Source organism: Phyllostomus hastatus, unplaced genomic scaffold (assembly GCF_019186645.2).
Source record: "Phyllostomus hastatus isolate PE091 unplaced genomic scaffold, TTU_PhHast_1.1 phas_contig_80, whole genome shotgun sequence".
Lineage (NCBI taxonomy): Eukaryota > Metazoa > Chordata > Mammalia > Chiroptera > Phyllostomidae > Phyllostomus > Phyllostomus hastatus.
This window is the reverse complement of record NW_025333960.1, coordinates 40,617,363-40,740,628: the sequence shown is the minus strand read 5'-3', so window position 1 is coordinate 40,740,628 and position 123,266 is coordinate 40,617,363. Positions and strand designations below refer to the sequence as shown.

Here is a 123,266-nt window from a genome sequence, read left to right as displayed (position 1 = left end):
ACACTCTTGTAAACACTTCATATGCTCTTAAACACTTTCTACACTCTTAGACCTATGTAATTTTAACAACATACAAAATTCTACGTGGGTACTCACCAGTGAAGTATACAGTCGTCCTTTGCTATATCGCGGTTCACTTAAAAAAAAAACAAAAACCCTGATACAGTGAAGCCGTAATAAGTGAACCGTGATATAGCGAGGCACGGCTGTAGTTACAGACCAGCTTTATGAGGGATGGAAGGCAACCCACTCGGGCTGGACTGAAGGTTGGCTTCTAGGGATTGTGTGGCAATCAGCAGTAAGAGGAGAAGTCTGCCACAAAACCAGAGGAGCAGGCCTTTGTGCTTTTAAGGGAGTAAGTGGGAACTATCATGACCTGAGCTTTTCTGTCTCGTTTTTCTGTATGTTGCCTCTAGTAGAACATTTGTATAAGCCATATAAAAGAGTATTAATCATTCCTTATGTACTTTCAGCAATCATATACAGTTGGACTCTATAGAAATCCCAAAGAACAAGTATAACCGTTATTATGACTAATATCATTAACAGAGAAGTAAAGATTCTCCGTCACCAAAGAATATGGCACCGAGTCCAGAGAGAGATTCCCAGACACTGTAGCAACCGCAGCGGCTTCCCCAAGCACAGGCCCTTCTCCGGGGCCCCTCTCTCAGGGGCACCCACTCCAGAGCACACTGCCTTCCTCCGTGGAGCTCCCACAGGCTTCTCTGGGGTCCACTGCTTTGCCACCCTGGGTGCCTTGTGGCTCCTCTCTCTGCCACTCTGGATTCGGGGATCTGAAACCACCGTCACCACACTGGCTATTTTGGAGCTAAAGAGAGTTCAGTCTCTTGGGAGCTTGCTGTAAAACGAAGCAGATGCCAAGGTGGCATCGCTCATTTAACCAGCAAAGGTTTTGTTCAGACTCTCAGTCGGTGTGACCTAATTAAAAAGCTGAAATTAAAAGCAACCACTCATTTTTTTTTCTCCTTTTCCTGAGTTATCTCAACCCTTACCCATTCTTCGAGGATTTTCTGAGAATGACAGCTCAGATGAAGTCAGGATCCACTACCTAAAGCAAGGGGGCTCAGAATTTCAAGTGAAAACCCACCAGATTTACCCAATGAAAAAGTGGGGAGTCGGTGGGACTCAGTGAGCCTTTTGCTTGTACCCGGCACCAGGCCCAGGGCCACAGGGCGGTCCTGGGTGGGCTGCTTCAGAACCCTGCTGACTACACCAAGTAAACGTCAGCATAAGAAACATCCAAACCTGTAGAGAACTTTTATGAGTTTATTTGTCCCAGACTGATGACAATTGCCAGGAAGCAAGATCTCAAATGTTTTGGTGAATGACAATTTTGAAGTTTCTTTTATGCATTTGAAACTAAGAAAGCAATGTAAGATTACATGAAGGTGGGAGAGAGCAAGGCAAGGGCTGAATTACGGAATATTTAACAAGACTGTGTGCCCTCGTGAGAGTGGTTAAGCTTATTTCAGAGGTGTATTAACACAGATGCACAATAGCAATGGACAGGGTTTGCTGAAGGTCAAGGTCAATGTTTCTTTCATACATCGGTGTTTCCCTCTCTTCCTTTCTAAAAAAATAAATAAAATCTTAAAAAATAAAATAAAATAAATAAAAGCAAATCAAACCCAAAACAGAAGGAAGTCATAATGAAGATTAAAGTGGGAATTAATGAAATAAAGATGAAAAAACAATGAAAGAATGCATTCTTTGAAAAGATTTAAAAATCTTTTTTAAAAATTTCTTTTTGAAGATCTAATTTGTTTTTAGAGAGAGGAGACAGTGGGAGAGAGGGAGAGGATAGCAATGTGAGAGAGAAATACTGATCGGTCACCTCTCGTGGGCCTGGACTGGGGACCTGCCAGGAAACCCAGGCATGTGCCCGGACCAGGAATGGAACCAGCAAACTTTTGTTTTGCAGGCCGACGCTCAATCCACTGAGCCACACCAGCCAGGACTAAAGACCCCCCCCCTTTTTTTTTTAAGAGGAGGAAGTCAAAGAACCTATGTCCTAACCCTGTGTCTCAGTGTCTGTGACAGTGTGAAGGGGACCATGAGAAAAAAATGTTTAGAAAAGGTGGGGCAGCAGAATCCTCAGCGCTAAATAAGTTGCTACTATGACCAGAGCCAGGAAGTACAGAAAGACTGTCAGTCAAGGGTGAAAAATCCCATTTCCCCCAGACCCACTTTCTCAACCCAAAATAAAGTCCTGCCTCTGAGTGTGGACATTCACTACAGCCACCACTCCCACAGCTACTTATTTTGGGGGCTTGGGGGGGTTGAGAGTGAGAATGAGGAGTGGGATAACAAGCCTTGCTTATGAAATAACTCTGACATGTTGTATCTCATTTAACCTCCATGGTCGCCCAGGTTAGATAGAGCATTACCCTGCGGGGCCATGGAACCCTGACTTGTACAGATTTTCTTTACTGTACATAATTTAAATTAAAAATAATAATATATTAACTTTTATATCGGAGAAATTGTTGGATATGTATGAAATGAGAACCGAAGTGGACATCACCAGGAACCAAGCAAATCTAAATTCTGGCGGCGGCGGCGGCCGCGGTGGTGATGCCTCTGCCGCCAGGGGAGGACTTGGTGAAGCTGGCTGTCAAAGCAGATTTCAAATCCACTTTGGTCCAGCCACTCCTCACCAGCAATGATCAGGCCACCATTGTTTATGGCCTCCCATGGTTGCTCTGGACTAATTCTCCGCGATGAGAGTGCTCTTGAAAAGGCCGAGGCTGAACCGTGCCAGGCCTGGCTGAGGAACTGCAAGGAATGAGAACGGGAAAGAGGGGCGGGAGGTGATGTCGGAGACACAATAGTGCGGCTCGTTTGCCTCACAGCGCAAGACTTTCTGCCAGAACACTATTAATAAGTGCGAAAGGGAAAAGTGATTAGAAAAATGAGTGCGACTAGATCTTGGTAGTGTTTCAGAAGCGGCCGCTATCCCTATGAACTCTGCAGCACAAGCTACTGGCGTCTGGAATCGACTCCCAACATAGCGTCGCCCTCGTGGAAGCCGCAAACTGGACGCTGCCAAGTGCTGCCTGTGAACACAGGAACTCGGCCATCTTACGGAATCAGATTCCAATATGATGGCGTCTGTATCGAAGTCCTGCTGTGGGTGCCGCCATATTGCCTTTAACTTCGAGTCCGTACAAGCGGCCACCCTACGGACTCAACCGATAAGGTGGCGGCTCCCTCAGAAAAGCAGCTATAAGGCGCGGCCATGTTTCCTGCGAACGTACGGAGGCCGGCGCCGTACGGCCCCGGTAGCCAAGATGGCGGCGCCTGAGAGACTGTCGGGGCTTTATCGGGGCGACCACTTGGTCGTCGCGGAGTTGACGCACTGAACCTGCGTAATAGGGGTACGGTGCCCGGGAGGCGCGACGAGAAGCGGAAGTAGTAGTGGGCACTTTTGCAACCGCCGCGGACGCTGTGGAGTGATCAGTGCAGGTTCACAGGTCGCTGGCGGGGGTCGCGAAGGGGTACGGCTGAAGTTGAGAGATGGTGAGTACCGCGTCCAAGGACAGCGTCGGCGGTAGAGGTTAGGGCAGTCGGTTATGGTAGGGTTCATCTGTAGACGCGTGGGGGTCTGTGTTAAACCCTAACGGGAGTCTGTGAGCAAAACTGTGAGGTCCTGTGGGGAGCCTTAATTGGACTCTGTGGACAGAATAATGCGGGTCTGGTGGTCCGGTTTTTTCCTGATGTGTGAACCACCTGGGAGGTCTGTGATGAGCCATTGTGGGAGTCCGTAATAGAAGTTTAGTGGGATCACTGATGGTAGTTCCTTGGGCGTCCGGATGAGGGATTCACTTGGTAGAGAGAGAGAAGGGGTGTGCGATGAGCCGTGCTGGGTAGCCTGTAGGGTGCCGTGGCGACTTGGAATCAAGGGATCCGTGGGGGAAGCCACGAGGGCGGCGGGGGGTGTGGGGTTAATGCCGGAGGAGCTGTTGGGAACTGGGATAGGAAGTCTGCGGATGAATTAGGTCGTGTTTGTGAGAACCTGTGACGGGGGTCTGTGAGGAGCCACGATACGGGCAGTGCGGGGTGAGTGGTAGGTGTTTGTAGTGAGCCTTCATGAGTGTGTAGGTAGAGTGATGGGGTGTCCGTGGGCTGAGTATGGGAGGTCTCGGGCAGAGCGATGGGGGGTTATAAGCAGAGTAATGGGGTGTCAGGGACGAGCGATGAGGCGGCATCTGTGGGGAGCATAGTGGGGAGATTTGTGAGGAGCGGGGATAGGAAGTTTTCTGGCAGGGTGTTGGGGTCTGCGTTGAGGCATGACGGGGGTTCCCTAAGGAGCCATAATGTGGGGTGCCCCACAGGAGGGGGACGGTTCGGACCCAGAGCCTCCAGATGCTGGGGAGGACAGCAAGTCGGAGAACGGGGAGAACGCGCCCATCTACTGCATCTGCCGCAAACCAGACATCAACTGCTTCATGATGTGAGCCGGGGAAAGGTGGGCGGGGCTGACGTCTGTCAAGGTTGGGAGAGGCCGGTGGGTCCGGCCCCTCACATCTCCGCCACTCGCCCCATCCTCTGCAGCGGGTGTGACAACTGCAATGAGTGGTTCCATGGGGACTGCATCCGGATCACTGAGAAGATGGCCAAGGCCATCCGGGAGTGGTACTGTCGGGAGTGCCGAGGTGAGGGGTGGAATGGACAGGGCAGGCAGGTGGGGCTTAGAGGGAGGAGGAGGAGCCATAATGGGAGGCCGGGTCGTGGGGAGCAGCGATAATATTCCGTTGGCCAAAAAGTTTGTTTGCTTTGGGGGGGGGGGGTGGTAAGAGCGCTCTAGTAGCGCTTAATTATCTTTAACTTCATTTGAAACAATTTTGTTAGATTGTGACAGCAATCAAGTCAGCATGCATTAAAAAAAAAAAAAAAAAACTGGCTGGTGTGGCTCAGTGGATTGAGCACCAGCCTGCAAACCAAAAGGGTCTCCGGTTTGATGCCCAGTCAGGGCGCATGCCTGGGTTGCGGCCAGGTGCCCAGTAGGGGGCGCCTGAGAGGCAGCCACACACTGATGTTTCCCTCCTTTCTCCCTTCACCTCTCTAAAAAATTCGTAAAACATCAAAATTGGTAAGTTTTGTGTAGCCATTTTAATATTAAAGATGGAAGAAAATATGCAACATTTTCAGCATATTATGCTTTATTCTTTTTCTTTTTAGATTTTATTTATTTTCAGAGAGAGGGGAAAAGAGGAAGAGAGAGGGAGAGAAACATTGATCAGTTGCGTCTCACACGCCCCCAACTGGGGACCTGGCCTGCAACCCAGGCATGTGCCCTGACTGGGAATCGAACCAGTGACCTTTTGATTCACAGGATAACACTCAATCCCCTGAGCCATACCAGCCAGAGCGCTTTATTATTTCAAGAAAGGTAAAAACGCAACTGAAACACACAAAAAAAGATTTGTGCTGCATATGGAAAGGTGCTGTGACTGATCAAATATGTCAAAGATGGTTTGTGAAGTTTCATGCGAGAGGTTTCTCTATGGATGATGCTCTGTAGTCAGGTAGACCAGTTGAAGTTGACAGTCATCATATCGAGACATTAATTGAGGACAATGAACGTTATACCATGTGGGAGATAGATGACATAATCAAAATATCCTAATCAATGAAGTTATTGGTGAAAATGAAAAATGTGTCTTTTATTTTACATAAAGACCTCAACGGACTTTTTGGCCAACCCAATATGTCTGTGGGCAGATTCTGTGGTGAGCCATAATAGAGGGTCCCATTGGAGGGGGCAGGCTCTGCCCTCGAGTAGGGGGGACTACAGCAATTGGGTGGGACAGAAAAAGAGAGAAGAGGAAGAAAGAGTTCTGGGACCATCCAAGTCCCCCAGTGCCAACCTCCTGTGGCCCACCCTGTACCCCACAGAGAAAGACCCCAAGCTGGAGATCCGCTATCGGCACAAGAAATCACGGGAACGGGACAGCAATGAGCGAGACGGCAGTGAGCCCCGGGATGAGGGTGGAGGGCGCAAGAGGCCTACCCCGGATCCAGACCTGCAGCGCCGGGCGGGGTCAGGGACAGGGGTTGGGGCCATGCTTGCTCGGGGCTCTGCTTCGCCCCACAAATCCTCTCCACAGCCCTTGGTGGCCACACCCAGCCAGGTGAGTGGCTGTGGTGGCTGGGATATGTAAGGTGGTCCCGTCTTAGGCCCTGCTTGGCTTTTTGATTTGTGTTCCGGGAACCTTCCCTCAGCATCACCAGCAGCAGCAGCAGATCAAACGGTCAGCCCGCATGTGCGGTGAGTGTGAGGCCTGCCGGCGCACTGAGGACTGTGGCCATTGCGACTTTTGCCGGGACATGAAGAAGTTTGGGGGCCCCAACAAGATCCGCCAGAAGTGCCGGCTGCGTCAGTGCCAGCTACGGGCCCGGGTGAGCATGGGCAGAGCAGGGCAGGGTCAAATTAGGGGGCCATTGTGTTCCAAGAAGACCTGACTGAGGCTAGGATTGGTGAGCCAGGTAGGGTGGTGCCTAATTACATATAGGTAGGTGGAAAGGAGCCTGGTCTGTCCAGATGAATGGGGCGTGACCAGGAGTGCTGGGCTGGCAGGGGTGCTGAGCCCCCCCAACCTCAGGTTGACAGGGTACGGCTAGTCAGGCATGTCAGGCAGGTAGGGCATGGCCAAGCATGTCTGGCTTTCAGGGTTGGTGCATGCAGATGTGCCTGGGGAGGCAAGGTAAGGTAAATTGGTGGGGCTGGGCACCCTCCATCTACCTGGGGCTGACCTGGGCCTTCCTCCTGCTGGCACAGGAATCGTACAAGTACTTCCCGTCCTCGGTGAGTCCAGCCTTCCAGGTGGGGCAGGGCATGCGGGCAGGTTGTTCAGGGCCAGTCCTGAGATTCTGCCCTGCAGCTCTCGCCAGTGACGCCTTCAGAGTCCCTGCCAAGGCCTCGCCGACCACTGCCCACCCAACAGCAGCCGCAGCCATCACAGAAGCTGGGACGCATGCGTGAGGATGAGGGAACAGTGGCATCATCAATAGTCAAGGATCCACCTGAGGCTACGGCCACACCTGAGCCACTCTCAGATGAGGATCTACCGCTGGACCCTGACCTGTATCAGGACTTCTGTACAGCGGCCTTTGATGACCACGGCCTGGTGAGCAGGCAGAGCATCCCATGGTGGAAGGGTGGAGGTTACAGAAGCAGAGTATCCATAATGAAAAGAGAGGAGGCAGAGGGTATGGAAGGCTAATTTGGGAACTGAGTAGGCGGTGGGGTAGTCATGAGTGGGGCAAGTGCATCAGTGTATGTCTCACTTGCAGCCCTGGATGAGCGACCCGGAGGAGTCCCCATTCCTGGACCCTGCGCTGCGAAAGAGGGCAGTGAAAGTGAAGCACGTGAAGCGTCGGGAAAAGAAGTCTGAGAAGAAGGTGCTGGAGAGGGTGAAATGGGTGTGGGAAGGCAGGGGCTGAGTGGGGCAAGAGCCAGAAAGGCGTGAGATGCAGGGGGAGACAGGGGTCTGGGGCTGACTTCAACTCTGCCCTGTCCTGACCTGCCACGTCCCATAGAAGGAGGAGAGATACAAACGGCATCGACAGAAGCAGAAGCACAAGGACAAATGGAAACACCCGGAGCGAGCTGACGTCAAGGATCCTGCATCCCTACCACAGTGCCTGGGACCTGGCTGTGTGCGCCCAGCACAGCCTGGCTCCAAGTATTGCTCAGATGACTGTGGCATGAAGCTGGCAGCCAAGTGAGTCATTCTTCGAGGGTTCAAGGGAGTCAGCGAGTACAGGATAGGGCTTGACAAGATCCCTCTGTACGTCTGTCAGTTACCTGTCCACCATTCAGTTAAACAAGGGCCCACCTATCTGTCCACCTGTCCGTCCACCACTCAGTTACTCATCCACCAACCCATTTCCATTCAGTCACCTATTTTCTTACCTTTTACCATTTAGTCATCCGTTCCATTCTGCCATTGTTGGCTTACCCCCCTTAATCATCTTGTTGCCTGCCACCTTTCTACCTGCACTCAAACGACTGCTTCCTGTAGCCGCATCTACGAGATCCTCCCCCAGCGCATCCAGCAGTGGCAGCAGAGCCCCTGCATTGCTGAGGAGCACGGCAAGAAGCTCCTTGAACGCATTCGCCGTGAGCAGCAAGGTGCCCGCACCCGCCTTCAGGAAATGGAGCGCAGATTCCATGAACTTGAGGCCATCATTGCACGCGCCAAGCAGCAGGCTGTGCGAGAGGATGAGGAGGTGAGCAAGCGTGGGCATGGCAGCGCGGGACCTGGAATCTGGTTTTGCCTGGCCTCATTCTTCCCATCCCATGCAGAGCAACGAGGGTGACAGTGATGACACGGACCTGCAAATCTTCTGCGTCTCCTGTGGGCACCCCATCAACCCACGTGTTGCCTTGCGCCACATGGAGCGCTGCTATGCCAAGGTCAGGGTGTCAGCCTGAGAGGGCAGATGGTGTGGGAACATCATTGGGTCCTTGGGGAACAGATGTGCTGTCTGGGTGCTGTCTCGGGAGGGCATGCAGCACACATCCACAGTTCCCTCCATTTGTGCTCATCCTTCCAGTATGAGAGCCAGACGTCCTTTGGGTCCATGTACCCCACACGCATTGAAGGGTGAGTGTGGGTAATGCGGAGCTGGAACAGGGAGGTTAAGGCTAGGGTCCGAAGTAGAATGTTGGGGCGGGATATTGTGATGGGCAAGGATAGGTGGGCCCCCTTCCATTTCTCCCTTCACTACCCTCTTTTTACTTCAAACCCCCAGGGCCACACGACTCTTCTGTGATGTCTACAATCCTCAGAGCAAGACATACTGTAAGCGGCTCCAGGTGTTGTGTCCGGAGCACTCACGGGACCCCAAAGTAAGGTTTCCCCTCAATTCCCCACATTCTGTCACTCCTCCCTTCCTCATGGCCCCACATTTATCTCTTCCTTTCCCCCTCCCCTCCTTCCTTCCCTTTCCCTGCCTGACCACTTTCATAACTCCTACGTTCCCTGCCTCATCACCCTTTGTTCATCTCATTTTTCCTGTCTTATCACCTCCTATTCCTCCTTTCCCTGCCTCTTTAGCCTCTACTCCTCCCCTTTTCCATTCCTCTCCACTGTCCCCTGAACTCTCCATTCCTTCCCTCCTCCCTCCCTTCCTAATTCCTCATTCTTTTTCTTTTTTTCTTGGAGAGTGGGAGGGAAGGGGGAAGAGAGGAAGAGGAACACTGATGTGAAAGGGAAACATCTATCAGTTGACTCTTGTGCCCATCCATGCTAACTGGGGACCAAACTCGCAACCTAGGCTTGTCCCCTGACCAAGAGTCCAACCCACAACCCTTTGGTTTACTGGACGATGCTCCAACCAACTGATCCACTCCAGCCAGGGCCCTGTCCCCATTCTTACCCTCCTTCCTTACCACACCCCATTAATGTCCATGTCCTCAATCCCTGCAGGTGCCAGCTGATGAGGTATGCGGGTGCCCCCTCGTGCGTGATGTTTTTGAGCTCACAGGTGAATTCTGCCGCCTGCCCAAGCGCCAGTGCAACCGCCATTACTGCTGGGAGAAGTTGCGGCGAGCGGAAGTGGACTTGGAGCGTGTGCGCGTGGTAGGTTTTGATGCTGGTAGAGGCCAGGGTGAGGCGGGTCGTCCAGAGCTCCATGTCATGGCTCCTTCTGCTCCCCTGGCAGTGGTACAAGCTGGATGAGCTGTTTGAGCAGGAACGCAATGTACGCACAGCCATGACAAACCGGGCAGGATTACTGGCCCTGATGCTGCACCAAACCATCCAGCATGACCCACTCACTACCGACCTGCGCTCCAGTGCTGACCGTTGAGCCTCATTGGCTCAGACATCCTCACACCCTGCATTCCTCCATTTGTCTTTCTCCGATGGTCCCTCAGTTTCTCATTGTGCCCATCCACCATTTGACGGCCCATCTGCCTTTACCAGATGGTCTCAAAATTTCCTCCTGTCTTTGTCTAGCCTTCTGTTTCTCCACCTCCATCCTCTGTGCCCGGGTGGAATGGTGCAGTCTGCCCACCCTTGCTTCATTTTCCCCTGGTTTTGTTAATAAAATTTTGAAGAACCAAACTTTGGTCTCCAAACTTTACTTAGTTGCATCTGAATTCTCAAACCCCTGGGGGTAGAAGGGCCAGTGTATGTGTAGGCTGTGAGTACACACAGCTGGCACCTGCTAGGTGCCGGTTCCTCCCGTGGGCTGTGGGGATATGACCTGCTGCGGGAGAGCCCAGTGGTCTACATTCACCGCCTCATTTTGAGACAGTGGGTATACAGTCAGCGTTCATGCAGTGTGGCTGACTTTCCACCCCTCGTGTGAACGTTGATGTTCTCCAGACCAGAAGTGTATTCAACGATAGGCACAAGGCCCCCTCTCTTCTCACAACCCCCTCTCTTGGGGCATATATGCAGCAGGAGTCCACTGACTTTGTCCTGGGACCTCCACCCGGCCGGCCGTGGTTGTCCCGGTCCTTGGACTGGCTCGCCCACAGCGGTTGGTTGCCGCGACCTGGCCTGTTTACTTCCAGCGCGGCACCGCCCCCTTCCCCAGTTCCCGCGGAAGGAGCGGGGGGCCAGCGCGCGCCGCCAATTGTCTCCGCGCGCTCCAGCAACTGTGCGGCGGGGTGGAGAGAGCGGGACACAATAGTCCTGGGGAAGAGTTTCCGCAGGGACTGGAGAGCACTGGCGCGCCCTAGGCGAGAGGTGGGAGAGGAGGGCTCCGGCACAGCCCCAATCTTCCTCGCTCCTACACCGCGTTACTCCTTCTGGAGACCGTCTAGGCAACCGTGAACGCAGGGCCATCCCCAACCGTCCACGCCCACTTCGGTTGAGGTCGGAGAGCGCAGGCGCAAACGAGGTGGGCGGAGTGGCGAGAACTAACTGGGTGGCGAAGCGAGAAGCGCTGGGGCTGCGGGTCTCCTATAGGGACGCGAAGGTAGTTGGGCTTCAGCACGCAAGCGCGGCAGGAACCAGCGAGGGGCGCGCGCCGCTGCGGAACGCAGCACGCAGGCGCGGGATCCTCCCTATTAAGGGCAAGCGCGAACCCGGCTTTAGCGCGCAGGCGTCTCTTTAGGAGCGGAACCCTGGGGGCGGGCCCCGGATTTCCGGTTACGGGTGCAACGAACGGCCGCGGCGGCGACAGCTACCGCTTGAGCGGCTGCAGAGGAGGAAGAAGAGCAGGGCAAGGCGGGAGTCGCAGGCGGGACCCTCGTCATGGGTCCACGAACCTAGAGCTACGAAAGCTACCGGCCCGGTGCCGAGCTGGTGAGACAGTCGTGGGGGTGGAAGTGGAGAGCGCTTAGGCGGAGGATAGTGGAGAAGTGAGGCTCAGAACGCTGACGGAGAGGGCCCTCAGGCCGACGAGTGGGAGGAATGGCGGCGTCGGAATATTGAACGGGAGGAATGGGGAGAGTTAGGCGGAGGACGGAGGGGACTGGGGCTCAGAATGCTGACAGGGGAAGTGTCGGGATCCTGGGCGAGAACTTAGAGGAATGAGGGAGGATCCGAATGCTGAGGGGAGACATCGGGACCTCTCAGGTTAAGGAGAGACAAATGGGTGTTCAGAACCTGGTGGGGATAAATGAGGACCTCTCAGGCAGATGACGGAAAGAAGTGGGGGCGTTGGGATGCTGAAAGGGAGGGACGGGGCCTCTTAGAGAGAACGAGGGAAAATAGGGTGTCAAAACACTGACAGGGATGCCATGGTCCTGGGACAAGAACAGAGGAGTGGGGGGGGGGGGGTTTAGAATGCCGAGGGGAGAAATCAGGGCCTTCGGACTGACGAGACGAATGGAGGATGAGGATGTTGAGAGGAAGGAGTTAAAAGAACTTTTCAGCTGCAGAGGAGAGGAATAGGAAGGTTCCAGCCCTGAGGTTGGGGAGGAATTATGGCTCAGAACACTAACGGAGAAAATAAGGCGGGAGGACTTCAGGCTGAGGAACAGAAGGGATGAAGGGCTGTTCAGGTCGGGGGTGTCCCGGAGGGGTGGACTCTGATAGAGAACACAGAGGAAATCGAGGCAACACTGTGGTAGCCGGATAAGAGGGCATCATACAGGGAAGGAATGGGAGGGTTAAAAGTCTGAAAGAAACTGGGGACTCCTGGGTTAAGAAAGGGAGCAAAAGGGCACCAGAACACTGACGCACAGTGCTGGGACCTCAGTCTGAGGACGAGAGGAATGGGGGCCTCCTGAGCTGAGGGTGGGGAGTTTGGAGGTCTCAGGATGACAAAGGAGAGGAGTAGGGGACCGGTAAATCAAAGGCAGAGGGTATCTTCTGGGCCAAGGACAGGGAGAAATGAGGAGGAAGAATGAAAGGTTCCTAGGTTGGCAGTAGGGAGAGATGATGGGCTTTCAGGCTGAGGATGGGGAGGAATAGGGGATCTGAACACTCGGAGTGAGGAAGGAGGACCCTTGGGTTGAGGATGGGGCTACCAGGTCAAGACCATTGGGAAGTTCAAGCTCCTGGGCCCAGGTCAGGGAAGAGCTGAGGAGAGTGGGGGTTTTCTCTTCCTTATATTGGCCAGTCGCATATAGCAGGCCTCGGGTCTTGGACAAGTATTAATAGATATCAGTGGTTTTTGTGGCCTGGGGCACAACATGTTACCTCCTACAGCCTCAGTTTCTCTCATTTTCCCCTCTGTGTTGCAGGCTGCTGCTCCTTCCTTTGTCCCCCATGGCTGAGGAGTGGCTGGATTGCCCAGCCCTGGGTCCGGGCTGGAAGCGCCGTGAGGTTTTTCGCAAGTCAGGTGCCACCTGTGGACGCTCAGACACCTATTACCAGAGGTACTGGTTGGGTTGTGGACAGAGTCAGCTTGGGCTGAGCCTGGTTAGGCAGAGTGAAATCGAGGTGTGTGTTTAGACTCACGGGTGCAGCCAAACTAAAATTAGGCGTATACATTTGATCCTCATTATTTGCAGAGTCCATTTTTGCAAATTCACCTACTCACTAAAATGTGTTTGTACCCCTAAAGTCATTACTCAGCTGTGCTTTCATGATCATTCGTGGACATGCACAGAGCAGCAAAAAAATTTAAGTCGCCTGATGCACACGTTCCCAGGTATAGAACAAGGCCTTCGTATTTCAGCACTTGTACTGTAAACAAGTCCTTTTCTGGTCTACTTGGTGTCATGTTTTTTGAATTCTTATGCTGTTTGCAGTGGCCCCCAAGCGTTGTGATGAAGTGCTATCTAGTGTTGTAAGTGCAAGAAGTCTCTGATGTGCTGTAGGAGAAAATACATGTTAAATAAGATTCGTTCAGGTGTGAGTTGCAGTGCTGTTGGCTGTGTCTTCAATATCGATGAATCGAAAATGTGGTACATCTAGAAAAAGAAGAGGAAATTTGCCAATATGCACATGAGGTTGCTTTAGAAAATGCTAAAGTAGCTTGCGATGAAGCTAAAGAAAAGGTGGAAAACTGGCTAAATTTGTGGATCAATGAGATGTTGACCAATAAAAGTGTAGTGTACAGCATTATGAGGCTGAAAGCTAAGGACATGGACACTCATGTTACCCAGGTTTAGGAAAATGGCAAACCTGTCTTGTGCTTTTTGAAAGGCGATACATTGTGAAAAATGTTAAATTTGCATGCAAGGCAGGTTCTGCAGATTAGGAGTCTGTGGAAGATTTTTAAAAATACCTGCTAAGTGTTATATGGGAAAACAGGTATGTAGAGGAGTAGATTTTCAACGCTGATGAAAATGGCTTGTTTTACAGTGACATCAGCAAAGAAACCTACCGTATTTTTCAGACTTTAAGACACACACCCCCAAATTTGGGAGGAAAGGGGGTGCGTCTTATAGTGCGAATGTAGCTTGCTTGGCTCACTGTGGGGGGGGCATGGAGCGGGGTCACAGGTTATTAAATATTTTACCACATTTTTTGCTTCAAAATTTGTTTTCCTATTTTCTCCTAAAACTTAGGTGCATCTTATGGTCCAGTGTGTCTTATAGTCCTAAAATATGGTATATAAGCAGACAGGCTCCAAAGCTTCTGGCTTTACATCATTCAAAGACCAAGCAGTTAATTATTTGTGAGAAGAATATATTAAGTGGGGTCTCTTTAAAGAGAAACACACATAAAACAAGGTCACCTAGGGTCAGTTTTCAAAAATGTTGTGATCCGAGGCCCATAGGAACCCAACCTGTCGCTCCACTAGGAGCACTGGTTCTGTATTCTCTAATCCAGTGTTGAAGGTGAATTTAAAACTACCCTGAATAATGGAACTTTGACTGTAACACATAAGCATACGTCTTTATAAACAATTTACACTTAAGGATTTAAGATATTTGAAGATATATTACCGATGTACTTGTTATTAAACTTTTTATACTCTTCCTGAACTTTGTCTAACTTGTTATTTTCCTGGATGAATATAATAAAATTACAAATATAATTATATTATTCATATCTAGTTGTACATTTATTCATATTTAGTTGTACATTTATTCACATATTTGTAATGTATAAAACTGGCCAGTGTTGCTCAGTTGGTTGGAGTGTCTTCCTGTAAACTGAAAGGCTATGGATTCAGTCCCAGGTCGGGGCACATACCTGGATTGCAAGTTCAATCCCTGGTCTGGTTGGGATGCATACAGGAGGCAGCCAATTGATGTTTCTCACATTAATGTTTCTTTCTCCCTCTCCCCCTTTCCTTTCCTGTCTGTCTAAAAGTAATGGGGGAAAAACGTCCTCAGATGAGAAAATAAAAACTTTCAACATTTACAAACTTAAGTGCAATTATCAAGAACTGTAAAAGATTAAGAGATTTTACCACAGCAGTATCCAGAATGATGTCATTTTTGTGCTCGTTCCCTGAGTATCAGTTCCCACATAGTGACATGAAGAGGACTACCTAGCACCTGTATATGTACTGGGTTATGTTGTAGGAAAGGAACCTTGAGGGCCCCCCTCTTTTATATTAAATTTACTAGGATGACATTGGTTCATTTGGCCATATAGGTTTCAAGTGTACATTTCCATGACACATGATCCACATATTGCATTGTGTGCCTACCACCCAAAGTCAAATCGTCTTCCGTCACTGTATATTTGGAATCCAGTCTTTTACAGTGTTGAGCACCGTAAGGGCGTCTTCCCTTTGCTCTAAAAGAAGACCCTTTGTCTTATCTTCCAAGGTTTTTTGCTGTACAAACATCCTTGAAGAGATAGTTAATTGCAAAGGACAGTTCATGCCTTTTAGGACTTGGAGAAGTACAAGAGACCTGTTGAGTATTGTGTCCTAACATCAGTTGCTTAACACTTATTTTTTATGTAGTATTTATTTGTTTACACATCTATTTGTGTATTTATATGTACATTTTTATATGTATCTTTTTAAACATGTTTTTACCTAAGTTTTCTTATTTGTGTATTTAGTATGTAATGCCAATATATTTATGTGTTGTTTAATGTGTTTCTGTTCCTATTTGTGTTTATTTCACTTATATAGAATACCACTAGTAGTATATGTTATAAATATACACACTCATTTGCATTTATATTACTTATTAATGTTTGTATACCTGTTGGTATTTATACACCCTTAATATTTTTTTTATTCGGGGTTAGTTGGGGTAGGGCCTGGTCAGGCAGGTCCCAGGCTACCTTTTATATTCCACCAGCCCTGCAGGCCTGTTCACCTCCTGGTGGGAAGGTTGTCTGGGAGGAGCAGTAGCGGCTCCACCTGCCTACCAACTCTTCCTGGCCCACTCCCAGCCCCACAGGAGACAGGATCCGAAGCAAGGTTGAGCTGACCCGATACCTGGGCCCTGCATGTGACCTCACCCTCTTCGACTTCAAGCAAGGCATCCTGTGCTATCCATCCCCCAAGGTACTACACGGTGTGGTGTACCCAGATGCAGGGGTGGCTAATACCCACAGGATATGTACTTACTGACCTGTAGTCTTCCTCCCCTTGCTCTCATCTCCAGGCCCCTCCTGAGACTGTCCCTAGCAGGAAGCGGAAGAAGCCTTCGAAGCCAGTTAAAGCTGGGAAATGTCAGGTTGGACCCCAGAGAGTTGAGGTCAGGAAGGAGGCCCCAAGGGATGAGACCAAGGCTGATGCTAACACAGCCCCAGCTTCGCTCCCTGCACCTGGGTGAGTTTTGGCCTAAAGTGAACCAAGTGGGAGATGGTTGTGGTTGGCAGTGCACTCAGGGCCCCACACTCATGTCTCCTATCCCAGGTGTTGTGAGAACTGTGGAATCAGCTTCTCAGGGGATGGTACTCGAAGGCAGCGGCTCAAGACATTGTGCAAGGACTGCCGAGGTGAGTGGCCCCGAGGATGCTGGGAAATAGGAGCTGGAACAGGTCCAGTGTTGGGCTGGAGGTTGAATGGTGGATGTCGGATGTTGGGGCAGAGGCATTGGATAAGGTCAGATATCTGATGCTCCCTTTCCACTTCTCTTCTCACGTCTCCTTCCCCTCAGCTCAAAGAATTGCTTTCAACCGGGAGCAGAGGATGTTTAAGGTAAGCACACTCTGCCTCCTTCTCACAAGTGTATGGTGGGAGCAAGATATGATGGGAGCTGTCGGAGTGTCTGAAGGAATGGTGATGGATCCCGAGGGTGTTAAGAGGCATTCTGTAGGGAACTAGCTACAGTCAGCAGGCTGTAATGGGAGGTAAGGAGGATTTAGTAGACACAGTGATGAGGTTAACAGGAACAGTAGACATTGTGGTATCCTCAGTGATGGTGGCTAATCAGTAATTATCAGATATAGTGATGAGGCAAATGGGGGACCAGCAGACTTGGTGATGGGAACTAATTAGGGTCAGCAGACACTTGAGGGGCAGTGCTCCTGGAGTCACTCTGCTCGGGCATGTGACCTTGCCCCACCCATTCCTGGCAGCGTGTGGGCTGTGGAGAGTGTTCAGCCTGCCGGGTAACTGAGGACTGCGGGGCCTGCTCCACCTGCCTTCTGCAGCTGCCCCATGATGTGGCCTCGGGGCTGTTTTGCAAGTGTGAGCGGAGACGGTGCCTGCGGATTGTGGAAAAGGTGAGTGGGGCATATGGGGTGGGCCCAAGGCTAACCCTACCCCCTGGCCCTCATAGCCCTGGCCCTGTGCATCATGCCTCTGGCCCCCCCACAGAGCCGAGGGTGTGGAGTATGCCGGGGCTGTCAAACCCGAGAGGACTGTGGCCATTGCCGAGTCTGCCTTCGCCCTCCCCGCCCTGGTCTCAGGCGCCAGTGGAGGTGCGTCCAGCGGCGCTGCCTACGAGTGAGTCAGGCTGGAGGGGCCGGTGCTGGTGGGGCCAGGGCTGGGGCAGAGCTCGTTCTTCTATTAAACTTGCTGCTGCTGCTTTTCAACTGGCCTTGCCCACCTCATGTCTTCTTTTCTCCTTCACCCCACTCTCACCTCCCTGGCCCCACCTACCTGCTCCTGTCTGCCAGCATCTTGCCCACCGCCTGCGTCGCCACCATCAGCGATGTCAACGACGCCCTCCCCTAGCTGTGGCTCCCCCTGCTGTGAGTGCCCCATCCCACACTCTGCCTGTCTGTCCCATGCATGCTTTCTGCATTCCTGGGTGGGGAGGGCCCTGTACCTGCCTGGTGCCACCAAGCTTAAACTAAACTACCTTTTGGGCTTTCTCTTAGGGTAAGAAACGTAGCCGCCGCAGGGGAGGCTGCGACTCCAAGAAGACCTCCCGGCGGCGCCCCCGAACCCAGCCACTGCCTCCGCTTCCCCCACCGCAGCCTCCCGAGTCCCCAGAGCTGGTGAGGCCCTGGAGGGCAGGGGGAAGGCACAACCCTAATCTTACCCAGTACCTACCCTGACCCCACCCCATTTGCCTCTGCAGCGCCCCAGAGCCCTGGGCCCCTCGCCACCTGCCGAGTTCATCTATTACTGTGTAGACGAGGACGAGCTAGTGAGTGGCCCCGTCATATCTGGACAAGCCTAGACTCTCCCAGGGCCCTTGGTTAAGCCCAAAAAAGCACATGCTGCACTGGGCCTAATAGGGGAATAGCAAGGCACAGTAGTGGGCGCTAGTAGGGGATGAGCAGACAGTTGGGGAGGGACTAATATGGGACCAACAGGTGCACTGATAGTACTTAATGTCAGATGAAGCGACATTCTGATCAGGCTACAAGAGGAAAAGCTGACACAGTGACCAGAGTTCACATAGGACGAGTAGATGTAGCAGGTACGGTGATAGGAGCTAATAGAGAGTCAGCACAATCCTTCTGGAGGTGGGAAGGTCAAAGATACTGCTTTGGTAGCTAGTGGGGGCTAGCAAATAGAGTGATAGGTACTGTGTTGGAGCAGTGACAATGCTAATGGTACGAGAGCTACCTGGTACAAGGTAGTGCCTGATGTAGGGCTAACGACACTGAAGTGTGACTAACGGGAGTCAGGCTAAGACTGCAACCAGTTCCTTCCCACGGGGCTAGTGGAGAAGCAACCAGAATAGTACTGTAATTGTCCTAGTGACAGCACCCGTGTACTCCCTTCCCTGTCCCCCAGCAGCCTTACACAAACCGCCGGCAGAACCGAAAGTGTGGGGCCTGTGCAGCCTGCCTGCGGCGGATGGACTGTGGCCACTGTGACTTCTGCTGTGACAAGCCCAAGTTTGGTGGCAGCAACCAGAAACGCCAGAAGTGTCGTTGGCGCCAGTGCCTGCAGTTTGCCATGGTAGGTGGGGCAGGAAGGGTCAGATAGGCAAAATAGGTTGGGCCAGGTCCCCCAGTGCCTGAGAGTGATGGACAGACCTAGTATGTAAGTGAGTGAGGCCAGAGGGGTCCTGCAGCTTCAGAGGAGTGCATGGGGCAATGGGTTTGGTCAGGGATTAGCAGATTTTGTGCCAAAGTAAATGAAAAATCTGGGTGGCATTGGCATTGGTAACAGGAGACTAGGAGGCTCATATGAGGGGTTCATATTTGAGCAGATTTTGTGCCACTACTAATGGGGGGATCATCAGGTATGTTGGTCAGGTCAGGATGGTATGGTCCGGTCATTGCATCAGGTGGCCATCACACCCCACCTTTCCTCACAGAAGCGCCTGCTGCCAAGTGTCTGGGCAGGGTCCGAGGATGGGGCAGGGTCGCCCCCACCTTACCCTCGTCGAAAGAGGCCTGGATCTACTCGACGGCCCCATCTGGGCCATACCCTGAAGCACCCCTTGGGCACTCCCACAGCCCGACGAGAACATGCCCAGACTCCAATGAAGCAGGAGGCAGGCAGTGGCTTTGTGTTGCCCCCACCTGGCACTGACCTTGTGTTCTTACGGGAGGGTGCCAGCAGTCCTGTACAGGTGCCTGGCCCTACCCCAGCTTCCACACAACCCCGCTTGCAGGTGAGGGCTCCACCTTATCCTGCCCGACCCAACCCTATCCAGCCTTGTTCCAGGAAGCTGGGACCAAGTCTGCTGCCATCCTCCTTCATACAGGGGGCCCAGAGCCCTGGCCTGAGTTGGGTTGTGGCCTTACCCCAGGTGAAGCAAGAGAAGGCGGATGCCCACGAAGACTGGACACCGGGCACAGCCATCCTGACTCCTGTATTGCTGCCTGGCTGCCCCAGCAAGGTGGGGGTCAGTGATGATGGGTGATCTGTGAGCAGAGTGATGGTGAGCCGTGATGATGGTTCTTTGTGCAGAGCAATAGGTGTGCTGATTGCAGCTTCTTTGCAAAATTACCCTGCCTTCCCCAGGCAACTAGCTTTGCCTGCTTTGCTGCCCAGCTAACCGAAAAATGGAAATCTATGAGGAATGGGATGGTTTTTCTGTGCTGAAGTGTGATAAAAGTGGGATTTATCAGCACAGTGACAGGTTGGCCTGTAGAGACTCTTTCCTCAGGCCAACCTGCCTTTCTGACTGTTGCTCATTTCCCACCTCTCCCAGGCAGTAGACCAAGGCCTACCACGTGTGAAGCAAGAGCCACCTGACCCTGAGGAGGACAAGGAGAAGAGCAAGGATGACTCAGCCTCTGATTCAGCCCCAGAGGAGGCAGGAGGGGCTGGCACGCCAGTGGTCAGTGCTGGGGGACACTGTACCCTGCCCTGACCCAGCTTAACCTCACCAGCCATGTTGACCCATGATGTTAATTCTTCCCCAGATCACGGAGATTTTCAGCCTGGGTGGAACCCGCCTCCGGGATACAGCAGTCTGGTTGCCAAGGTGTGCCCCGCATAGTGAGGGGTGGGGATGGGGTGGGTGCCGGTCAGATGTGGGCCTTCAGTTTTGAAAGTACAGCCAATATTTTGCCACGTGCAGTGGGAGGTAAAGGGCCCACACCACTGCACAGAGCATGATCAGTGAGGAGGTATCTAGGAGCAAACCTAGACCCCTAGAGATTTCCTGAGGTCCAGGTCAGGGCTTGCCTGGGGGCAGGGAGTGGGGTGTCAGCCAGGAGAACTTGGTGCCCTGTGATGAGATTAGAAAGTAAAAAAGGCAGGAAAGCCTGGTTCTTAAGAAAAACTAGCAGGCGTCAGACTTTAAATTTTTTCTCATAGAATCATCATTTGGGGTCTTCAATGCCTTCAGCATCTCCTAGAGATGACCAGGTGGGCTGGGCAGTGGCAAGTGGGCAGGAGATCTGGCTCCACATGCTATTGTGTGATCTTGAACTAGTTCTGCACCTCCTGGAGCATCCTCTGTGGTGGGGGTTAGGCTGTTTTTCTTGAGTCTTTCCTGGGCCTGTTGAGGTTATTAACAGTTTCAGCTGCTATGCAGAAATGTCCCTGCAGGCCTGGCAAGAGGACAAATGATAGGCGCCTTTAAAGACTGGGGTAGTGGGTGAGGACAGGGGAATGCTGCTTCCTGCAGAATGTTAACAGGCTCTGCACAGAGCCCTAGACACAGGCAACATAAACAATTGGCCTCAGCACCTGGATTCCTTTGTTCTACAAACTAGTTTCTATAGGCTAGAAACCCCTCTGTCTGCACTTGGGCAATTACAGAGCTACTGATTTAGTCCCTGCTGCATACACTGCAGTGTGGGAGATACAGCAGTGAATACAGTGATTGTGGGAGGCTTATCCTTCAGGATTCCTGCCCTCAGGAAGCTTAAAATCTAACTGGGGAAACAGTTTCCCTGTGCATTACATGTAACAGAGAAGGTAATGATGTTCTAAGTTAGTAATGGAAGATTTTAGAGAGGAGAGAAGGAATAATTAAGGGGAAGTGGATGGCCAACACAGACAGTAGAAAAAGGTTTTGTGATGCTCCATTTTGTACCTAGCAAACCTCATTCAACATACAGACCTGCTCCCTCTTCTCTAGGTCCAAGGGCCTTAAAAAACCTGGAACTAGAAAGCAGTAGACTGGAGGCTTCCGCAGACTGTAGGATTCAAGGTGACATTTACAGACCGGCTTTATGAGAGACAACACTGATCCATCTACTCAGAGGCTGGACCATAGAGCGATTGCCAGGGCTTGTGTAGAAGTCAGTAGGAACTGGAAAAACCCACCACCAAACCAGAGGAGCAGGCCCGTTCAGTCCTTTGAGCTTATAGAGGAAGCAAGAAAGGAGGAGAGAGTAGAAAGTTGGTGCATCTGCTCCAACTGGTGCAAATCCCAGAAGCCTGAGAGTGATAAGTTTGGATATTAGGGGTGGAGGAGCTGGGGTTGGGGATGGGGGATAGAATTAGAGCCACCGTAAAACAACCTGAACAAGCCATCTTCATAAATAATACTAAGTGGCTTCTGGGTGAGACCTGGCAGTGTCTCTAAACATTTCCTCAGGGAAACAGCGATTGAAAATGTAATGTGAATAAATAAGGAAAGGAACTGCAATTTGGTGAGTTCTTCCTTATGGACCCAGTTTATTTCTCAGAACGGTCTTTTTAGGAAGACATTGTTTTTGCCCATTTTTGCAGATGGAAAAACAGACTCAGAAATTAAATAACTTGTCCGATGTCAAACAGTTAGTATTGATAGAGCCTAGCATCAAACCAGGTTGTAAAATCCTTGTTCTTTAAGCCACTAACCTGTAAACTGTAATCCCGAGTTCAATGATGTAATAATATAGTAACAAGTTTCCAGCGACTCCGAAAACAAGGATTAATTTGAGCATTATAACAAATCCCTTACACTGCTGTCTGGCGTGGTTTAGGGAGTGCGGAGGCTGTGTGGATGTGGTCACCTTGTCAGGGCACCTGTGCACACGGGACTGCGTTTCCAGGCCTCTGGTGTTGGGTAGGGTTCCTCAAACCCCAAAGGGCACCCTTCCCCACTGGTTGCTGTCCATTTGGTTTGCTTCCTTTACTCCTGCTCCTCAGCCAAAGTAGTCTTTTGAAGTAAAACTCAAGCCTGGCTCATCTTTCTAGACAACTTGCATCCCCTGCCCCTTGACATTTGTGCTTGGTTTCTGTTCTCAGCCTCTGTCTTCCAGGAGCCTGAGTCCCCTGTCAAAGGCCAGTGTTGGCTTAGCCCTGCCTCACTTTCCAATACTTTGCATAATGCTAAACGTTATTAGACATGTGGTTTATTACCTACCAGCTTTATAGGGCTGGGACTGAGTGTGTGCCCCCTTAACTTTTGTATCTTATGTCCCTCCCTCGCCTTATTCTAGTCCCAGCCCTGCAGCTTTAGATAATTCACATGTAGATTAACCATTCCCCTACCTTAACTCTTGAGTCCTCTGCCCTTTCCTTTCCCTGTACCTACCTACTTCAGCCAGAGCCCACTGGATAATTTTCTGCTATTTTGTTCTTCCCAGTATCCAACCACCCAACCCTAGTATTCTGGTAATTTTGGCAATGATGTCCTAAGTGAAATTATTTGATTGGTATTCTGACTGATGAGATAAAGAGTCTGGTTACCATGTGTATCAGGGTACAATTAGAAAAGCAGCACCACTAATATAAAGATTTTATATATATGTATGTATGTATATTTATATATATGTATATATGTATATTGTTCTACGGGATTTATTATAGGGATTTCACTATATGCAATTGTGGGAGCTGGTTAAACAGTCTCTGTAAGGCTGTCATTTTCTCATCTAATGTTGGAGCTTGAAGTCTGTAGGGCAGGCAGTTGGGAAGGGAACATGGATATAAAGTGTGGGAGACTGAGGACACATTGGCACCCACAAGCAGAAGCTGGACCCCCCCTCAGATGGCCTGGAGCCCATGTCACTTGTCTCACCACCTCCAACTTCGATGATGTGGGTGTCCTGCAGAAGAAGCTGGTGCCTTTCACCAGAGTTAAATATGCATCTGGCCTAAGAATTTGAGAAGCTGAAGGAAGATCCTGGGGAAGGTGGGGCAACTGCAGACCGGGCTGCTGACCCACACCTAGAAGGTGAGCCAGCAGATAAATGACAACGTGTGAACTGCAGCAGTGCCTGGTGTCCCTACTCCACACTTCAAAGTGTAAAACCAACATTCTACTGCTTCACTTCTGCCCTCCAGTTAGAACGTAAAATGTTTCTTGTGGCTCATCCTAACTGGAAGCATACAGGGAAGGGAGTTCTGGGAAACATAGGACTAGTCAAGGTGACACATCACAAAGCCACCCTGCATGAATCAGCTCCCAAAGGGTCTCACTACTCACCTGAGGATAATTTGCTAAAGCTACAATTGAAAGTGGAAGACCATGGATTTCATGGTGACCCCAGCAAGTACAGTGGAGCCCACCCAGTAAAAATGCAGGTCTCAGCTCTCTGTCATGCAAGTATTGAAAACTGGCCTGTCGTAGGCTCTAAACTTAATACTGGGGTTCAGGAATGAGAACGATACAGTCCATGCAATTTTATTGAATACATCAATATGTATTAGAAATGGTGAATGGATTTCCAACTTTAATGGAATTTAATGGTGAAAATATAGAATTCAGGAAACAATCAGGAGGACAGCCCTTGTGTGGACCTTGTTGGGGCATAATAGGAATTGGAAATAATATAGTTTCTGTCTCTAAGCTGTTTAATTTTAAAATTATTTTTAAATGATTTTTATTGTCCCATTTACTGATTCATACATTCAGTGTTTACTTTGGGAATGTCTTGATGACGTTAACAGTGTTGACTGCCTCTGAGAAAGTGGAGTAGTGGGAGGGAAGATAAAGGTCAGGTTTTGTCCAAGGACTTTGGGCAAATCATTTTTTTAGGCCTCCATGGGGTTTTGGTTGAAGGCCAAGGCTTACCTTACCAAGTGACAAGCCTGGCTCCTCCACCCTCTGAAGAAGCCCGCCAGGGGCATGGGAACCATGGTTGTCTCACCTGGGCTCAGGAAACACTGCCCTCCATCCCTGGCCTGGGTGGTCCAGGGCCGTGGCTTCAGCCGAGCCTAAAGGAAATGGACTCCCTTGCGTTACATAGTAGTGAAACCAGGCAACACTGAACCAGAGCTAAATTGCGGGGCTTGCCCAGGTTGAGGGTGCAGCACGACAAAGCTCTGGACCAACACTGGGGACATTCAAGGGCAGCCAGGTGCCTTCCAGGGGCAGCTTCCACTGTTGCCGAAACCCATTTTGACGGGACCCTCTGGGTTGCACAACTTCAGGGGTGCCCTATGGGTGTCCCTGAATCTCAGTGGCTTTTCCCAAACACCAGGGCCTTGCTGAGGGCATTTTCATTACCTCCCTTCCCTGAGTGTGGTGTCTGGGGTGTTCCACCCAGACCAGCTGGTGGGCCAGGTGACTGTCGGACTTCAAGATCAAGGAACTGGCTGGCCCTCAGGACTCCGTCCAGGAAACCAAGACGACCATCTAATTTCTTTGCTTCAGGCTACATAAACTCTTAGCAGTAAATGAAAGTGAGCATTTTACTGAACTGCAATGGAAAGAAGCATTATATGAGAAAAAAAGACAATTATTTAAAAGATTATTAAGAGAGAAGAAACTATTTTGTGGCTGAAAAGCTAAACCAACATTTCAGGAAATCTAAATCTAGAAACGTACCATATACAAAATCTGAAGTGGGCGGATTACAAATGATTAAGGAACACTAATATACGTGAATTGTGACCTTATGATGGTATGCACAGCAGTTGTACTTCAGTTATTGTTACACGACAGTGACTGACTAGGTAGTGGTGTTTTCTGTGCTCTATACTTACAACCGCTTAAGAGAGGGGCAAAGTGTGATTCTTTATTGGCCTCAAGGTATTAACTGCCGCTTTGCTGTTGGCTGGAATTACAGCAGTGGTCTCCATCTGTGCTGAGGGACCCTCTAAGGTTCCATATCTGGGATCCGGATTCTCAGATATCCGGAGCCTATCTGCACTCCTGACCCACGTGTCCCGTCCTAGGTCCACCGTGGTCCTTGACTCAAACTGCTGGTTTCTGTTGTGCCCGACCATCGGTATCCCTGTACAGCCATCCTGTCTGTCTGCCCTCCCTACCCTGGAGTGTCCCGAGTCTGAGCCCTGGTTTCTGCCCAGTGCAGTACGATTTTATTAGTAAGATTCATCGTTACTGGTGGGAGAGGCTGACAAGGCAGTTAGGCTCTCTCTCAGCTTTGTCTTAGCTGTAAAATGAGGATAATACCTGCTGTTCCATTAACTTATAAGGTATTTGTGAGGCTCAAACATTTTGTGTGAAAGTACCTTGCAGATTACTGTAAAGAACCAAAACACGTAGGGTGGTTTTGTGATCGTTTACATTACCAAGGTTAACCTAGACATGGTCACAAAATTTAATAACCTTCCCACAAAATGCTTTTTAGACTGATTTCAGGATCTAAAAAGCAAAGTAAAATGGAGTGTTATTAGATCTTAAACTTCACTTCAGGTAAAGGAGGCATTTTTCTGCTATTCTGATGAACCCTAGAGGAAGAGGGCGAGGTCGGCAGGAGGCCTGAGCCTGAGCTGAGAGAAAAGCGGCGGCCTCCCTGAGTCCCAGAGGAAGTCGCAACTGCCGCATTCGTGGTCACCATGGTGACGGGACCAACTTCCGCCCCGCCCGCTCCTTCCCCGCGAGGCGCACTATGACAACCAGACTCCTGCGTTGCGGAAGCTAGTACCTAAGTTACTACGGTTAGGGAATCGCGGCGGCGGGTACCACCGCTGCTCCGAGGGGGCTCGAAAATGTACAGCCAGCGGTTTGGTATCCTACAGCGGGAGATTAAGGGCCCCACTCCCAAAGCAGTGATTGTGGTAAGCACGGGATGTGGTGGGAGGGTGGAGGACCTGTGCAAGACCGTGCCACTTTCTGCATCTTCCCGCACTCCGGGCCCAGTCGAGCGAACCAGACTTCCAGCTGGGGCTCTCTCAAGGGGAGTATGTGCCTGATGCATTGGAGATTAATTATGAAAGGAAGGATAAGGTCCCTTCCGTACTCCATCTTCCCCCATCCCCTCACAGCCTCCCTCTCCCCAGCCCCCGTGTCAGTTATAATACTTAAGTTCTGTGTTTGGAGAATAACTACTTGGGATCTTGAGGGTTTTCAGTCTCCAAGACACCCTAAGGAGGTTGTCCCTTGCGATGTGGTGTGTATGTCACCAAAAGGGGCACTGGGCCAGGCGGCAGGAAATCAGATCTGGGCTGGTGGTGATTCAGCTGTATGATCTTGGGTTGATCTTGCAGCCCTAGGAAAATTGTCTGTGGGAGGGGTGTTGGCCTGTGAGGGATTGTGAGTGGTTATGGAGCCCTTTCTGTGTGAACTCAACAGTAACAGAAGTGTCCCTGCAGGCCTGAATGGCAAAAGGACTGTTTGTTGTCTGGAAGGCTGGGATGGTCACAGGCGGCTGGGGGAATGCTGCCTGCTGCAGAATTTGATGGATCCTGCACAGAACCCCAGGCACAGGGCCATGCACCTGTATTTCAACAGGCTAGAAAACTTCTGTGTGTAATTAGGCAACTGTAAGGGTATTATTGCCTATATCTGCTGTGTGCAGCACCAGTGGGAGATACAGGTGTGAATACAGGTGTGAATACAGTGACTCTGGGACATTTACCCTTCAATAGAAGTCTGTTCTCTGCATTTTAGTTGCTTGTTATCTAATTGCAGAAACAACTTGCTCATGAATAAAAATCACTAAAGGTTAACAGTAGGTAATGACTAACATGCTATAGTCTGTGATGGCCCTTTATGGAAGAAAGATCAGGGATAATGAAGGATACAGTTTTATGTTCCATGGTGCACATAGCAACTCTCAGTCAATTTATTTAATTTTAAAAAAGATTTTACTTTATTTTTAGAGAGAGAAGAAGGAGGGAAACATCAATCAGTTGCCTCTCGTATGCCCCCTGCTAGGGACTGAACCCACAACCCAGGCATGTGCTCTGACAGGGAATCCAACTAGTAACCTTCACTTTGTAGAATGACACCCAGCCAACTGAGCCACACTGGTCAGGGCAATTCTCAGTCAATTTACAGACCTGCTCCCTCTCTTCTAGGTCCAAGAACTGTAGGATTAGGTCTGGAAATCAGTAAACTGGAGTTTTCTACAGACTGTAGGATTCAAGGTAATGATTACAGACAGATTTCATGAGGGACAGAAACTTACCTATTTTGGGTTCAGTATGCGAACACAGAGCTCAGGGCTGGTGCCATTCATTACTTGTGTTGGAAACCAGTAAGGATTTCTATTCCACCAAATTATGACCAAACCAGAGAAGCAGGCCTATTCAGTGCTTTAAGCTTAGAGAAACATAAAAAGGAGAAGGGCAGAGTCAGAGCATCTCAGGTGTCAGAGTGTGGTAAGTGTAGATGTTAGAGGTTGAGGAGTTGTGGTGGGAGAAGAATAAAAGCCACCAGAGCTGAGACTTGGATGCTAGACAACTCCTCCAGGAAAAAGCAATAAAAGATGTAATGTCTGAAGTAATAGAGAAGTGACATGAGCCACAGTGTTTGACGAGTGCCTCCTAGGTACCCAGTTTCTCACTTCTCAGAATAGTTTTTTTAGGAGGACGTTTATTTTGATCATGGGCAGAGAGGTAGAGCCCAAAATCAAACCTAGGATATAAAACATTGTTCTTTGAGACATTAAATTGTAAATTGTAATACTAGGAACTATAATGTGAGCTGTTACAGTAATAAAAGCCTTCAGTGACCTTGCAAATACAAGGTAGTTACAGAATTCTTTACTCTCTTGCCTTTAGCACAGTTTAGAGTCCAATGTCCACACATGGCTTTTGAGCACTTAAAATATGCCTAGAGTCACATGTTGAGATGATCGTATTTTGGATATACTGGTTAAATAAAATACATTATTAAAATTAATTTCCCCTGTTTCTTTTCACTTTTAATTTTATTATTTAATTATTGTTTATATTTAATATTGTTTTATATTAGTTTCAGGTGTCTTTTTACTTTTTAAAATGCATCTACTAGAAAATGTGAAGTTACAGATGTTTTACATTATATTTCCATTAAACAGTGCTGGTTTTGACTTAAGACAAGACTGTGCATGGATTGGCATCTTCTTGTTAGAGAACTCCAGATCATACCTCATTCATCCAGAGACTGCGTCCTTCCTGACCACAGACGCCTGCATGCCCCAAGCTTAAAGGGTTTCCTGATCCCCGGCTACTGCTCAGGCTGTTTGTCACCACCACCCTCTTACCCCATCCCCTCTTGGTCAAAATGTACCTCAGAGCCTGTTTTTTTGTGGGTTTTTTTTTTAATATTTTATGTATTCACTCCTAGAGAGAGGGGAAGGGAGGGGTAAAGAGAGGGAGAGAAACATCAGTGTGTGAGAGAAACATTGAACAGTTGCCTCTTGCACACCCCCAACTGGGGACCTGGCCTGCAACCTGATTGGGAATCCAACTGGCAACATTTCAGTTCACAGGCCAGCACTCAGCCCACTGAGCCACACCAGCCAGGGCAGAGTCTGGTTCTTGACCTGATGACTCAAAACCATTGATTTCTAATGACATTAGTGCTTGGTTCCTGTTCTTAGTCTGTTAGTCTACTGGGAGCCTCAGTTCCTATGTGTATCCCACCCAAGGTGCAGTCTCGACCCTGCTCTGATTTGGTATTACTGAATCTGCATTTGTAAAACATTGTACGGCCCTGCGTGGTGTGGCTCAGTGGTTGGGCATCATTCCACAAACCAAAAGGTTGCTGGTTTGATTCCTGGTCAGGGCACATGCCTGGGTTGCAGGTTCAGTCCCTGGTTGGGGTGTGTATGAGAGGCAGCTGAATGATTCTCTCAGGTCAAAATTTCTCACCCTCTCTCCCTCCCTTCCCCTCTCTGAAAATAAATAAAATCTTTTAAAAATGTTATACATTGTTACATAACAGTAATTTTTTAACTGGCTCCAGACTCTAAATAACCCTGATATGGATTAGCTCCTTCCCATGACATAACCCCAAATATCATCTTCTGTCTTCAACATACCTCTCCCTTGCTTTATCTTTTCAGCTAAATCTAGGTATCTGCATGTGTACTCTGCCCCTGAATCTGTTCATCAGGCTGTCTCCAGATGCTGATTTTCTTTCCCCAGGAGACTCCTTTACCAAGACCCAACCCCATATTTTGATAATTCTGATAGTGATGTTCTTCTAAGTGTGAGTGATCAGATTGACTCTCTGCCCTGAGTGGAGAGTTCTGTGAGTGTCAATCAGCCCCTCAGAGCCTCACCGCTCACATGAGGTTGACTTGATAAAACTGGCTGGAGAGACAAAGCTCAAGACCATGGATTTAATGGTGGCTCTAGGGGAAGCAGAGATTGCATCGAGCCCACCCAGACACATTGTCTTTCCTTTCATTCAGACTGAGAACCTGATAGCGGTAGGTATTATGTTCAATGCTAGGAATACAGAAATGAAAAAGATAGAGTCCATGTGATTTTATTAAATGTATCACTATATATTCAAAATGGTGTATGCATTTCCAACTTTTGAGTGGATATTTGTAAAAAATGAACATATTTATAGAAATTCAACTTCTCCAAAATGCCAGGGGCACAGCCCTTGCATTAAACTTCTGGCACCATAGAAATAGCAATGAAGTTCTACCACTAGTTTTACTTTCCTTTTTTACTTTTCCTTCTTCCATCCCTCCCTTTTCTTCCTCCTCACAACTCATTTAATATATATAGTTGACCCTTGAACAACACAGGTTTGAATTGCACAGGTCCTCTCATACATAGATTTTTTTCAGCAAATACCTGCATTATTTTTTATTCAGTTGGGAGTCAGAGGATGTAGAGAGCCAATGGTATGCATTAATCTACATTATCTTAAATAGGGGACTAGCATTCAAAGATTTGGGTATTGGGAGGGTGGGCCCTGGAACCAATTCCTTGTGGATACTGAAAAACTTAAATTTGGGGCAGTCAAGCTATATGTGGATTTTTGACCATGTAGGGGCATGTGCCCCTAATCCCTAATTGTTCAAGGGCCAACTGTACTTAGATAGTAGCCTCTTTTAATTGAAAGTGTTTTGATGGTGGTAGCTATGTTGTCTGCCCCTGAAAATCAGTGGGATACTGAATGGCAAGATCAAGGTGAGGAATTGGAAAACCTCTAATTCTTGTTCTATTCAGGTCTGTTCCAGTTATTTGAAGCGCCTTGGGCAAATCATTTAATGTCTGCGGTTTGACCAAATAATCTCTAGACTTGCATTCAAATATTTTACTTTATAATCCCATGACCTTTTACTCAGACAGAACATGAGAAAGATTTCAGACTGATTTCACAAACTTTTAGATACAGACTCAAAGAATCAAGCAAGTTACACCTTAGCCACTTAAACTTTGCAGTTGTAACAGGGTGTATTCGTTTTATTATTTTTTCTTTTTTTATCGTATTTTTTTCCACTGGCATTTAGCCCCTTTATAACCCTGTCCCTTGTATTAGTTTTATATACCAAATTTTATTTAGTATGAATATTAATGGAGGTCATAATTAATTGAAAAGATGCCATTGGCCTTGCCTGGTGTGGCTCAGTGGATTGAGTGACAACCTGCGAACCAAAAAATTGCCGGTTTGATTCCCAGTCAGGGCACATGCCTGGGTTGCAGGCCAGGTCCCCAGTTGGGGGCATGCGAGAGGCAACCAGTTGATGTCTCTCACTCACTAATGCTTCTTTCCCTTTCTCCTTCTCTTCCCCTCTCTAAAAGTTAATAAATAAAATCTTAAAAACATATGTGATTGATTTTGGATCTATCAAAAGTGATGGTTGTTATTTGTTTTCAGAGAGCCAAGCCTCCCAAAGGCCATAGAGTTGAGCAGCATCTTGAAAGAATCCGACGCAACTATCAGAAACATCAGGCTGTTTTGGATTCCATTAAGTCAATAGAGCGGGATCGCTCGAAAGTTGACTGGTACCAGCAGAATGACCGCAAATTTGTGAAGAGTCTTGTGAAAGCAAGAGTCAAGGATGCCATGCAAGGGTTTATCATCAACACTGAAGAAAGACGAAATAAGTAAGGCTTACAAACCCGATGGCCAAGACTCACGCAATAGCCCTAAAACCACAACCTGAGATCAACCAATCAAAAAAAATCAAGTGAATTCTATAGTGAGAATCATGGCCAAGATATTCATATTCCTGCCAAGTCAATAATTATTGCTTATATTTTCACTTGTAATAGCCTACGTTATCATGATAGCAAAAGAATAACTGCTTTATATTTTGTTACTTTAATTCACATCTTTTGTTGAAGGTGCACATTGCAGATCTCATCCGTGTGGGATCAGATAGAACACGGCCCAGATCAGTGTCTTCATCGCTTGAAATGGCAGCCAGTTTTCTTTTATGGAAGACCGCATTGGTCTTTTTCTTCTTCCAAAACTTATAGACATGAACTTCTGAAATCAAATTTAATATAATAAAAATCAGTAAAACGGTACATGTGGCATCACAGTTTTTTCTTTGTTTATCATTTTGTTTCAGGCTCCGTGAGCTTTTAGCATCAGAAGAAAATAAGTATTTCACTGAAATGCAATTGAAAGAAGAAACAATTGAGGAGAGAAAAGATAAAATGAAAGAGAAAATAAAATTATTAAAGGAGAAGAAAGAAAAAGAGAGACAGGATTTTGTGGCTGAAAAGCTAGACCAGCAATTCAGGTATTGATGTCGGAAAAACACACACACAGAATCTGGGCATTGAAAAGGATGTGGGAGCCCTGGCTGGTATGGCTCTGTGGATTGAGCACTGGCCAGCAAACCAAAAGGTCACAAGTTCGATTCCCAGTCAGGGCACATGCCTGGGTTGTGGGCCAAGTCCCCAGTAGGGGGAGGTGTGTGGGAGGCAGCCACACATTGATCTTTCTCTTCCTCTTCTTCCTTTCCCCTCTGTCTAAAAATAAAATAAGTAAAATCTTAAAAAAAAGAGAAAAGGATTTGGCCAGGGTTGGTTGGAACATCATCCCATAGACCAAAATGTTGCATGTTTGATCCCCAGTCAGGGCACATACCCAGGCTGCAGATTCGATCCCTGGTTGGGACACATACGAGAGGGCAACCAATCAATGTTTCTGTATCTTATCGATGTCTCTGTTTGTCTCTCTCCTGTCCTCTGTCTCTGAAGCAATGAAAAAATATCTTCAGGTGAAGATAAAAATAAATAAATAAATAATAAAAATAAAAAAGATTTAGGAGTGTTAATTTTCAGTAAAGTATAGCCTTAACAGAGTATAGCCAGTAGTTGCATTTCTAAATCTTGGTGATTATATACACATCATTGTATAATGCAGCACTGAGGATTTTTGTCTTATTTTGTGTTAAGAACACTTAAGATCTACTCTCAACAAATTTCAAGTATACAATACAGTATTATTGCTTATAGTCTCCACTCAGCTCAGTAGATTCCCCAGAACTTACCCATTTTCTAACTCAAAGTTGGTGCTCTGTGACCAACTTCTCCCCTTTCCCCTCCACCTGTCCCCTGGGCACGCACATGCTCCTCTCTGTTTCTACGTGTTCAGCTCTGTGTTTTGTGCTTTCAGACTCCACATGGAAGTGAGACCATAGGCTCTTTGTCTTTCCCTGTCTGGTTTATTTCATTGAGTATAACGTCCTCCACACTCATTCGTGCAGGTGCTATGGTGGAAAAAGTGGGAAGAGTGGGCACCCTTGTTTTCTTCCTGATTTTTGAGGAAAAGCCTTTACCTTTCCATGGTTGAATGTGATGGTCACTAAGGACCTGTCATATATGGCCTTATTGTGTTGAGCTACTTTCTGTCTCTACCTAATATGTTGAAAAAAATTTTTTTATCATGGATTTGTCAAATGCTTTTTCTACATCTACTGAGATTATCATATAATTTTTATCCTTCCTTCTGTTAAGATGTTTGTCACATGCATTGGTTTGCATATGTTGAATCATCCTTGCATCCCAGGGATAAATCACTCTTGATCATGGTATATGATCCTTTTAATGTGCTCTTCAATTCGACTTGCTAGTATTTTATTGCATCTGTGTTCATCAGGAATATTGGGCTGTAATTTTCTTTTCTTGTAGTGTCCGTATCTCCAGCTTTGGTGCCAAGGTAGTGCTGGCTTTGTAAATGAGTTTGGAAGTGTTCTCTCTTATTCTGTTTTTTGGAAGTGTTTGAGAAGGGTTGCTATTATTACTGAGTGGCTTAACAAAAAAAGAATGTCACGCCCTGGCTGGCGTAGCTCAGTGGATTGAGCGCAGGCTGGGAACCAAAGTGTCCCAGGTTCGATTCCCAGCCAGGGTACATTCCTGGGTTGCAGGCCATAACCCCCAGCAACCGCACATTGATGTTTCTCTCTCTCTCTCTCTCTCCCCCCCCTTCCCTCCCTAAAAATAAATAAATTAAAAAAAAATCTTAAAAAAAAAAAAAAAGAATGTCACTTAGGCTGTCAGGTCACCGAGTATGAATGCAGCAGGTGTATACGGTGTTACTCTAGATCAGGAGCAGAGTGGTCCAAGATAAAGTAAAATGTAAACTCTGAGTTTATAGTAGAAAACAGAAGGAAAATAAGAATTCATCCTTTAAAATATGTTATTTATTTACTTTTAGACAGAGGGAAAGAGAGGGAGAGAAATATCAATGTGTGGTTGCCTCTTGCATGCCTCCACCTAGGGACCTGGCCCGCAACCCAGGAATGTGCCCTGACTAGGAATCAAACTGGTGACCCTTTGGTTCATAGGCTGGTGCTCAATCCACTGAGCCATACCAGCCAGGGCTATGAGAGTTCATTTTTCACAGCACGTGAAATTTGAATAGGTGAGAAATCCAAAGGTCAACAGATGTGAGAAAGAAACAAAACCAAGCATGTGGAGGGGTCAAGACACATGGTTCAGAGATAAAGCTTTTCCCATCTCCTCTCTCTCTCTGCCATGAAGTTGTTCTTAATTACATAGGCTGCCCTAAGTCCTCCTAGTAGAGACCCAAGAGGGGATATTGCAGTGAGTAGTGCGTGCAAATTGCAGGTTCAGCAGCTAACAAGGTAAGTTAGACTGCTAAAACTAGAGGGAATGGGAAGTTTCAGGGCTTGGGGAGCTGCTATGCCGGCCGGGGAAGAAAAGGGGAGCAGAAATGCTTACGACCAGAATGAGCTTGCTGCTCCGCATCTGGCAGATGGGTAATTTGAGTTCCACAGGTACGAATTTTACTAGGTTTCCAATCTTGTAGTAACAAAAACTGGGTTAGACTTGGACGTTCTGCCCTTTCTGAAGTTTAGCCTCGCCTCCTGTCCTCAGTAGGGCTCAGATACTCCCTACGGGCTGCTGGAGGAGAAGACGCTGTGAGGGACAAAGGGGACACTAGCAAATGAATGTCAATGGGCCATTCTGTATTTCCCTAGTGGCTGGTGGTGCTGAGCAACTGTTCGTGTGCTTATTTGCCATCTGTATATCATCCTCTTCGGTGAAGTGTCTCTTTATGTCTTTTGCCCATTGTCTGATTGGATTAGCTCATTAAGTTTTGAGAGTTCTTTATGTATTCTGGATATGAGTCCTTGGTGTGGATACATGATTTGGAAATATTTTTTCCTAATCTGTAGCTTGCTTTTTATTCTCTTAACAGGGTGTTTCAGAGAAAAACATTTTAAGTTTGATGAAATCCAATTTATCACTATTTCTTTTATGGATCATGCTTTTGGTACACTGTGATTTTCTTTTTAATGTCTTATATTTATACACAGTTAGTGATTGGACCTACCACAGATTAAGGTAGACAGCTTTTGGCTTTGTTTTGTTTTGGGGTGTTCTTTGTTAAACAAATACCCTAAGATGCATAGTCAGAACTCTTGAAGGCAGTCTTGTCCCTTTTACTTACTGGCAGAGGTGATATAACGAAGTACCAAAGAACCTAAACTCCAGGGCCAGCCTGCCAGGTTTTCTCTCCCATGCTTACACATATGAAATGTGTGAACTCACCCATGACGCTTAACTGCTCTGTGCCTCCTTTACTTCTCTGTAAACTGGGGGTGATGATAATGATGAAAATGAACTTACAATAATGTTCACTGCAACATTGGTTCTTATCAAGATTATAAGAATTCATATATGTAAAGTGCTTAGAACAATGCCTGGCAAATAAAAACTCAATAACTTGCTAATAATATTACTGCTGCAGGTCATATGTTTTAGGAAGACACAGGCTCCTTGAGTTTTGATTGCTCTAACTCCGCAATGGGGATAATACTGGCTGCTATGTCTAAGTTATAGTGTACTCCTGAGTATGAAGTAAGATTTTATGTGTGAAAGTGTCACATAAAGCACTCACAAACAGAAAGCTGTCCTCTTTATTAATGATATTTGATGTAGGGAGATAGCTATTCTACTTATCCAATATTATTGATAAAAAGAGAGCATCCCTCAGGGGTTCCTAAGGTCAAGTGAGTAGGAGAATCTATAGAATGTAGGGAGAAAATATCCGATGTTCATTTTTTATCTCCTTTTAATTTTAATTTTTTGCACATATTTAATAATTTATGTTATAGTGACAACTGCATACAGTTTATAAATAATAATCATATTTGTGGGTACTTAGAATTTTTTACTGAAAGGGATACATAATCAAAAAATTTTAAAGAGCTACTGATCTGAAGACATAGTTGATATGTGCACCTTCATACAGTGTTATTTCAGGCTTTTTTAGCAGCAGGCATCAACTGCCTTAACGTTTTTGTACTCTGATTTTATAGTAAGGAAGGGGATCACCTTAAGGAAATCATCAAAGATAAGCAGAAAGAGGTACATGTAAGAATATTCACTGTACCGTGGCTGCTGTAGCTCAGTGGATTGAGCGTGGGCTGCAAACCAAAGGGTTGCCAGTTCAATTCCCAGTCAGGGCACATGCCTGGGTTGTGGGCCAGGTCCCCAGTTGGGGCCATGTGAGAGGCAACCACACACTTGATGTTTCTCTCCCTCTCTTTTTCCCTCCTTTTCCCTCTCTCTATAAATAAATAAAATCTTAAAAAAAAAAAGAATGTTCATTACAATGTTATAATAGAAGTCAGAAGTAACCTATATAGCCCTGGCTGGGTAGGTCAGTTGGTTAGAGCATCATCCCAATATGCCAAGGTTGCAAGTTCAATCCCTGGTCAGGGCTAATACAAGAAGCAACCAATGAATGCATAAATAAGTGGAAGAACAAATCAATATTTTTTTCTCTCTAAAATCAATAAATAAATTTTAAAAAGGAAGTAACCTATATGTTCATCAAAAAAGGAAATGATCAGTACAGCATGATATGTTCATAGCTTCCAGCCTATATTACACAGCTTAGTAAACTAATAAGTTTTTGAAGTTAGGAATTATTTTTAAGAATATTTCCTGAGAAAACATTTTTTTACTGTCTTCTTTTTTTCTTTATTTTTTATTGTTTATACTATTACAGTTGTTTCCACTGTTTTCCCCTTTGTCCACCTCCACCTAGCCCCCACTTGCTGAGGAAACAGTTTTTTTTCCTCTTAGGATTTTATTTATTTATTTTTAAAGAGAGGGAAGAGAGGGGGAAAGAGAGGAAGAGAAACATCGATGTGAGAGAGAAACATCAATTGGTTGCTTCTCATACATGCCCCAACCAGGGACTGAACCAGCAACACAGGCATGTGCCCTGACTGGGAATGGAACCCACAACCTTTTGCTTTGTGAGATGATGCCCAACTGAGACACATCGGTCAGGGAGGAAACATTTCTAATATAATATTAGGTAGAAAAATTAAGATATAAGGAGATATTGATATAGATGTATAGTTATATAGAACAACCCCAATTCTAGTAAAAATGCACATACACAAGATTGGAAAGAAATACTAATAATCTAATAGCAGTTATTTCTTGGCAGTGGAATCAAGTTTTTTTAGTGTCTTCATATCTTTTATATTTTTCAGTTTTTCTGTAATGAACATGTATTAGTTTTGTATTTAGGAAGAAGGAGATTATTCTCCTTAAAAGCAAAAATATAATAGGCCATACTTGTTATTCTTAGGTCTTAGATTTTTATTATATATTTATTTTTAAAATTTTTAATTTTTCAATTACAGTTTACATTTAATATCATTTTGTGTTAGTTTCAGATGCACAGCATAGTGGTTAGATAATCGTGTACTTTACAAAGTGACTCCCTCCCTCAATATTTCAGGTACCCACATGGTACCAGACATAGTTATTGCAATATTATGAACTTTATTTCCTATGCTGTACTTTATATCCCCGTGACTATTCTGCAACTACCAGTGTGTACTTCTTAATCTCTTAAACTTTTTCACCCAGTCCCCTAAGTGCCCTCCCCTCTGGCAACTCTCAGTCTGTTTTCTGTGTCTGTAAGTCTCTATCAGTTTTGTTTGTTTATTTTTTCTTTAGACTCCACATATAAGTGAAGTCATATGGTATTTGTCTTTCTCTGACTTATTTCACTGAACATAATAACCTTTGAGACCATCTATGCTGTCACAAATGTTAAGATTTCATTCTGATTATGTTTAAGATTCCTGTGTGTGTGTGTGTGTGTGTGTGTGTGTGTGTGTGTGTGTATGCCACAGCTTTTTTTGTCCACTTATCTGTTAACGGACACTTGGGTTGCTTCTGTATGTAGGCTACTGTAAATAACGCTGCAATGAACATAGAGGTGCATATATTCTTTCAGATTAGTGTTTTGGGTTTCTTTGGATATATACCCAGAAGTGGAATTGCTGGGTCATAAGGCAGTTCCATTTTTAATATTTTTAGGAATCTTTGTACTGTTTTCCATAGGTGGCTGCACCAATCTGCATTCCCACCAACAGTGCACAAGTGTTCTTTTTCTCTACATCCTTGCCAACACTTGTTGTTTGTTGATTTATTGATGATAGCCATTCTGACTGGGGTGAGTGGATCTCATTGTTGTTCTAGATATGTTTTAATTGAATATTTTTTTTAGGGTATGAATCATAGGATTGGGAAGGAGTTTAATAAATTGCCATAGTCAATTCTGATTGAATTTCACTGATGAATTTCAGACAGATGAATTCATTTTTCAGTGTTGAAGTGTTTTGTTTTGTTTGCTAACCTAGTGTTTTGAGCTTCTGTTACCTCCTGAGCCTTAGGTAACTGCTGGTAATCATTAATGTTCCTAACAAGCCTAACTATATATCAGTGAAACCAGCAGTTATTTACTGGGTGCTGGGTAGGTAGTGTGGGGTATATATTCCTGAAATATAGTCCTTAGTCCCAGCACTCAAAGTGAATCCAGGCTATGTAGGGAAATGAGATAAATCCTCATCAAATGGTGAACAGCACTCAACAGTGTTTGATAAATGTCAATTTGTGAGGTATTGATCAGTCTTGCAATGAGAGTTTAGACTTATGTCTTTTGGTCTTAGAGATTAAAATTTCATCAAAATTTCCATATTGAGCCTATTCTCCAACTCCAGTTTCTTGGTGCTGAATTTTATTTAGAAACCAGGGAGACTTGATATTTATAGACTTTGCCTTCAACGGGGTCCTTATGAGTTGGCTGTGTGCCAGAGCCTCCTGAGCGCTCTGGAAGAGCGCAGAAGCCTGTGTGCCGCCCCAGGTTTCTGATTGAACTAGGCTGGCCTGGGAGTGGGGTGGGGGAAGAAGTGGGGATTTTGAACGTACCCCTCAGTAATTCTGAAGTGTAGACATTGCTGAATATCAGGGGGCTCAATGCAGAACTTTTGAAGAAGTGGAGATAGCAAGACTGAAAGAAAGGGTGAGGTCCGAACACTTAGGGAGAGAGCATTCCTTCCTGAACGGTGAGAGAAGCCTGGGTGTGAAGAGGCCGCGCTGGCAGAACCCCGTCAGTGGACATGTGCCCGGCCAGGAGTCCCGGGGCGATGGGGGAGCTCCCCTGGGGTGTGCCGCCTCGCCCCTTGGATGTTTCCTGGGTGTGCGTGTGGGGTCTCTTCCTACCAAAGCCTAATGGGCCCACCTCTCTGCTGTTTCCTCCACAGTAATAATCATAGTTACCCCTTATTGAACTCTTGTTATTCATTCACCAGGCATTTACATCTGTTATCTCTGACACCAGAACCTTAAAAGACAGTTGTTCTACAGATTTTTAAAAAAAATGTAGGTCAAGTTTTTGATCCAAGGTCACACAGGAAATGTCAAAACTGGGTTTCCAAGCCTGTGCTGTCTGACTCAGTGCCAGTATTTTGTCTGTGACGTCATGGCGCCCACCTCCCTGCTGCTCCCTCACATACTTTCTCTGCTCAGATGGCCTACACTCAGGCCCTTTACTTTCCTTCTTCAGTTTCTGACTGTGCAGACATGTGCCCAAATAGAGGAGTGTCTCATGGAAGATTTGCCTTTGCCACTTTCAAATTCTCCTTTCAGGGAACGCTGTGAAGAGCTCCGCGTCCAGTTGTCTTGTATCCATCAGGAGAAGGTGTGCGAGGAACGGAAAGCCCAGATCGAGTTTAATAAGGAGCTGAAAAGGCAAAAAGTGGTAGAAGAGCAGATGTTCTCAAAGCTCTGGGAGGAAGACCGATTAGCCAAGGAGAAGCGGGACAGCGAAGAGGCGAGGAGACAGAAGGAGCTGGTGGAGAACACGCGCCTGGGGCTGAACGCCCAGATCACCGCCCTGCAGGCGCAGAGGCTGGCGGTGCAGCAGCTGAAGGAAGAGGAGGCGCGCCTGGTGGTGGGCCCTTTAAAGTGCTCGTCCTGGGAGGGTCAGCTGAGTGGGTGCAGGACGCACTTCACGTCCTGTTTGCCTAACGGTCTGGGCCCGTTCGCAGGGCAACAACACAGGAGCCTTGGGCTTCAGGGCCCAGCTGTCCCATTGCATAGGGCAAGTTACTGAACTACTGTGTCTCAGTTTCTTTAGAAAAATGAGGGAAAAGCCATGTGTTTGCAGGGCGGGGCAGGGAGGATGATATGGGACAATCATTGGCAGTGCTGTGGAGGACTAGTGACAATTTGGCCACATCCTCTGTTCTTTAATATGCAAATTGACAGTTTCCAAATCCTGTGAAGAAGTGCCATACAACAGCTACTGTAACCCACTGGTCTCCCAAGTCAACAATTTTGTTCCAACGAGACTGTTGCTGCCCCCACTGCAGCCATTTTCAACCCGGGCACCGCAAGAGTTTGTAAAACATGCAACACCTGACTATTTAGTTACAGGTACTGACCTTTTCCCCCTTAGGCTGTCAAAGAAAAAATGACAACAGTCAACACAACAGTAGCCATCTAGTGTGAATGAATCAAAATTATATCTATTTTTTGTCAGATCAGTAAGAAGTATATTTTTTGATGTGCTGCAGAATTTTAGTTTATGTGTGCCATGAGATGAAACAGGTTGAAAATCACTCCCCTACTGCATAGAAATTAGTTTCCACTGAAAGTGTGTGAAAGCACTTGAAAAAGTAGCAATTTTATATGTGTATAAAGCTTTCAACAACTGATACATTATTACCACTAAATTTAGGAAAAAGGTATTATTTTCCTGGGGAATCCTAAGTCTTGAAATGTGGAACCATAAAAAAAGTCAAAGGAAAGCTAGACGCCTTCTCTGGGTTTCAGGTGGTTTTCCTTTGACGTGTTTTCTAGAAGATGTCTACATATTTTAGCCTCTCTGAGAAAACCAGACTGGCGGCCCTCCCCTGCCTCATGGCCCCGCCCTCTGGTGTCAGACACCTGGGAGCCATTCTCACTCAGCACTTCGGACACCACATGTGCGAGTCTTTTTCCTGCACCAAACAATTCTCTGACTCTGTGTGGACATCAGCTAGGTGTCCTATAATTTGGTTCAATTCTGACACCATCCAGAGATGGTGCCGGACTCAGCAGGTGTACGGGCTCAGGCTCCTAAGACCGCCAGTCACAAGTAGTGGGCCCCTGGGCTGCCTATACTGCCGTCCAACTTGGCTACACAGTCAGAGGTTCTCACGAAAGTGCTGTCTGTATGTACCGTTAGTGGTTTATCGTAAAGGATGTGACACAGGAACGTGGATAGATTTATGCAGCCACTCCCAAGGTCGGGACCCAGGGCCGTTCCGTCACCCAAAGGAGCTCCTTCCAGCTACTCCCTTACAGTTATAACCTCTCACAAGCCTAACTCCTGGCAGCTGCCGATACATTCTTTATCACTATTTTGTTGTGCTTTTGAGAAAGTTATGTAATTTTGACCTTTTAAAATGTTTTATTGTGAACATTTTTTTAATGCACAGAGGTGGAAAGTTGAGTGAGCCCCTCTGTGCCTGTCTCCCGGTTCTGGTGGCTCCCACGTTTTGCCATATTGGCTTCCTCTGTCCTTCCCATCCCCTCGGTCTTTGTTTTAAAACACATCCCAGACATCGTATTTCCCCTGGTGCATCTCAACAACAACATAATTCAGGACATTTTCTTATGCAATGCCAATGTCAGACCAAAAGTATTGAAAATAATTCATTTTTACCATCTAAAGTCAGCGTCAAGTTTCCATCATTGTCTCAGTTATTTGACATTTAAATCCAACTCCAAATATGGTTGTTTTAAGTCTGTTTTAGAAAGAGTGGTTGTATATCACTCATTTCAGGTTGAAAGGGGCGCAATAAGTTCGTTACATGGGCACAACAGGTGTAAGATCAGAACTATCCTGGTGAAACCAAAACATGGTAAACCGCCCCGAGGTCTCTTGATCTTGGGCAGTTTCCCCCACCCCACCCCTACCTACCATACAGTCTGGGTCTGGCCGACGGCCTCCTGCTGCCGAGGTCAAGCGCACTGTGAACGAAGTGTGGCCTGCTCTTCCCCCGACTCTCATGTCTGATGCCCACTGCTTTTCCTCGGATGCCGCAGAGTATTTTCACTTCAATCATCACATCTGGCCCTTACAATTCAGTTGGATTTACTGCTCATGGCATTAGCGGAAAAGTCTGGCAGTTACAACTCCCCTCTCACAAAACACTAATCACGGCTGTTGTGAATCTCAGTTAAATCAAGTCAAATTGGCATTTGGATACCATCCTCACTATTGCTATGCCATCTCCTGTCCCAGCTGGGCCAGTCCTTAATCCTCTAGGAGAGTCCCACTGCTCCGACAGGAGGGCCAGTGCCTCTGGTGTACTGCTCCCAAGTTTTCTACCAAACCCACAGTGCTCAACAGCATTGCCGCCCCAGTTAGAACTGCTTGATTGGCCAGGCAGTCAAGCCGGCCAGGAAGGTCAGAAAGCTAAAAAGAGAGGGAGGGAGGGGGAAAGAGAGGGAAGGAGGGAGAGGGGGAGCGAGAGAGAGGGAGGGAGGGAGGGAGGGAGGGAGGGAGGGGGAGAGAGAGGGAAGGAGGAATGGGGGAATACTTTTAAAGAACAAAATGCTTAAGATCTAGTCTGTGTGTTTAGCTGATGTGCACATTTCTGTTTTTGGACTCTTACTGCGGTTTAATAATATGCCCACATCTAGGTGTGCAGATGTGCATGGAAGAATGCAGCCTAGAAGGCCATGCGCTGAAATGCTGAGAGTGGTGCTGAGTGCTGGGTACTAGGTTCAATGGTGATTTCTCTTCACACTTTTCCGAATTTCGAACCTGACAACTGCTTATTACTTTATAATTACACAGCAATTTCACAAAGCCTTCTTGCTGACTGAGCAACGCAAAGGGGTGTTTTATTTCTTACAGTCCCTCTAACTCCAGGCGTGTGTGTTTCCAAGAAGCCTTTTGTTCTCCTACGTGCAGTGTGTCAGTTTGTTTTGTCCACCTGTACTGAGGCATTATCTTCACTGCGTTCTCCCCTAGGAAAGTGACAAAGCTCGGGTGAAACTTGAAGATGAGCAGGATAAGCTAAAGAAACAGAAGACAAAACAGGAAATTCGGGTGACTTTGCAGAAAGCCCTCCAAGAGAAGATAGAGCGTATTCAGCAGGAACACAGACAAGAGCAGGACTTGGACCTGAAGCTCGTGCACAGCGCCTTGCAAGACTTACAGGAAGAGGCTGACAAAAAGAAGCAAAAAAAAGTAAGACATTTATTCGGTGCCCCATACATGCTGGATGGGGTTCCTTGTTGAGCTCTCAGTGTTACAGGAGCCAGCCACGTGCAGAATGAACCACGGCAGTGCTACTCTAAGTGCAGCATCGGCTGCATCGGAGAACGGTAGAAATAGAAATCCGTAGGTGCCCGAATCAGAAGCTATAAACCCAGATCCCGGCAGGGGCAAGGAATCTGTGTTTCAGCAGGATCCCTCGCATTATTCAGGTCATCACTGAATTTCGATTGCTCCTAGTCGATAGTGTGGCGTTGGCACTGGGGTAGCAGGATGGGATCACACGGGGGAGGACATGCCTGAGAAAGCGATATTTGAGTTGGACCTTGGAGGGTGTGGAAAGTTTCATCAGGCAAGGAGGGTAGAGAAAAGCATTCCGGTGTTTATTGAGCTGTCTATTCCTTTGAAATTTGTGTTAAACTCTTAAGGGTGTCATGCTTTTCCTATTGTACTATTTTCTATAGACTATTTTTTTAGAGTGGTTTTATGTTCACCGCAAAATTGAGCGGAAGATAGAGATTTCCTGTAGCCTCCTGTCCCCACAAATGCACAGGCTCCCTCATCATCAGCATCCCCTGCCAGAGGGCGCGTTCGCTACAGCTGATTAGCCCACACTGATGTCATTGTCACCCACAGTCCAGAGTTTACATTAAGGCTCACTCTTGGGGGTGGACACTCTGTGGGTTTGGACTAATGCACAAGGACGTGTGTCTGCCATGGCAGCGCCACACAGAGCAGTTCCACTGCCCTAACACTAGCTCCATAGTTTTGCCTTTTCCAGAATCTCATATTGTTGGAATCATACAGTATGTAGCCTTTTTAGATTGGCTTGTTTCACTAAGTGTATGCATTTAAATTTCCCATCTTTTCATGGCTTGATCGCTCATATCCGTTTATCACTGAGTAATACTCCATCGTGCGGATGTGCCACCGTTTACCCACTCACCTGCTGGAAGACACCCGTGGCTGCCCCCAGGCTTTGGCGGTTGTGAACAAGGTTGCCGTACCCATTCACGTGTAGATTGTGGTGTGGACATAAGTTTTTAACTTGGGTAAATACAAAGAGAGCTATTGCTGGATCACATGGTAAAAATGTGTTTAGTTTTGTAGGAAACTGCCAGCCAGTCTTCCAAAGTGTCTGTACCACTTTGCGTTCCCACCAGCAGTGAATGAGGGCTCGTATTACTCCACATTTTCATCAGCATTTGGGGTTGTCAGTGTTCTGGACTTTGGCCATTCCAGTAGTTGTGTAATGAGATCTCATTGTTGTTTTAATTTGTGTTTCCCTGATGATGTATGATGTGGTGCGTTAAGGGTTCTGAACCCAATTTCAAATATGAGGAAGTGGGGGGTTTTCCAAGCAATGCTCAGGACATCAGCTGGGTGTCCTACAAGTCAACTCAGTTCTGACACTGTTTACCCAGAGATAGCATCACAGAGATAGCATCAGATTGCATACGTAAAGGGCTCAGTTCTACAAGACGAGCCTCTATTTCAGGCACCAGCTGCAAGCCCAGGTTGTTACTGTGCTTCTGACTACCAGCTGCAAATGGAGCTTCCAACAACTCAAATGCCAATTGCAAGTTCAGGTTGTGACCTGTATTTCTGACCAACTGGCTATAAATTGGAAGTTTCCATGGCCCCCTCCTTGGGCTTGACTGATTTTCTAGAGCAGCGAACAGAACTCAGGAAACCCATTTACTCACTAAATTATCTGTTTGTTACAAAGGATATTAAAGGATGCAAATCAACACAAAAGAAGAGATAGTAGGTTCTAGACAAAGGAGCTTTCGTCCTCGCATTGTTTGGGACCCGGCATGGTGGAATATAAAAGTGTTCTGGTTCCCCGGCCTGGGCGCCAAACCCTCTCCTTTTGGATTTTTGTGGAGGCTTCATTACACAGGCACGGTGGACTAAGTCACTGGCTGTTGCTGACTGATTTAACTTCCAGCCCCTTCCTCCCCTCTGGAGATCAGGGTGTTGGGACTGGAGTTCTAACCCCTAAACACATTGTTGCTTCCCCTGGCAACCAGCCCCCAACCTGAGGTGCTGTCCAAAAGTCACCCCATTGACATAAGACACCTTTCCCACTCTCATTACTTAGAAAATCCTAAGAGTTTTAGGAGCTCTATGTCAGAAATGGGAACCAAATCACCAAATATGTATCTCTTACTATAAATTGTTCACAATATACAAGCATCATGAAATCACACGTGATGTGACCTTTGGACTGGCTTCTTTCACTTAGCATGTTTTCAAGGCTGATCCATGGTGTACTGTGGGTGAGCACTTCGTTCCTTAATGTGGCTGAATAATACCCCATTGTGTGGATACACCCCATTTTGTTCATTCGCTTGTCAGCTGATGGATAGTTCAGCTGTTTCTACTTTTTGGCTATTGTGAATAATGTTGCTGTTAACACTGATGTGTAAGTTTTTGTTTGGACATAGGTATGTTTTTGTGTTTCTTTGGGACAAGTAACTAGGAGTAGAATTACTGAGTCCTGGGTTAATTCTTATGTTTAAGCTTTTGAGTAATTGCCACATTATTTTCCAAAGTGGCTCCATCATTTTGCATTCTCACTAGCAGTATATGAGGGTTCTGATTTCTTCACATGCTCATTGGTACTTACAGTTTGCCCTTTTTTTTTTAAAACCATCCTAGTGTGTCTGAAATGGTATGTCATTTTATGGTATAAAATGTGGTTTTGATTTGCATTTCCCTAACGACTAACAATGTTGTGTCTCTCTTCCTGTGCTTATTGACCATTTGTGTATCTTCCTTGGAAAAATCTACTTGAAGTCTATTGTATAGACTTCTTAAAGAAGTTTATTCAAGTCATTCGCCCAATTTTCAATAGGATTATTTCTCTTTTCATCATTGAGTTGTGAGAGTTCTTTGTATGTTCTACAAATTCCCTTACATACACGGTTTGTAAATATTTTTTCTTACTCCACTTTCTTGATGGTGAACTTTGAAGTATAAAAGTTTTTAATTTTGATAAAGTCCAATTTGTATTTTCTTTCGCTGCTTTTGCTGTCATCTCTAAAAAACTGTTTCTAGGCCCAGATGGCAAAGGTGTTTTCCTGTTAGTCACACAGTTTCAGCTTTCACATCTGGGCCTTTGACACGCTATTTGAGCCGAAGTCTGTCTGTGGTGAGAGGCAGAGGTCCCGCTCCATCCTCCCGCACGCGGGCGTCCTGGGCTCCCAGCACCACTTCCCGGAGGGACTTCCTCTTCCCTTTGGAATTGTCTTGGCGCCCTTGTCAGAAATCCATTAACGGTAAACATGAGGATTTATTTTTGGACTTTCACTTCTGTTTCATTATCTGTATGTCCATCCTTCTGCTCCTTCACAGGTTTGTGTGTCTTTATCACTGCAGTGAGTTTGGAATCAGGAAACGTGAGTCCTTCAACTTGGTTCTTATGTTTCCAATTGTTTTGGCTATCCTGGCTCCCTTCCATTCTCATACGAAGTTAGGATCACTTTACCAATTGCTGCAAAGAAGACAATTGGGATTTTGATAGAAATTATTTTGAATCTCTAGACCAATTTGGGGACAATGACCATTTTAACAATATTGTCTACTGATCCATGAACATAGAATGTTTTCATTTATTTAGGTCTTCTTTGATTTATTTCAATAATATTTTTTAGTTTTAAGAGTGTAAGGTTTGCTTTTCTGCGTTAAATTCATTCCTAAGTAAGAATGAGACTATGCAGACGAGCCATTGTGATGGTCCAGCTACACCCTCAGGCCCTGCTCGTCCTGCCTCAGGTCTGTGTAGCCTCACAAGAGATCAGATCAGAGATCAGATGGAGCAGCACAAACACAAAACCATGGAGGATGGAGAGCCAGCTGAAACATCTCTGTTATCAAGCCCAGTTGACAACCTTAGCTGCACATTAAAATCACCTGGAAAACTTAAACACTATCCATTAGATAGGAAACTCTGGAGCAGAGACTCAGCCCTTGCTACTTTTTAGAGCTCCCCAGGTGATGCCAAAGTGTAGCTAAGATTGAGAGTTGCTGTTATAAAGTATCAGGTGGCTGACTCGTCGTCTACACAGAGACAGTGCGGTAATAGTAGTAGTGACTGACTTCACCAGGTTAAGATTTCATCTACCTAAATTAAAATGCATGAAAATGAAGCTGTATAATTGCAAATTATTTTGGAACTGCTTTGAGAAGTAACTTACTTAACAATGTATTTTAAAACATTTCAAATAGATGCGAGAAACAGTACAAAGAACCCCATGTGTCCCTTACCTCGTTTCAACAACCATCAGCTGATGTCCGTCCGTGTTTCATCTGTACCCCCACACATCACCCCACCACTCCCAGATATTTTGAAATAAGCCCTTGACATAATATTTCATCAGTAAATATTTCAGTAGTCGTTTTCAAACTTTGAGAGCTCTAAACGATTGTAGCTCTAAACGACTGTTTTAAACGTCTGCAGTGTCACTGTCACACCCAAGCGTTGTAACGTGGTGATTTTTGTGTTGTGTAGGAAGACATGATAAGAGAACAGAAGATATATCACCAGTACCTGGCACAGTGCCGTGAGGAGGAAACTGCCCGGGAGAAAGAACTGGACAGGATACTGGAGGAAGAGAAGGCAAAGAAGCTGGCTGAGAAGGACAAGCAGCTGAAACTTGAAAAGGAGGCAAGGAAACAGCTTGTGAATGAGGTCATGTGTACGAGAAAACTTCAAGTGGAAGAAAAGTGTAAGGAAATAAATTCTCTTTATGTTTTAACTGAGCCTTGTTAAATTCAATGTAAAGTAACAACTTTATTGTTTACATTTATTTTTCAATATTCATATATTTATATTGAATCATAAATACTTAAAAATAATAAATATCCATAAATATCCAATATATTTATATTGAAACATGAAATTATAATTATGTTTTTGTTTTATTGATTATGCTATTATAGTTGTCCCATTTTCCTCCCTTTTATCCCCCACTGCCCTGTACCCCCCTCCCTCCAGCCTTCCCCGCCTTTAGTTCATGTCTATGGATCATACATATAAGTTCTTTGGCTTCTCCATTTCCCATACTATTCTTAACCTCCCCCAGTCTATTTTGTACCTGCCATTTATTCTTCTTATTCCCTGTACCTTTTCCCCTATTCTCCCTCCATCCCCTCCCTGCTGATAACCCTCCATGTGATCTCCATTTCTGTAATTCTGTTCCTGTTCTAGTTGTTTGCTTAGTTTGTTTTTGTTTTTGTTCTTGTTCTTTAGGTTCAGTTGTTGATAGTTGTGTGTTTGTTGTCACTTTACTGCTCCTAATTTTGGTCTTCTTCTTTGTCTTAGATAAGTCCCTTTAACATTTCATATAATAAGGGCTTAGTGATGATGAACTCCTTTAACCTGACCTTATCTGAGAAGCACTTTATCTGCCCTTCCATTCTAAATGAGAGCTTTGCTGGATGGAGTAATCTTGCATGTAGGTCCTTGCCTTTTATGACTTCAAATACTTCTTTCCAGCCCCTTCTTGCCTGTAAGGTTTCTTTTGAGAAATCAGCTGATAGTCTTATGGGGACTCCTTTGTAGATAACTCTCTTCTCTTGCTGGTTTTCAGATTCTCTCCTTATCTTTAATCTTGGGTAATTTAATGATGATGTGTCTTGGTATGTTCCTTTTTGAGTCCAACCTCTTTGGGATTCTCTGAGCTTCCTGGACTTACATATCTAGTTCCTTCACCAGATTGAGGAAGATTTTTTAAATTATTTTTTCAAATGAGTTTTCAATTGTTGTTCTTCCTCTTCTCCTTCTGGTACCACTATAATTCAGATGTTAGAATGTTTAAAGTTGTCCCAGAGGTTCCTAAGCCTCTGCTCATTTTTTTTTTGAATTCTTGTTTCTTCATTCTGTTCTGGTTGAATGTTTTTTTTCTACCTTCTCTTCCAAATCATCGATTTGAGTCCTGGTTTCCTTCACTTCACTGTTGGTTTCCTGTATATTTTCTTTGTTTCACTTTGTATAGGCTTCACTTCTTCCTTTATTTTGCATCTGTACTCAACCGTTTCTGTGAAAATCCTGATTACCAGTGTTTTGAACTCTGCATCTGATAGGTTGTCTATCTCCTCATTGCTTAGTTCTTTTTCTAGAGTTTTGACCCGTTCTTTCATTTGGGCTATATTTCTTTGTCTCAGTGCACCTGTTACATTGTAAGGGATAGAGCCTTAGGTATTTGCCAGGGTGGGGTAACCCACGTCGCTGTGTTGTGGAGTTGTCTGTGGGGTAGGGTCCGAGAGGGAACAGTGCTGCTTGCTTGGTTCTTGCCCTGCTCTCAGTCACTTCCTCCGCTTCCCACAAGCAAATTGGGCCCTTCTGGTGCTGATTCCCAGATGGGTGGGTTTGTATACATTCTAGCAGCCCGTGGGTCCCTCCAATGGACTCTCCTGTGACTGGGAGTTTCTCCCACCGCCGCAACCGCCACAGGTTTTTACAACCAGAAGTTTTGAGGCTTTATTTCCCTGTCCTGGAACCCTGGATTCCATTGTCTGTCTTGCTCCCCAGTTGTTCCTCCTGGCTTATCCGCACATGAATGTGGGGCCACCAGGTCTGCCAGCCACCCCTTGCTGTGCGTCCTCTCTGCCCTGGCTGCCCATCTCTGCCCCTCCTACCAGCTTGGATGGATGTTTCTTCTTTAACTCTTTGGTTGTCGGACTTCCATACAGTTCAATTTTCTGGCAGTTCTGGTTGTTTTTTGTTTTTAAATTGGTTGTTGTCCTTCATTTGGTTGTGCAAGGAAGTGAAGCATATATACCTACGCCTCCATCTTGGCCAGAAGTCTCCTATAATTATGTTTTAATTGAGGCAAGTTAAAATTCAGTTTAAGTAACAACCAATATATTCTTTAAGTAGGTATTACATAAGAAATACTAGGAGGGATATTAAAAGGATTAAGGCAAGTTCCCTCCCTTGCAGATGTTACCTGATTATGACTGCATACAGTTTGAACACTCTGTGTGAAGGGTTTTCTATCCCAGCAGACTCTGAGCAGTCATAGCTGTGACTATGGTGGAAGGAACAGTGTGTCCTCTGAAAGGTCTGTGCACCTTAGTGATTATGACGGAGAGTGGGAAGGCAGGGCAAAGGCCGTCATCATCCCCCCTCCCTTTCACCTGTCCCTCTCTTCTTTCTGCAGGTGTCTCCACACCTTCCTACCTGCATACCTTTGCTTGGGTAGTTTTCTCTGCCTATGACGCTGTTGATCTTGAAACATTCTGGACATCCTTCAAGAAAGCTCAGATGTCTCATTCCTGGAGAGGCCTTCTGTGTCACCCAATTCATAATAAGTCCTCTTTCTGGGCCTCTCACAGTGTCTTGCCCATGTCTTAGCACACCATTGTATTCCCTGAGCTTCAAACGGTGCTTGGTTGCAAAGGGAAATGCTTGTAGAGAGGATGAGCTGCCACCTCGGGTTTCCGCCGTCCCATGTCCGGCCCAGTGAGCCGTAGGCAGGAAACGGACAGATTACCTGCAGGTGCCGCAGACTTCACACTAGTTGTCTGTGTAAGAGAAAGCTCATCTGGGCTCCCCTGGTGAGTTCTCCACTCCAGACATGACAACAGCAGCTGAAAATTGTCAAGTCAGGATTAGGCAGAGTTTTAGGAAAATGAAAAGAGAGCTTATAAGCTGAAAAGATTTGTATTTTCACCCATGACAATGTTTCAGAATGTCTTGAGAAAACCAAATTTAAGTATTTGAGACCATTTATGAAGAAGGAAACAAAACCAACCATATTCCACCAACACAGGAATAGCAACTATTCACAACTTCATGTATTTCTTTTCAGTATTTGTAGTATGTATATAATTTCCCCCATAAGTCAAGATCATGTTGTATGTATTGTTTTATGGTCTGGATTTTCCACTTATCATTAATATTTTCCAGGTCATTTTCCTTTAATTCTAAGATTTGTAATGCTGCCTAGAAATCCATGATAAAAATGGACTATAATTTATTTTACCTAAACACAACTATTGGACCTTCAGAATGTTTTGAATCTTTTTACTGCTACTTTAGCACTGCAGGTTACCATCGTTAAGCAACAGATGACTGTATTACAATGTCCTAAAAGCTCTGTAAATGGTTGTTTTTTTTTATTTTGGCTTATGTATGATTGTTTAAGATAAGTTTCTATAAGTGGATTTAGGGAAGATATGTACATTTCAGGTATGTATAGCCCATTTGTATTTATTCTTTTGGGAACTCTGTATTCTTTGTCATTTTCTTTCTATTGGGATGCGTCAGTTTTCCTTAGTTAATTTGTAAAGGCCTTTTGTACTAAGACTTTTTCAACATTTATTTTGCAATAAATAATATCTCTCATTAAGAGAACTGCTCTTAGAACTACTTGTCCTCCAGGAGGGAAGGGCGAGCCCTGTGCTAACGGTGGTGATGTGGTTTGGAGAAGGCTGGTCATAGAGTCTCAACAACAGATGATGAAAAGAAACTCTGCAGCACATACGGACCTAAGCCCTGTGCTTTCCTCAGTGGAGACGCCCACCTCTGCCTTACTGGTCTAAGATCCAGCCCAGTGCTTCTAAGCTCTGCCTTTCTAAAACGACTACGGCACCAATGCCCAGAAAGATGTTAGCAAGCCTCGTCCAAAAAAGCCAATTAGCAAAAATTGCTTTTGTCTTTCGTAGTGCAGCGGAAAGCAAAAGAAAAAGAAGCACGTTCTCTGGAACAGGAGCATATAAATGAAAGTCTTAAAGAGCTTAGCCGTGAAGAGAAGGAGAGTTTTGAAAGGTATGTCTTTGTTTTATTATTATTATTTACTACCTAAAGAAGAAAAAAGGAGGTTTTTGGCACAGAGGACAATGTGCTGTAATCCCTGCGTTACTGATATTATGTTACATCAGCACGGTTATGCGCTACGTGGCCTTTCCACCAACCCCAGACCGCATGTGCGTTGGTGGTCCCGTGAGACTACAACCGGGCTGAAAGATCCCCGTCGCCTCGTGATGTCACAGCTGTGCTAACGTGGTAGCACAGCTCATCGCTCGCGGGGGTTTGTGGTGATGCTGGCATAAACAGATCTACTGCGCCGGCAGCTGGATAAAGATACTGTCTTCTTTGTTTTTACTGCTGCTTTTCTACATTTAGGTGTGTTTGATATGCAAACACCAGGCTCGTAGCCCACGTACGTGGTAGGCTTCACCACCTAGGTTTGTATAGGTGCACTCTGTGACCTCACGGCAATGAAATCAGCTAACCACACGTCTCGTACGTCCCCGCTGTTAGGTGACACGTGACTGCATTACATTCGTCCTCACAGCTCAAAGCAGTTCACAGAATTTCATCTTAAAATACATACTGTCTTGATGAATTTAAATTCTTTTGCTATTGTGTACATTCTGATTATACACATTGGGTATCAAAGTGGATGAACATCTTAAAAAATAATGTAAATTAGAAGCAAGCTTTTTAAAAAATTTTTAATTTTATTTTAGAGAGAGGGGAAGGGAAGGAGAAAGGGAGGCAGAGATGCATCATTTAATTGCCTTCTGCCAGGGCCCCGGTGGCACAGAGCACAGAGCCTGCAACCCAGATGTGTGCCCTGACTGGTGCCATTTCGGTTTGCAGGATGATGCCCAACTGAGCCACACCGGTCAGGGCAGAAACAAGGTACCCAACCCAAGTCCTAATGAAATAACAAGACAGTCCCACCATCCCCACCCCCTAGCCCCATGACAAAAGCCCTGAAAATAGCATCTGCCACAGAGACACATACATTCTATAATATTTATTTCTAATAAAAACTATTTAAAGCATGGCTTATAGCCCTGGCTGGTGTGGTTCAGTGGATTGAGTGCCAGCCTGGGAACCGAAGGGTGGCTGGTTCGATTGCCAGCCAGGGCACATGCCTGGGTTGTGGGCCAGGTCCCCAGTATATATGAGAGAGGCACACAAGATGCAACTACACATTGATATTTTTCTCCCTCTTAACGCTGCCTAAAAATAAATAAATAAATAAATAAAATCTTAAAAAAATAAAAATAAAAATGTGGTTTATAGATTATAAAATGGTACAGATGCTGTGGATAACAGTATGAAATTTCCTCAAAAAATTAGTAATAGCATTATCATATTGGTGATGTAAGGAATGGTCAAACCTGTAGAAAGTTTGCGTAAGAGTTTATTTGAGCCAAAACTGATGACAGTTGCCTGGAAGCAAGATCGCAAACGCAAATGACAGTTTCACAGTTTCTTTTACACATTTGGAATAAACTAGGGAAGGTAAGGAAGATTACCTGAGGGTGGGAGAAAGCAAGGATTATAGGCAGTTAACAAGATTACCTGCTTTCTTGAGGGTGGTTATGCTCATTTCGGAGGTGTGTTAACCTGTATGCTTGGGGCGTGACTACTCATTTAGGAGTTCATGGTCAGGTCGTCCTGTGCAGTCACTCTCCACAGAACTCCTTTTTCGTCCACCGTGTGATCCAGCAGTCTCACCTCTGGTATATATCCAAAATAATGAGAAGCAAGAACTTGAAGAAATGTTTGCATGGCCGTGTTCATAGCACCATTCACAGTAGCCAAGAGGTGGAAATAGCCCAAATGTCCGTCAGCAGATACATGGATAAAATGTGGCATATGTATACCATGGAGTATTTTTATGCTGTAAAAAGGAAGGAAATTCTGACCCTTTAACATGGATGAACCTGGAGGACATTGTGCCAAATGGAATAAGCCAGTCACCAAATTATAAGTTCTAGTTACATAAGATATCTAGAATAGTCAAATTCATAGAGACAGCAGGTAGCATGATGGTTACCAGGGGCTGGGGATGGCGGGGAAAGGTGAGTTTTTATTGTTTGGTGGGTATAGAGTTTCAGATTTGTAAGATGAAAAAGTCCTAGAGATCTATTTCGCAACAATGTGAATATCCTCGTACTTAACACTGTTGAACTGTACACTTAAAAATGGCTAAGCTGGTAAATTTTACATTATGTGTTTTTTACTACAATAAAAAAATTACAGTATAAATTTTAAGATATGGCATACATTTAAAATGTTGCTTATGTATGGAGGAAGTGGTCTGGTAACCCTGAGCAGAACGAGGCAGACCGACCCTTACTGTGCGTCCTCACCAGCAGCGTGAGACCACGGCCGCCCCTGGGCGGGCAGCAGAGTGCGGACCTGGGGGACCAGCCTGGGCCCCGGTCCCCAGCCCTGGGAGAGGGGTGGGAGGGAGGGGTGGGAGAGGGGTCCAGACTCTCCACATCACGGTAAATATTTTGAAATTTTCTTTGCCTGAAATCAGTATTTTCTAAGATTATCTTACTATGTCTTATTGCGGAATGAACACATTATTGCGTTTGTCATCTATCTCTTCCCATTTGTACTGATTTTAATGGGAATTATAATTTGACTTCACCAATTATATTTGCATTGCAATGCCCTACATAAGCCCAAATGCTTACTTTCACAATTGTACTGCCTTGACTCTTGGACATTTCTGATCCCGTAGACGCGCCGGCTTGGCCCAGGAGTACCGGAAGCAGCTCGGGATGCAGATGTCCCACCAGCAGCAGGCCCGGGAGGCGGAGAAGGAGGAGGCGCGCCGCGAGGTGGAGGCCGGGGTGGCCGCAGACAGGCTCTGCCAGGGCAGGATCCAGGAGCTGCTGTGCGCCCACCGGGAGCAGCCCCGGAACGTGCACCCCCTGCGGAGGGCGTGCTCCGCTCGGTTTCCCCCATAGTTCCGTAGACGTCAGCTTTTTCTTCGGCCTTTCAGTGTTTTTCACTGCAGTGTGCTTGGTGTATGTTCCTCTGAACTCACAGATAAACTTGTATTTTTTTCTCTGTTTGCGTAATGATGCATAATTTCGTTCCTTTTTCAGATTTCACGGGCTTACAAATCTGAATGGTCTATTCCATGTCACGGTTATTTCCTAACTTGCACCGATGGCTCCATTCTTGCTCATTTACTGAGAGCTACACTTTCTGTCTCCTGTCTGCCCATATGCCGCCCTCCTCTTGCCTCCTTTCTCTCCTCTCTCACAAACATAACTCACCGTCCTAGCAGGGCATTTCTGCGGGCAGAGCTGGGATGATCAGCCGCTCTCATGAACCCTCTTTTTCCGTCATTAAACAAACATTGGCTGAGTGCCTCCCATGTGCCAGGTACGATTCTAGGTCTGAGACTTCAGCGAGAAGAAAACAAACCCCTTGCTCTCGTGGAGCTAACATCCCAGTGCAGGAAGCCGAGAGACAGTGCTGTAAAGCAGGAAATGGCAGGGGTGTGATTCATGTTATGTGGATGGCCAGGAAAGCTCTCTTTGAGCAGCTGACACTTCAGTGAACTGGTCATGTAGTTATCTGGGGGGAAGCCATCCCAGGCAAAGGGCCTGTGCAGGGGCACTGGGGCGGAGGTCTGCTTAGTGCCCTTGAGGGGTGGCATCCGCGCTGGAGCAGAGGGAGCGAGGGGAGAGTGGTGGGTGGGTGCATCAGGAAGGCAGTGAGACCAGAGGGCGTATGGCCGTGGAGCCATGGCGAAGACTGGCTTTTACTTGGCAATAGGAAGCTGTTAGAGGGTTTTTCTTTTATAAGATTTTGTTTATTTTTAGAGAGAGGGGAAGGGAGGGAGAAAGAGAGGGAGAGAAACATCAGTGTGTGCTTGCCTCTCGCTGTTACAGGGTTTTGAAGGAGGAGCAACTTGGTGTGATGTGAGAGGCTTTCTGGCTGCTGTGCTGAGAATGGACTTCAGGGAGACAGAAACGGGGATTCGATTAGGAAGCGATCACAGTAACCCAGATGAGGGTGATGGTGGTGTGGTAGTAAGCCCCCAAGACAGCCCCTGATGATCCTCTCCTCCTGTGTTCCTGCCTTGTGTGGCCCCCCGGCCACCCTGAGTCATACCTTCCCCGCGTGACCAATACGATATCCTGCAGAAGTGACAGGTATAACTCTAAGTCTAGGTCATAAAAGACACTGCAGCTTCCGTCTTCGTCTCTCGGATCCCTCCCTCTGAGGGAAGCCAGCTGGCTGCCACGTGCATGGATAGGATGTTTGAAGCCCTCCTGAGAGCCCGCGGTGGGTAGGGGACACTGAAGTCTCCCCAGAAGGCTCCACAGGCTCCCCAAGGCCATGGGAGTGAGCCACCCGGGAAGGAGACCCTTCGCCTCCGCACCACCTGAACTTTCCGATGAGTGTTTCCCTGGTTGGCATCTTGAACGGTCAGGCAAGCTTTTCCCAAAATTCCGACCCCAGAAACAGAAAGAAATAGTAAATGGTTATTGGGTTTCTCAGCCACTGAGGTTTGGGGAATCGTGTTAGACACTGCAGTAGATAACTCGTGCACGCACACATCCTGGATGAGGGTGGAGTCTGGGGCACGGTGAGAGAGCTCGCGCTACGGCTGCGTTTTGGAGGCCGCTGGCTGGCTGGATTTGGTGGTGGGTGGGTGTGTGGGAGGTAGAGCCGGAGAGTGGAACACGGCCTCCCCTGTTGGTCTGGGCAGCAGCAGCGTAAACCGTGCTTGTGGCGGGGACGGTGGACACACCCCTTTTCCTTTTCTTGCTGGTGTCTTTTGAAGAGCAGAAGTTTTAAATTTTGATAAAGTCTCTTTTTTTTCCCTTTTATGGATCATGTGTTTGGTGACATATCTAAAATCTTTGTGTAACCCAAGGTCACAGACATCTTTCTGTTTTCTTCTAGAAGTTTCAGAGTTTCATCTTTAACACTGAACCCTATGTTCTATTTTGAGCTTTTTTTTTTTTTTTCGCAGGGTGGGGGATAGTGTGAGATAATGGTCTGAGTTCATTTTTTCTCTTTCTTTGTGCATGTGGATGGCTGGTGCATCAGCACAGTTTACTGAGAGGCTGTCTTGTGGGCAGCTTCATCTGTCTGCTTACTGTGGGTCATTCATTCAGGGGTCAGTGGTTTTGCTTCCACTTCCGTGCTGGGATTACATTAGCCTCTTCCCCTAGCCGGTGGTAATCCTACCTGCTGCCTAAAATGCTAACCCTGTTTGGTGGGGGATTTAGGCCTGGGAATCTTGGGCACTCCATAAAATATGTACATTTACTGTAGAAATGCACATGCTCATATTCCTGACATTCAACATTCTAATTCCTTTCACTTCTCTGAGTTTCCTCCCAGGGAATTCGCTCAGGGACATTCATATGGAAATTTACCTGTATGTGGTAAAACATCTTTATGTTGCTCCACAGACCATGCTCACAAAGTATAAGGGCTACACAGTGGTCTCCTGAGTTAGCCTGCTGTGGTTTGTTAAACATTGGACTTTGTTTCGCATGTGTCACTACTATCAGTTACACTGTAACAACAATATTCATTTGAGTTATGTATTTCCTTAGGTCCACTTAATTCCTTGGAATGGGGTTTCTGGGTTAAAGGGAATGAACATTTTTATACTTTGCTTTCAAGCACCACATTTGCAAAAGCAGTTTTTAGAGATGTAGACTTTTATTTTTTTAAGATTTTATTTATTTATTTTTAGAGAGGGAAGGGAGGGAGAAAGAGAGAAAGAGAGAAACATCAATGTGCGGTTGCTGGGGGCCGTGGCCTGCAACCCAGGCATGTGCCCTGGCTGGGAATCGAACCTGCGATGCTTTGGTTCGCAGCTCGCAAACCAAATCCACTGAGCTACGCTAGCCAGAGCAAGATGTAGACTTTTTAGAGAAACGTTTTCAGGGCCACTTGGTATTCTCTCTGAAGATTTAAAATTTATTTAAGCAAATTGTCAACTAGACTCTGAAAGGTTTTTTGTTTGTTTGTTTGTTTGTTTGTTTGTTTTAAAAATCTTCCTACCCATTCATCCACTTTTATCTGATCTCTGTGAATCTATTTCCTCCAATGGATTCTTTCAAGTCTGCTGTGACCAAAGTTAATGTCCAACACCAAAGTGTGGGCATCCTGACAAAAAAGAAAAATACTGTCCTTTAAGTTTTGTGGAAAATTAAGGTGCTTTATTTCTGGGCACTCTATTCTATTGATTTATTTGTTTATCCTTACACCAGCACAACAGTGTAGTGCTTAAGTAGCCCTTTAGTAAACTTTGCAATTGGTGGTGTCAATCATTCAATAGTGTTTTGTTTTGTTTTTTTTCAGAATTGTTTTGTCTGTTCTAGATGAAATGTGCATATCCTACTGTCCACATTCGGGTCCCCTTATCAGTTTCCAGCCGCATGGAAGGAGCAGTGGCGCCTGGCATGTGCGCTCTTTATGTCCTCTCCTTGCTCTCTCCTGTCTCTGTGCTCTCTTCTGGTTCTCTCTGCTTTTTGCATTCAGTAAATGACACAAAATACCGTTTATACCGGTGGCATTCACAATAGCTCCAAACTGGAAAAGTCCAAGTGCCCGTCCAGAATGGGGTGGGAAACGGTACACACGGCGAGAACGAGTGCCCAGCACTGCGTGCAGCCGCGTGGGTGAGCCTCAGACACCCGGCGCTGAGCAGAGCAGAGGGAGTCAGACATAGAACAACATGCACTGTGGGGTTCCGCTTACAGGAAACTCGAAAGCAGCAAAGCAGATTCTTAGTGTTAGAAATCAGGTGACTACCCTCTTGGGGAGAGGGACTGGAGGGGAACTTCTCGGTGTTTATGTTCTGTTTCTTGATTTGGGTGGTGGTTACTCAGTGTGTTCACCTTGAGAAAACTCTTCAAGGTGTATATTTAAGGTTTGTGCACTTTTGTGTGTGTGTGTACTTCCATTGAGAGGTGGTGTTTTTTTTTTTTTTTTTTTAATCAGCCTTCCTGAAATAGCTACCATTGGTCATGGCTGCACAGACTAAATCCAGTGTCTGAAGGCCATTGTCAGGTCTCTTCATTTATTCTTCAGGGACACCTCCCAGGTGTCTGTCTGCTCCGGGCTGTCCTTTATTAGCTTGCCCTCTAGTGGTCACACTTCATTTTTCCAAGTTGGTATTAAAGCAGGATGCTCAGGACTGTGTCCCTGCAGTCCAGAAGGGGTCCGCAGAGCAGACTGCAGCGTGACCACACCTCCTTTAATCAGTGCATCGCCCTCCATCTGACGCAACCCACAGCTGAGTGCCCACCTTCCAGTCCCACCTGGAAAATGCAGGTGCAGCTGCCTTCTCCTTGGCAGGCCCCACCGCTCTGTTACAAAGAAGATGATGAGAAGCTATGTTTAACACTACTCAACAGGACAAAGAATTTCCACTAATTTTATCACTTTCCATCTGCTCATAAATTACCAATATGCTAACTACTGCTGACTCTGCCTAGTTCCCAAGGAAAACCTGTGGTCTCAAGGCCTCCAGGCAACACCGCTTGGCTGACAGTTAATTCGAATTACTGTGCACTCTCCTGCACAGCACCATATCCTGAGTCACTGCGACCTTCCTCTGTTTCAGACCGGCCTTCCTCCCTCTTTCAGTTCTAGTTAGAAAGACCAGTAATGAAGACTGAACTTGACATAGAGCGTACTCGGCACTAGCTATCACCCTACCGCTTTTCACCTGTGTTTACTCATTTATTTAAGCCTCACGCCTTAATCTTCTCTTTGAGGGGCGTGCTATTATTATCATACCCGTTCCACAGCTGAGGGCATTGAGACATGGCAGGTTGAGAACTTTTCAAAACCACCAGGTTAGGGTGGTACAATAAACATTTTGTCTTTGTTCCCAGTTCCTGGCGCAGGGCCCCTAACATACATGGAATTTCCCCAGTGGCAGGAGTGCCCTTTGTTCTTAAGAACCCTGGTTGACCACACCTGGTCTTGTGCTAATGTGGTGACTTAGGATGGGGCCCTTGCATAGCAGCAGGGTGGAGCTGGTCGCCCCAAAGACCGAGTGATTAGAGGACTGGAACTTTCAGCCTCACCCAGAAAAGGGGGAGGCTCCAGAAAAGGGACCAGCTGGAGATGGAGCGGTACGAGAACGCTTGGATAATGACGTGTGATGTTTGCAGAGCTCCAGTCGGTGAGCAAGTAGAGGGGCTGGGAGGGTGACACACCCAGAGATGCGTGGAAGTGCCGCCTCCCCACTCCTGGCCTGTGCATCTCTTCTGTTGGGCTGTCCCTGAGTTTATCCTCTACAATAAACCAGCAAATGCATGGAAGAAGGCTTCCTGAGTTGGGCTGTTCCTGAGTTTATCCTCTACAATAAACCAGCAAATGCATGGAAGAAATTCTTCCGTGAATTCTGGGAGCCGTTCTAGCAAATCACTGAACCTGAGGTGGGTCACAGGAACACCCGGTGTGCAGCCAGCTGGTCAGAAGCACAGGCGGCCCGGGACTTGTGGCTGGCCCGTGAAGGGGGGCAGCCTCGCAGGGCTCCGCCTTCAGTCCGTGGGGTCTGTGCAGTCTCCGGGTGGTCGGGGCCAGAACTGAAATGCTGTGGAGCACAGGTGTCTGCGGAGTCAGAGAGTCGGGTCTGGGTGTGGGAAGACACCCACCCCAGTGAGTGTGCGGTGGTGCCGGCCTTGGAACCCGGTGTGGCTGTAGGGGCTGTGCCTTCGCTGTCGTGGCCTCGCTGCCTCCCGTGACGGGCAGAACAGGCGCCATCGGTGAGCTACAGATATTTGTTACTTATTTCTGCAGTAATTTAGTTCGTCGGTGAATCTTCGATATGTGTTTCATTTTTTAATTTTGAATTTTTAATTTAATCTTTATTGAAATTTTTACATAACCTTTTAGTCCCCTTATACCTCCCTCCCCCCAGCGGTCACCCTGTTGTCCATGTCCATGAGTCCTTTTTCCCTTTTCCTCAATCCCTCCACCCCTGCCCTCCCTACCCCAGCTGTCATCCCGCTCTCCATCTGTGAGTCTGTCCCCATTTTCCTTGTTTGCTCAGTTTGTTCATTAGAGTCCACACATGAGTGGAATCATGTAGTATTTGTCTTTCTCTGACTGGCTTGTTTCACTCAGATCCATCCATACTGTCATAAAGGGTAAAATTTTCTTCTTCTTTTTTTTCTGACCAAGTAGTACTCCATCATGTAAATGTCCCACAGTTGTTTTATCCACTCATCTACTGATGGACACTTGGGCTGCTTTCTTATGTTGATGATTGTAAATAATGCTGCAATGAACATAGGGGTGCTTATGTTCTTTCAAATTAGTGTCTGGGGTTCTTTCAGATATATTCCCTGGAGTGAAATCACTGGGTCAAAAGGCCTAATTTTTTCTAATTTTTTGAGGTATCTCCATACTGCTTTCCACAGTGGCTGCACCCGTCTGCATTCCCACCAATGGTGCAGAAGTGTTCCCCTTTCTCCACATCCTCTCCAGCACTTGTTTGTTGATTTATTGATGATGGCCATTCTGACTGGTGTGTGGTGATATCTCATTGTGGTTTTAATTTGCATTTTTTCTGATGATTAGTGATGTTGAACATCTTTTTATATGTCTATTGGCCATCTGTATGTCCTCTTTGGAGAAGTGTCTATTGAGGTCCTTTGCCCATTTTTAATTGGGTTGTTTTGGTGTTGAGTGTTATAAGTACTTTATAAATGTTGAATATTAACCACTTATCAAGTGTATCGTTGAATATGTTCTCCCATTCTGTGGGTTGTCTATTTTGCTGATGCTTTACTTTGCTGTGCCAAAACTTTTTAGTTTAATATAGTCCCATTTGCTTAATTTTCCTTTTGTTTCCCTTGCCTGGGGAGACAGATCCGATAAAAAAAAAAAACTGCTCTGAGCAAGGCCCCACAATGGGTAGAACAGATAACATCAGTGAATTAGAGACTTTTAAAACTCAAAACCCATCACAAATAATGTACTTAGTTTTCTCTACTTTGCAAATGAAGAAACAGAAGCCCAGAGAAATCTGTCTTGGTTCAGCACTGTTTCTGTCACATAACATGATTTTTTTACCCAAATTCATCTTGTTATTAAAGTAGTCTTAACCAGCCACCATGCTATTTAAGGCGTGCTGTCCATTCAACATAGAGCAAGAGGCTATTTCCACTCCATTGCCACCACTCCGCAGTCTCTGCCCAAACCTTTCTGTGTGCTGACATAGTGTTTTGGTGCAAATCTGTGAAGCACACTTACACGTACACATTCCATAACCTGTGCCTGGGCACGGATATTTTTCCTTCCATAAACCATCCTTCTGATACTTCGGTTACTTTAATTACCTTATATGAACTGGGCAAACAGCCTTTCAGAATATAAATGGGTGTTTCAGCTAATAAAAAGAATATCTTCCTATATGGGGAAGCCCCTGAGATAAGTGGAAAAGGGTGTTTTTTCACACCTAATGCGGGTCGTGATACAAAGATGTGATTCCCTTTGGGTCTCCTGTGAAGCTATCGTCTGGACAAGAGCTCCGGGAGCCCAAACTGCCTCCAAGTGTCCATTCTTTTCTATCAAGCTCTGAGGCACGTGTTTTGGACAGAGACTGAGGGTCGTTAGCTTAGTGCTTCCAAGCAGTGTGATATGGGGCTTTCATTTGAGTGACTTTGCAGATGCAGTTCTGGGAAAACCTGGGGAGGTTCTTGCCCCATGGGCCATTAGTCAGCTGTGTGACCTTGGGCAGGACTTTCTTGGGGGTTCACTTTTCTTACCTGGATGACCCGTCTTTGGTTTGGTTACCCACAGGCGTGCACTGCCTAAGGTGGAGGCCCGGGCATTTATCACCCCACTCCTGCCCACCCCCCTGCCCCGGGGCAGTGCCACAGGCATTGCTGGTGAAATGGTGTAATACGTTTGCACTCTCTCACTGCTGGGACAGCTCACATCTCGTATACACGTCTGCTTCTGCTGTGCCTCTAGATGCAGAGATCAGTTCTAGGGCTTTGGGGCGAATGACTGACTACGCAGGCTGGGAGAAGTTTGGCCAGGTTGACCTAGAGAGTGTGGGGTTGAAGTGAAAGGCATTTTGTCCCTTTATGTCTTCTAGTCACTGAGTAAAGTTCGCTCTTTCTATTTTTTTTTTTAAGGTCCCTCTTTGGATGGCAGGTATTCCTCTGCCTGTCTGCAGGGGTTCTGGGGATTCGGGGCTGGTCGAGGGGAAGAGTCCTGACCGCAAGGTGGCAGTGGTACACGCAAACTTCAGTTGGACCGTGCTGGCCACCAGGCTGCACCACACCAGGCTGTCCAGAGGTTTCCAGGGAAGAAAGAAGAGCCACCATCCAGACAGAGAGGAGGACAGGGAACTCCCCGGGGAGGTCAAGGAGGGGCTTTCCTGTTTGGCTGACATCCCTCCATAGCACGGTGGGAAGTCTGAGAGTCAGAGAACAACTCCAAAGGGGTTCTGACAGTTTGGCGCCTTATTACTGCAAGGCTCTATCGTTTTGCTGGGGTTTTTTTTAAAGATTTTTTCTATCTATCATCTATCTATCTATATCTATTTTTTTAGAGAGAGGAAAAGGGAGGCAGAAAGAGAGGGAAAGAATCATTGATTTGTTGCCTCTTACATGCCCCCAACTGGGGACCTGGCCCTCAACCCAGGCATGTGCCCTGCCTGGGAGTTGAGCCTGTTACCTTTCAGTCTGCAGGCCGGCTCTAACCCCACTGAGCCACGCCAGCCAGGGCTGCAAGGCCCTATCTTACTAATTGATAACTGCTGTTGGGTGAGGTGTCACTGGGTATACAAAGCAGGCAGTCTCTAAATAGCTAAATATTTGTGTGTTTGGGCTATTTTTAAAATAATTGGGTGTGTAAAACTTTGAGTCTAGCGGGCTTTGGAGTTAACTGGTCTGGGCTTACAGTAGTGGAATAAACAGCCTAGGGACCATACACGGAGGCCACCATTGTCTCTTTTATATAACAATCTCTGAGCACCAAGGATCCAGCCACACAGCCCTGGCCAAGTAGCTCAGTTGGTTGGAGCATTGTCCCAACAGACCAAGGTTGTGGGTTCGATCCCCGGTTGGGGCACATGCAAGAAACAACCAATGAATGCATGAATAAGTGGAACAACAAATCAATGTTTCTCTCTCTCAAGTCAATAAATGAAAATTAATAACAAAAAAAGAATACAGCTCCACAGAACTGATAGTCACTGTTCCCCAGACACCCTCCCCCTCCACACACCCACATCCCCCACCACTGTGCCTTTACTCACAGCGTGGCTTTAGAGTGTTGGCCCTCCCCCCACGTGATCTGGAAATTCCAGCCTTTCCCTCACTGAGAGCTCAACCCTGCCGGGTTGTCTCCCACACCCCCTGCCCGCTCCAGCTCTTTGCCTCTCTGTGCTACCGCAGAGGCAAGCGGGCTGTGATCTGGCTCTGCCTGTCATGACTGTTGTTACCAGACTGGGAGCTGTCAGGGGGAAGAGCCTGCTGCGAGCTGAGTTGTGCCCCCACCTCCCCATGTGGGAGCCTCAACCCCAAGGCGGCTGTACATGGAGACGGGCCTTCCGGGAGGTGATGAGGTTGAGTGCCCTGTTAACGGTGGGGCCCTGATGGATAGGGCCGGTGCCCCTGTAAGAAGAGGGAAGGACCCCAAAGACCGCTCTCTGTCTGCATGCACGGAGAAGGCAGCTGAGGCTGCAGTGAGAAGACGACCATCTTCACGAGGAGAAGGGACTGAGTCCTCACCAGGAGCCAGCCTGTGGGCACCTTGATCCTAGACTTCCAGCCTCCAGAACTGTGTGAAAACACGTGTCTGTTGCTCCTGCACGCCCTCCCCCAGCCCGTGGTTGCTGACGGCAGCCTGGCCCACCCGTACAGATTCCTGTCTCATTACCCTGACCGGTCCCCACAGTGCCTGGTGCACAGACACCCCTCAGCAAGTGTTCGGTGAGATGGAATGTGATCCCCAAATAAGCGGGAGGTGCTGGTGGTGCCCAGGGCCTGGAGCCTCTGAGAGACCCGGAGACCAGCCCTGCTCCAGTTTACCCTGCAGACAGACACGGGGCACCAGCCCTCGTCTGCAACCGGGAACCCCCGAGAGCTCTGAGACCAGAAGGTTTGATGCCAAACCTCCTTTGTCAGTAAAGCCTGACCTGGACAAGAGTGAAACCACTTCAAATGATCACATTACGTCTTAGTATAAAATTGTTAATGTTTTTATTACTGGGCACTGCTCTAGCTCTGGCTGAGGGTGTTACAAAACCAGTGCCTTACTCCTTTTCTGGAATCCCAGTAGTTCAGAATTCTGGCCCCAAGGGTTTCGGAGAAAGGGCCATGAACCTGTGGTAGGTACCTAGGGCTTAACACCAACCCCACAGCTGTCAACCCAAGGCAGACGATGGGGCAGACTTACTCTCCAGTGCGTGCACAAACTGCAGTTGCCCTTCGGACAGAATGAGCAACAGCTCAATCCTAAACTGGGAGACACGTGACTGGAATTTAAAGATGCTTATTGATGTGCATTTGTAGATGTCGGCGTTGTTCCTGAGCCGTGCGTTCCACCCGCCCACGGAATGTGCTGAGCACACTCCCTCCGGGTGTGATGGAAAAGTGCGGAGTACCTTGGAAAACAGCAGCGGTGCAGTTTAGAGTCCAGTTGGCTTTTTGTAAATGATACTCAACAACTGGAGAAATAAATAAAAATGCAATTATAGCAGAAACAATGACTCATTATGACTGTCAACATTAATACTATAAATAGTATGAATAAGAATAATCTGCTGAATTTACAAGCGGGGCATGTTTTTAGCAGAGCGTCTCAGTCTTCAGTGACTAGCACGCTCTCGGCTGTGACAGGCCCCCTGCCAGCCCCACGGAGCACACAGGATGAGACCGAGGAGTGTGCAGCCTTGTTGAAGATCAAGACCTAGAAATAAGAGAGAATTGAGAACAGTACTAGGCCATGCATAATCACGTGTGTAGGACAGCTACTGTTGCTCCTTCTTTTAAAGGCTCCAGAAAGTCTGTGGAGCTGGGGCCGAAGAGAGACACCTGGGCGGAGCACAGGTGGAGACAGCACGGCCCGCAGCTGCACTGCAACAGCACCGCACGGTGTCGCTGTAGATTTTGTGTGTTTGCAGTGGCTTCGTGGTGGGGCTCTCAGTGACGTGGAGGAGGGCGGTACCACCCCAGTCACAGTTTGTAGCTGCACCACTGCTGCTGTGGAGCTGTGGACAAGGGAGAAGTCTATTACAGGTGGGGCCCCCGAGGAAGGCTCCTGGGGAAAGGTGGCACTTGAACTGGACTTACAGGCCGTGTGGGCTATAACTGGCCTAGACAAGGAAGAGGATATTTGGAGGTCTTTTGGGGGTTGGGGGGAGGGTGGCTGGTTCCTAGTGAGACCTGGACTCAGCTGGAGAATCTGTCTTGGGGCGGGAGGTCAGACCATTCCAGGGCAGACTGAAAAGTCCCATATTCCAAGTGAGAACAGGGAAAATTTCCCAAACCCCACCAGATTTCAATAGGAAGTAATTGCCCGTGGAATGTCAGTTGCTGCTCGCCCCATCTCAGACGTGCTGCACGACCAGACCGCCTCACCTCCTTCCTCACTAAAGACACAGTCTCGATTGCACAGTGAACACTGCCGCATGCAATCATTTGCACTGCTGACACCGGGAGGAAGAAGGTGCACCGCTGGGGGACAGGCGACAGGGTGCCTGCAGAGCCTAAGCAGCTTTGGGAGTTGGGGCCGGGCCAGGTGAGAGGTCAAAAAAGAACCGAGAGCGGCAGGGACAACCCCGCCTTGACTGTTGGGAAACTGGAAGAGATGACGCAAGCACAGGGTGGGCACTCAACACATGCTGAGTGCTGTAACTCGGCATCAGAAACACCAACCGTGATGCGCATCCTGTCCTTCCAGTGAAACCGTGTAGCTGCTCCGAAATGCTCAGTTTCTATTCCTGGTCAAGTTAGTCCACGTCCAGAAGAATAGGACGGCTGCTCCAAGGCTCTGACGTCTTTCTAACATGTTATCACTTAATAGCCATTCGGATGTGTTTGGCGTCTTACAAGCATGTCTAGTTCCACTTGCTCCTTACCATAGCCGTGGACACTGAGCAGGGATTTTCTGTTCTGTTCGTGACTGAGGTGTAGCATTCACGCAGTAAGACGTGCAAGGCGCACAGTGTCATGAACTTGTACATTTGCTCCCGCTGTAGTCCACCAGGTCAAGGTGCAGATCATGTGCAGCACCCGCAGGTTCTCTGTCGGCCCCTCCCAGTGAGCCAGCGCCCCCCGGGAACAACCACTCATCTGATTGCTACCGCCATCCGTCAGTTCTTCCTGATCTTGAACTTCCTGAAAGTGCCATCATGCAGGACATAGTCTTCGGTATCTGGTTTCTTTCACTCGACACGTCTACACGACCATCCATGGTGATGTTCATGCTTCGTTATTGCTGGGTTTTCTTTCGTTGTATGGATACAGCGGAATTTATTTATCTATTCTCTTTTAGGCAGGGATTATTCAACAGTGTTTACAAATGAAGAAATCCAGGGCCAGAGTGACTAAACCCTTAGAACCTCTGGTCAGGCAGCTGAAAAAGTCGGGATCTGAATGAGTTCTCTGGCTCCGAATCCAGTGCTTCTCTGTAACTTGGAATCAGTGCTTCCTGAAATGTTTCATTTCGAATTGCAGGACTTCGAACTGCATGACTTTTGGCCTCTTAAATGCTTGAAGAGAACAAGCAGTTCAATCAAAAAGCAAAAGCAAAACTAAAACCCTATTTTGTTGGGCAACCTCATGTGAAAACGTAGGTATGGACTCAAAATGAGCACCGTGCCCACGGCAGCCTTTGAGCAAATGCTGAGTAGTTCTCTTCAGGTGGAAGAAGTCCGGGAGTCATGGACTCATGGACTTGGTGCTTCAACTCTGTGTGCATAGCTGCAGTCTCAGCGATTCTGGGGGAGGAGCATCGTTGGGTCCCTGCAGAGTGGTCTGTGGGTGGTTGGCTGGCCTGGGGGGTGTGGGTGTGTACCGAGCATGCCACTGATCAAGGTGAAACTCCAAAGCCCTGTGTGCATGTGGGCATTTGCTTCTCCCTGAACTGGAAACTGAGGCCCCTTGCCCGACCTCTGCAGGCAAGGCTTTCAGGAACACAGGAACCAGCCCTTTCTCCAAAGGGCTGACCACAGAGTCTTGCTGCGCCCAGGAAGACGCTGGCACCTGATGAGGCGGGGTGGTGGGGGGTGAAGAAGCTGAAGGCAGATCAGTGGTTGGGAAAACCTGGGGCTGGGGAAACAGAGCCAGATCAGGACTTAGGGTAGTTACACCAAACAACAAATCATTTCATTGTAAATGCTGAAGATCGAATTCCAAGGCTGGGGCCAAGCACTGAAGAAGTTGATCAATGCGCAGCGAAGACACCAGGAAGAAATCATTCAGATCGCACGTGCTTGCCCAACAATGTGCGAAGTGCAGGCATCCACACCATCGGGAACCTGGGGGGCTCTTCCATCACTTAGCCGGGAAAGTGCATTTCCTGCTAGGGGAGTCACCCTAGCCACCCAGGCGACACAGTGAAAGATACAAAAACCAAGCTTTCTCTCTGGCAGTTCCCCAGCCTGCTTTCAGAGTCGCCCCTGCCCCCACCCAATGACGTTCATCTCTCGTCCCACTCAGCATCCAGTGCGCAGGCCCCCTACTTTATAACCCCACCCCCTGACACAACGCTCGCGCCTTTTTCTTCCACAAGGACACGTGGCTGTCCACCCATCCCCCACCCACCGCCTGCAAGTCAGTTCTCTCTTTTCCGAGCCCTAAACTACCTGTTCTCAGTCCCATGTGTGCAGTGCCCTACCCTCACCTGAAAATGTTCTGACGAACCGATCTCAGGGGCCGCCACTGCTCAGGTTTGGACGGATAGCGCCGTGGACAAACCTCCTTGGGGCGTCGTGCCACGGGGAGACTCCTGTAGGTGGGCGTTTGGGTGGATTCCAGTCTTTCGCTACTTCAGATCATGCCGCGAGGAGTAATAACCTGGTGAGTGCATCAGGAAAGTCGATTCCTACAGTGGAGTTTCTGCATCTCAGGGAGTGTGCATTTCGGTTTCTGGTCACAGTTGCCAAGCAGCCAGCAATATCCCTGTCCACGCTGCTGCTTGGAAACAGCCCCGTGATGGCTGCAGGCTCAGTTATGGGAGGATGACCTTGACCCCTGGTAGGCTTCTTCGACTTCCGTGTGTACAACACGAGTGTATGTTTCAAGTCACACCAGAAATACCCGAATATTTGCTGACACACCTGAAAGGATCAAAAGACATAGAACTACACAAGTTGGCGGGGGTCCCGACAGGGTCCTGACCGCAGCAGCACAGCCTCTTGCTGCGTCTTTCAAAGCCGCCAGGCGAGCGCTCTGTGCTCCGTCTCCTGCACGTGGGTGCGGGGCTTGACGGCACCCTCCACACTCTCAGCCTGGAAGGTGCCAGCAAACTCCTTCCCCCATGTCTTACCTCTCCATCAAAGCCCAATGGCATGCCGTTCCTAGGAGTGTGTATCTTCAGTGGGAACAAAATTTGCTTCTCATGGTAATCAGAATTCAGGGGCCCGGTAGTGACAGTTCACAGTCAGTGCTGCCTCAGTGTTCCAAAAGCCAAGCAGACCCCCCTGCGGGGAGCAGCAGCCTGGGAGGGTCCCGGCAGTGGGTCACAGGAACCCCCACAAGTGAGTAATCCCAGCACCTGGAATCTGGAGGCGAGGCAGAGGCAGGCCCCAGCAGCTAGGAGGGATGCTGCAAATCTTGGGACAAAGCCACGAGACGTGGGCTTAGCACCACTGCAGCTCCAAGGCTGAGCCTGCCTGTGCGCGGTGCAGAGTGGGGCGGAGCGGGTGCCGGGAGCCGGACAGCGGCTTGTCTGACTGCTTGTGGACTAGACTTTAAGACCAGCTTGGGCAGGCACGGCAAGATGCTTGAGTCAAAAGATGACTTACGTATGTGAGAATTTCCCAGCCTAAGTTATGGAGTAACACGTGTTGAAATAGAAGGAGACCATAAACTTTCAGTTAGGGCATAAACTAGTCTTCTAAATGAGATGCCTGCCCACACTCCAAAGCTGTGGAGGCTGGGGCTGCAAATATTATCGGAGGTGCCAGCAGGCGGTTTCTCACGCGTGGCCCTGGAGAGGAGCCCCCTTGAGGCGTGGGCTTGCACAGGGCCAACCCTGCTGCCCTGCAGCGAGGGGAGAAGGTGGGCCATGGGCTGGCCCGAAGCAGAGGTTCTCTATCTTGGCTCCGACGTGACATTACCCGAGAATGTTTAAAGACCACACCCCAGAATAATTCAGTCGGAGCTTCTAGGATGAGACGCAGGGATCAAGCTTTCCGAACTGATTCCCAGGTGACTCCAATGTGTAGCCAAGACCAAGAATCAGGTCCTTAAAGGACGGGGAGGATCTGGAAGTAGACGGCACGTTCCAGCAGCTGTTATGAATTTACAGGGCTATTTAGTTAATGCAAACTCTCAGATTCATCCTTAGGCCAACTCTGGCTGATTCCCTCTCACTTTACCTCAGGACACAAGAAAGTCTCACCTAGAATCAGGAAGAAACTTGATTCAATGCTTGTTTTGGTTTATCAATGGGTGATATGGGGTGAAGAGTCTGCTTTCTGGGCAAACTGGGTGGGGGGAGGTTGTGAGTGAAATTCTCTGGTACTCAAGCAGGGTCTGTGACCCGCTGTCCACTTCCTAGGTCTTCCCAGAGATGTTCAGGCCAAGGGATACTTGGCCACCAACCAGCCGTGTGGCTTTGGGCAGGTCCCATTCCCTCTCTGAGCCTCAGTTGTCTTATTTGTAAAATGAGACAATTGGGCATTGACCTCTTTGAAACATTAGGGAATTGTAAAATACTGAACATGATAGAAAAGCAAAAATAAAACTAGCTGTTGGCAAAAGTGTCCAGAAGAGGGTGCAAGACGCTTCCGATAAACTACAGTGCGACTCCAGCCATCCTCTGGAAAGGACCCTGACAGCGACTACCTGAGAGCCAGTGAGAGAACAAGGGTCCCGTTGTTGGAGAGCTAGAGGCTCAGAGCTGATTTCCAGGGGAAGTGCAGGTGGCTACAGCCGCACGTCCTCTGACCCAGGCCGCCCCATTATTTTCTCCTCCCCAGTAGGTCTGTCATGCCGTTCTGGGGGAGGGGTCCTGACAGTTACCTATATTATACAATAAAACCCAATCCTTTTGCAGTAGAGTTAGAATGCTTAGTAGGAACCAAAGCCTTTCATTCCACTGAGGATTACAGTCAAGCTTTTGATGAAACCCTTCTACAGGGAACACAGAACTGGCAGTCTCACCGCGTTGCCAAGGTCTAGCAGCAGACCTTTGCAGGAAGCAAGCCCTGAGGTGGGGGTTCCTCCATGAAGTCAGCAGTACAGCACTGGTGACAACAGTGCTGAACCTGCTGTGGTGTCATGAGCCAGCAGGGCACAGCCACGGAGGCCCGAGGGTGTAACCCTTCCTCCCACCCAGTGGCAGAATCTGCACCATCTTTGACAGTGACCATGCAGCCTCTGCTGGACTCCTCCGGGGACAACAAGCTCTCTTCTCAGGAGACGTCCACCCCTCTCCACCAGGCTTTCTTATTAAAATTTGTGCTTATCTCTCGTGGTGGTCCAATATCTGCCACCCTGAAACTTCCTCCCTGTGGTCTGGGTCAGGCCTCCACTTAGCAGAAGCGGCCTAACCTCTTTCACATGACGGACTTTCAAATACTTGAAAACCGTCAGGGCATTCCCACTGCCCTTGTTGGGTGCCCCAGCCCCCGCCACTCCGAAGTCCGAGCCTCCTTTGTAGACCTGCGCTGAGGCTCAGGCAAGATCCCAGAAGGAAAATACTTGGCAAGCTTCTTTGGCACAAAGTGCATTTTAAAATGCTTTTATTGTTATTCAAAGGAGGGAAAGCTCCGATTTGACTGGGATTAGAAATTCACAGAGCCCTGGCCAAGAGCAGTGTTCTCCTTAGGGATGCGGTTCAGTTCAGTGCGTGCCAGGTGTGGGGGGAGCCAGGCCGCTGGAGCCGGGCTGGGGGTGGAGAGAAAGGATGAGAGCAAATGAGCTTCAGGTTGGCCAGAGGTCCTGGTGGGATGGCTCGCTCTGCCTGCTTGGCAGGGGGAAAGGTGGGTCTACATCAAGGTTAGAATCAGACTTGTGATAAGAGGTGAAGGGTGCCGATGAGAAGGAGGGGGTCTGCCTGGGAAATGGGTCACAGCTTTACTCAGGAACTCGGAAGAGGAAGCAGAGCTAGCAAAGGGCTTGGAGGAGGGATGGGTAGAGAGGCTGGGAAAAGAGGAGAAAGGCGATAGAAAGAGGTGGTTTAATGTCATGGGGAGAGTTCGTTACTTCCCCATGCTTCAAGGGAGAGGGCAATTTCAGTAGGATGGGGCTGAGAGAAACCACCGAGGACTCGTTAAAGAAGGGGCGATCAACTGGGGCTGTCATTAGAACCACCCGTAGCTCCTAAGAATCCCTTTGCCTGAGCAGCATCCCAGGCAGACTTTCTGGGAGTGGGATCCAGGCATCTGTTTTTGTAAACATGAGTCTGACATGCACAAAGTGTTGAGAACCAGTGAATCGTGGAGGGGCTGGGTGTGAGCGAGCAGAGCCAGCTGGTACAATCACTTCAGGGAGTTTAGCAGAACCAGAGAACAGAAAAAGTCGAGAACCAGCTGAGAGAGAGAGAGAGAGAGAGAGAGAGAGAGGGAGAGAGGGAGATAGATAGATAGATGCTGGTAGAGAGATGGGACCACCGACGGAGCCCAGCAGTGCAGAAGGGAAGGGTTGCTGGAGCAGGGGTGGGGACTGAGCCATACTTAGCAAGGGGGCTTTTTTTAGTCCCAGAAGGCCGAATCCCTGTGGGTGTGAAAACACTGAGTGGGGCTGCACCTGGAGTGCGACTAGAATGCAGAGCAGACTACTACGCTCACAGATATCTGAGAGGGGACAGAACCATTTCCTTTCTGCCCTTGCTAGTGTCAGGAGGAGCTCCAAGGAGAATTGCCCAAGCTTCGGTCGGCCCTGGGAGTACAACCCTTTAGAATTATGGAGGAGCTTACAAAAATTCAGGGGCTCCAGTCCTGCCCTCGGCCAGTATATCAGAATTCCTGAAGGACTTCATGCTAAAGTGCCCACCCCCACCCCAGGTGATGATCCTCATGGGGAGGCACAATTGGGAAGCGCTGGCCACGGGAATCAAATGGGAATCCTGCACTCCAGGTGGGGAGGTCGTGCATAGGATGAGTTTACAAACCCTTCCAGGGCGCGAGGCTCCGGAACAATCGCCCCAGGGGGTGCAGATGGACGCTTTAGCTGAGCGCCCCCTACAGAGGCTGTTCCTCATTCAGGTACAAATGTCAGCTTCAGAAAACCAGGGGACAGCCCCTGCTCTCCCTCCACCGACTCCTGCCAGCTGTTTTCCTTTTTGGCTGGCATGCCTACTCTTTGCTGGAAGCAGAACAGGGAGTGAAGCTGCGTAAGGCAGCCAAGTGCCACTGGCAGAGGGGAGAAAACTAAACGAGGTAGGAAGCGGTAGAAGAGCTGAGAATGTGGTGGGGGGAGAAGGGAGAAAAAGGGACACTTCCCAGAAAAGCGAACGATCCTCTGAGCAGGGTGGCAGGGAGCCTCGTTGGAAGCTGCGGGGAAACAGACAAAGTGGAGGGGTTACGCTCCCCACTTTTCTGATCAGGATCTCAGCGCGGGGAGTTCAGCTAGTCGGAGACAGTCTTTGGTATAGCCAAGCCGCCCTAATAACAACCTGCGATATGACTGAATTTTAATAACAAAAACCCTGATCACAGACACGTAAAAACCAGAGGAGGAATTTTGGAGCCTTTCAGCAGCGGGCACCTCTCTTTCTATCCCTCTTTGCCCTCTCTGGTTACTTTCCTTTTTCTTTTTTCCTTGGCTGCACTGCGTCCCCGCCCTGCCTCCCAGGCACAGCCTCCCAGACACAGCTGGCGTGGACCCAGAGCGTGGGGCGGCAGGTGCGGCACCGGCGTGCACCTGTCCCGCGTGCGCTCCGTGTCCAGCAGGGGGCGGCCGGCACCCGCCGCGCGCCCGCCCCGCCCCCGGCCGGGAGGACCCCGCGGTGCGGGGGCGCGGGAGGGCGCGTCCAGCCCGGCCCCGCGGGGTGCAAAGGCGCGCGGCAGCTCGCTGGCCGCCGGCTCGGACGTCCGCCCTGCCTCCCTGCCTCGCCCCGAGCTCGCACCTCCTCCAATACCTGAGTTGGGAGCGGCACGGCCTCCCCCGCCCGCCCGCCACTCCGGCCCGGCCGCTGCGACGCCGTCGCCGCGGGAGTAAAGGTCGCGCCGGCAGGGAGCGAGCCGGCCGCGGCGCCTCCTGGAAGCCGGCGGGGCAGGTGGGGGAAAGGGACGGGAAACACTCAAACTCTCAGCCAGCCCAGGAAGATGGCGCCAGGCGGGCCGGCCGCGGACTGAGCGCCGCGGGGGCAGCGAGGAGCCGGGACCCGCCGCCCGCCGGAGCACGAGCGAGAGTCCTCCGCCCGCAGGGCGCCCGCCCGGGGCTCGGCCGGGCACGCGGGGTCATGTCGGTCAGCGAGCTCTACAGCCAGGTGAGTGCGGGCCGTGCTCCGCGGCCCGGCGGGCACAGGTGAGGGCGGCGCGGGGCGGGGCGGTGTGCTGCGGGCCACCGCTGCCCTCGGGGGCGCCTTCTCCTGAGGCTCCGTGGGTCGGGGGCCGACCGGAGACAGCTCTCAGCCTGCTCCCTGCAGCCTCCTCGGCGCCGCTAACTTCGGGTGGCGGAGAAAGTTTGCTGTTCCGGGAGCGCCCCGCACTGACCCGCCGCGGCTGTGCCCCTGGTCAGGGCTGTCGCCCCCACCCCGACGCCCGGCCACCGCTGGCCTCGCCGGGGCTCTGTTCTGTCTGAGTCCCCGAACCGCGAGGGCAGCCCCACCAGCTCCCAGACGGTGCCTGGGGACAGCCCCCTGTGGTGGCGCCCTTCTGGATCAGGACGCCACCCCAGGTGCTCTGCAGCGTGAGCTCCCAAGGGCGACCTTCCAGTGTTTCTAAGACTTCCTTTCCTCGCGCATGCCATCGAGGGGGACCCCTGAACTTGGGCGGCGTTCCGCCACTTGAGCGGGGAGAGGAGGGGTCCCAACCTGGTGCCGGGGGCGCTGCAGCCGGAGGGTGGAAGCTTTGGGGAAGGCGCGAGGCCCTCCAGGGGTCTCTGGAGACGGGGAAGCACGTTCCCAGTTCGCCAGGGAGGGGCTCTCTGAGGCTCCAGGCTGGGTGGGGACGTGGAGGGCTTCGGCGACTGCGGGGAGGGCGTCGGTGTAAGGCCGAGCTAGGGGCGAGGGTGGTTTCCAGGATGCCCGCAAGGTTGCGATGCGTGTGCAGGGCTCCTTCGTCAGAGTCGGGAACAGGTGCAGTGGGGCGGACACGCCCGCTTCCATGGTGCTCGCTGTGGTTACAGTTGGGGACCAGCCACCGCTTCCCCAGCGCCTGCGGCCGCGCAGCCCGAGCTCCCTCGGGACCCCCTTGGGTTTCTACTTGGCGCGGAGGGTGAGGGCGGCACGGACCTTTAAGTATGCACCCCTCCTCCACTCCTAAGTTTTGGACGCCCCTCCGTCGCCTTCCTGTTTGTCTTCTCTGTGGCCGAAAACGTTTGGCAGCACCTGGTGCACACTTCTCGGTGCACGGAGGGGTGTGTGTGTGTGTGTGTGTGTGTTGCCGGGGGAGTTTGGGGGAGGGGTCCGGTTGGGGGTTGGGAGTTCGGTTCCCAGGATCCTGGCTCCGACCAGCAGGTCTGGGCGGAGGAGGAAGAGCCACTTCCGCGTCTTCACCTGGCGGGTTCTCGCAGCTGCCCCTGAGCGTGGGCGAGACCTCCTGCAGGGTGGGCGAGTCTTCTAGTTTCTCCTTCCTTTCCGAGGGGGACAGGGCCGAGCTAGGATGACAGGCGGTGGCCCCAGAGGTTGTGCCCTGGCTGGGGGGGGTGGGGGCACAGCCGACCAGGACACTCAACTCCACTCGCAGCGGGAGCCCTTGACGGTGATCACAGATGAGAGGTAGCTGCTGAGAGAGGAGAGGGAGTGAGGTCTGAGCCGGGGCGTGGGCGGGGGCGGAGTGAAATCTCTGCGGCTCCTGGCTTTGGAAAAGCACACTCCTCGGGTTACCTGGTTACCCGCGGCAGGAGCTCTCACGCTTCGCTTTCAGTTGTTGTCCTGGAAGCCGGCTGTCACGGGAGGCCGGAAACCAGGGATGCAGGGAAAACTCTGAACTGGAGTGTAAAGCGCTGATCCTGGCCACACGGAAGTGCACGAGAACACCACCTGTTCTCCCAAGGAGAACAGTGACCCAAGTGGATACACCTGCGGGGTATCCTAAAGCCCTCTGTTAGACAGTAATTGACCGCTTCATTATACGAAGCTAAAGGACAACTGAATAAGCCCTTAATTTTTGGAGCCCTGATCTTGAAAAATCAGAACATTGGATTGCTTTTAAAGACAACACCATCAGAGGAAAACACTCAGTTTAAGTTTTAGTTAGAAATGAGTACTTTGCATGCTGATTTAGGAGCGGTGAATTAGTGAGTCTGAGCTAGAGTTTTGGTGTGCTTTTCTGGCCTTGAGCTGGACAGAGCTGTCGCACCAGGAAAAGGTCTCGGGAGGGTACACAGAACAAGCAAGCAAACAAAAAACGTGGCCTCACGAGGGTGAGGGTTTGGCCTAACCTGAAAAGAGTTATGAGAACAACTCCCTAGGGCTGTGGGGCTCTGCGCCTGGCTCTGTTGATGGGTTTCTAGGTGTTAATCATTTTTAGATTCACGAGTCTAAACTTGAGGTTTGTCTGTGGCGAATGCAGTAGCTTCCACATTGTGCTTGGGCAGTTGCTTTTCTTTCCGGCAGAGTGACACGCGGAGGCTTTTCCTGTGAGAAGCAGCGGCATTGTTTTCTAACCATCGTCTCACTTGCTCGGCTGGGTTCGCAGCACGCACACGAATCATCAAGTGTGCAGGGAAGGTGTGCCGGCTGTGCAGATGCACTTTGTTTCTGGGGAGATGACTTGTCCTTTTGGTGTATTATCAAAATAACCAACGCTCTTTTTATGTTTAACCTGCTGGTGGGCTTTTCTGGCATCATGCACGCTGGAGCCAGGCACGCACTTCAGTGCATTGTGCGTGATGGGAATAATTACCCCTTATGCAGCAGCACTTTTTTAATAGGGGGGATGGAAATTTTTAAGGCCCTTTATTGGTAATACCTGTTGGAAGATGTTATTCTTGGAATAAGGCACTTACTTCAGTGTATAAACTCACTGTAAGTATACAGTTTCAGCTAAGAACTTAGTATGTGGGTCTAGCCCTAGTTATCCAAGAGCAGACTTCTGCCTTGTCCCACCCTCCAAGTCACTGTTTTCTTGTCCTTTCTCACTTGGGTTCAACTGGCAGCTCATGAGCTATGGGAATATTTTGGGGGGGGGGGAGTTGATCTGAGTCCTTGGCAAAGGGCCCTTCCCATCAACAAGGGCACGCCTGTTTTTGGAGGACCCAGCAGCTCGGCTTTGAGAAATTGCTTTCTTTGCACTGAGGTCTTTGGGGTGGGGAAAGCGAATCGGAGTGCCCGCCGCACTTGGAGGGTGATGCCAAAGCCAGTCAGCCGCAGCCACACTCATGGGACGGTGGGGCGGACCCTGGGCCCTCGTCACGAGAGGCACGTGTGTGGCAAGTGTTAGCACCTTGTTTCCGCCCACAGGAAAGGACAGTATGGGCTAATCTGATTTGTGCAGGTCCCAGGAAGACGCCCAAACTCGAGCAAGCGTGGTATGACTTAATTACGATAAGTGCAGAAAATAGTCTGGTTTTTAAAGTGTAAAGTACATAATCTCTCCCTCAGGCTCAATAACACAAGTCTTCCATAGAGAAGGGTTATTCTGGATGAAATGTTAAATATTGCTCCTGTAAGTATTATGATTTTCGGTGTGATTTTGGCCGGCAGAGTGACTGGGAAATCACCAGACTGGAATTTCTGCTTTAATCCTTTCCCGCGTGGTTTTGAATAGATAGGTGCTGCCCGAGCAGTGGATTTGGGGGGCTGCCGGGAGGTCACTGTACTGTGTAGGCCAGAGTGGCTTTGAGCACAAAGGCCTTAGCTCTAAGGGCTGCAGTTGGGGCTAGTCCTTTGGAACGTGGAGCTCGTGTGCTTTGGGCTGGCGTCCTTTTGCTGTCCCTGACCTGTGCCTCAGGGGACGCGGGTCCCTCCTGAGCTCAGTCCTTTCCCATCCGTAGCCACCGCTCCCTCTTCTCTCTGCCCCCTTTCCCCATGGGCCTGTAAACCCTCCTGGTGACCATCAGAACTTGGAAGTTTGTGTGCAATTTGTCACTCGGCTCACAGGGCCTGCTCTCTGCCTGCTTGTTACCTGTACACGCAGAACGAGCCTGCCCTGTTCCCCCCTGCCCCCACCGTTGGTAGTTTTTGTCATGTCACATGTCCCAGCTGGGCTGAGATCAGGAGAGCAGAGGCTGCACAGGACACCCTTGGGAGTCAGCTGCATCCACGTTCACGGGCCGGTGGGGCGGACCCTGGGCTCTCGTTACCAGAGGCACATGAGTGGCAAGTGTTAGCACCTTGTTTCCACCCTCAGGAAAGGACAGTGTGTCCTCAGTGTGTGTAGTGCACTGCCTTAGTAGGTGCTTATTTGGGAAGTTGTCTTCTAGGCACCCCCGAGCCTTCCTCCCCCAAGTCCTGCTGGAACTTCCTTGTAGCCACTGGCTGACGCCAGGTCTCCCCACTTGGGCCTCTTAGAGAAGCTTGCCTTTACTGTTGGTTTCTTCCCATTTTCTTTTAGTTAATGTGCTGCTTGTATTGCATTTCATCAGCTGCAGCACAGTCACCCATCAGAAGGCTTTCTGACAGCCCGGGTCTGACTGGAGTCTAAGTATGTTACTGCACTTTCGTTTGCAAAGACGGCATTCTCTTTCTGTCAGAGGGCCAAGGCACTCGGAGTAGAAGCTAACTAGACTTCCCAAATGCTGGCAAGATTAAAAAAAAAATACTGTCATTTTCTGTGGTAAGGTTCAACTGTAAATTATACTGCTTACAGTATAGAAGTCCACACACTGCCTTTCCTAAGTGAGAGTGTATTTATCACAACACGCACAGGATTGTTGAGGTTTGAGCTCAAGCCAGTACGGGTTTGAGCTAGTCGTTGACCTCTGTTTTGTAGCTCAGTAGGTCCCCAGCAACCACACGACAAAGCAGCCAGCCCACTTTAGAGAGAGTGGAACGTGTGCCCTGGTGTCCTTGTCTGTGCAGACGCGCTTTGCATCCTCACTGGGCAGCACAACCTAAATATGCAAAGTTACCTAACAGTACAGCATCACTGCGTGTCCGGAGAGGAGGGCACACACTCTTGGCTAAAGGCACTTTGAAGAAGCAGCAGCCGGTGGGCTGCAGCAGTGAGGGAAGACTGTAGAACACATGCAACACCAAACTCACAGCTGCCCCAGCACCAGACAACCAAGGCATGGGGAAGGGAGGCTCCCCCTCCGTCCCGCACCCCCGCCACCAACTTCCTGGGGAAAGAGCGAGAGCAGTTTGAAAGAAGGTTTAAATTTAAACTGTGCTTTCTGTCTCCTGTTATAGCTTTAAAGGAAAATTAAAAAACATTTTTCACAATGTTCCCTTTTTTTTTCCTGTTAGTTCGTATGATAATTGAAACAACTCATACGACCCAGGAAAGGTAAAGCCTCCTCCCAGAAACAGCTGCTGTTAACCACTTACGGTGGTCTCTAGGCCTGGGCCGTCCAGTCGCGGGGGGGGGGGTCACATGTGGCTGCCGAGCACTTGAGATGAGGCCGCCCCAGCTGGGAAGAGCTGGCGGTGTGACGTAGTGGATTTCCGAGACGTGGTACAAGCATGCGTGTGAAATAGCTCACTCACACTTTTTAAATCCAGACTAACTGTTGAAGTGGTATAATATTTTGGATGTATTGAGCTAAAATACTTAATTTGATTCACCTATGTTTAACCTGGCTACTGGGAAATTTAAAATTTCGTATGTGTTTTGCCTTATTTCCGTACTCACAATACTGCTTTAGACTTCGGCATGACAGAACACATGCTTAAGAAAATAGGTGGGGCGTGCCGTGGTACCTCTCTGCATCTTAACCTGCTGTGGCTTTGCTCCCCTGGTGCATGTAAAGGTAACCTTACCATTGTAAGGCCTGCATAACATGTGTCCTCCGGCGGTGCCGTCGTGTTTTTAACGGTTCCCATTTTGAGGAGCACTTAATTGGTTCCAGGTTTTCGACGTGAAAAGCGTTTCAAACAGGCTTGGAGCCTCTTTCAGTCATTTCCTCAGGAAGAGTTGCTGCAGGTGGACTTGCTGGCGTTCGTGTGAACGGTCTTCACTAACACAGCCTGCAGCCTCCAGAGGAGAGCTGGTCCGGCCCCATCACCTCCCCACCGCCCACTGGACGTTGTTCCTGTCTTCCAACCACATGTTTCCTTTTTGATTTAAAGTGGATTTTCACTGGATAGTTGGACATCTTTTCATATGCTTGGTGTTTTCATTCATAAGTTGTTTTTTTGTATTTTCTATATTAAAAGGCATTATAGCTTAGGGTGTTTTTTTTTTTCATTACATGATTATAGTTTTAGAGATAGGCAGTCATGGAAACCAGAATATTCAGGAAAAATGCATAAATATATGTTAAATAAGGCACCCGGGCCTGTGCTTTCCCCGCCTGTGTCTGAGCTCACACCCCCTGGGCACAAACACTAGCCCCTGTGACTCAGGCACTGCTGTCATTCCGTGTACGGACGAGAGGCCTCAGGCTGACGTGACTCACCCAAAGCCACGGTCCTCGCCGGCGGTGGGGCAGGACCTCTCCCCCAGTGTCCGGCCGAGGGCCTGGCTGACCTCTCTGCTCCGCCGCTTCCCACGAGGCCCTGTCCCACTGGCCGTGGGCACGGAACATCATTTGTGTGTAGAAGGTACCCATGTCCACATTTAGCCCCGTGGCATCCTGATGCTTCTTAAAGTGCATCCCAAACTTAGGCAAAACCCTTGTTTTCGGCTTTTCTTAGGCCACGTAGGCCCCCAGAGAGGTTCACGTCTTCCAAGAGGGCTGCGGGGAACCACAAAGATGTACCTGAAACTCGAGCAGTGTAAAATTATTTCCGGCTGTAAATTTAACCATTCTCACACTCTAGGACGCAGCCCGCTTTCCACATGCCCTGCCCGATGCCGTCTCCCCCTGCAAACACTGTAGTGAGAGCTTATCTTTCCTGCCACGCTCCATGTCTAATGGTCACTTGTCCCCTTCTAAGCGATGAGCGGAGAACCAGGTCTGATACTCCTGGTGGCCCTCGCCCAGCTTCCCGTTTAATGAGAGGTCTTCACCCTTACAGGTGTGCCCTGCCCACCGCCTGTTGGCTGGGCACGTGTCTGCTGGAAATGAGCTCCTTCTCCTCACTCAGGTTGTCAGCGTGGCCATCTTCCAAGCAGGGGCATCCTCGGTTGGACGTGAGGAGCTCTTCAGGCTGTCTGGATGCTGGTGCAGATGAGCACTGGCACTCACTTGCTAATTGACTGTGGCAGAGATCGAACTTAGACAGGGTCCCGCAGAAGTGACGTCTGCTTCAGTGTGGTTGGTAGGGTAATAATCTGGGTGTAATAATTTATAGTTTTAACCTGAACATGTCACCTAAAATGTCCTATGGAGTGCTTGAATGTGATATCGTTATGTTACAGAATGACATGCTTATGACTTTGTAATAAAAGAGTCTGTAATAAAAAGAGGGCATTATTTGTGCGGGACCCTGTATCTCTGAGCACCAAGTTAATAGCTCATCATCTCCCTTTTAACATTTATTCAGGGACTTTTAAATTATTGTCCTTCTTTGAGTAATTCTCGTAGTGACACAGGCCCAGTAGGCTTTTCTCTCCTTTGCAGAAGAGGCCCATCATGAGAAGTTACTGATTTTTTCCCCCCAGACAGCTTTTGCTGTTATAAAATTCAAATGCATTGTGACACGAAATCCTTAAAGTAATGAGAAAATCCAGATGCCTGTGTTATGGGATTCAAAGACTTGGTTTGTAATCCCTTTGGCACTGGGAAGTTTGGGCCCCTGGCTTAGCAACCAGCCTTTATAGGAAACAGAGGCCGGGCAGCAAAGCACCAGGCCCGTCTGTGCTGCGGGCTGCACGCTGGGCGTCTTCGGGACGGGACGGGACGGACGAAGAGGGGCGGTATTTGAGCTGGCAACTGTACTATGTGCCGCTGTCGACTTCGTGTGCCCCAGCCATTCACTTCAGTCTCTGGTTCAACTGATTTTTTAAAAGTTCTAGAGAATTTTATTTTTAGAGGGAAGAAGGAGGGGGGCAGGAGGGAGAGAGAAAGAAACATCAATTGGTTGCCGCCCACATGCACCCTGACCGGGAATCGAACCCGTAACCTTTTGGTGTACGGGATGATGCTCCAACCAACTTAGCCACCTGGCCAGGGCCGGCTCGACTTCTTCTTGCTGACTGCCCACCCACACCCCGGTGCAGTCCCACCAAAGACTCGAGGTGTGCTTGGAGTCTACTACCTGACTTTATGTGATGCCCGTGTCACCTAAGGTGCTCTGGAGGTGGGTACTACAGAGCAAAATGACTTATGTGAATTTCCGAAATCAGCAATGTAAACAGTGTTGTATATGGATATACGTGTGACGAACCTGTGAGGGGGCGAGGAAGGCGGGGACTAGGAGGACAGAAGCTGGGCCAGCCGTTCCCCGGGAGGGTGCTGCCGGCGTCTGCTCCGTCACCCGGCGAGTTCGCGGGCATTCATCAAGCACTGACACATCCAGAAGAGGGGCCACTGCGGAGAACAGGATGGGTTACAGGGCCACATTGGTGAAAGCTTTGAGATGTTCCGATTCTCCGTTTCGCCTTGTGCGTGTGGAGAGTTGGCGGTTGAACGTGTAGATTCTCAGAACTGTTCTCCCTGCAGATGTGGGTTCGGCCTTACGCCCGCATCCCTCCCTGTTCCCCAGACACGGTTTGCCTGCTGTGCAAACGCAGTCGGCGCCGCGCCACTGGCTTAAAGCCACTTGGGCTCGCCCCCCTGTTTCTGGACCGTGGCACTTGGAGGGGGAGGGTCTTTTCCCCCCATCACGGAGCCACCCTGACCGTGACGTTGTCCTCTGTCACTTTGGCTCGGCTTCTGGCTAGGGCACCCGTGGGAGGCCCGTCCGTTCCCCTGCACGTGCCTGCGTCTGTGGCCTGCGAAGCCCCTGTCAGGAGAGGACGAGATGTTTTCCTTCTCATCTCTGAGCCCAAAGGCTTGGCACACGGTTTGAACGTGGCATAACAGCAAGGCAACGTTTGTGGATGAGAAAGCTGCTGTAATGGCCTTCTTTTTGAGGAGCCTAATTTTATAAATAACTTTGAATACACGTATACTTTTTTTTTTGCACTTACCTTCCTCAGGTTATCATTTACATTAAAAGTGTAATCTGCTTTTAGTTTTCCCCCAATTAACTCAAGTTTTTATCAGCAGTCTCATCAGGACTCGGGGGGTCCTTGCGTGGTTAGGTGGGGGCAGATACGGTCCTCACAGCTCCCGGGAGATCAGACAAAGCAAATCAGGGGGGCTTTCAAAAGAGAACAGTGGGTCCGGGAAGGAAAAAACAGATCCAGTCTGTCCCAGTTGTCTTCTCCCCACAGGGGCGACGACAGTGCTGCTCACGATTTTCCCCTGAAGTCATCGCTCAGCCACCCCATGTGCAGGCACCTTCTCCTTGCAGGGCAGGTGCCACAGCCCCCACCTGAGGCCGGGAGGAGGAGCCCGTCTCCTCAGGGGCGCCCTTTGACCTTGAGTTCTTCCAGTCCAGTGGTTCATTTGTTTTGGAATAAGCATTAAGGAGGTATTAGTACATTAAAAGGAGGTAAATTGCTTTATCTCGTCTCATTAGATTTAATCACATTCTCAATATGTCTACACCCACTAATGAGGGCTAATGTTAATTTGTAAAATAAGGAAAATGAATGTCTCCTCAGGCAGAAACCAGTCTTCCTTTGCTCTCAAGCTGCTTGCTCTTTTTAGTTGCCGGTTTGCTGGGCATGCGTGTGTGTAACTGTGTAACGGCCGTGCGCACCGGAGTGATGAGCGTGCCCGTACAGTGTGATCGGAGTTATACAGTGGAGCCTCGGTTCCCGAACGTAATTTGTTCTGGAAAACTGCTCGATTTGTTCCAAAACTGACTCACTTTTCTTTGTCACCTGCGAGACGTGTGACTGATCATATAGGTATTAGCATGTTGTCGGGCATAAAACCGATACAACTTTTCGGTGAACAGCTGGACTGAGAACCGAATTGTTAGAGAGGGAAGGTTTGACTATGTAGCGAACGTGCTAGGCCCTGCCCATCCGAACAAACGCTGCCTCCTCCAGGACGGCCTCGGAGGCAGAGGGGTGGGGATCAGGGGTCCATCGCTTCCTCTTCTGAAATCGGCTTCAGACCCGCTGGCGTGTTCCTCGTCGCCTTCGTACAGCGGCGATGATTCGTGTCTGGGAGGTAGGCTTTCTGCTCTGGGAGCAGCCGAAAGTTACTCAAAGAACTACGCTGGTTTGAGTTATGGTAGGGATTCACAGACACATTTCTGCTACAGACTAAGTGTCGCTGCCAGGTCCTGCCCCCAGTTTTGTGTGACCTCTTACTGGTTGTCATCCTGGTGGGGGTGTTACAGTCAGGCCTGGGACGCTCTCGGTGATCCATCAGTGTGAGCTCTCCGGCGTCAGGGACACGAGCGTTTGAAAGTAGCAGTTCTGGCCTGTTTGCTTAAGCACTTAAAAGCTCATGGAATTTTATAGTTATACTGATGTATGGTCCCACTTAAATATATATGTATATTAATATAATTATCTTAGTATTTAAGTATGTAATTGCCTAAATGTTATGACAGTTTTTAAAAAAGAGTTATTTATTTATTTATTTATTTATTTATTTATAGAGAGGGGAAGGGAGGGAGAAAGAGAGGGAGAGAAACATCAATGTGTGGTTGCCTCTTGTGCGCTCCCCACTGGAGACCTGGCCCACAGTCCAGGCATGTGCCCTGACTGGGAATCGAACCTGTGACCCTTGGGTTCACCGGCTGGCACTCAGTCCACTGAGCCATACCACCCAGGGCTGTTACGACAGGTTTAATAGCATTAATAAATATCTACTGACTGAACATTCAAACGGAGAGTGTATCCCACCTAACTTCCTAAAATGCTTTTTTGAAGGCAGATGGAAAGATGCTCTTTGTTCTTTTCCTCTGTAATGCTAGTGATTGAATAGAAGATGACAGGAGGGCGAAATAGCATTATTCACACTAGCCAAAAGTTGGGGAAGCCACCCAGTGTCCATCATGCATGAATGGGTACACGAGATGTGGTCTGTCCTTGCGATGAAATGTCACTTAGCTTGAAAGAGAGGGAAGTTCTGGCACGTGCTACAGCATGGCTGAACCTTGAGGACACTGTGCTCAGTGAAAGAAGCCAGTCACCATAGGACAGCGATTGAGCGAGTCCACTTAGGTGAGGTATCTGGAGGAGTCAAAGTCGTAGAGAGCGGGCGGTGGTCGTGGGAGGAGGGGAGCGTAGGGCACTGCCATTTAGTCAGTACAGAGTGTCCTTTTCACAAGACAGAGAGTTCTGGAGGTGGCTGGTGGGATGGCTGCCCAATGCTGGGCGTGGGCTTGGTGCCACTGAGCTGAACACTTAACACAGTTAAGGTGGTAAATTTTCTACTGTGTGTTATACCACAATTTTAAAAGTTTAAACTCTGGGGGGAGGCAGGGAAAATACAGAGGTTATAAAAGCTTAACCTTTGGTAGGGGAGACCGAGTACTGGTTTCCCCTTCTGTCAGCTGGGCGACCTTAGGCAACTGCTTAACCTCCAGGCTCCGGTTACCTCTGGAACAGGGCGGGGAGCTAGGACCACCCTCGGGCTTGCTGAGGGTTGAGATGGAAGGACAGCCTGTGAGGTGCGCTAACTGTCGCTGCCCGTCCTGTTGCTAGGAGAAGGTCTTGTCCTTGGGGAACCGCAGTCCAGCGTAGGGCACTGAGGGGGCGAGGGCCCGAGGGGCTGGGGAAAGGGTCCAGGTGCTGATCTACTGGCTGCAGCTTCTCCATGCGGGTGGCCGGCCTTGGACCGGCCCCTCTTACCTGGTGAAGCACCGGCCTGGATGCAGGAGCTTTAGGGCTATACACGTGCTCTTCCTTTTTGAGGTGTGGGGAAGAAGGGAACAACAGGCGGATTAAGGTCCTGTCTTTGAGGACCAGTATCATCTCAAATCTTTACTCCCAGAGCTTCAGACCTGACTGACCCATAGGTTCCCACTGTGGGACCACCCCCACTTTGTACTGAGAGGAAGAGCACCCCACCTTGGTACCACGAACGGATGAGCATGTCTACCTGGAGCCCTTCCTGGCACTTGGTGTACTTGGCTATTTTGGCTGCAAGGGTGTTTCAACATGTGGGCCCTACCCTAAGGATGCTCCCTCAGGAACTGGGCTTGGCTGGTCTGTCTGGACAACCTGGCTGAACAGGCCAGAACCGTGGTAGGGGACTGGGAAGGTGCTCACGACCTCCGAGACTTTAGGGACCAGGTGACCCCGCCAACAGCAGAGGTCATTTCCGCCCACGCCCACGCCATCCATGTGATGCAGGTACTCCTGGCTCCACTCTTGTCTGTCTTCTCACCAAGCCTTTCTGAATCTCCAGTTCCAGTTCAGATTGGCTCCACTGTCCATCGTTGCTCCTGTGTCACTTAGAAGAAAAGCTCTAAAGCTTTTGTAAAGGGCAGTCTCTTGATTGGCTGCTCCCAGGCAGGTACACCTGGTGCAGGTAGCTTTGGCCATCTGACCCCCAAGGAACTTCCCAGTTTGGCTCAGTCACTGGGAACCATGCATTTTCCTCAGCAGAGACTGGAGCGGGGAGCAGTTTGCAGGCACTGGAGCCCTGGTTTTCCCACACTGGGGTGCGTCAGAGCTAGGGAGAATCCAGATGCGGCATTCACCCCTGTGGAGGCCTGTGTGGACCTGCTATCGTTTCTTGCTAGATCCTGGTCAGCTTTGGTACCTGCAGCCTTCTGCTGAGCTTCTAATCTGGTTTTTGATCACGATCAATTCGTGCTTTGGATTCTGATGATGGTTTCTATGGCTACCTGGCTCTCACGCCTTATAAACATTGCTGGGACATGGGCCTCAATATCTGCTATTACAAATAGTCCAGTAATAAACTTTTTCTTCTGCTGCTGAAAGTATTCTAGGTCCTCTTCTTTTTTTCCTCCACTTCCTCCCTCTCCACACATTCTTTACCCTTTGGTAATCCACCCTGAATAAAGGTGCTAGGGATCACCCCCTGTTAGTATTCCTGCAGTCCGACTGGCGGTGTGAAACCAGACTCCACTGAGAGAGCCGCTGGGGTTACACAACGCTCAGCCGTGTGGAGCGGTCTCACTGAATGGGACAGATGCTGAGGGTGTCAGTCTGCGCTGTGCTCAGTTGCAACGTGAACCGTCTCAGAAATCAGAAACTGCCTAAGTGCTGGCCAAAGAGCAGTGATGCGAGGGGGCGGTAGGGAACACCACCAGCATTCCAGGACCAGTAGCCTGTGTCTGAAACAATGTGAAACAACGTAGCAAAGTGCCGCCAAGTGAGGAGTTAGGCCACCACTGTTTTGCACTTGATCCTGTTCAGTAAGTCAACTCTTGGCTCAATGCTGGAATTTAAAATCTCACCTTATGCTTCTTTGTGCTTCGCCAGGGGTCAGTGACCACACTTCCCTACGGAGCTATATTTATGCATCTCAAGTTTTTAACGTTAAGTTGCTGTGCAAGGCAAATGCCTTAAGAAATTGTAATTTTTCACAGACGTTGGTAAACAGTGGTTTGTCGGAGCTAGTTCACTGCGCTGGAGTGGGACAGTTGCATAGTTTTCAGTGGCAGACGCACTTGGTGATTTAAGTGTTACCCAGGCGGGAAGTAGCACTGATTCTGCTCTGTGCCAGGTCGGGCTGTGAACTCTGCAGTGTGTCTAGAGCCCTCTCTGCTGAGAATTTCGTCTCGAGCTGGCGGTGCGTGCCAGGACCGCCTCCACCCACCGCTGAAGCGTCTGCCAGCCTTGGCCTCCATGGGGCGGGCAGTGCGGTGTCACAGATACAAATACGTGAGAATCTTCCTGATGTCAAGTTCAGCGCTGGGCACAAAAGGGGCATAAGACATAGTTCTCGCTAAGGAACCCACAGTTACACTCAGTGTGGTGAGTGCATCCGGGGGGGTGAAGCATTTTACCAAGACGAGGAGCGTGGTGTGGCGTGGGCCCCTCCAGACCATTGGTGAGGGTCCTTGTCTGTCACAGCAGCTCTGAAGACCCTGGCCGGGGACGAAGTCTCACCTTCGGCCCCTGTCAGCCCCCAACATGTGCTCTTCTGTCTCCTGCCTCTGAGTGTGGAGGACAGCAGGTCCTCCTGTCTAGCCCCGCACTTCAGTGGAGGCGACGAAAGTCACAGTCACGTGCCAGGGGGCTTCCACCCTCCAGAGCCATTCCCTCCTCTGAGCGCTCTGCAGGGGCCCACAAGGACGGGAGCCCCACGAGGGTGGGAGCCCCACGTGTTCCAGGAAACTGCGTTTCCGCCTCCAGCCTTGGGGGCTGGGGACTTGTGCAGGACGGGGCCGTGGGGACAGCCACCCTACTGGATGGGCCGGGTAGGGCCCCAGCGTGTTTGCACAGCCCCGCGAGATGGCGAAGACACCGAACAGTGATGTCAAAGGATGGTTCCCTGCACCATCTGATCAGGAAGGCAGAGATGGGAGGACATGAAACCCGAACAGAATGTTTGTGAGCGGCTGGTTGTTAGAGTTGACGCACTCAGCCCTCTCGTTAAAAAGGAGGAGTTCCCCAGAGCACGGACATCCAGGGACACCCTGGCTGGGCGAGCGTCCGCAAGAACCTTTCCTGCTGTCCCTGCCCCCTGAGCTGTGCGGGCCTCTTCCCGCATAGCCCTCCGCTGCCGCTTGCTCTCGAGAACCAAGTTAATTTAGCATCAACCTCGCCCCCCCCCATGGACTTGCTTCCATAAAATTAGGATGATCTCGATTTACCTAATCATTTTAGTTTTACTGTTTTGACATTGTTTTAAATGGGTTTCATAGGAAGTTCTTTCAAAGCGTGACGCTCATAATCTCTGTTATAAAATAGCCTTTTTTTAATCTGAAATGAGGATGTTAACAGCGGCTTGTCTGGTGCTGGTGCGCTGACATGATTGAAGGTGACCTCAGATGTAACCAGAAATACACAGCCCAGGAACCTGTGCCGATAACTTTTTCGCCTGGGGTGATAAATGGCGATCATAAGAGTGCACCGTTGTCTACAGGCCGAAAAAATTGTAGTTGCTTAAATTACTCCAGGCATTTGAAAAGGACAGTGATATCGATTTTATGTATTATAGTAAGATTGCTATCACATTAACCTCCTTATGACCTCACTTTATTTTATTTTTTTTAATCAAGGCAGTGATTTGCAAAAGTAAGACTTCAGAACGTAAGTTTTGCAAAGTTCTTTGGGTGAGCTGTGTCCAGTGAGGGCTCTCTGTTGGCCACAAGAAAGTATTGGTCTAGATTGAGGACCAGCTGTGGAGGAGATGTTGAACTTGACCCAAAGAAGGCAGATGTCATTTGAAGAGACCTGAGTAACAGCGGCACATTCTCCTGGCTCATGGATGTGTTTAAATGTCAGAAAAGTAGCTGTGTATGGTAGGCAAAAGCAAACAACCCACAAGAAACCAGCCAACCAGAAAACAAAATCATTCCCACTGCCCAGTGGCTACACCCTGGGGGGAGGAGAGGGAGGAGGGAATCTGCTGGCTTGGGCAGTGCAGAGCTTCCTGGAGTGAGAGCGTCTTGCTGTGATGATCACGGACAAACAGAAAGGGTTTTCAGGGAGAATGTTGGTGTAGCATGGCATCTGCTTTATGACTGACGGTAGAGTTGACCCCCCACCCCTCCCGAGAAGTGACTCCACTCAGCTGTGTTCTGCTGTTGCTGACACCCTGAAGGGCTCTCAGTAGATGGTGAGGTGGGTCTGGAGCAGGGAATGCCTGGAAACTGGAGCATCTGAGGAACAGCTGGGGGCCCAGGACTCAGAGTCCGGAGTGAAGGAGACCTGATCCTGAGATACCGCAGGGATGTCAGGTGGAGTTCCTGTCTCCCCGCTGGGTTCTCCCCAAGCTCAGAGTGATGCCCAGTGGTCTGTGTTGCAGGAGGCAGCCGAGCTTGCTGTGCAGGAGCTGATCAGCAATCACCCTCCCAGTGGTGGGCAGGGCCGCCTGGTGCAGAAGGAGGGCTTCAGCTCCTGCAGGTGTCTGAGGGCACTGGGCACCATCCAACGAGGATGCTCAGGGAAGTGCTTTAGAATGGGAATGTGACCCCTCTGACCTTGAAACCTCTTGCCCACCTGAAAGGTGGCCGGGCATGACTTGGGAAAGAAAAACACAAAATTAAGGGTGAATGGAAATAATTTCAAGTGAACAGTAAAAGAGGGAAGGAGCACACCATTTTGTTGTTGAGCTTCTGTTCATCTATAAAAATAAACTTAGAGAAATTGATTCATAGTTTTTGTCACTCTTAGGGAAGCAGGCGTCCAACTCACTTGAATTTATTCTAGGAATGGGAATTACAAAGCTTTATTGATTCAGCATAAAATAGTCTGAAGTGCTTTAGTCCCGTGTTTGGCAGTGGCCGTTTCGTGGTGGGAGCTGGAAAGGCAACGTAAAAGGACCAGCTGTTACCTTTCTCGTAGGACGAAGCCGCATGTAGGTTGCTGGCTTGGGCGGGAAGGGAGAGGAATGGGAACCAAGATTAGAGGAAGGGAGAGGAAGGGCACTAGAGGAGGAGGAAGAGGAGGAGGGGGAGGGAGCTAAGAGGGCCGGTGCTGGCGCTGTGTGCTCCCCACCCCCCAAACACACACAGAAGGTCGCTCTGCTCAGCCTGAGAAGACAGGCTGCTGCAATGGAGAAGGGGTCAGAGCCCCCGAGAGGCTGGCTAGACCTGGTTTGCCTTTCTTTGGACGCCAGGCCCTGTAGTGAGCTAAATGACCAAGCCTCAGAGTAAGCACTCATCAGTGAGGAGTCCGGGAGTGAGTGAGAGCACCCATGAGTGACAGGTACTCCTGTCCACCTGTGGCTGGCTGGCTGCTGACTCCCCTGCCAGGCCATGGCTCTGCTCGTCACTTGAGAGGAGGAGCCCTGGCGTGGGGTGTGTCCTTGTCGGTGCAGGGCCTGGTGCCCGAGTCAGACCCCTTCCGACTGTGCAGCTGGTCTGCACTAGGAAAATCCCTGGCGCCCTATGTAAAGCACTTGCACAGTCAAATGAAAGAAATAGGGCATCTTCCTCTTCATGCACACACCTCTGTGTCCGAGAGTGTATTGCTGCCGGCCCCAGGCCCCTGATTTTGGCCATTTGTGAAGGGAGAAGCAGCTTTGAAGGAACCCACAATGGGTTAGCCTTTGCTTTTTTCCCTTCAGAAAACGTCAGCTCTTAATTCTTAAAGCAGGATCCTGTGTTTTTTATACGTACTCTTATGCTTTGCAAGTTGTGCTCCCGTTGAGTTGTCATTTTTCTGGTTCACAAGAGCCCTCGGGGGCAGGAAGACAAAGGAGCTGACACTGGACTGCGAAGGAGCACACTCAGACTCACTCTGGGGCGCCTTGGTGGCACCCCGGATTAGCAACATGGGCCGAGGGGAGTGGGAAGGACCCTCTCCTGAGTCCTTGCTCTCTGTGTGTGTGTGTGTGTGTGTGTGTGTGTGTGTTTTCCCCTGGATACGCAGTAGCTGGTTCTCCCTGGTGGGTTCAAGTCCCATGTCACTGGTTGCACTAGTGTGTTTACTTTTCCGGTTTCCAGTCTGGCCAGGCTGTGCACCGGGAGTGAGCGCTGCTCCACCACACGAGTCGTAAGCAGCCTGGAGACGGGATGACGCAGTGGAAGGAGCACCGAGCTCCCTGCTTAGATGTAGGTTTTGATTGTGACGTCCTACGTGGCACTAACACAGTGACGCTTAGGTGATGGTAACTCCGGCCAGTCTGTGTTGCTCTGGGCCGCAGTTCCCTCACCTGCCAAATGCAGGGAGTGGGACCAGATCTCCTGGGTCCTTTCATCGCCCAGATCCTGTGACGGTGTCACTCAGTCTGAGTCAGAATTAGTGCACTGAAAAAACAAGTGCCGCCTCTTTCACATTTTTCCTGACTCACCCGGAGAGTGAAACGGCCCGATCTGAAGGCGGGTGTGTTTCCCAAAGCCTCCCCCTCACGGCGGAAGGTGCTAAGAAGTGAGCTTGTTTACTGCTACTGCTGTTCCTCCCCGGTCTCCCATTTCAGCAGGTGGCCCGACCCAGCCGGTCCTCCACTCCATCCCCCCCCGCGTCTCCCCCAGTACCCAGTCTGTCTGCCTGGCTTTCCCACCAGGATCCGGTCCCCACTCCTCACCCGCTCGCCACTCTGACCCATCCAACCCGCAGAGTCTCCCAGTCGGCTCAACTGTCTCCTTCCTTGTCACTGCCGGTCTGTTCCCCACATAGTAGCCAGACGAGGCTTGCAGAGCAGGGTCCCCAACCTCCAGGCCTCGGACTGGTACCTGCAGACTGGTACCTGTGCGGGCCTGTTAGGAACCGGGCTGTGCAGCAGGGGGTGAGCTTGCATGTAATGCACTTGAATCATCCCCACCCACACCCCCCTGGTCTGTGGAAGAATTGTCTTCCTCGAAACTGGCCCCTGGTGCCAAAAAGGTTGGGGACCGCTGCCACAGAGCCAGTCGGATTCCACCGGAGCTCACTGTGGTGGGGCCTCACTCACTGTATCATGGGTTTATTGGGAGCTGCAGTTTCCGAGGCCTGTGCATGCCAGCGAGGGCCAGGCCGGCCGATCCCACACACTCACACACTCACGCCCTCCCTGTGGAGGGGTGTCCCGGCACAGTTCTGCTTTAGTGGGTGCAGGCTGCCAGGGGCCATTGAAATGAAGTCTTTGTTGCTTCTGCACGCTGGTTCCATTCCCTTTAAGGACCCGTGTGCATTTTGAATGGGCCTGGGAGGAAGATCTCTTGCCGTATTTCCAAGTCTGGTTTTGGATCTGCCTGTCCGGTGAGCGGCCTTGTCTGGCATCCCCTGTGACCTCCCCTGCCAGGCTGGTGTGCAGGGTGAGCCCCCCTGGGACAGGGCCCAGCACTCCCCTGGGGGAGCCATTGGTGGCGATGCGTGCCCCAGCCAGGGTCAGCTGTTCCCCTGTTCTGCCTTCGTGACAGAAGTTTGATCTTGGAAACCCCTCCCTGAGTGGCCGTGTGTCTCGGGCTGATGTAACGCTGGAATGCACCAGGACTCTGGACTTTGTGCCACATGCACGACAGAAGTATCCTTCTGATTAAGCCAGTCCGAGCCAGCCTCGTAGCCAGCGCCTTGAGGCCAACAGACTGGCAGCTGATTATTGCCTTTCCCACGGGCAGACTCAGCCCGCTTGTCCTCTTCGGGACACATCCTGAGCTCTTCTGCACCCCTGCTGTATCTACCTGGAATATTCTCTCCCCTCCTTCTCTACGTTCATTCTGTCTCTCAAGACCAAGGTCAAACTTGGGCTCTTCCCATAGACTCTTCCTCACTAAGCCCAAGGAACTCCATCCTCTCTCCTCTGCAGCAGTTACTGTAAATAATGTCCATTCGTTACTTGGTTTTGGCATTTGCTCACATGCTTCTCTTAGGCCTCTGCTCTGCCGCTGGTCTGCACTGTTATTTATTTCTTGGGTGATTGCTTAACTTTCTGCATATTTGTCTTATCTCCTCACCTGATCCAAGAGGGCAGGGACCAAGCCAAGGGCTGAGCACCCGGCCTTACCTAGCAGGCGGAGAGGTACTTGCTGATTTGCGGAGCGGGGCTGCGTGGGGACTGTCAGCCAAGCGTTTGAGGTTCTGGCGTTTCTGTGAGATGCCCCCCACCCCCAAAGGACCCCAAAAATCCTAGCTGAGGGGGTGCTAGCTGAGGGACAGTCTCAGGGGGCTGGCGTGGGCTCCCCACACGGAGCAGTGGTGAGCGGTTTTGCAGCTCTGCACTTCTGGAGCAGACGGGAACCAGGGGAGAAAGATGGGGGAATGCTGACTCTCCTGCATGTTCTTTCTCCTGAGGGTTTATAAAGGGCGTGCCTCTCCTCCCACTTGCTATTTTCTGACCTTGCGTTCTAGCCACTTATAATATAATCTTCCAATCTTAAGAAAGCAAGGAAGGGAATGTTATAATAAGCCGGCAGTGTTGTTAATGGCCTGCCGCATGACTCAGGGCAGAGGGCACCGGGGCGGAGGTCACGGCTCCGAACTCTCCCGGCCGTGCCATTTCCTCGCTGTGAAAACTCGGGCAAGCGGCTTAATCTTGCTCGACTTTGTTTTTTTTTTTTTTTTTTTTTAATCCTCACCGGAGGACATGTTTATTGATTTTTAGAGAGAGAGGAAGAGGCAAAAAGAGACAGATGACGATGTGAGAGAGAAACTTTGATCAGTTGCCTCCCCTACGTGCTCTGACTGGAGACCAGACACGCAACCCAGGCGTGTGCCCTGACCGGGCGTCGAACCCGAGACCCTTTGGTGTGTGGACGACACTCCAACCAACTGACCCACTCAGCCAGGCCTCAACTTTGTTTTCTTATGTGTTAAGTGGAAGCAACTGGATTTACCTAAGTACTGTTGAGAGTGAGAATGAAATGAAGATGACGGAGTGAAGCAAACTTAATTAGAAAGGTTAAGGGAGGGTTACTGGCCCAACATGATGTTTTGGTTCTTATTTTGTTATTTTTTTTTATTTTGGTATGTATTTTATTCACTGCTGATACTGGGAGCCGCAATCAGAATATGAAGCTGAGATTTGTGTGTTATATAACCTTGAGTCATAAAAATGTTCATGAGTCATAGAAATAGAGGTTTAGAGTTAGAAGGTCATATAATGCGCCTTGTTCTGGATGCTGTTTCTGTTAAGGCTGCTCCTTTCGTAGCCACTCGTGAGTTCTGCTCACGAGGGCAGTGTGTGCCGAGAGGGAGGGACACTGCACGGGCGTCCTCAAGACAGATGTCGCAAGCCTGGTCGAGCTGGGATGAAACCCGCCCAGTGGCGTGTCCGGGAGCATCCTAGGCGAGGCAGAGGGGCAAGGAGCTGATCAGGGAGAAAGCTGGAAGCTGAGCCCTACGTCAGAGCTTCCTCGTTGCAGTGCCATTTCACTCAGTGAGATGCTATGATAATAAAAGTAAGCTGTGATTAGAAAAATAAAATACAAATGTATGCCTAAGAAACAAAGTTGCACTGCAAATGAAATAGCTGCAGACAGAGGTCCCCAGTTTACTGACAAGCTATGTTCTAAAAGTTACTTCTAGTGTTCATCCATGTGAACTGCTGTGGCAGACCACCAGAGACTGGGTGGGGGACTTGTCAACAGCAGAGATTTCTCACGGTCTGGAGGTCAGGTTCGGAGGAAGGCCCTCCTCCCCCTGCGTCCTCACACGACAGGAAGAGGGTGAGAGAGCTCGGGGCTCCCTTTTGATGAGGCACTGACCCCATTCCCGAGGGCTTCACCCTCGTGTTGGAACTACCTCCCAAAGGCCTCACTTCCAGACACCGTATCAGCACCTGAATTTGGAGGGGGCACAGACATCCAGCCGGATGGATCTTCCACAGAGACTCTGTTGTAAGTGGCGACCCCACTGAAGAGCCAGCGTCTGGAAGCCAGGTAGCTCCTCCTGTGTCCAAAGCAGGTGCTGCTGCTGCATCATGGTGATGCACAGAGTGGCTGCCCAGAGAAATGCCTCTGAAGATGTCTTCTGTCCCTCTTTCATAACCAGGCCACTAGAGGCCTGCCTCTAGCCCCATTCCACCCCCCCCGCCCCCCCCAGCAGTGTGGCAGCTCACTGGATTTCCCGTGGAGACAGACCTGCTGTCGGTGTTTCCGGCCAGGCCATGTTTTCTTGACTGCCCGTCGCTGCCCCAAACACACGCCTTCCCTGCCTTGTCTCTGGAACAAGTCATGGCTTTTCTGGCACTGTTCAGTAGGCCTTCCAGTTAGCCGCAGTGGGGGAGTGGGAAGGGAGTGGGCTTCTGCCTGCTAACATGTTCGTCACGGTTGCTGTGGTTGTGGGCGGCAGGGAAGCCTGCTGCAGTGACTCAAGCCATCGAGGGGCTTATTTTCCTCCACGTCCCAGGTGTTGGGGTGGGCAGTCCCGGCCGATGGGGCAGTCCCACCACCCGGTTAGCCTGTCCTGCTCTCCTTTCTTACCTTGGAGCTTCGTCCTCACACCTGTGTTCCAGGCGGAACGGAGGTGGACGGGTGAAGCTCCAGAGCAGTTTCTGTTTTAATACATTTCATCGTGGAAGTGTTCCAAACCTATGGAAAAGTTGCAACAATAATTCAGGGAGTTCCCGTACACCTTGAATTGGGTTTCAGGTTCGAGCAGTTGCCCTGGTGACATCCTGCAGAGTAGAGGATCCAGCCCAGGGTCACACGTCACACCCGCTTGTCATGTCTCTGGTTTCCTTCGATCTGGAACCCTTCCGTGTGGCTCCCCTGACGCGGATGTCCTTTAAGATTGTGGCCAGGTCACAGCCAAAACGGCTGTCCGTGTGGACCGTGTGTCTGGGCCGGAGGCTGTGCCGGCCCTGCAGCCTCTCGAGTGGCACAGGCTGTCTGACTATCCCGTTGCTGCCGGTGTTGACTGTGACCCCTCGTTCCGGGCGGCGTCTCCAGGGTTTCTCCTCGGCCAGGTTGCTTTTTTCCCCGCTGTGTGATCTGTTTCGTGGGGAGGTACGTGGAGACGACGTGCATTTCTGTTCTCACCCGACTTTCATCTGATTTTAGCATCCTTGATGTTTTTCTTAACTGGATTTGTTTTTGATGTGCCGACCGCCACGTGGTGGTTTGTTACCACTGCTCCTTCTCCCTGGGTGTGTGGGGCTGCACTGTGTGGGGGTGTTCTCCCTTTTCCCCGTGAGTAGCCCTTTCCTCACCCAAGTGTGTGCGCCCCAAGTGTGTGTGTGTGTGTGTGTGTGTGTGTTGAGTGGGTTGTGAGGTACGACCGTCACTCATTTTGGTGTCCAGATGGTCCCAGGTCAGGTCAACGGGCACACCTTGGCCTGACTTCCCTGCCCTCTCGACGTGCTCGCATCATTTCCGCACAGCGCGATGTTCTAGACGCATCTTGGGTTCTCTGCCTCGCCCCAGAATGAACTGTTCCTCTAAGGAGCCCTGGTTCTTCCTGGCGGAGAGTGGTGCTTGGAGACCCGTTTCTGGGCATTAAGTTAGTTGCTCCTCCTGGGGCGGGCGGCCGCCAGGCCTTCTGAGTGGACAGAGGCAGGAGATGGGTGTGCGTACAGTCATCCCCCGCCGCTTGTGTCTGGGCCCTGAGTCCAGGCTCGGCTCGGGCCTCACCTACCTGTTCAGGTCTAGTGGCTAAAAAGAATTTAGCTCTTTATTTTGAGATAATTCTAGATTCACAAGCAACTGGCCAAATAACAGCCATTCCATGTACCCTGTACTTAATTTCCCCCAGTGGAGCACGTCACAGAACTGTAGCACATGCCACAGCTGGGGTCCTGACATTGTTGGCACAGTCGGGGTACAGAACGTTTCCGTCACCGCAAGAGCCCCCCGCCTCCATTTGTTTTGTGGCCACACCCACCCCTCCTGCCTCCATGTCCCCTTTGACCTCTGACAACCACGACTCTGTTTTCCATTTCTGTCATGTGTCAGGGTCTGATATAGGTGGAATTGTCTAGTAGGTAAGCTTCTGCAGTGGGCTCTTTTTCACTCAGCACAGTTCTCCGGAGACTTATTCAGGCTGTTGCGCATATTGCTAACTCGTCCCTCTGTGTTGCTGATCATGACGTGGGGTAGACGTGACCGCCTGTCACCCGCCGAAGGGCGCTGGGGCGGGTTCCGTTTCCAGCCCTTCGGAATAACGCTGCTGGAAACGCTGTGTGCGGGTGTCCCTGTGAACGCTGGGTTCCGGTTTCTGAGATGAGTCCTGGCCGTGCAGGCGCCGGGGCTTGTGGTTGTTCCGTTCAGTTTTTTGAAAGGCGCTGCCGAATGGCCGAGCGATCCAGCTTTTCCGCATCCTCAGCAGCATGTGGGGTTGTCATTATTTTTTAAAATACACTTTTAATTTTAGAAGCCTTAGACTTACAGAAAAGCTGCACATACAGGGGCGAGAGTTGCCGTGTGCCCCATGCCCGGTTTTCCCTGTTCACCTCGCACACTGTTTCGCTACATTTGTTGCAGTTAATGAATGAATATTAACACGTTGTTACTAAGGACTGCGCTTGATCCCCATTTCTTTCGTTTCTACCTCCTGTCCCGGGTGGTACTGGTGTAGCAGAGGAGCAGGGAGTAGGGGGAGCCGCAGGCTCCCTCGGGGACCGCAGGGGGAGGACAGTCCGACAACAGGGCCCCCCATGCGGGCACCTGCTCCCTTCCAACGCGCAGGACAAAGGGAGTTCAGGAGTCTCCAAGGAGCAGACAGCCCATGTTCTAAAATGCCGGGTGCTAGACGCATCCTTCCTTCCCAGCTCTTCTGGAGCAGCAGGCCTCTGAAAGGACCTCAGTAAATTCCCCCGTCACCAGATTTTTCACATCACTTCCTCCACTGTTTGTGATTTGGCCGGTGAGGGTGGGGGCCCCTCCCCGCTGTGTGCTGGGGCAGTGCAGGGGAGGAAGGCTGAGGGCCGGGACGTCCACCTCCTGTGCCGTGGGGGCCAGTGCTGGAGCCAAGAGGGTCCTTCTCAGCTGGGTCTGTGCCTTGGGGTTAGTATCTTAATTAGCAATATACCCATGTAATGCTGAATAATTTAGAATTGCCAAAACGCCAGCCAAGGCCCCATGTGGTACTTCATTTAAGTGCAATATAAATACCACAGAACCTTGCCCTTTGTGAAATTTTACAGCTTTCTCTAATGGTCTGTTTTATTTCCGAGTTGTTGGTGTAACCTAGGCGGTAGGCCCTCAGGGCAGCTGTGGTCTTTATGCTGAAGACACAGGTTTCTACCCACGGTAATAGGGTCTTTGCCTCACACAGGGGGCCAGATGGCAGGAAGGCGTGGCTGTGTTTATTTTGGAGACTTGAACGTTCAAGTCGTGTACCTCCGCAGACACTGCGAGTTCCCTTCCAGACAGCCACCACAGAGCAAGTCACAGGGAGTTTTGGGTTTTCTAGTGCACGTAAAAGTTAGTTTACATTATACTGTAGTCATTAAGCGTGCAGTAGCATTATGTCGAAAAAACAAGGTTACCTACTTTAATTTATAAATACTTTGTTGCTAAAAGATGTTAATCATCACCTGAGCTGGTGGAAAGAATGGCACTGATAGCCTTGCTCAGTGCAGGGTCACCATAAACTTTTAGCTGGTAAACACACACACGCATACACACACCAGCTAATACCTTGGAAGTACAATACAGTGAAGCACAGCAAAACAAAGGGTTCCTGTATATTGCTTTAAAAAAAACTGAAAGGAGCCCTAGGCGTCAGATCTAATCTCTTGGACCGGGGGTCATTGTCTCAGCTGGGGAATGGGGAAGTAGGGAGGGGAGAGGGCTTCAGTGATGGGTCTTAAACTGGCTCCTAAAGAGCCAATAAGGTTTGGCCCAGCAGACAGCAAGGGGGGGGGCAGCGTTTTTATGACCTTTCCTGGGGTGGTCCAATTCTGACTTTTACAGCTATCTGCCTGCGATGACTTTCTCATCTGCTGTGCACGGGGTCTCTAGAGGTTGGGGCAGTCGATAAATCATGTCCAGAAGGAAAGGGGAGGTGGAGAGGTTTGGATGCAAACCTGGAGCTGAGGGAGGGTGGAAGGGGCAGGCGCCAGGGGTCCGTGACGCCCACCACCATGTCCCGGAAGCCTCCTTCTCCCAGGGGCCTGCAATGAAAGCCTCACCCCTGATGCACAGACCACCCTCGGTCCCTGGAGACAGGTGGTGACGCCAGCGAACGTGCCCAGCACGTTGCCATGTACACAGGAGGAGCCGGGGAGTGGTCCTTGACGTGTCGAACTGTGAATTCACGCTCGGAGGCAAAAGCATAGGGAACCCTGGGCAGCGCGAAGTCAGGGTTTTGCTCAGGAAGGATGGGGGACCTCCGGTCTTTGTCCAAGGTCCCACTGCGGCGTGCCTGCCAGGGTCGCAGTCTCTCGGGAGGCGCATAGGGAAGCCAGTCAGCTCCGTAGGCCATTAATAGCCTTTCTGGGGAGCTCTTCCTCTAAAATTTTCTTGGCATCTTGTTACAGTCATTTAAAAGATTGAAACCATTGATTCCCTACATGCATTCAAGACTACGGTTCTTTCCAAATGGAATAAAAACTGATACCCGAGATTGTGACCTTCATCGAGGGGAGTGTTGTGTACTTGCCCTTGGTGTCACGGAGATGCAGCAGGTCCTGGCTGGGGGTGGGGGGAGCGCTCGCTTCTCCCTTCCCCGCCCCCAAGCCGTGTGTTGAGACTTGTCAGCGGTGTTTTTTATATGCGACCTTTGACTCAGCCTATGGAATCAAAACTCTGAACTTACAAGTGGTTTCTCTCGGTAGGTGGGGTGGGAAGTTAGTGTAGGGAGGGACATTTTTACAGTTTTTTGAATATGAACTATAAAATTATTTTTGGCAACAAGCTTGTAACTTTTAAAGTACTTGTAAATCAGAGAAAATGATTGAAGGGCTGCCGTGATAGCCTTTAATCAAGATGTATCAGATTAGTGTGTGTGCAGCTTGAGTTTCTGTTCCAGGATTCAGAGTGTAGAACGCTTAAGGTTCTAGACAGAACTCGAGGGCAAGGTCGGGCGGGGCGAAGGGGCCTCAGCGCAGGTGTAAAGGCGGTGATCACTCGTGGGCCCCATGAACCCCCCGGGGATCACTCAGAATGTGCGGCCGGGGAGTCCCAAGGTCAGTGTGTAGTCTTGGGGGGAGAGCAGTGGAACGGCATGCTACCTGACCCGGGACAGCCGGTCTGATAACTTCTCTGGCACTGACAACGAGATCAGGACAGGGACAGGTCGTCTGAGCAGAACCGGAACCGGCACTTGGGGAGAGACTGCTCGGTTGTTGCCAGGGCATGAAGCCTCGGGTGCAGGAGAGCCTGTGCCAGCCTCCCAGGTTGAGGGAACCACCTCTCACTGCCCAGCAAGCAGCCCTGTGACTCTGAGTGAGCAGAGCCCTGAGAAGGAGAATCTGCTGGGCCCTGATTGCCCGGCCAGTTTATCCTAAACGTCAGTTCGTAAGTGCGGCTGTCTCCTGAGCTGGTCACCAGTTAGCGTTCCAGAGCTGCAAGCCCACAGCCAGCCCCCAGGTCTCTGGGGAGCCCCCCTCCCCCCGTCACGCCAGAGACACTGGGAAAACCTGCTGGACACCTGATGAGCCACCCCCCACCATGGGTGGGGCCCCTCCAGAAAGCAGTTTGTAGCTCACGGTGACGTGTCCGCACTGGGCTGACTCCCAGTCTCGGCGTTTCCTAACCCGGCGTTAGCTCCATCCGGAAGGGACGCTCTCTACCTGCCTCTCTCGGTGGAAACTCGAATTTCAAAGCATCCTCTCAGTTTGAAAAGCTGCCTGATTCTCAAGACACAGATCTCATTTCATAGGGGAGGCAGTGAGTCACAGGTGTGGCGTGTAATGTGTGCGGCTCTGTTGTCAAGGGTCTGCTCCCTCAAGGGAGAGCGAGCTGTCAAGTGGGCGGGGCCTCGCAGGTGTCAGCGAAGGCCCGGGTCCTCTCCTCTCGGTCGACTCTCGCTTGGAGCAGGTGGCGTGCGTTAGTAGCGGTGACTGTCGTGTCGTGGGCCAGGCTGGGGTGTCATGCTTCATTGAAGAGAACGCCACCCGTAGTTATGTGTAGCTCCGCAAGGCCCATGTGAGAGGTAGTGGAAATGACCCAAGTAACTGCTTGGTGAAGATCACTGTAGCACAAATAACAGTGCAGAAGCTGCCCAGGGTTCGGAGGGGGGAGTCACCTGACCGCGTAAACCCCAGGCTTGGCAGGGCCCAGCCTTGGGGGTCGGGCCCTGCGGCGGAATCTGTGGACCGCTGTGTCTAAAACCTAAAGCCATCCCTGAGAACCAACTTGTGGTTTCAGGTAGAAGAGACTTCATCTTTCTTGAATTTCTCTTTGGGATGTTACACCTCCAATAGCTTGAACTGGTTTTGCAATGCTTTTTCTGTTAAAAATAGTCAGGACCTGTTCCTGCCTATGTGACCGCAACAGGACATTTATAGGGTGTGCAGACTTGGAAGGGATGTTGGAGGTCGTCTCACCTGTCTTTCAGGATCTCTGTGCAAACTAGAATTTGCTTCAGGATTTGTCACTGATGCGAGAGAAGTAATCACTTGGCGGGCCGGCGAGGCTGGCGTGGGAGGGCCAACTCCGACGGTTCTGGTTCTGCCCGTCCTGCGGCAGCTGGAACGTTCCTGGTCGGCGAGAGGTGCCCAGTCTCTGCTGGAAGAAGCTGCTTTTGCCCAGCCAACTTCTAGGAGAGGCCGACCAGATCGGGGCCTCTGTTTTTTGTTAGGAAAGGTGCCCGCAGTCCTATCAGAAATGCAGTGTGGAGAGTTTCCCACAGTATCAGGCGCCCGGGCTGCCGGCAGTGCCCGGAGGTCATGAAACGAGAGAGGAGGAGAGGCAAAGACCATGCGCCCCAGGAGAGCCGCACTCTGTTTCTGCCTGGAGCGGCTGCCAGGGGTTCCCCTTCTCCCTCGACGTGCGTGACAGCTTGCAGAAGTGAAATAGCCTTGCAAACGAAGTCCCCAGGGCCAGGCTGGCATCACGGTGGAGGGGAAAGCCAGAACATGAATGGGGCCCCTGTTTGCCTGTCTCCTGGGGGAGTGGAAGGCACCCAGAGGCAGTCACCACCCGGGAAGGCGTGGGGCAGGCTCTCTGCCCACTCCGGGTGGGTCTGCCTCCAGGTGGCTCTGTTCCTGTCGGGGACTTTTCCTCTTGGGCAGAGTCAGGAGGTGGTATAGGGGAGAAAAGGCGTGGACATAAGCGGGCTGGGCTGGATTTCTCATTCACCGGAGGTCTGTGTACACGAGGTCTTGAATCATCTTGTGTCTTGGAAAGCTGACAACTTTGGTAGCAAATCATTTCAGAAGATCTGCTGATTGCACTGTGTTCCATGGAGTCATTTTTGTGATTAGCTACAGTTGCGTGAACACCAAACAAAAAAATTGAAATGTCAAATGCGTTTGCCTCAACCGGCTTGTGTAAGGAGGCCTCCACCAAGGGCACTTTGCTTTGCCCAAGGATGTTGCTCTTAGTACCTGAACAGGTGAGAGGGGACGCCACCCTCACAGGGCTGGCACGTATGGGTGGGGTCAGCCGTGAGGTGCTGCATGACCGAAAGGTGTCTTCCAGTTATCTGCTAGTCCAGCCTCTGGGTTGCAGCTGAAGCCTGAGAAAGGTCGGCACAGCATGGGACCGAGGAGACTGTGGACACTTCAACAATCCGATCTGGGGTCCTCTAGTGTCAGCCCACGAAGGGGTGTACTTAAGGAGCTAGTGCGGTGTGGGCCAGGGCTCAGGGGTCCCACGCTGGCTTCGAGAACACAGCACAGATTTCCTGGCCATCTGACATTCCGGCGTCTGCCTTCTCCCGTCGGTGCCACGCGGCTGTGGTTGAGCGGTGTTGGCAGTCATGCAGAAAACACGCTCTCTCACGGCAGAGTGCCCCGTGTGGGAAGGCTGGTCTCCCTGGTGCAGTAGACGGGCACGGCCTTCCCCGATGTTTCACCGCACAGCAGGCATTCTTCTGCTTGTCCTTAACTTGCAGTGTCACCAACTGGGCCCAAGGATCCTTATGTTGAGCGGCGAGGACATTTCAACCATATGCCAGCTTTTGGCAGGAGCTCGTGTCATGGGGCTGGTGAGGGGAGGAGAGCGTTCTGAAGATCATTTTCCTCACGCTGTTGCTGTTGCAGGATGTGAACACACAGAAGTACCTTGTAGAACCTGATTCCAAAGAAAGACTTTGGGCCAAGCAGAACAGTGCTCTTAGAAACAGCCCTTTTCCTGCAAGACCTCAGCACAGAGGCAGCTGAGGGTGTAGGGAAGCCCCTTTGCAAGCGGGGTGACTTCTCCACCCCCTGCTGGGGATCACCGCTCCTGGAAGAATGGCCGTGGGGCCATCCACACTGCATGCCGGCTGCAGAGCACAGTCATTTCCATAAACCAAAAAAAAAAAAAAAAAAAAGAGGCCAAACCAGTTTAGCAAGAAGCCGGTGGCCCTACCCTTGGCTGGGTTCCTCAGCCTGTCAGCTTCCTGAATCTGAGCATCTTTGAATTCTAAAAGCAAACACCTCATGCCGGTTTTTCTTCCTCTAGAAACCTCCTCCCTCTCTGCCTTTGGTCGGCAGCAGGGAGGGGCTCCTGCCGCTGCGTGCAACCTTGTTCAGGCCCCTGGAACACGTGGCCTTGGCCTCCTGGCTGTCCCGTCACTGGGACTTCTGTCTAGAACTCGAGTGGCTCCAAGCACACTTGCTACTTCAAGGCCTGGGGGAAACGGAGGCATCAGGGCCATCGCAGGCAGGGTCAGGGCCGTTTGTGCTACGGTCTGGTTGTTTTGAGGGGGAGGTGGGACATGGTGAGAACCGAGACTCTCGTGCTCCTGGAAACCCGGGTCCTCGTGAACATCCCCTTCGGCTCAGTCCCCTCGTGTCCGTGGTCTGGTCGCACATCTTAGTGTTCGGGTGTGTGCTTTGGGGCGGGGGTGGGGGGAGAAGGGGGCTCTTCATTTCACACGCTGATCTTTCTTCCAGCCCAGACAGTGAGCTCCACTGGGGGGCTTTGTGTGTGTGTGACCCACCAGCAGTGAGTCGAGTGCTCTGGGAGGAGCACAGACACATCGAGGGACACTTGAGGAAAAGGGCCAGGCGGCGAGGGAGACGCCGCCGAAGTGTCTCGGCGGTGTTCTAGAGCAGAGAATGGGCGCGGAATGGGGTGGTGGATGGCGGGTGGTGGTGGTTGGGCATGGACACTGGGTGTGAGCACTGCCTCCGCGGAGTTCCCAGCTCAGTGTGGAGTCGAGTGTGGGGTGGGATGGGGTGAGGGGGCGGGACGGGGGCGGGGGGGAGGCCGTGTCACCGAGGGTGTACGCTTTGTGCTAGGTCCTGAAGATTTATTTCCTCTCTGAGGTCACAGCTGTGGTCAGCAGGTGAAAGTCTCAGGAACAGGCTGTAGCCGAATCTTAAGGACACAACTTTTAGGCGACAGGATAATGGCCGGCCAAGCTGCCCCCTGAGCTCTTGCCGCTGGAGGAATTCCAACAGGGCTGGCTGACCTTCCGTGGGGAGTGTGCCCGCCCCCACCCCGCTGGCCACGGGACTGTGTTCAGTGAAAGGTGGTCTTCCCCGCTGGGGGATGAAAGTGTCCTTTTGGAGAAGGGTGGTGGCGCTCTCTGAACTGAGTAAACACTGACTGGCCCATAGAGTCTGCAGGTCAGGGAACCTGGTTCCCGTCAGCCTCTCATGGAGAGCAGGGCTGTGCTCCACCCAGACTGTGCAGCTGTTCTCGGCACTGGGGACCGGTGGATGTGGCCTCTGAGCAGGTGACTCCTACCCTGTTTAGATGGCTGCTCAACTTGAGGGGAAAAAACCACTCACATAAAGCAGAATGATCAGGGGAACAGTTGCCTGGGCTCGACCCTGAGTTAGGGGTGCAGGTCCCATTGCTGCTTCTACTTCCACGCGCACACTGGACATTCTTGCTTGACATTTCGTTCTTCACGAGGGGGTGCTGGCCTTCTTGAGGGGGGTGCTGGCCTTCACGAGGGGGTGTTGGCCTTGGCATGTTGTGCTTGTTAGCACGTGGTCTCCTGTACGTGATGGGAGCCCTTCTCACCCGTCTGTTCCATCTGCAGCCGAATAAATCCTCTTCCCTTTGTGGCTCTCCAGAATCTAGCTTGTGTTCCCGCATGCATGTCTGTGTGCTCGTCTGAGTCCTGCGAGGGTGGGCCAGGCTTGAGCGGAAGGGTCCTGCCCTCCGAAGCTCCGTGGTGCCCAGGGCAGCCGCGGCATGCACAGGGCCGGGTGGGAAATGCGGTGGAAGGCGAGTGCATGCTGCAGGGATGCAGGACGCTGTGACCGCGACGGCCTGGGTTCTGAGAGACAGCGGGCTTGAAGGCCTTGAAACGTGGACAGTGGAGAAGGGAGATGGTGTCGGAAGTGGAGAGCAACCAAAGGAAAGGTGTGCAGGTGGGGGACAGTGAGGGACTGTCGTCCTCGGAGCGAAGGTTCCTGTTGGGGCAGTTAGGAGGTGAGTGCGCGTAGGGGAGGGGGAGGAGCCAGGTGAGGTCAGGGGGCGCTGGCGAGAGAGCAGCTGAGAGCCGCAGGCCCGGACCCTGCGCTGCCTAGGGGGGTGGCTTCCGATGGCACTTAACCTCCTTCAGCTTGAGTGTCCTGGGCTGTATGTTTTTGCCAGGATCAAAATGACCAAGTGCCAGAGTCAGAAAGCACAGGGGAGCCTCTTTTCTTGGACACTGTGGGGAAGCGAAACATGTGTCATACTGAAACCTGTGCTCCCCCTAGCTCCGGGCCGGGGCGATCGATCTGCCTGGGGGTAGCCGTGGCTCCGTGGCTCCTGCTGACCTGACTCTGAGGCTGACCGTCACCTTCTCAAGCAGGGTCTGCTTGTGTTCTTCACACGCGCCTGGCAGCCGTGGGCAAGCCTGTCTGACTTCTTTGGGCGTCTGCTCAGGGTGCAGAGTTTAAACCCGTCCCCTGCAGTTGTTAGTCCACAGGCGTGAGAGGGGCTGTAGCACTTGTGTAGCCAGCTCCCCGTCCGCTGGACATGCCCACAGGCAACCACAGCAGACCTCACGGGGCCGCGGTGGCACAGGGGCAGGTCTGCATTCCATCTGGGGGCGTCACGGCGATTCTTCCCCATCATCATCATCATCATCGTCACCCAGGCCCCATGCATGAACAAGCTCCCGCGTGTGCCAGGAGGCTGATGAGCACAGCCCTTCCCTCGGAACACCCGCTCGGGGGGGAGGCGACGGCCAGGCAGGCTTCAGAGTAAGTGCCAGCCGGGTGGCCGGCGTTCCCGTTTGAGGGGTCTCGGTGGTGGACTCTGACCTTGGACAAGTCACCTCACCTCTCCGGGCCTGGGGACGTTCTGTTGGAAATGAGGATTGTGGATCAGATGGTCTCGGGGGTCTTCTCAGGCCCTTTCCATGTCACAGGATTCTGTGGCCACCCACGTTCAAAGGCATTGCTCGATGGCGTCGTCCCTGCGTGGACAACAGCACAGATCGTAAGAGTGAGGAGTTCACACAAGATGTAATCGTGCACCTGATGATCGGAAGTGGCTTTGCCAGAAGGCAGAAAGGGAGGTGCAAAGTCTGAATATCCGCGTGAAAATAGGGAGCGGAGGGCCACCTGCCCACCTGTGGCGCTGGGCGCGGGGAAGGGCAGAACTGGCCCCGGTCCTGAAGTTCTGGGCTGTGTCCGGGCCGGGAGACAAGATGCGGCACAGGGAGCTTTCTCTCCTACCCCTTTCCCGTTTGCATTTGAGTGTTCCGATATGCCAGGCGCTGGTTCTGCGTCAGGCCCGTGGCCCCAGCAAGGCCTTGTATCAAAGCGAACACAACCTGCTTGTGGAGGACTGTGAGCCCACTTCTGGCTGGTCCCGGTCACCAGCTTGTGTTCTCAGAGAAACGGCTTTGTGTGCCCCCCTCCCACCATTCCTCCTTAGGAACGCTCACCTGCTATCTTTTTTTTGCACCTACAAAAGCACAAAAGCTTTTGTAGTTGTGGAGAACTCTGTCGCTGTGTCCAGTAAAACCTCCAAAGTTGTGCTGCAAAGTTCTAGAGAATTCAGATTGAGAGCTGGGGGAAAAAAAAACCCAGGTTCCATAATTGTTTCATCAGTTCTTTGGTTCCACCATCACTGGAGCATTGACACCAGGTACTGCACGCACGTCCGTAAGCAGAGTGGACGTGGCTCGTGCCCTCAGACAGTGTCTGGTCGAGCGGGAGGGACGAACGCCAAGTCACTGACAGGCGACCGTAGCTCTGATCGGGCGGGCCCTGTGCTGACCTAGAACAGACCGGCCCAGGAGTGACGGGCGTCTGCTCGAGAGTTGGGGTCAGATGGCATCTTGGAGAAGGTGGCAGTTGGTAAGAAGCCAGGCAGGGGAAAGGGTTTTTAGCTGGGGATGGGGAGAGGAGTCTGTTTCACGCAGAGGGAAAGCCCAGCGCCCAGGCCCAGAGGCAGGAAGAGGCTGCAGGGTTGGGAGAACTAGAGGACGAGTGTAGGGGCGAGGGGGGTTGAGATGAGGCGAGGGCAATAGGCTGGGGTCACAGAGGGGCTTCTGGTGAGATGAGAGTTTTGGGTCTTGTCCTCTACCCAAAGGAAATCTGTGGTTGGGTTTTAAAGGGGGGAGAGACGTAGTTCAGCATAGATTGAATCAATCATTCTGGCTCCACTGCGGAGAATGGATTGCGGAGGACAGGAGTTGAGAGAGACCAGTTTTAAGGGGTCGCCGTGGCTGAGGTGAAAGATGGCACAGACTCGGTGGGGGCTGGGGGGGAGCAGTGGTGGGGAGAGGGGTCGAGGGGGCGCCTGGCTCTTGGCTGTCATCAGAATGGAAGTGCTGTGCAGTGAGACGCGCTGTTGAAACTCGTTCCTAGGATGTGATGGGCTGCTTTTGTGCTTCTCTGTGCTGAGGGAAGCAGAGCTGAAGACAACTTTTCGTAGAGTGCGGGTCTCAGCAACCTAACACAGCAAATTTTACAGTACGTCTGTAGTTGGAAACAACATGAGTTAAGCTTCTTTTTTTTTTTTAACTCTTATATGCTGTCCAGCAGTTGTGTTTCTTGGCATCTGCCTCGATGAGTTAAAACTTAGGTCCACAGAAACCTGCACACGGATGTTTAGAGCAGCGTTATTCATAGTTGCCCAAGGTTAGGAGCAGCCCAGGTGTCCTTGAGCAGGCCAGTGGATAGACTGTGGTTCACCCATCCAGTGGAATACTGTTCAGCACTAAAAAGTAACTCGCTCTCAAGCCACGAGGAGGAGGCGGGGTGGGGGGGGGAACCTTACGTGCCTGTTCCTGAGTGGAAGAAGCCAGTCTGCAAAGGCTACGTGCTGTGTGACTGTAGCCACACGACACTGTGGAAATGCAAAACTCCTCCTGAAATGAGAGTGTGTGAAACACGAGCGTGCCACGCCACCCTTCTCGGGGAGGCTGGCGTTTAACTCCAGTGATTAGTTTGTGCCGCGGAAAGTGGATACTCTTGGGAAACCTAATCAGGAACTCTAGCGACTTGCTTCACAGCAGGGACAGGGAGAGAGCCGCTTCCAATGGGCATTCATGTGCTGACAGCAGTGACTTTAGTTTGGTGCCCTGCGTTTTTTTGTGAGGAAAATAAACTCTAGTTAAACTCTTTCCCAAGGGTGGGGTTCAGAATTCACCAACATATGCACAAGGGGCATGAGTTACTTTCCACTGTGGTACTTGGTTCTGTCTTTTAATTTTGCAGAATGCTTCTTTTGAGGAACACCCACTAGTATGCAACAGTAGTTTGATAACTCACTCTAGGTGGGTCTTAAGAACCCCAGTATCAGAACTTAGGACATAGTTCAGCTCTCCAGAGTTTTAAAATCAAAATATCAATCTCAATAAAACATTGTAGGTGGGTTTCCCCAGTCCTTGGCCCTGGGGGTGGTTTTGCGCACAGAGTACCTGCTCTCTGTTGCAGTTCTTACCTGGGGGACACTGTGATGTGAAGCCCTGTGGGCTGTCCGTCCCAGAGAGGATGCTTTTTCAGCTCCCTCATGGTCTCGGTGCTTAGAGGATTTAGTAAATTCTGAAATAAAAATCAACAAAAGGCCGTCCTTTGGAATCACGAAGGAAAAAGCAGTGGCACCTGCCCCACTTACGAGACTGTCGTCTTTCATCTGTCTTCATATAGGAGGGATAGTTTTAGTTTCTTAACCCAAACTCGCCCCAGAATAGTCTGCTCAGATCCTGCCAGGGAGTGCCGCGCCCTCTCTGTGGGTCAAGGTCTGAAACACCCAGGGAAGCCTCGGACACTGTGTGAGGCAGCGTTGCTGCCTGACTGGGCAGGTGGCTTTAACGAGCTGCCTGTCCCCTCAGCAGGAGCCCTGTGGCACTCCACGGGGGCTGGGGATTGGCAGGCTGTGCTTTCCACGGGGGCCTGAGAATCAAGCTGCTGTGTCATGCATTGGTGTGGGGCTGAGGACGGGTCTGGAGAGGATGACTCGGCAGTCTTGCTTGCGTAATCTTCCATCCCCACGACCACTCCTGCCGTGGCCCCCAGCTGTCCTAGATCTCAGGCAAGGGAGGCCCAGAGCTGGGCGGGTGGTCCGCTGGGACCCGGAGCTCTCAGGGTTGCACCCCTGGGTTGGGAAGGCCGGCTGACCAGGCTCATACCCAGGGGCTGGCAGGGTTTAGGGGGGACCCTTCCGTAAAGGAACCGGGGCAGACACAGGGCAGATCACCGAGATTCCACGTGAGCAGGTTAGAGAGCTGATTGCCCTTCTGTCCCTCGAAAAATTACGTGCTCCGATGCTCAAAACAAAGTCCTTGCTCTGTTCTCGCATATGGAAGTGTTTTTGTTTTTGTTTTTGTGTTTACTAGAACCAAGCATTTTTCCTTCATAGTCCTACTAAGTGGCACGACAGCGCATTGGGGCTTCAGAGTGTGATTTAGACACTTGTGTGTGGAGCTTGTGTTTAGACCAGATCCGTTTCCTTCCAGTCCCAGCACTATCCAGGGAGGCTTGGCAGTAGCATTCGGGGGTCGTGTTCTTTGCATCATGGTCTGTGGAACTTAGACCCTTTCAGGAGAGGGCTGTGACCCAGAACAACTCAGCGGCTGCTCCGACGTGGTGTCTCCTAATTGGTCACCAAGTTTGGAAAGACCCCCCTGTTCCCAGAAAGAACCCACAGGGGTTCACGTGTGACTGAAATTCTCTGTCCTCGGAGCTTCAGCCTCACGTGCTGGTGTGAGGACGCCCTGAGCCCGGGTACCTTGGCACATTTATTTTCCGGAGTTGTTTGTACTGCGTGTGGTGGCTGAGAGGCGAGGCAATTAGAAAGAACAATAGGGCCAAACCCAAACCGAACCCTGGAGTGGAAAGGAAGCCGAGGTCTCTCTGAGCCGCATCCAGGGAAAGACCAGAAGCTTGTTTCTAAGAGACGGCGTCTGAGGCAGGCATCTGGGGAGATGGGCAGGAATCGGGAGAGCGGGACCTGGAGTTTAACCCTAAAATCCGGTGCATGTGCTTGCTGATGGCAGTAAACTTCTCACAGGCGCCGGCCAGGCCTTGCGTGGGCCGCACGTGGGAGAGCTCCCGGAGGAGAGGTGTGGGGGCAGTTGGGTGGTCGGTCTCCATCGTCAGTTCTGTGCTGTGGCTTCCGCCCGTTTCTCACGTCTGCCAGTGCCGGCCACTGTTCCTGCCTCTTACCCACCTCCCAGGGTCCTGGGACTCGGCACCCTGGTTGCGGACCCCCTTAGCTAAGAGGCAGATTCCTTAATCACATTTCTTTTTATCTTAAAATGTAAAGGTTTTTTTTATTATCTGTAAATAGGCACCATTATTTAAAGTTAAAAAATTTTTATTTAACGCATTTCACATGTTCCGAGTCCTTCCACTGCCTGAGTTCCTCCTAAGTTTGGGTTTTAATCCCCTTTTTTTGCTCAGTCCAGCTGCCATGACAGCCAGTCCTGAGTAACAGGACTAGAGATGACCGTGTGACCGCAGACTGTTTGGTCACTAGCCAGCTGGAAGGGTCAGCTAGACGGGACATTTAGGGAAGACTCCGGAAATCTACGGTAGCTGTTATAAAGTCTCACTGATCACCACCGGCTGTCACAGATGCACATGCAGCTTGCGCTATGTTTGTACCGGACAGTGCTGGTCCAGGCAGTGAAAGTAAGGGAGGGTTAGTAAACAGTGGTGCATGTTTATGGGTCAGTGGCTGTGAGGGGTGGAATGGAGCCTTTTCACAAAGAAGGTTCTGGGCCTGTGGGGGGGATGGAATCCACAAACACAGGTCCCTGTGGAGTGCTGCGGCGGAGGCCTGCCTGCACGGGAATGCTGACGAAAGGTGTCTCGGTGAGTCGGGTGAGCGAGGGCTTCCTGGAGGAGGGGGCACTTAAACAGAGACTTGGAGGACAAGGTAAGTAGGCAGCGAAGGTCGTTCTGGGCACTGAGTACGGAGTGTGGTGTGCGTTCAGGGAACTGGCAACGGTGCAGAACATCGAGGGAGACGGGGCTGGGGCGCAACCAGTGGGAACAGTGATGTGGGCAGGGCTGTGGGGACGGAGGTCAGGGAAGGCCTCCTGTGCTCTCTCCGATGTCAGTGGGGCGCCACGAATGGATCTTAATTTCAGTTCCGTCACTAGAATGTAGTCCCCATGAGCGTGGGGACAGTGTCTGTCTGGTTGACAGCCGACCCTCAGCACCTAGAACAGCGCCGGACACACAGGGTTCCTCTGCAAAGACCAAGTGAACACAGGGACGAGCTGCGTCTGCCCCTGTGCCGTGCGGCGGGGGGGACCGAGGTCGAGGCACCAGAGGCGGGGCTGCTGATCAGCCAGTCCCGCGATTATGCTGGTGACTCGGGAGAAGGCAGCAGTGGCAATTAGAGGAGAAACCTGCTTGGAGAGAGGCCCTGGGAAGAGTGTGGCAAGTCCTGGGTGTGGAGGGGCAAGGGAAGGGACTGGGAGGGACTCCCAGGGCTCTGGCTGGGGTGCGTCTCGGGAGGGATGCCGTGTGAGGGATGGGGGGCGGGGAGGGTGCGTCCTGGCAGGGGCACGTTGGGTTGAGAGGTCTGGGGCCGCAGGTAGTGTCAACCTGCGAGCCTCAGGACGGAGAGTTCTAGAGCCCGAGAAGGCGTTCTGGGCTGGCAGTAGGGATGTAGGGATTCATGAGGGGGAGGCGGGAGTGGCAGCATCTGTAAGCTCTCACCGCCCTCCCAGTATATGGGGGACTAGACGGTGGCTGCAGGTGAGCCCCGTGGAAGGGTGATGCTCCAGGGGCCGGGGGCAGAGCTGTGCAGGGGATCGGGGGATGGCTGCAAAACATGCTCCTGGGGCAGGGCAGGGCAGGGGAGGGGAGGGGAGGGAGAGCAGACTTAGATGACATAAAAAGTCCTCCCCCTCCCCTCCCTTCCCCCCTTACTCCCTCTCCAGCAGTAGCTGCAGCAGAAGTCTCAGCCTGTATCCCTCCCGCTGTTTTCTGGGCCTGAACAAGCCTACATGTGTGTGCTCTTCATTTTCACCCAGATGGATTTACCTCTAGCATCCCCTTCAACTCTGAGGGTCTCTGATTTCACACGGAAGAACGTGTAAAGGGATCCCGTACAAATACAGGTGGAGTCTTGGGGCCGAGTTAATTCAGATTGACCAGCCCTTTGTGAGAGCACAGAGTTTATATAAGTCGTGTCTGCCCGGAACAGCCGGGGCTGGATGATTCACCGTGTGGGTGCGTGTCCGCTGCACACACGCGGACGCGGGGCGGAGGCTTCCTTCCCACCTGCCGTGTGCGGTGCGACCCACGTGGGCTCACTGGGGGCATGAGGCTCTGCGGTTCCCTGGCCGCGTGGCCTTGCGCCGGTGACGTCACCGCTCTGGGCTCCATTTCCCGTCTCTAACATGAGGGGCGCGGACCGAGACCCTCCAGGATGGCGTCTGGCGCAAATTCGTCGTGTCGCCTCGCTCACCTGCCCGCTGCGAGTTCGGCTGAGTGGCCGTAGGCCGGGAAAGTGCTGAAACAAGACTGTGTCGTATGATTTGCCCGTAATCCATCCTGACTAAACTGAACTCTTATCTGATGACACCTGTCCTGCCTTCCAGTGATGGGGCATCGGGATTCTTGAATTTGGAAGGGCTGTTCCTTTAATTTACAAAACAAAAGTGTTTTTTGTTTGTTTGTTTGTTTTTAATGGAGAGAACCTCGAAGACAGTGTTGTGTGAAATGTATCGGTTTTGGTAAATGGTTTCTTCCGTCACTGTCAGAGGCCCCGGTGGAGGCCGATGTAGGACAAGTGTGCAGATCTCATTGGAATGTTTCAGTTTCTAAAGCACCACCCTAGTGGGAAACCATCTGGGTGTTTTTCCCCCCTGATATGCCTCAGTGTCCTTCAAATGACATTTCCCCCTCGTTTGCAGAGGTGTTTTCTGGGATTGCACTGCTAAGTTGAATTCCAGCCTCTTGTGAAGCTGGTTGGGTCGACTCTACAGAGACTTTGTTGTCGGTAAAGTCCATTTTTTTTTCACAATGGGGAAAGACACTTTTTGTGGTGAATGAAATACATTTTTAGAGTTCTTCTCATCAGCATTTTTTATTGAAACACCTCACTTTGGGGATGATCCCAAGGGGACTGGTCGCTGTGTCATCACCCTCATTCTCACCACCGGCAGGGCTCCAGCTTCCGCCCGTGGTGCACACGGGACCTCCTGCCCTCCCCTGCCCCCGCGAGGCCCGGGACCAGGACTGAGTGCGCAGCCGGCACTTGGCAGCCCTCTGGCACTTGGCAGCCCTCCGGCACTCGGCAGCCCTCCGGCACTCAGCAGCCCTCCGGCGCTGAAGACTCCAGGCAGAAACTGTCTCCCCAAGGGAGGTGCTTAATGTTTGCCTCTCCCGGAGTTCCTTGTGTTTAGTGCAACGAATGGATCAGTTGGAAGTCTGCATGGAGCCCAGATGTGTCCCGATACTTGAGGGACTTGAAGAAGAGGGAGAAAGAGTCCTGCCTGAAACTGCGCCTGGAACTTAGATTTGTCTTCATCCTCCGAGGGCCTGGAGACATGGGTGGCGTTGCTAGGTGGACTGTGTGCGTCTGGGGGAGGCTGTCTGGGTTGTGGCAAAGGGCCTCAGGAACGTGCGGTCCCTGGACTCCTTCCTGAAGACTCCGGTGGGTAGCTCCCTCGATGTCTCACCTGTGAGAGTGCCGCCACCTCCCTCCGTCCCAAGCAGGGCTTTGGGTCACCGAAGAATGAATTCCTGTCCTCTTAAGGTCTTGTGAGAGTTGTTTCCAGGTTCATCTGCTCCTCTCCTTTGCATACATAGCTCTTGGAGAGCATTTTCTAGAAGCTTCTCTTCTATTTTCCACTGAGGTCCTGTTTCTGGGTGGGAGAGTGGAAGGGAGTGTGATAAAGGCCTGGGTTCTCATTACGGCTGTTCCTCTTCCTCATGATGAACCAGAGCCCCTGGGTGGGAAGGGGACAGCGCTGGCTGGCTGCAGGGTGGTCAAGTGCCGGCTGTGTGCTCGGCCCTGATCAGGACCCCCGTGGGGGCAGGAAGGGCAGAATGGCCCGTGTGCACCACCAGGGGGATTAGGTGGGCGCACAGGGGAGGGCCGGGCAGGCCTGGCACAGACTCTGGGTAGCACACTGAGTCCTGACTTCGCCTGTGGCCTTCCTCTGGTCCCGATCAGAAAAGGATCTCTGGCTGTGCTGACAGAAGGCTTGCAGGCGTTTTCTGGATCTGGTGCTAGTGTAATAGAACTTGTTCATTCTTCCTTCTTCCCAGCCTTCATGTATCCAGACAAACACTGATGTGATTAGAGTCAGCTGGGATCCTCAGCGCCGGGCAGGTCAGCTGCTCCAGGGCTGCCGTCAGCCAGGCGTTACTCTACGCCTCTCATGGCAGAAGGCCGTGCTTCTGAGCCTGGGGTGCTCACACCGGTGGGAGGGGGTGCTGTTCTCCACGAGGGCTCCTGCCTGTCAATGCTGCATGGCCCTCCGAGTTCAGGACAGCTCGTCAGGTGTTTCAGAGAGATGACTTGGCCTTCCCAAGGCCCCTCACTGCCCTCCCTCCTGAGCCTGACAGTGACCTTCTCTGTGTGCGGTTCGTAATCTGGAGCTCAGGGTTGGACACTGCCACCTCGATGGATGGAACAAGCAAGATCAACGTAAAATGTTAAGTGCCTCATTTAGGTTAAAATAACTTAGTAATGTAAGTGCCGAGTTCCCCTTGGCTGCAGAGTGTGTGTGAAGAAGTGCTAGGGTCTTAGTTACCTCACACTGAACCAAGTCGGGGATTTTTCAGGAGTTTCTGGAATTCATGTTTTTTTCCTTGAAAAGTCACATTCCTACCATATACCTCCTGGCACTTGTCTTCACTGTCATCCCTTGCAGCTGGAGTGGTGTGTTTGGCCTCACCTGGCATATCTGTGTCCTTGGGTTTGCAGATTAAGGCGAAGCTGAGCGTACCTGTTGCTGACTGTTAGCTCAGGTGTCCTGGGAGCTCTGGGTAGGGCTCTGGCTGGTGTGGGCTCTTGTCGGAGCCGTCTTTCAGGGCTGAGGGGCTACTAACCTCCTGGGACAGGGACTCTGGACACTGACACTGCAGAGCAAGGTGGATAGCGAACCTGAAGCACTCAGTTCTGCAACTAGTCCACCTGACTCAACTCGGGAGAAAGCTTTCGCTGTATCTAGGGACCAAGCACAACCCCACATTCCTGATTGGAACCCCCTCAGCTGCTGTCAGGAACGTGGAGTGGGAGATTGCACCTTTGGTTCCAATTCATTGTTACTGCCTTGCTCTTGACCCTCCTTTCAAGGGGGGATGGTGGGCAAGAAAAGGTGGGTGGGCTGGCTTCGGCTCTGGGAGGCCGACCCGATTGACTGGCTCTGTGTGAACAGGTTGCTACTCTATCTGACTTCATGCCTGGCACACTCATTACCTCCTGCGTATTATTAAAATGTCAACCTTGCCCACAGAAAGGTCTGGCCTTTGTCATCGGCTAACAATGTGATGTAGGGTGGGGACTGGCCCTTCCAGAAAGACCAACAACATGATTTTGGGTCGGGATGGCCACACCTCAGGGAGGGCTGTGGCCTTTCCAGGAAGGTGAACAGTGTGAGTTGGGAGGGGGACTTCAGGCCATGCCCAGAGGGGCTGGAGACTCAGATCAGCCCTGCAGGTCATTGTCTGGGAGACAGTCTGCCTTTACGTTGTCTCACTGTCCCCACCTTCACACTTCTGAAACCCAAGGTGTCGGTGTCCTCCCTCCCCACACACTACCTGCCCTTCCCCACTGGCCAGTCCCCACGGACCTAGAGAAAGCAGCAGATGGAGCACCCGATCCCACAGGTGAGGGCTCAGTCTCATGAGACTGCCCCCACCACACTCCAGTCACAGGGGCAAGGTTGGGTATGACCTGTACTTCTGACCAACTGGTTGTAGACTGGAGTTCCCGTGGTCCCTTTCCTGGGGTTTGATCATTTGCAAGGAGGACTCCCAGACTCAGGGAAAGAAAGGTGTTTACTGGTTTCGTGTAAAGGACACCAATGAACAGCCAGATGAAGAGACAGAGAGAGAGATCCGGAAGGGTCCTGAGTCGTCAGGTGTGCGTGACTCAGTTTCCAGCCCCTCTCCCCTCTTCAGAGAGTGGGGAACAAGGTGAACATTCCAAGCCCCTAATCATGGCCTGGTCTTCCTGTTCACCAGCCCCCACCCTCCAGCAGCCCCCCAAGAGCTACCCCACTAGAACAGAGATGTTCCAGTCACCCAGGAAATTCCAAGAGATGTAGGGGCCCTGTGTCAGGAATCAGGGTCAAGGACCGAACGTGAGGAACTGGTGGCAGGCCAGCGTGTTGATAGAATCTTTATTTCACAGCAGTCGGTCACGCCTGCATGGTGAGCCTGATAAAGACAGCAGCCACCGCTGAGGCTTGGGTGAACCTCTCTGGCTGACAGTGTTCTATGCGTGTTATCAGACGTGATGCCAGGAACGTGATGCAGTTGCTCCATCTCTGAACTCTGCTCACGCGTCTCTTCCTTTGCTGATCGTACTTGTACCCTTTCCGTGTAATAAACCGAAGCAGTGAGGGTGACAGCCTGCAGTAAGTCCTCCTGGTGAATCATCGAACCCGAGGACTTCGGAGCTTGCAGTTGGTTTCAGGAGTGAGGGTCATCCTGTGGACTGTGCTCTCGAACCGCTCCATGCCCTCTGCTTCGCGATTCTTCGGGTCCTTGCATCCTATTTCTTTCACTTCTCTGCTGAATGGAAAGAATTGGCTTTCATTCTGCTGGAGAGGGTCTGCTGCTTTGGTTGTAAATGACGAAAAGGACGGACTGAGAGTAGGTTTCTGTGGGTGTGGAGGAGTTCCGTCCTATGGCAGGTGTGAGGATAGACACACTCCTCTGGGCCTTTCGACTGTGGAACCACCAGCCCCCGCGGGAAGCAGTTCCTCCCCGAGTTGCCCAGCAACCGCAGTAACCTGGGAAGTCTCCCTGTTCCTCCCAGGTGTCCAGGGCATCCGTTCAGTTTCCTTCTCTGCTCCTCCACTTGCCTGTGTTTGGGAAGAGTTGCTACTTTTTAGCTTTAAAAGTAAGAAAACATGTTGCTTCCCTTGTGCATTTTGCAAATAGCAAGCAGAAAAGTTACTCATTTTCCCAAAATGGTAACCAGTAAAGATAGCCAAGATCAAGCAGCACAGTCTCTCTAATGTTAGATCTAGAACAAAACATGAAATGTTGGATCTCTTCCAGTTACAGTGAATTTAAACAGTGACCTAAATGTCACATAGCAAAGAAAAGAACGGTAAAATTATACATCCAATAATCTGTGTTTGTGCTGCTTTCTTAATAGTTCAGCCAATTAGTGTTTTAAGTCTTTTTCTCCTTTGGGTGGTTAACAGCTTTAAAAAAAATGGAACTTTGTAAGTTATGCTTTCCTGATGAGAAGCTGAAGAATTCACTCCCATCAACTGTGGTGTTTGTTTCATAAATTTGTTAGGTTGATTTCTATTAAACTTAAGTAATGTATGTCAATTTTTAAACCTAAGCCATTTAAGGCGCTAGGAGAGGCTGGGCTGCATTGCGGGTGTGGGGTGAGAGGGAGCAGTGGCCGTTGTGCTGGGGTCCCCTGCCCCGGCCTTGGGGCTGCCCGGCGGCATCTCCTCAGGAACCAGCAGGGACCGTGCACGATGGGACGAGTGTGGATGCTCACAGAAATCCGGGGCCCTCGGCACCTGTGGGGTGATTGCCAGAAGCGTGGTTTCGGGAAATGCTGGCGCCGCTGTTCTTTAAGGAGCTTCCTCCACGTCTTTGGCTCACCTGCACCTTTTCCACTGGCAGCTTCTGACTTGATTGCAACTAGAGTAACCACAAGAAAGCCACGTCTAGGAATGCCAGTATGTCCAAGGTCAGGACGTTTGCTTAAGGATTTACTTAAAAATTTCTTAGTTGTTGGAACAGAAGTAAAGTTGGAAATTGTACAGTCTAACAGTCCCCAACGGGTCACCTTTGGGGAGCCTAGGGGAAGAGCCTGTGATCTGCTGGTGTCCTAGGGTCCAGACTGAGGGAGTTTTCGACCCCAGATGAGCACCCCTATCTAGTGTGGCTGGATCACCTGAACGCACCACGCGCAGGGGGAGGGGCCTGGCTGCCGCTCTGTGGGTCCCTGTGTGCACTGCACAGCTTCACAACGGGCACTGCCTCTGAAAGGACTCGCAGGACAGGCAGGGACACGGGGGTTTTGAGAACGGACTTTCCAAAGGACCATATTTCCTGTGCCCAGTGCTGCCCAGAGGGCTGCCAAGAATTCCTCCAAGTAGCTAAACGTTTCAATATTATAGGTAAATAAATTGTTTGGGGAAGGTAACCCAGGGATTCATTAGCATGCGCTAACTTAGCTTGTTTACTGGTTGAGGACATGGTCCCAGAACATGGAATGAGGAGGTGTTCACTGAGGACAGAGTCCTGGATCCGTCCAGCCCAGGGCCCTGGACCTCACTCCTCAGAACTGACATCCAGGCCTTTGAGCATCGCTCATGCTGCGCGTGAATGCCTGGGCTCTGGTACTCAGTAAATAAACAATTAAAACAAGTACAGGAAGACTTCTCCTGGGAGCCGCCAGGGAGTAAGGTAACACGTTCTGTGTGTGTGTGTGTGTGTGTGTGTGTATGTGTGTGTGTGTGTGTGGGAGGGGGGGAGCTAAGGGTTTAACGGCTTAGGCACCGAAGTGCTCCGTGAATTGATCTGTGGAGGATCAATCAAATCGAAGCTACTGAGCATAATTGTTACTTAATTTTATTGGTGACTTAGGAGTCGCCGAAAAAAGCACACCAGTGCATGTGGGTGTCTTTAGCAAGGAGATTCCTTCATGGGGTCCACTGGTGGGGGGGTGGCCTTTTTCGCCTCTCCGGAGTGGAACCAGAGACACTCAGCCCCCCATTCTTGCACCACCTTTGCACCCCGCCTTCTCCTCACCGCCCACTCTCACTCCAGCCCCTGTTCCTGCTCCAGCAGCCTGCACCCCTTTGCTGCCTCCCCTCTGCCCCCCCGCCCCCCTCCCCACTGGGCATGCTTCCTACGTCCCCTTTCAAAACTTTTCGCCATAAATAATTTGTTTCCTGGGTAGGAGAGATTGCAGAAAGGAATGCTGAGTACTGACATTTCTTTGTTCTGGGGATTGACGAGACAGCATTCAGCTTCACTATGGAGAACGTTCCTTTTAACACGTACGTGTTACTAAATGATGTTCAGAAATATATTTCCTACGTTTACATTTTTAACACACGTCTCCAGAGGCAATTTATTAATAGACTAATTGACAGCTGCCGTCGACCTTGCGGATAATCTGTCTCGTTTCCTTGTTTCCAGCGGAGACCACTGAGGCCCAGGTGGGGCTTGGCAGAACAGGGCCTTATTTCTGGTCCCTTCCACTGGGGTGGTTTCTGGAGGCTGTTGTTCTGCTGGGCCAGGGCCTCTCTGGCAGCGGGTCCTGTGCCCGAGTCGCCTTTGGGCCTCCGGGGCCTTGCACAGTGCAGGCACTCGGCAGGCTGGGAGCGACTAACTGTTCCTTCAGAACGGGGGTGGGGTGTGGATTTTCGCTTTTGGTAGATGGGCTGTGAGCACCCTGCAGGAGTCGAGGTGAGCACACCCGCAGGCCCTCTCGATTGTTAAGTAAAGCTCCTTGGGGCCGCCGTTCTTGCCGTGAGTTGAAGCTCCTTTTCCCTGAACTGGCTCATCCCAACGGGTCAGCGCCCCTGTGGTAAACAGCATTTTACAGGGGGCAGTGGGGGATGGAAAGCCAAGAAATGAGCCTTCCTCGCCGCTCCCCACCCCAAGGTCTTTTTTATCTGTTTGTGCAGATAAACTAACTGTTGACACCAGTTGCTATAATGCACCAGTGGCTGCCCCAGGTTTGGCATTGGAAGGCGGAGAGATTTCGGCAGAGTTGGGTGGTTAGGGGACCCTTCGTGAAGCTGGGGCGGGGGGTGAAGGAAGGAGGGTGCTTTCCAGTCACTGAGTGTTGGACTTGGACAGGATCCCAGAAGTCATCCTGCTCTTTGAAGTTTGGTTAAAGGAGTCTCCTCTCTAATACCTGAGAGGCAAGTATTTAAATTTCTAAAAAGGCAAATGGCGGACATCACAGACCACGGACAGGGCTCTCCCTTCAGCGTTTCCCTTACAAAAACCTACGCACGTTTCAGACACAATCTCTTCAGCGGCTCCTCCAAGATGCCTGCTGGTGGTGGCGACGGCCCTGCCCTTTCGGCGTGGCGGGCTGCAGCGCCAGTCTCCCCGAAGGGACAGGCACCCTTATGGACTCTCTGATCTTGGCCTGCGGCATCTTCTTTGTGCTATTTTTGCCTTTTCCGGTGGAGGACAGCCCCAAACAGAGAATAAAGACGGCAGACAGAACGTCTGTCTGGTGGGATGAACCTTTTTGCCTGGGGTCTGGTGGTTCGTGTTGAAGCGCTTGGAAGGGGACACGAAGAAAAGAATGACTGGAGACGCACTCCTCGCTGGTATTTTTGCCGGTCTGGGAGAGGCACCTCGAGGCTTGTCAGAAAATAATGGCAGAGCAGTGGGTCTCTATAAATTAGTAGAAAACATCCCCCCCAATTAATTAGGTTAAGCCTTTTAAATTTTATCATGTGCCTACTTAGAAATTTAAATACCTGCCTGCCAGATATTAGAGAGGAGAATCCTTTATGAAAAAAATGAAACTTCAGGTGTGTGTAAAAGCCTTAACCTAAACCATCTGGAGTTGGGGAGTGTTTCTGAGTGGGTGCGTGTGTGAGCGGGGCGCTCTGGGGAGGAGGTGGAGAAGTGCGAGTGGCTCGAAGGGACCAGAAGGTTTTTATGCGTAGAATGTACTCACCTCTCACGTGTCAGCCGGGACACTTAGAGCTCTTGAATTTCCATCCCTGCTTACCTGTTTGTAAACCCGGGAGCTTAGGCCTGTGCTTTCCCCCTTGCTGATTGCTCAGTGCCAACCTCCATAATCTGTTACCCGACACTCGGAGCAGGCAGCCGTAGCTTCAAGGAAAGAGGTGGTGAAGGCCGGGGTGGGTGGGGGGGTACTTGGCAGAGGCAGGCATCTTACTGGGCACAGTGAGGTGCGCATGTAATGCTCATTTTCTTCCCCAGCCTTTGGCAGACTGCTGTCGGTCAGGCCTGTCTTAGGAGAGTTACCGTTATTAATTAGCATTATTGACATTGAACTGTTACAGTGTGAATCATATCACAGTACCTGACATATATCAACCTCATACTCAACCCTTATAACTGTGGAAGGAGGGAAGTTTCTATTGTTTCTATTTTACATCAAGCTGTGGCCAGAGAGGTTTGGTAACTCTGATAAAGTCACACAGCGAGGCAGCAGCAGAGCCAGGATTTGAGCCTCTGATACATAGCCACTCACTCTGCTCCCCCAGGTGCGTTCTGAGGTTCCCTGTCCTCCAGTTTCTGGAGGCAGCTCAGACCACCTCAGCGGACACTGTTTCAGAGCAAAGAGAACGTGGTGGTTCGGAGGAGAGTTTTCTGTCCTTGATTTTGCGGAAGAATATTCAGTTCTTGATTTTGTTCTTAAAGTGGAGAGAGGAGGCGTTGGCATGTTGCGAAGGGGAGGCAGCAGGAAATGCGGTGCGTTTTGCCAGTGCCCACTGCCCAAGCAGGAGCCCCATTCAGTGAAGACTCCTGCAAACCATTGTTTGCTGGGAAGAATGGGGCCGCTGGGGAGACAGCAGATGCAGAAGCAAGGCGTGTTCCCGTCGCCAGCAGTGCAGGCACGGATCTGACTGTGGACCGAGTCGGTGTGGTCTTCAGCCCGCTGAATAATTAGAGTGATTCATAGTTCGTACGGAGAGCGGGAAGTCCAGCATTGCCACGAATAATAGAGGGGCGGTGTTTTCTCCTGCTGCTCTGGAACTTGTGAAATGTCACGTTGTCACCTCCAGTCACA

The 123,266-nt window shown here is 50.1% G+C and overlaps 4 protein-coding genes across 32 annotated transcripts in view; all 4 read left to right on the top strand.

Moving 5' to 3' along the window:
* Positions 1 to 3,296: 3,296 nt before the first annotated feature.
* CXXC1 (CXXC finger protein 1) lies at positions 3,297 to 10,097 on the top strand. 3 transcript variants are annotated; one of them, XM_045849923.1, is made up of 15 exons: positions 3,297 to 3,540; positions 4,356 to 4,474; positions 4,576 to 4,676; positions 5,920 to 6,155; positions 6,247 to 6,423; positions 6,803 to 6,829; positions 6,906 to 7,151; positions 7,318 to 7,425; positions 7,567 to 7,748; positions 8,049 to 8,256; positions 8,333 to 8,443; positions 8,584 to 8,633; positions 8,782 to 8,878; positions 9,459 to 9,611; positions 9,694 to 10,097. In XM_045849923.1, the coding sequence occupies exons 1-15, from the start codon at positions 3,538 to 3,540 to the stop codon at positions 9,838 to 9,840; spliced, it is 1,965 nt and encodes a 654-aa protein (XP_045705879.1). In that variant the 5' UTR covers positions 3,297 to 3,537; the 3' UTR covers positions 9,841 to 10,097. The 3 variants fall into 3 exon arrangements, with proteins under 3 accessions (XP_045705879.1, XP_045705880.1, XP_045705878.1); XM_045849922.1 differs by having other exon boundaries at positions 3,298 to 3,540; positions 7,564 to 7,748; XM_045849924.1 differs by lacking the exon at positions 6,803 to 6,829 and having other exon boundaries at positions 7,564 to 7,748.
* A 498-nt stretch (positions 10,098 to 10,595) lies between these two features.
* On the top strand, positions 10,596 to 21,754 carry MBD1 (methyl-CpG binding domain protein 1). 24 transcript variants are annotated; one of them, XM_045849903.1, is made up of 17 exons: positions 11,138 to 11,288; positions 12,674 to 12,808; positions 15,741 to 15,855; positions 15,956 to 16,122; positions 16,210 to 16,292; positions 16,454 to 16,494; positions 16,875 to 17,021; positions 17,116 to 17,244; positions 17,418 to 17,492; positions 17,622 to 17,741; positions 17,825 to 17,893; positions 18,493 to 18,657; positions 19,019 to 19,318; positions 19,412 to 19,546; positions 19,862 to 19,990; positions 20,076 to 20,137; positions 21,242 to 21,754. In XM_045849903.1, exons 2-17 carry the CDS (start codon positions 12,699 to 12,701, stop codon positions 21,279 to 21,281), a joined length of 1,887 nt encoding a protein of 628 aa, XP_045705859.1. In that variant the 5' UTR covers positions 11,138 to 11,288; positions 12,674 to 12,698; the 3' UTR covers positions 21,282 to 21,754. The 24 variants fall into 24 exon arrangements, with proteins under 24 accessions (XP_045705853.1, XP_045705859.1, XP_045705862.1 ...); XM_045849906.1 differs by having other exon boundaries at positions 18,490 to 18,657; positions 19,457 to 19,546; XM_045849902.1 differs by having other exon boundaries at positions 18,490 to 18,657.
* A 145-nt stretch (positions 21,755 to 21,899) lies between these two features.
* On the top strand, positions 21,900 to 55,085 carry CFAP53 (cilia and flagella associated protein 53). Of its 2 annotated transcripts, XM_045849926.1 has the most exons (9): positions 25,953 to 26,061; positions 27,304 to 27,372; positions 31,055 to 31,284; positions 31,755 to 31,928; positions 39,622 to 39,925; positions 43,001 to 43,219; positions 47,763 to 47,979; positions 51,923 to 52,025; positions 54,751 to 55,085. In XM_045849926.1, exons 3-9 carry the CDS (start codon positions 31,244 to 31,246, stop codon positions 54,977 to 54,979), a joined length of 1,287 nt encoding a protein of 428 aa, XP_045705882.1. In that variant the 5' UTR covers positions 25,953 to 26,061; positions 27,304 to 27,372; positions 31,055 to 31,243; the 3' UTR covers positions 54,980 to 55,085. The 2 variants fall into 2 exon arrangements, with proteins under 2 accessions (XP_045705881.1, XP_045705882.1); XM_045849925.1 differs by lacking the exon at positions 27,304 to 27,372 and having other exon boundaries at positions 21,900 to 26,061.
* A 19,040-nt stretch (positions 55,086 to 74,125) lies between these two features.
* The window catches only part of MYO5B (myosin VB), a 258,368-nt gene continuing 209,227 nt past the window's right edge, over positions 74,126 to 123,266 (top strand). For 2 of the 3 annotated variants that reach the window (XM_045850063.1, XM_045850061.1), the window contains exon 1: positions 74,128 to 74,630. In XM_045850063.1, coding sequence (XP_045706019.1) covers positions 74,604 to 74,630 — 27 coding nt within the window. In that variant the 5' untranslated portion in view covers positions 74,128 to 74,603. Of the gene's footprint in view, positions 74,631 to 123,266 lie in introns of all 3 variants that reach the window. The other variant, XR_006787004.1, reaches the window with a different exon arrangement.

What these genes read in the sequence shown, in the direction of transcription:
- MBD1 (XM_045849897.1), top strand. Translation starts at nt 12,699, where the DNA reads ATGGCTGAGGAGTGGCTGGATTGCCCAGCCCTGGGTCCGGGCTGGAAG. An exon ending in GGGAGCAGAGGATGTTTAAG is followed by an intron (nt 16,495 to 16,874) that starts GTAAGCACACTC and finishes CATTCCTGGCAG; the next exon opens with CGTGTGGGCTGTGGAGAGTG. An exon ending in GAGGGGCTGGCACGCCAGTG is followed by an intron (nt 19,991 to 20,075) that starts GTCAGTGCTGGG and finishes ATTCTTCCCCAG; the next exon opens with ATCACGGAGATTTTCAGCCT.
- CXXC1 (XM_045849922.1), top strand. An exon ending in GACATCAACTGCTTCATGAT is followed by an intron (nt 4,475 to 4,575) that starts GTGAGCCGGGGA and finishes CATCCTCTGCAG; the next exon opens with CGGGTGTGACAACTGCAATG. An exon ending in AGCACTCACGGGACCCCAAA is followed by an intron (nt 8,879 to 9,458) that starts GTAAGGTTTCCC and finishes CAATCCCTGCAG; the next exon opens with GTGCCAGCTGATGAGGTATG.
- CFAP53 (XM_045849925.1), top strand. Translation starts at nt 25,993, where the DNA reads ATGTACAGCCAGCGGTTTGGTATCCTACAGCGGGAGATTAAGGGCCCC. An exon ending in ACTGAAGAAAGACGAAATAA is followed by an intron (nt 31,285 to 31,754) that starts GTAAGGCTTACA and finishes ATTTTGTTTCAG; the next exon opens with GCTCCGTGAGCTTTTAGCAT. An exon ending in AAGCTAGACCAGCAATTCAG is followed by an intron (nt 31,929 to 39,621) that starts GTATTGATGTCG and finishes TTCTCCTTTCAG; the next exon opens with GGAACGCTGTGAAGAGCTCC.